Consider the following 144,179-nt stretch of genomic DNA (forward strand, 5'->3'; position numbering starts at 1 on the left):
CCCGGGCACCTCAGGCTGCACCTGATTGTCATTTGGTTGTCATTTGGTGAGAGAAAGTCTCTCCAACGCACAGATTGGAGAAAAGTCTCTTGTTATTTCCATTCTCTGTGAGGGCGTGATGTCAGCACCACCCTGAAGGGAGGATGTCAAGAGAATGGAGCCAGGCTCTGCTCAGTGGGGTCAAGCAATGGGACAGGACGCAGAGGGCAGAAACACAGGAAGTTCCAGCGGAATGCGAGGAAGAACTTCTCTACTGTGTGACTGAGCACTGAAACAGATTGCCCAGAGAAGCTGTGATTTCTCCCCCACTGGAGATACTCCAGAACCGTCTGGATGCAATCCCGTGCCCTGGGATGACCCTGCTTGAGCAGGGAGCTTGGACGATGGAGGCTGGACAAGCTGACCCACCGTGCTCCCTTCTAACCAGACCCCTTCGGTGATTCTCCGCGGGGAATCGCCCAGGCAGTCTCCATATGAATACGTATGCCTGGCCGCGCCCAGCCCCGCTCCCTCACAAGCTGCGCTCAGCGCCGGCCCCGAGGGCCCCAGGGCGCTCCCCGGCCATGGCGGTGCCCGCGCTCCCCTCACGCCGCCGGCTCGCGGCGGGGCGGGGCCAGCGCGCCCTCCCGGCGTGCCCCGCGCCGCTGTCATGGCGGCTCCCTGTGGCCGCTGCCCGCACATGGGCTGAGGGCTCGCACGGGCAGCGTGCGCCTCTGTGGGTGCCGGGGGTCGCGGCCCCGAGCGCAGCGGTGCCGGGGAGAAGGGCAGGCCTGGGCGGCGGGACCATGCTGGCCCTGGAGCGCGCCCTGCTGAGGGGCTTCCTCAGCGCCGAGGAGTCCCTGGAGTGGAAGCAGGGCGAAGTCGCGGCCGCAGGTGAGGGGAGGTCCCGGCCTGGTGTGGGGAAGGTGCCCGCTGCTTGTGCGTGTCCGGAGCCACCGGACTGAGCCGGGGCCGCGGCTGGCGGGTCCCTCCCGCGGGCGTTTTCATCTGCAGCGCCTGTCAGAGCCTCGCCGAGCTCCCGGGACTCCTGCCCGTGTTATAGGGTGGGGGAGGCCGTGGGCTTGTCAGGCTGGAGGAGCTCCGGGCACTGCGGACAGGGCGGAGGCGGCAGCAGCGGCCGGCCCTCCGCAGGCTTCCTTGGCCGCTCTCGGTGCCGCAGCAGTGCCGGTCCGGCAGACGCCTCGGCAGCCGCCTGATGCCGGCGCTCGGGAGGCTTGTAAGCACAGAGGAGCTCCCTCCGGTCGCCTCCCGAGGGAAAGGCTGCCTGCCTGCCTGTTGGAGCTTGGCAGTGAGGTGAAACACGCTCTTGGAGCAAAACGTGGGAAGGAAGAGTCTGGCACGAGCTGCCTTTTCTGTATTTATTAGTTATTCGGTCACAATTGCTTGAGGGATCAATGGAAAATAGTCTCTTGAGGGGACTTGGTTTGACGCAGCTTTCCTGCAGGGGAGCGCAGCAGGTCTTAAAATGTAACCTTTGTCATGTAAAGGTGCTTCCATGTTTCAGGCAGAGTGAAGTACTCAAGTCATGTGCCATGTTGTAGCATATTGAAAATCTCATTTATCCTTACCTAAGTGTTTACTGATTTTTGGAAAAGAGCCATACAGAACTAATTTCCTTATGTGACTTTTCAATTGACCTTAATTATTGTGCTGTCCAGGAATGGTAGCTGATGTGACGGACATCTCTCACATCTATCTTTTCAACAATGTGGTTTGTGGTACGGAGTTTTTCTGATTACTTTTTTTTTTGGTCGGTTTCTTTGTTAGCTTTGGTTTGTTTTGAGGAGCTTTAAGTAGTGTGCTGCTATAAGATATGGGGAAAACTTGTTGAAGAAAGGCATCTTGCAGTAGAGATAGAAAATGATGGGGTTTGTGATGATTCTTAGTCATCATTTACATGGACCTTTCCTATTGATGGTCCTGAAAATGAATTTAAAAGCTGTGACCTTGAGTTTGTATAGTGTCCTCTAAAAAGTTACACACAGAATCAAAAGCAGGTTTTACATGCTACAGTTATGTTGCTGGAAAGAGAAGAACTTCAGTATTCCTCAACACGTGTCCTCACAGTCCATAGTTATTCTACAAACTACAGCATTGCCTGTCTGGGCAACTATAATCCAATATAGAAAAGGTGTCATTTGGTGAGTCTCTCCAAAGCACAGATTGGAGAAAAGCCTCTTGTTATTTCCATTCTCTGTGAGGGCATGATGTCAGCAGCATCGTGGTACCACTGCTATTCTTTGTATATGTCCTTCCAGGTACAGCTTAAAGTGTTTTTTAAATAATACACAGCACACATTATCTCTTACATCATTCACTAGCTCATTGTGAAGAACTGAAGTAAACTTCAGTCAGCAGTGTGGTGCAGAGAATTTAGAATGAATGAGTCTCTGTCACCCATTCCTATAAAGTCATCCATTGCTGTTATTGAAGGTGGTTCTGCCCTCTGTGTTCCTGTATTGGTAAAATTTAAAGTACTTGTTTAGCTGGATGAGCTTGGGGTTGGTATTCAATTCAGTTCTTTGCACAGCTGCTGTGTTGTGTGGATCCACAGCTGTGCTAGTGTTAAATTGGTTACCTGGCTGCTGATGTTAGTGCAGCTCAGGGAGCTGCAATCCCCAGCTGGAATCACAGATTGATAGTGAGGCACTTATCCTGTGCAGACCTCTGCATTTCCTCAGCTGAACCATCACCAGCACCTACATCATCTGGTCAGGAACCAGTTAGTGCATCTGCATGAGCTGTGGCCACAGCTGCAAGGTAGGCAGATAATGGTTTTGCTCAAGAATAGCAGGTTTTAACATGGCCAGGTTGTTCCAACAACTGCTGTATTGATTACACTGTAGCATATCTGAAGATAGCTTCTGTAAATAAAGTTGTAGCCTGGGTCAAGAACTTGATGGGTCTGAAGCTTCTTAGAAATATATAAGTTTCTTGACTTCTCTTTGTCTTGAAATCAGGCTTAAGAGACAGTCATGGGTCTAAATCCACCTTAGTAGTTACCCCTAAGGATCTGCTCCATGTGCAGGCTTTTCATTGAGGTGGTAGAGTTACCATAGGAGATAATTCTTTTGTAAAGATAAAATCTCATTGCCCATTGCTTGTCAGTATTCCAAGCTTGTAAATGAAGGACTGAGCAGTTTCTGTGGTTTTGCATAAGGCTTTATTCACTGAACTCTGCAAATATTGAATCATTTTTATTTGTTGCATTTCCCCTAAGTAGATTCTCTGGTCTGTGAAATTACTGTCTTATCTATAGCAGTTTACTGTTCATTTTAAATGTTTTGAAGGAAGAACATCCTGCTGTTATAATTGAAGTATTTTAAAAGGCCATCCATTTGTTTTTCCTGAAATTTCAGTGCAAGTTTTTGTTTTGCATTCATCTGGTCGTTTGTGTCTCACTGTAACTTTAATACAAATTATTTTGAATGAAGTGACACCTACTAGTGCTGCTCTTGAGTTTCTAGTGCTGCTCTTGAGTTTCAGTGCAACTGCACTTTCCCTGCAATGTAAATGAAGATACATTCTTTAGAAGGGGAGTGGTAGATATTTTCATTTGAATATGTTCAATAGGTCTTGAAAGACAAAATTGTTTGAAAGTTTACACTGATTTCTGTGTTGTTTTTTGTTCCTCTTCCAGAAAGTGGATCATTATTGCAGTTGATGTTTGATGGGAAATATGAGGCAATATTTTCAAATTCAGCCGTTCAGAATGTTTTCAGTGCGTCTTCTGTGACAGAGGAGAACATTGACACTTACTTGGAGAAACAGATTCTGGCATACCTGGATTGTTCTGCAGAGGCTGATAACGTGGAAAGGTGGAAATTATTATTTATTATATGGAAGTCTAATAGAGGCTATGTTTGATTTTTACAAAATGCATTTTAAAAATGTAGCATTTGTATAGGGCCTTCAAAATCCTTGTACTGACAAGAAAGCAGAAAACAAATTTCTTGTGTTATTCCCCCTGCTCCCTTGGGCATCTCTTCATTTCTGTCCAGTGAAAGAAACAATGATGTTGTGATACAGGGGTTTGTTGAAGACATTAGCTTTATTTGCAGTGATTACCTCAGAAGGTTCTCGTATAAAGAAGTCACACATGTAAATTCATTTTGCCGTATATCATCAAACAATTATCAATTTTCTCTCTGAAATGTCGTATTACATTTATGTGGCTGCTTGAAGTACTGTGTAATGTTACTGTGCAAGCAATGCCTGTATTTCTAAGTCTGACTTATATTGACGTTGTTCTACTCTTCTTAATGTAAAAACAAGTAAGGTGTTACTCATGGATGCTGTTCATCAATTAATTATTTTCTTCCCAAGACTTTCTCTGATACAGTCTCTCTTAATTGTACTCTATGTGCTAATTGTTGCTGTTAAAGACTTTGCATTTACTGTTCACATTTTGCTGTGTAAATAATGAATAGACTGAAATCTGACATGCTAGGGATAGTAGAAGCAGAGAGCTATACATGTGTTGTGTGTATATATATATATACATATATACATATATATATATACACATATATATATAATATTTTAAAAGGTAAAAAATTTCACCAAAAGATAAGAGAAGATAAAGATTAAAAAATAAAAGTAAGAGGAAGGTAATTGTAACCAGTTAGTGTTGGCAGAATCCAAATGTGTGTGTTTTGGTATGACACACATAAGCCTAAGAATTTTTGCTAAAATATCAGAGAAAAAAAAAAGAGCTGGCATGTTTGAAAAACTGAGCTGAGATTTGTTCGTGATCATAGTGTGTCAAAAACTCATCTTCTGGTGTGGTGCACAATACAATGCACTCCTGCTTTCTGAGTTAGTGTTCAGAAGTTTTTCCTGTGCATGGTTTTCGTTGGGTGTTTCTTTTTTTTACCTTACTTTGTTGTGCTGTTACTATTAAATATTAGCTGGATAAATTTTTTGATAATTCTAGATTCTGTTACCTTGTGGTAATTTGAATAATGTGATAAGGAGAGAAAAATCAGTGAGGACTTGAAGCAGACTCAATCCTGATCTTAATTATTGCTTCAAATACGTGTTGCTGCCTTTTTAAGCCATTCAGCTTCTTGAAGGTAATCACAATCTGTATCAGTGGAACTTTATATTTTTGCTGTTATAGTGCACTCCTACTGCAGACAGCAAAGGAATTTGTTGCTGCTTGCACTCCAGCTCTATGGTCTTTGTGGTTTTTGTTTTTTGCTCTACAGCTCTGGGCTATATTAGAAGCCCCCTTGCCAGAATATATGGAGGCAGACTTGCAATATTTAGCATTTCAGAAGCAGACAGAGGGTTTTTTGCCCAAAATGATAGCCTGAAGTTTTATTCAAAATAAAAGCAAAACCTGTCAGTGTCTGCCAGAAACACTACAAACTTGTTTGTAGCACCCAAGTGATTCTTTCTAGCTCCATTAGTAGTAATTTAAGAAGTTTTGGGGGCTGAAGGAACTAAGTTGTGGCTTTCTCTTATAGAAAAACTTCTACTGAAGTTGCTTGTCTGAAAGACAGGTAATTTCTTAGTGTACTATCTTGGTCTCGGACGACTTTCCTGGAGTGTGTTACATAGTTATTTTTCCTACCTGCAGATCCAGTGTCCTGTGAAGGCCTTATAGGAACCAATGTAACCTTTGCATCCAGACTTTGCATTGCTTATGATGAAAATGGGAGGGGGGATCTATATTTTTTAATGCCTAAAATGTAATTTTCTTTTCTCCACCGAGTGATTCAAAGGAAGTGCAGCAAACCTCTTAAGTTCTAGCCCAGAAAATTCAGTAAAACACTGATTTTCTTGTGACTTTCTGTAGATGGGATAAGAAAAATATTTTTTTTCTTGAATTGAAAGTTATAATTCTGTAGATTTAAAAACACAGTAGGAGTTGAATTCAATCAGAAAGAGAAAGTTGGATAATGTGAATCTTACCCTTTTTTGCACAATATAAACAGTGCAAAGTACAGTTTTGTAATAGTGTTAAAAGAACTCTTAAGGAGTTCTTTTTCTGAAGTTAAAACTGAGCAGCTTGAGGGCAAAACAGCTCTAAATTTGTATCTAGATGGTAATTTCTTTGGACAAGTTCTCTGTAACTTTTTCCACTTTCAAAGCCATGGTTCTGTAACAAAAATTACTTAGCAGCATTTTAAAAATTGGTGCAACTTTTCTACCCTTTTAACTGATTGCCTTCTTTTCCCTGCCCCAGACACATTTTCACTATGGCACTTTAATCCTTTATGTCCTAAAAAATAAGCATGCCTTGTAATAAATGTGTTGAATAGGATATTTTTTGTTTTACTTTTTTCCTGCTATTGCTACTCACTTCACTGCTTAAAAGCTATTTTCTACAGAAAATGTAGCTTCATGGCTGTGTTTTAATCAGCAAAATTTGGAGGATGAAGCAATAGGATATGTGTTAACCATGCAGAGGGGGAATGCCTTTTTTGTTTTTTTCCTGAGCTCCATAGGAGGAAGGTGAATTCCTTGCCTGGTGTACAGTTTGATTCAAAAGACTGGAAGGAAATAGCGTGCAGGTTCCAAGATCTAAAGGAACAAGGAAATGAGCTCTAACACTGTTTTTTGTTGAGCCTGTATTTACTACTTCTACATATTCAACGTATAAATGAATACTTGGAAAAAGAAGTCCATATGGTTTAATATGGTTTCCCAAATTGAACACTGAATGGTATTTCCGGTATTTCTCATCTGATGGTTGGTTAACTGGTGTGCTGTATAGAATGAAGACTGAAAATGAAGACATCCTTGCTGTTTTTGCAGCTTGCTTTGATGTTCATGAATTTAAAAAATAGCAAAGTTAGACACTGAATAGTTTTGGCTTCTGTTCTGCAATTTATGGCATCACTAAAAAGAGCAGAAACCGGTAACTTCTTAAGCAGAACCTGGCTATTGAATATTTTTTTATTTTATTTTGTTTGTAAATTCTAGCATTATATGCACATCCATTTTTTTGGAAATACAAATGCACTATTGTTCTTTATCTTTGAGCAGCATTTGATACAGCAATATGAATATTAAGCATGTGATTCTGTATCATGAAGAATGATTTGACTCAGTGTAAACAGTGTTAAAAAAACCCCATTCACACAGAAAAAGGAAAAATGAGATGAATGGATACATATATCTAAGGATAAATGCAAAATAAATTATGTAGCTCACCCTAGCAAGGGGGACATTGGCAGCAGTCTCTGTGTTGCTTTTCAGGCAGCCTTTGGGAGGTGAGCATCTGCAGGTCTGCCTTGTGAGTGTGAAGGGCAGTCAGGGAGACAGAATGAATTTTCTTGGAAAAAAACCCAGGGGATAGGCAAGGGAGTTCAGCATTTGCAGGGATTACAGAAAACGATTGAAATTCGTGTTCTGATACAGAGTGACTGATAAGGAGACTGGGAGTTGGTCATGAATCTGAAATGGGGAAAAAAAAATTTGGTGATGACAAATTCAACAGTGGAAAAACAGTATCCCAGCCAAAGTAATGGATTTGGTTATCAGTTGTTCCAGAGACATTCTCCATGGATAAAACTCTGTCTCTTCAAGAAGTTTGTTTTCCAGATAGATATCAGTAATGTTTAAATGAATAAATAAATAAATTGTTACTAGTAGAAACAGTGTAAAAGATAAAATAATGAAAATGATCTTCAAAAGACTGGAGTATCAAATCACAGTGCGGGGATGGTTGATTGTTCTTTGTTACCTTTCAGAGGCTTTGAAGTATAATTTATCATGGGAGAAAAATGAGGAAATTTATACCAATGTTGATATTTCATGTGTAGTGGTAATAATTTAGTATACAATAATTGTTAGTGCTTTGTGTTCTTGAGTTATTTGGAAATTTAATGGTGATCTTGGTTATGTATTCCTATATTCATATTTCCTAGCAGATAGTTACTGGCTGAATAATGACAGCCAGGAGATGTTACCTTGTCTTGTTCAACAAGAACTCTTTATGCTAGTCCTTGTTCTCTAACTCCCATGAGAGATGGTTTTATTTTGTTTTTTGTTTTTTTTTTTTTTTTTTAATTTTCAATTTAATGTTCTCCACCCCTGCTTTCCTATTGTTCTGCATCTTTTGTTGCATTCTTGCCCACAAGCTGCTTGTTTGTGTGTGGCTTTTCTATATTACTTTAGTTTTTAAGGGGTTGTATAACACTTTATTTTTTTGTTTTGATTGGAGCGCTCTTACATCTCTAAGTTTCTGTTTTTACAAAAAGAAAGGACTTGGTTTTTCTGTTTCAGTTATGCTCCTTAACGTACCAGTGTTTATATCAAACCTGCACAATTAAAATGTAACTTTTTGTAGTTAGGAGACCCATTTTCTATGTGTTAGTTAATATAAGTCAATAAGGCTCTGAGTTATTAAGGTATCATAAAACAAACAAGAAGTTTGTGTATAAATCTCAAAAGTCTACACCTGTTAAATTAACCATTAAATTCTGAGAGATTGTGCCCTGCCTTCTGCAGACCACATAGATTATTTGCTGAAGAAATCATAGTAATGTAAAATGAGCTTAGTCTTGTAGATAAAGAAAATTTTGCAAAACCTAGTTTCAGAAATGAAACAGTCTCTTAATTTCATCTTTCAATAAATTACTCTTAATTAAAATAAAGGCCATGATGAATTAGATATTATTTACTGCCAAAGTGTCTGAACCAACTTGGAGGGAGTATTCTGAATTTTTGATTTAATAATTTTTTTATTAGAGCGAGTGAAAATAAACAGTTATGACAAAACAAAAATAAACTTGCTCTTTTGGAACATATGCTAATGCAGTATTTTCTCTGTGAAAATGCTGAGAGTTAGATGTATAGTAAGAAACTATAACAACCATGCAATATGCAAATACTGCATGGTATTTGCAGATTATCTGCATCCTTTGCTAGTCTTCTGATCTCTGATAGTTATGTACAGCCTTAAATTGTGAAATATATAAACTCCACCTCCAAGATGTTTGGCATTAGTTACAACCTTTATAAACAAACATGTTTCAAGGACTTTTAGTTTCCTATGTGCATTCTTGAATATTCCATTCATTGAACCCTCCTCATAGGAGAGTGATTTTTATGGGGGGAGTTGTTTGTTTGTTTGGGGTTTTTTGTTTGTTTTGTTTTTGGTAAAGCTGAGGGTTTTGAGCTAGCACAAGATTTAATTAGCTCTTGTAGCTTTAAGTGAAAATGTAATATGTTTCTAATTGCTGTTCTTATCTATATTGCAGGCAGAGGCTGATGTTTCTGCTTGGTGTGGGGAGTTTGCAGCTCTTTGTTCAAAGCAATTGGACTGGGCCTCCTGTTCAGTTAAAGCTTCAGGATTTTTTGCCACCTGCATTGTTACAGAAATTCTGTGAGGTAGGTTTGGATTTTAATAAACTGTCCTTTTATTGTCTCTGCTTTTCACAAGTAACCATAGAACTGTGTCAGGAAGGCACATCTGCAAGGTGGGGTGCTAGATGAATCGCCATAATCATCAATCCTACCGGCCAATCTGGCCTTGAACACTTCCAGGGAAGGGGCATCCACAGCTTCTCTGGGCACTCTGTTCCAGTGCCACAGCACCCTCACAGCAAAGAATTTCCTTGCCTAAACCTACTCCCTGTCAGTTTTGAGCCACTCCCCCTTGTCCTGTCACTACATGCCCTTGTAAATAGTCTCACTCCCTCTTGTAGGTCCCCTTCCCTCTTGTAGGTACTGGAAGGCCACAATTAGGTCACCCCAAATCCTTTTTTTTCCAGGCAATTTCATTTAATGTCTGGAAGAATGATATAGTAATTCCCTGTTGAGTAAGGAAATACATGATCTCCTGTTTGGTTTCTTTTATGTTTCTGCAGTGTCTGGGAGTGTGATGCTTTGAAATGCGTTTGCTTTTGCAGGAGTGGTATTGCAGAAACTAAACTGGCAAGAGATTATAAGGGAAAACAGACTTTATTTCTAATGGGGGCTCCATCAGACTTCCATATTGCTTCAAGGTTTGGCTACTTATGCATTCAGGCAGAAGTTTACCTTTATTTCTATTACTGTTATCTGTATTGTCTTCTGACGTGTTGGTGTTGTTTTTTTTCCAAGAGCACTACGTACTTAAGTGCTAAAATATATTATCCAGTTCTCTTCTTTATTAAAGGTCTTAAGTCAAAAGGTTTTGAATTATGTTTTGAATTCTCTTCATGTACTTTTCATTCCAAGGATTCTTAGTATATGAGAACTCTGTAAAAATGAACATCTCAATAGTGCCTTTTTTGTGTTTCCTTTAATCCAGCCTTCCTCTCATGCATACACAGATATTCAGAAAATGTGGGTTAAAAATGGAACTCTTAATTTTCTCCGTCTGTTGTAACCTTCCATATTCTGTCACAAGGCTGATACAGTCCCTTTTTAAACCGATCATTCGTTTTTTAGGTTTTCAGACTAAAATGATTTTTCCCACATCAAGGTTAAAGAATTACGTCTTCGTGTTTCTTTTAGCCTGCTCTAAGTAATGTCACTAAATTTCAGCTTTACAATGTTTCATTTATTTAATAAATATTTTAAAAACTCTTAGTTTCAGAACACTTTATTGGATTAGTCCTTGTTTCCAGGGTATGTAACTGCTGCCGTTTCTATCCTTGGGAAGTTTCACCTCTGGATCAGTGACCTAGCTTCATTTTTGCTCCCAGCTAACTTCTTTTCTTACAAGTGCAATAAGGCTGTGTGAGACTGTAATTATTTTAGTGAAGAATAAAATAAAATAGCCTCTTTAAGATGAGTTGCTAGTGGGGCCTCTTGGATGTCTTCAATGAGCAATATTCATAAGTATGTGTCAATTATTTCCCTTTCCTCCTTCAGTCTAGCCTTCTCTCTATACTATGGTTGCAGTCATATATTCTATTAAGATTTGCTTTTATGTCCTGCAGAACTCACTTGTGATTTTCAGAGTCCACACAAAAGTAGCATTTTATTTATTAGATGTATTTCAGTTTTCTAAAATAACTGCGAGACTTTATCATACCTCTTAATAGTCTGACTGATACCATGCTGCATTTTTAAATGAGTGAATGTGGTAAAAGAAGATTAAAAAATACTGAATTCTAGTGAAGGTGGATTAGCAGTTCTTGTTTTGATCTTGTTGGGGTTAGACTACAACATTATTAATGAGCTCAGTGCTTAAAATAAGTGGCTTATAGTAATGGGCTGCTTTTGTCTTAAAAGAGTTGTTGATGTCTCTGTGTGTAAGGGAATAAAAGATACAAAACGGTTGAAATTGAAGCATATTTATTCTGCCTTAGGTTTCAGAGTTTCTGTGTATTACCTCATACAGCTGAGCTCAGTATTTTTAGTGGATGAACTGGAAAATTATGTACAGTAGTACTAATGATGACCACTGATGGTAAAGAATGTTGAGGGGACAAGCTGCTTGCTGCTTTATTTATTGTCTGATTTCATATTCACAAATAGAATATATCTGGTAACAGTGAGAAGCTCCATCTGGAAGATCTCAATCTGTTAATTGATAATACCTGTAAGCAACTGGTAGGAGTCCTCCAAATACGTCTATCAACAGTTCCTGTTCTTTTTTTTGTAGCTTCCAGGCTGATCCAAGGGATAAGTTTTGGAATACAGTTGAATAATTTTTTTTGGTATGTTTTTATTATTCCTTTTTATGCATTATTTGATCCTTTTGCTGGAAGAGACTGAAATATTGCCATGCTTCTGTTGGAATCTATAGCCATGGTCATAATTAATGTGAAAAACACTAATGTACTATATGGCACTACTGTCTCAAATCCAGTATGATTCCTTGGTCTTGTTAATTCAGTCTGTTGTGAATTCCTTTTTCAGGCCCAGATGCTTGCCTTCTATTAGCATGCATTAGCTAGGAAGAAAAAACATCTGTGCTTGGCCATCAAGATATAGGCTTTGAAAGTTATGCAGATTTCTCCCTCTTGTGGGGAATGTAAGGATGGATGATCAAGGCTAAATCCAGAGGCAGAGTCTTGTAAGCAAAGATAGTCTGCTAAAGTTGCCTACAGCTTTGCCCTGCATTCTCGTGGTATGGATATAGAACAGAAGGGGGAATCTTAATGCAGTCAGTTCAAAAGTTTCCCCTTAATAGTGGAGCAAAGTCACCCTCATGAACAAGAGAGGGTTTATGAACAAGAGCTTTCATAACCCAAGTACTTCTTTGACATGTAGTGCTCTCAAGCAAGATTTGCTTGAAAGAGCTCACCATGATTATCTTTAATCTGGACTCAGCTTTCCATAGGTTACCTGTTAGTGATTTGGCTTGTAAAACCAGGGACAGCCTCCTGTGTAATCTTGCCTCCTTTTCAGAAAGTTGAAGAGAAAAGCATAAGCATAACAGAAAAAAAGTTATATACTAAAGCAATATTTCCATTGCATTCGAGTGTAAAGAGTGAATTCTGTTTTCAAGGACCAAACCTTTGCCAGGTAACCTCAGTACATCCTCTGTTAATCTGAAATGTAGATCACCTTAGCTTTGCTAAATGACAAATTGTTGTGGAGTAGTCTTTGTATTTTTAAAAATATGAGAAGCCCAGTATATATGGCTTAGTAGCCGCAGGCAGTAACTTCCTGATGCGATAATTTGTTTGACTACACCTCACCTCTGCTTCCATTTAATCAAGTCTTCCCAAGCCTTTAGCCTGGCTTTGTCTACTTCTTTATGACTGCACTTACCTTTTGATATACAGAGGAAGGATCCCCAAGACAGAAAGAGCTGATGAAATGTTACAAAGGCCGGAGTGGTTCTCAATATAGAAGTAAAAGCATACTGAATGCTCACTTTGCTTCTAATCACTATCATTAGCAAGAAAAGAACACTAATTCCCTAAACTAAAATTCTCATACACTCTATTTTTAGAGCTATTGAATGTGAATGGCAGGAGCTTTCTTCTGATTTTTATCATTACTCAGGTGGCTCCAGTTATGCTGGGAAATACTTTTGAAATACTGTGAAACTTGAAATACACAGGAGTACTGTCCAGCTTGCAGTTGATTCAGGGCTTTAGCAGTACTAACTAAAAAGTAGCCATTAAGTTACTGTTTGTAAGTAGAATATAGAAACAAATAATCTCTGTGCTTCAGAGATTAAAAAATATTGATCTAGAATTGAGCTTAATTTGTGTGTATTTTGTGTGTTGATTTGTGGTGGTCAAACGGAACCACTTGCAGGTCCAGCAGAAGCTAGATGACTACTCCAGTGATTTCTCTGCATATGTTATGAAATAATTATCTAGTATATGTTTCTGTGCTTTAAGAATTACTCCTGAATAAAATAATTATTCCTTGTGATAAGTTTGAAGAATAGAAAGACTCAAAAATCTAACCCAGGTTTACTAGGTAAGGAACATTATATTAGCAAGTCTTGGGTTGGCTATTTTGAGATACATGAAATTTTGGAGCTACAAGATAGGTTCAATGCATTTTATGTTTAGGTGTTTAAACACAAGAACACAAGCTCAGAATTTCCTTTTGCTCTTAGCCAATGTTTTTGAGGTTTTGGTGGACTTCTATTCTTAACTTTGTAGTCCTTGAAGCCATAACACCTTAAGCATCTTCCTACTTGCAGCTGTTCTCTCACCTTAAAGGCTACATCAGGGCAGTGAATTCTGCATGGATAATACAGTCTTAGAGCATAGGCTGGAAAAATGAATGTTGGTTTAAACTTTCTCAGGTAAAGGATGTCTGCATTTCTGGATGGGATTTATTTCATGAAAAAGGACATGGATTAGTTAAAATAGAAGATAGCATTTCTTTGGCTCTGGGACTTGTTGGCTTATTGTCAAGGCTGTAATATGTCATCTCAACTTTCCCTTCTTCCTCCTTCATTCTTTGTTAATGTTACATTAGCAGGACTGAGTCTTGTGGTGAAAGGACTTGAAATGTGAATTTGAGATTAATTTGTTACTACAGTGCTTAAACAAGTACAGATAACTCTAGTATTGCAAGGCTGTTTCTGAAAAAGGTTTTATAACAAATCTCCTTTGCTTTCCTGTTGGATATTTTAAATGTGGTCTACTCTGATTATAGAAAGAATCAAAAACATACAGGTAGGAAAAAGTTTACGTTAAACTGAAAACTGTATTGAGTGTCCCACTATGTGTGTGTGTGTATTTGAAAAATTAATCTTTAAAAGTCCTGACTGATGACTTTCCCCTCTCAAAATTACAGATGTTGATAAGGTTATTCCTTTCTGAATGGCCAGAGGTGCAACAGATCCAGTACATTTCCAGTTGGCAGTTTTTTTCTTTTATTCTCAAGTGGTTTGTCTGATTGTTGTGATCATCCACAGTGGGATTGAAATGAGTGCAGTGATGTCATACAGGAATTCGTCTTTGTCCCAAATCATTGTCTGCAAAGTAAAAGTATTTCAATGCTAATGCTAACTAAAAGACCCCATAGTAAATCAGTGTAAACTTAACAGAATAAACTTAAAGATTACTCTGTTATTAAAAAGTGATATTGGATGTTCATATAGCATAACCATTTTTGTCTTTGATAGAACCTGTTGATACAGGTATTGAAAAGAGTTTCAAATAACTCAGGAATTATATAATTTGTTTAGTTTAAAAAGCTGAAATATGATTCAAGTAACTTATACCTTGGTTGTGTAGATTGATTCAGAATCTTTCTCAGGCAAGTGACTTCAATGCAAGCTGTCATTTAACCTTCTGTTCTGCTTTCTCCTTTCCATTCCCCTTTGCTGCCCCTTTTATACCAACTGAAAACTAAAACCCTATTTTTTTGTTCATTAAGGAAATCTGTCATATGAGAGCCAGGAATAGACTGATAAATGGACATCTCCCTGAGCCTGAAGATAAACTGCTCAAATGCTTTCATTGTGTTAAAAGGCAGGGGAGAATAGGTGACTGTCAGATGACAATCACCACTGAGAGAGTCCCTGGAGAGCCACCTCAGGGCCATTAAGTGAAAGTGTTACTGTAGAGAACATCATACAGGAATGCATCCAAAGCAGAGAGAGTTTTTTATTTATCAGACAAAGGAAAAACGGCTCGGATATTGCTGCTCTGATGCCATTCCAACAGGAAGCTCCCTCTGGGGAAAGAAAATGATAACATATACTGACAACACTGCAGGAATATCTAGTGTGTTTCAGTGCTGTAGGTTAATTTAATTATAAAATTGTTTTGGTTCTGTGATTGCAAATTGAATGGCATGGATTTACCAAGCTTTTCTCCTTAGATCATGGGAATGAATATATTACTGGAATGTGTTTGGGGTTAGTTGACTGGATGACATGGCATTTCAGGTGGGAGGAAATCAGTGTCCTGCAGATTGCGTTGGTGTTGTGTATCAGGACTGTAAGAAACAGTGCAGCATTTACCATGATTTGGTAAAAGGTTGAGACTCCTAGAGACAAGAGTTTTAGGTTTTGTTTTAGTTTTGCTTTTTGGGGTTTTTTAATGTTTTGAGCAGACATTTTCCCTAAATACTTTAATAGCCTTTTTTTCTATTCTATACTACATTATTTTTTAGTAAACTTAAGTTTCCTGAAACTTGTCTTTTTTTTCCCCTTCTTTTAGCCAAAAGTGCTGCATGCAACTGTTCTGAAGATGCTGGTTCTAGATGGTGAATCAGTCTATACCTTGACTTCTCATCCTATTTTGCTGCTTATAGCCAGGATAATCCTTGTGAATTCAAGACACAAACTCACATCTCTCCAGGTAAGAAGTATGTGACTAATGACTATGACTACCAGCTACTGCTTAATTGGTTCTCTCATTCTTTTCTTTGTACCTCATTGAATCATTCTGACTTCTATTTCTTTTCCTGTAGCTCTGAGGTTCTTCCCTCTAAGAAACAGTTACAACAAAGTGATTGCAATTAATCACAAGTATCTTCTTCTTAAAGATAAGCTATTTACTCACTGTCTTCCCTAAAAAAGAGGAAAGGTGTCTTCATTAGCTGGAAAAATTAGGAAATTTAATACAACCAGCTTTATCCAGACACATACTTTGTGATATTATTTGTCAGGGAGTTACTGGGAATGCCCATTAATGCAGCTTACATGCCCTATACCCTTTTTAACAAGCTTTTGGATACTGTTAACCATTACTGTATGAATTCTAACTCTAAGTCTCTGTTGTGTATGTGTGTTAAAAACAAGCAGACATGATGAAGCACGCTTAGAGGCTCTGTACCTCCCTTGTAGTTCGGCAGCAGCCTGGTTGGTGGCAGGGCTCTCTGGAAGTGGGGGACTTTTAACAGCAGCAACTTCTCTTTATTGAATTTCAGTTGAACAGAATTTGGCTGGAGATCAAAATGCCACATGGCCTCTCTTTATGCTTGGCTGACAACATCCATTCCCAGCTGGGTCTTTGTATGAGTGATGAATTAAACTGTGTGGGAGATGTTGGCTGTACTGCATTTCTGGAAGCCATCGTTTTCCCTCTTATTCACAGATGAGTGCTGTCGAATTTCAGCAACTGGGTCAGTCAGAGAAACAGAAAATGTACCTGGTATAGAGAATTCCCCTGATGCCTTCCCTAAGAATAACATAATGGGGAGCTTTATTCTACAGGGTTGAGGTTCAGTTATTTTTGTCTCCATTAAGTTTGAATAGTAGCTCAAAGGCAATAGCTGATAGGAACTACTTTGATCAACAGGTTGGTGTAGCAATTAAAGGTTGCCCTTCTTGTTCTTTTCAGCTTGATTCAAAGGTGGCCTCTTAATACTTTTGCTGCTTTAATAGTAGCGCACACAAATTTAAAACAAGGTAAAATGCTTCAAAATGTATTATTTAAACCATTAATAAAGCTCTGTATGATACTTCACATGTAAGAGTAAATGCTTAAAAATAATCTGTAAGTTTTCAACTTGGCTCCCAAAAAACATTGCCTATAGAATATTGTATGCAGCTCAGCTGTTTTATCTGAAACGTTAAAAATATATTCTCACTGATTCTGTAATTTCTAAGTGGTAAGCATAAGGCCTCAGGACATTGTATCTTTAAACTGGATACTCCACTGTGTGGGAAAATTAATACTTCATTGTATAAAACTAAACTCAAGTAATTTGAAACTTGTTAATTAATTTACCTTTAGGTTTCTAAATAAATGATGAAATGTTGGGGTCTGACCTCTTTCATGAAGCCTGTTTGTGTGCTTTACTCTGTCCAGCTTGATATCAAAAGTCGTCTTTCATTACTCTTGGAAAGAGATGCTATTATTCTTTTTGATAGTTCCTTTCTAGGGACATTAGAATCAGCTCCCTGTAATTAGTTTAGATGTTTGTGCTTGAATACTGCACAACCCTTAGGTCAGTCTGAAGCATACCTGCATAAAAAGTTCTGAAGATGGGTGCCTCTAAAACAATCAAACATCTTTCATAGAAAATGATTGGTGTGCTGAAAGCACCAGAATAAATAGCAATCATTAAAGCCTCTGTAGAGATGTGCTCTACATTCACACATTATAATCTTAAGTACAATTTTGAGACTAGGGTATTGAAATTAACTTTTCCATACATTTTCTCTTGTTGCAACTAGAGAAGAGTTTAAGAGACTGTAGGGAATTTATGTTTTGTGTACACAGCTTTCTAAAATCAGATATTTCCTGGGCTGTGGCTCAGCTCTACCTGCTGTGGAGTGATTGCTTAGTTCAGTAACATTTTTGCCCTTCTGAAGTTCAACGTACAGACATTAGAACTATCAATTGTGATTGTAATGTGTTCTCAAGAGCAATTCTGCTCCTATTCTGCCTCTCTCAGGCTTGTTCATGCTCCCACCTGAAGAAATAAAAAAGGCCAAACAGAACAGGAAAAAATGCATAGAAGGATGACAGTGGATTATCAGAAATACTGAATGGCTTCTGTACAAGCAGTAATGAAATAGTTTAGGACTCTTCAGGAAGATTGCTGAAGAAGGAAATCATGGCTTTCTATTAAAATAATCTATGTGACACAAAGAAGATAAGTAGGAAACAGCTGGATTTGGGGTTTTGGTTTTATTTTGGTCCTTTTCTGTTATAAGAGTTAGGAGCTATGAAATAAAAGTAGCAAGTGACTCTTCCAAAATAAGTGTATGCAAGTATTCCTTTTTTCTGCTGTTCACAGCATTTCTTACCAGATGGTGGTACTAAAGATTTGCAGGGTTCAAAGAGCAGTTAGAGAAATCAATAGAGGGAAAATCCATAAAACCTTTGGAGCACTGTAGAACTGCGTGGATATGTTCATCTTTATGCTAGATTATGGCTGTTTTATATAATAAAACAGCTGTTTTAGACAGGTTTGTATTTTTTAGAAACTAGAATTGAATAGACCACAAAATCTGTATTTTAAAACTACTTTCCTTTTTTTCTTTTATTTTCTTAAAGGTCTGTACTTGTTATGAACTTGATGTATCCATATTTTTTTTCAGACTTTACCTTGGTGGACTCTAAGATGTGTAAATATTCACCAGCAGTTGTTGGAGGAGAGATCACCTGAGCTATTTACTCTTGCCCAGGCCTGTATAAAACAAGGTATATTTCTGATTACTTGTTTAATTGACTTGCAGCATCTCATTTAATATATCACAGGGGAGGGGATCTTGTAGTCATAACTGTTGGTAACTGCAGTTACTCTAGGTAACTGCAATGACTAGAGAGGGAACAGAAATTCACTTAAGTTGATATGGACTTGTAAGGCACATGCTATTTTTCAGCCTCTAAGATGAAAATGTGTTAGACAAAGGTTTTTTTAACAGTGACTTGTTTTGAGACTCTTGAATATGGTTCTCAGAGATACATGATGTAAAATACACCTGAATATTTAGTGAGTTTCTTCCTGGTAGTTGTTGCTGCCTAGTGCCTCTTACCCGTTTATTTTCTCACTGAATCCATCTGTTATTTCAATCAAGTACCTTCATAGTCCATGAAATATATACTTTTAGAGCTTTTATTGTCTTTGAGTAGTGAGTGTCTTGAATCACCCACTTGCTTGCCTATATCAAGTTCTCAAGAAAACTTTGTGTTACTAGAGAAAAAGACCTTCAAATTCAGGAGAAATTACATTTTTCTCAAGTGTTAGGTCAGTATCATTACCTGAATAGAAGACAGCTGCAAGGATTCCCTGCTGTTCTGAAACAGCCATTATGCAAAACCAAGGGGACTTGGTGCAGTTTCCCATTCCTTTGGCCATGTGCCAAACATGGTATGGGTGCCAGAAGGATGTCATAAATTTGGGACATCAGTGCTTCTGGGCCACTGCATCAGTAGTAGTAAAGATGTGAAGCTTTCCTCAAAGGTCCTTCAAGTCTCAAAGTGCCTAAGCCTATCAAGCACTGTGAGTAAATGGTATTTAGGCAGTGGTAAGACTGCTTCTCAATGTGCCACTTGAGCTCATCCTATGGCTTTAGCACAAGTAATCTTGTATTCACATCATGGAAACTTGCTAGCTGTGGAAAATCTAGTTGTAATGCATGATTAAATACTATAACCTGATTATTTTTTTCCTTTGAAATTATTTTGTGTTGCTCCATTCAAAAGTTGCGGTTTTGTGTGGTTTCCACTTGTACTTGCATGTCCAGTATTTTGTAGGCTTGGAGTAATATTTTTAAACTACTACTTCGTGGGTTTTTAAAAAAAAATTTAAACCTCATCTTTGAAAAAGTTGTTACTAGGCAGGATTTATCTATGCAAATTTTTATTTAATGAATTAAAAAAGCTGTGTAAAAACTATATTCAGACTTATCAGCTTTCTATATTAAGTGAAAGGTTTTAAGGATTAACAAGTACTAACAAAAAAAAAGCTCAGGAGGTTTAAACAATAAAATCTCTTCATGCTAGATTTGACTGCCAATCTCTAAATTTAAAAAAAATCAAAAAATTCAGAGAAAATGTTTAAAAAATCCTTGATAATACTGTTTTTTATAGTAAGACTTTTTAACACCATTAATAAAGCTTATTTGAAAAATTAAGCATAAGAAGCCACCTCAGTGCTATAACTGGGTAACCAGTCCTTTTTAAGTACTGTGATGCTGTAAGATTTTTTAGAATTCTTATTATCTAAATATTTTTGCAAAATGCAGAAATAAAGCATGAAGCACAAAACCCTCTTCCATTTAAGACTAATCAGATTAATAATTTTCAACTTAATGTCTGTATTTGCAGGAATATTCTCTTGTAACTTACTGTATTTTGATAAACTTAAATATATAAGAAATACAAATGCTTTTATGCTGAATGAAAAAATTCAAGTCTTCTTTCTCAAAGACTTCAGATCTGTTCACAGAGGTATTTTTTCCAGTTCAGATGGAGAACATGATCTTTATCACTCAGGAAGTCGATAATTATTTTAAAAACAAACAAAAATTCAGCACACAAAAAACCAGCCAAACAGAAAATGTCTTACAAATCCTAAGCCACCATTCAATGCTTGATCTGCTGTTGAAGCTTTAATTAGAAGCTTTGTACTTAAGGGGTGGGTATTAGCTCAATATTTTGTTCTATGTTCTTTAGAAGATCCAATACAATTAGAGTTGTTTATTTGCTGGAGAGGTGATATTTCCCATTTCAACTTTGCTGCTAAATATAAGCAAAGATTGGACTTTTCTTTTTTCTGGTAATAATCCTTAGATGTGAAACTTGAAAAATGCTTTAAATCACATATCTTTTCTCCACTGTTAGTGAATTATTAAATGTGTGAAAGTGTAAAGAGCAACAGACTTTCTCTCATGGTATATTGCTAAAATGGTATTTTTGAAATACCATTCTCCTGATCTGCATTCTCATCTCTTTTCTTTTTCTTAATTTGCAGTGACAGAAGCAGAAGCTTTGTTCACAGGTGGTGAAAGCTGGCACTTAGCAGTTCAGTTCCATCTTGAGTCTGCCTATACATTTTTGTTTTACTATGAATATAAAAAAGCTAAGCACTGTTTCAATATGGCTAAAGACATAACAAAACTGCAGATTAATCTTACAGGTAAGTTTTGCTTTTAAAGTCTAAGAGGGTGATTGGTTGGCCCAAACTAACCTATGGCTTGTTGGGGCTTTTTGTGACATATCCAAGGAATAAAAAACTGTACTTTGAAAAAGCTTGATGTTGAACAGGTCGGTCTTACTTGTCTTCGAAGAAATAGTGTTGCTTGGAAGAGAAATAGGACATCAAGTTAAAAAATCATTCCTGAATGGTTATTTGAGGAGTTGGGGTATTATAAGCATTCTTCCTAATGTTTCATGTCAAATTCTATGGCTAGTTGCATCTGCTGGTGTCATGATGAATATTTTTTGGTTTGTTTGTTTGGAGATACTTACATAGGTGTCTGCATGATGATTCGATGCAGTCTTTCACCCTTTGTGCCACTAGCCTAAATCTACTCTGTGTAAATAGCTTTTAGAAGTCACTCCCAGGACTGGTATCATCGTGGAAAATAAGTAGGGAAGTTAAATTTCTGATGAATAGAATTCACAAGGATTCAGTCACTATGGAGACTTTATAATTATCCTTTCAGAACCTATTCTTTGGTGTCAGGAAGATCAGAGTGCTGCACTTGAAACCTTCCATGTATAGATATTGATCTATGGTCTAGCTGGTCCTGCTAGGCAAACAAATTGGCATAAAATCACACCTTTTCTTTGTGAGAATGTATGATTATACCTGAGTAGAAATGCAAAAAATCTTTATCTGGTTTTTTCTTGTGGGAACTGCTAAGGAGCTGAAACTTGCAGCTTCCTTACTTATTATATCACTATATATCACAGGGCTCATGCTCCTTCGTATCTAGGTTGGAGCTGCAGCTAATCCTATTTATATCATGAATCATTTTAATAATTTAATATAAAAAACCCCAAGCCATGAGCAGGAAAAAAAAAAAATCCTAAAGCACACAAAAAAACAAATAATAACTCAAACACAAACTCTCAGAAATTATGTGGTACTCCATGCTCATTTATTCAAAAGTTTTAAAAGCTTACTTTGAAGGATGTATAATGGAAATAAAACATAATAGTTTGTATCTGAAGGAAATCGATACATTTCAATTGATCCTATCTTCTTTTCCCTGTATGCAACAAATCTGTGCATGTGGTATATTCCAAGTATTTATTGCCAGCTTGGTATTATAAAGTACTTTTCTTTAAAACGAGTCAAAAATTTTCTTGTTTTTTTTTTTTTTATTGAAAACATCACTACCTATGATGGTACTCTAGCTATAAAAATACAATTAACTGAGAATAAGTAAAATCAAAGAGACAGTCTTCGTGTTGGATTTTTTTTCCCTTTAAAGGAGATCTTCGGATTTTGGATTAATTATTTCCTTAAACCTAACTTAGATAAAACCTTCTTGTTTGGAGCAGGAGAAAAAAGATTGGATGCAGTGGAATTATTTATATTTTTTATTACTTTACCAAGAGGTTATGATAGTCCCAGAGAAAGATTGTGGTGATACAGTATCTTGGAAAAATGTTGTGGAACTCCTAAATGTTCTGTGGTTTATCTCCATAAATCTATTAACATAGTTATGTCTAACCTGAAGGCAAATGAACTGAACATAACATGTGGGAATTGTTGGCATTCTAGACAAATTCATTTGACATGCATGTTTGGGCTAAATGGGAGGAATGTTGCATCATCGAAAAAGACTTTGGTTTAATGTAAAAATCCAAGCTCTAGCAAAGACATTTTTAAGGCTTTTGGGAGGGATTTCCTTTTTAGGAAAGGATTTGGAGAGGTTTATATGCATTAATGGTTGTAATCCTTACTAGCTGACTATTGTATTACAGCATGGAAACATATACTGTTCTTACAACAGAGTTTTTAGGGCCAATATTTTCCAAAGTTATTTCAGTAATATGTGAATAAATCGTACTTGGTTTGTGTAAGTTTTTTTAAGTCCCATTAATCCAAGTATGTATAGTGCTCATCTTTTATTGAAAACATCATTATGCTCCTCACAATGAGTCATAACCATCAATAATGCTACAAAACAATTTCCAATATCCTTCTTGCATATAAATTTAGTGAAATGAAGAGTAGTAATCCAAAATAAATTTAAAATCAACAGATCTAGAGGATTAATAATGCTGAACTCTGAGATCTGTTTATTCTTTTCATACCCACTAACACATCTCTGGGAATATGAACACATCACTTGTAATATGAAACAGAAAGTAAAGTTTCTGTGTAGGTTCCTTTTACTTTGGGAGGATATACCATAGAATGTTAAGGGTTGAAAGGGACCTTAAAGATCAAGGACAAGGGCACTTCTCAGTACAGCAGGTTTCTCAAGGTGTTATCCAGCTGGCCTTGAACACTGCTGTGGTGGTAGTGGTATAAACCAACCAAATTTTTTCTCAGCTTTAACACATGTGATACATATTTTTCAAGTAAAAACCAGTATTTTGTCCCTGTAATAGCAAGGAATTCTTAGGTTTAAAAAATGGGTTGGGAGGTGTGAGAGCATAAATAAATTACAGTTCCTGAGTGGTAGTAAGCAATTTTATTGGTATCCAGAATAAGTTTGCAAGTGTTTCCTTCAGCTGTTTAGGCAGTAAGACATAACAGGAAGTGAATTACAGCATAGTGATTTTCAAGCAATATTAAAATAGAGGATTGGATGCCACTGCGTAAAATTAGTAGGACTTATTAGACAGTATTTTGCTCTGTGTGTCTCTCTGCTGTGTGATTTTCAAAGTGATATTTTTAGAACCTTTTTCATTTCTTCATAATCTCTTTAATACGGGGCTTTTCCACTAAAAGGGGTAATTGGCAGAAATGGAGAAATCAGTTTAATTTCTGGCTTCCCGACTCATCTCTTTCCACTTTCAGGAAGAAAAGTGTGTGACTGCTATTTCAGTCCCTCTGCTGGATGAGGCTTATGGACTGTGGCCTCATCATCAGGCCTTTGTCACATGAGCAGTCAATCGTCTTTACCTCAGAGATTTTATATACTGAATTTTTTTCAAAATTATCACAAAAATAAGGATTTTATTTCATCTTAATTGGTTCTGCAAAAGCAGCAGATGGATTGCTAGCAGTGGATTAGCTCTCATTCCTCCATTTTACACTGTCTGAGCATCGTATTACAGTAATAATGAACAAGCAAACCATCACATTTTATAGAGTAATTTTTAGCTCCATTTTTGGCTCGGGTTAGGAGCTAAAATTTTGTTATTTTAAGTTATTTTCCTGAAATTGCTCTTTTATTTGTCTGCATTTTACAAGCAAGTTGCTAACAGAAGAGGAACAGATGTTTTTCCTTACAATTTGGTATCGATGTCAATTACCACTTTAAAAACTAATAAAAATTGTCAGTGGGTCCAATAAGGAACTGAAGAAGCAACACTGAGTGGGGTCTCATGTTGTGCATTCTGAATATTGGTTAATTCATTTACAGAGCCTTCACTGGTTTGCTGTTTCACTCACTCCCAATATTACTTTTATGGTATCTTACATGCCATCTTCTGGTAGCATCATGTCTGTGATCATTCTTCAAAGGATCTAACTCTTTGGATGAAGATTTGAAATATTTAAAATGATGGTCTGTAAGATATTATTAAGATATTATGGGATTTTCATTTGCATAAATATCTCCATGTAGTCACTAACTTCTAGCAGGTGAATTGAACAATTGTTTCTGGTTTATTGCATGGAAATAAGCAGGGAAGTGATGAAACTTGATGAGTATGAGTTTTCAGAATGCTGGATTATGGGGAATTTAATTAAAAGCAGCTTTGCAAGACTTATATAGCTGTGTTTGTAATGTGTATTACTTTGTATGTTTGCTGGCAATGAGAACACTGCAAAGAGATCAAGCAGAGGCTAACCACTGCTACATTTTATAGGTTAATTCTCCATGTATTTCTCTATTTTGTCTGGGTTTTTTTTGGTAGTAACTCTCTAGTATACTATTAGATACTGGTTTTTAGTGTTCATTATTATCAACATATTTTCTGTAGGTGCTTTGGGGAAGAGAACACGATTTCAGGAAAAATATGTTGCACAGCTTATTTTGGATGTCCAAAGAACAGATGGATTCTTCCTTCCTCACAGTGAACTAAGTCCAGCTGCAACACCTCTAGAAAGCTTGACAATAGTATGTATCTGAGAAGAATTGTTTTAATTTCTTAAAATGAAAACGTTCTGAGGCTTTTGTTGGGTGTCTACTAGGGAAAAGTGTGTTGTGCCTAGAGAAACTTAGCTGGGGTTTTTGAAAGTTCATGAAAGAACTGTGGCTCAGTAGTTTGCGTAGTATTAAAGGACATGGGGTAAAGCAACATATGCATGTCTGCAAGACAGATGTGGCTACTCAACTCAGAGCATGTTTGCAAATATGATCTTCTACAGTTCATGCATTAATTTTTAGTGACTAAGAATGATGGAGCTAGGAAAACAGGTGAGAGGCAGATTTTCCATGTAGTCTGCAGGACATCACAGGATTTCAGAGATTCCTGTGGACTGACAGACGTATTCAGTTACAGTGCAAAGATAGGAAATTGCTCTATTTATTCCTGTGGCATGAATTATGTGAGTTGGTCCTACTGATGTTAAGGGTGTGCATGATGACTTCAATTATGAATTGCTTGAGAACCACAGTATTGATTTAGGATGACATTTTTCCCCATAAGGAGATTTAAATTTATTTGAACTTCTTAAAGAAGCCAGAGATGAATTGAGTCATTATGGTCCCAAGATTATACTTCAAGTAGGAAAGCCTTTATTAAAAAATACTGTGCCTTGGTAGACTTCCAGGTCAAGCAGGGATCTTAAGCAAAAAAAATTGTCAATATTTCTCTATTTCAAAATTGAATGCATTAATATCTTAGGAGACTAATCTAGATTTTTCTTGTTTGCCCATTACCACATCCTTGGTGTTGCATTTGATTTGATGAAACAAGGTTGACTACACATGTGACAACTTAGGCTTATGGTAGAGCTGCATATGGCAACCCCTTATAGGATAGTGAGAGCTCAGGGGAGGCTGCCTGGTGAATGTCACACTTAGTTATAGACTTCAATTACAACTTACCTAGAACTAAATGATGGGATGCATTGTTCTCAGAGTTCCTAATTGGGATATTGTTTGAGTGTTTTTTCCCAGTTACTCACAAATTTCTGAAGTATTTGCTCCCAGGTCAGTTGCTGTGAAAGGAAAACCTCAGGCTTGAGGTGATGAATAAGGACTCTTGATATGAAGTGGTATGTTAAAATAGTTTGATCAGTTTTAAACAATTCAGAGCTGTTTTTATGTTTTAAGGAAGTTCTTTTTATATCTAGGAATGGAAATCATGATTTAAAGCTCTGGCATACAGTTAGAGTTGAGTTCAGTTGATCAATATTTGTAGTGAAACTAAAGTAATTACTACCATTTATATAAGATAGATTTTTAAAATTTTTTAGGCCTGAAGGAGGAAATTGTAATTTATGTTACACCTGATGAAGTATCATTATACTAGTTCAAAAATAATTTTCCACTGGAAGTGGTAGATAATCCTTCTATAGTTTAATACAGTAAGAGAAGAAAATGATGGTAATAAATTTGACTTTAAAACTATGAATATCTTACTTATCCTCTTAAAATGAAAACTTATTTTCTTCACATTCTCTGTAAAATCACAATTTCCTTCATTTATGTAGTGATAAAATACTGTTGATGAATGCATATAACTCACTTCAAAGCATTCCTGTTTGCTCTTTGTTCTCCTGTGGACCTTCATTTTGATCTTGCCAACAGAAGATATGAATGAGAAACAGCTTCTACTGGGACACTGAGGGGAAATTAATAGGAAATTTGAAAAACTGTTAATATAAATCCATTATCTGTTTTTAGTAGTTTGTAAAAACTACTACTGGTAACTAAAAACCAGTAGTGTGATAATTGGTTTCAGGACCAGTTTTGGTTTGGGTTTGTTTTTCAAGGGGAGAAGGAAGAAGTAGTATTACAGCTACTTCCTCTTTGCTTGCAGCCAAGGAAATCTTTCATTGTTTTCAAAAAACACAGATTCTATGAACATGTTAATTTGCACTTTTCAGACATAGATTATATTATTTTCTTCTTCAAGTTAAATAAATGATAGACAGTGAACTACAGGTAGCATTTTTTATTTTTGTAAAACTAAAGACTCTTTAAATAGAAAGTGTGTTCCAGAGGAAATTTTATGGAAAATCACAGGTAGTTGTCCAGAAGTAAAGGTTTTCAGAATGTGCTGGCTCAGTGAGGTCTTTTCAGTCTCTCCGTTTTGTTTTTTTTTGGTTTTTTTTTGGTTTTTTTTTGTTTGTTTTTGTTTGTTTTTTTATTTTTTTTGGTTTTTTTTATATTTACCTTTATTGCCAGAAGTCATGGCTTATGTAGTTGGCTTTTACTGATACTTAAACAGAAATCTTTAAATTCCCAGATGTCCAAGGTGGCTAGCCTGAAAACCCACATTAATGACCATAACATCAATCTGTTTCAGTTGTCTGTAAATATATAATAGAGGATGAAATTGTTGATAATTCTATGAGCAACAGCTTGAAAAGAGAAGCTGCCTTCAGGCTTATTTAAATAGAAAATTGATATTAGCTAACCTTAGAGTTGTTCTGAATACTGTTCCTTGTGCATGAGAAACAGTATATTTGTAGGAGAAATGTTTTGGGTGATAATTCCTTGTACTGTATTCATTACTTAGTTATTCTATCATAATGGTAAATTACTTTCCATTGTGTCATTCTTTAATGGTAGTATTATCCTTTTTCAAACAAGTCTATATTTTTTCATATTTTGAAGGCATAATTCTGTGTATTTTAAAATATTCTTTTTTCTTCTGGCAGAATTATGATTTAAATGATGACACGGTGCTTAATGAGATCAAATTAGCAGACGCTGATCAGTACCAGGTACCTGATTTGTGTGCAGAAGAGCTTGCTGTAATCCTTGGAATATGGTAAGCTGGTTTATGGTTACTTTAAAAAAAACCCAAAGAAACAACTGCATGAATCATTATTACAATGAAATAATGAAATGGTGAGTTGAGGGGACATTTTTTCCTTATTGTATAGTCTGGCTAAAAGGCTCAAGATTTGCATTTTAGATGGATAACATTTTCAGTTCTCTCACAGTGAGCTGTAGTGTTCAGTTGAGAATTTTAGCAATATTTCATTAATAACTATATTGTTGTTTTAGCTTTAAAAAACTTTATATTCTTTGTGCTTCAGGTTAGTTGCATTTCAGATTTCAGCTGGCATTAGTTACCATACAGCAATAGCACTTCAGTGAATTTTGAAAAAATATTTCAGATTCTGCAGTTGGCACCTTCCTGTGAGGATCAACCATCAAGCAAATGCCCTACTACTCACTGAAATGGGAAAACTTGTATAAATTCAGTGTCTTTTACTAGTTAAAAACTGTAGTATGAAGTCCTTGTGATTCTGCGCCTTGGTTTTTTTCACCTTTTAGAAATTATATGCTACATGGGTTTTGTAAATAGCGTAGGAGAGCAAAAGGCAGGCTTGAGGTCTGAGGATCAGAAGTTAGGGCATGTAGAAGTATAATATAGTCAGTCAGTGACTTTGGTGCAGTGTTCACCATCACTGACTCTCAAAGTGCTTTTCTGATCTATGAGTTGCAAAATGACGGAATCTGTTAGATCTGGTTTGAGGACCATGTAGTGAACAGTGGGTTGATGTAAATTCTTAGCCCTCTCGCTTTTAGTCTTCCACACTCTGACTCTAGCCAAGGCAAAGCTTTTCCCTTGCTGAGGACCATGTTAACGAGCACTGTATTTTTTAACACAGGATTGTTTTATGTTCAGGTTATATAACCCTTCCTGTTCCCTCCCTTCTGAAGGAAATTTTAATTTTCCTACTGCTCTTTTTTGTTTTATTTTCTTTTTTTTAGGGGTACAATTTGAGTTTTACGTTGTCTGGCTGCACAGTAGGTTTCTTGATCACAGTGTTTGAGTTTGAAACCATCACTGTCATGTTCTGAGCAGTGGCTAGGAACCATATTGCCTGCCAGTTGTGTTTGGCAAGACAAAACTAAAGACAACCACCCAAACCAGATTCAGTTTTGCTTCCCTGAAGGATTGGTAAATGCCATTTAGTGGGTGGGGTGACGTTAAATGACTGAAGCTGTCTCAGTCAGAGATGGAGACAAGATTTGAGATCCAGCCATGTTGCAGAAAGGGTGTTGTAATAGGATGCCAGCTTTGAGAATTCTTCTTGTAACAGAGTAGAGTTTAGGCTTGGATTGCTGGCTGTACCCTTGGTGTCCATACCAGCTATTGTATGTCAGTTTTGAGGAAGCATAGACATGTTAAAGCATTTAACAGCATTGGCTTTTAAGCAAAACATTCTTCTCAAGCCTTCTTCTATAGCATGTTCTGTGCTTTAATGCATGAGGACTGCAATTCTGGAGGGTAAATGCTTCATTTAATAATTAATAAGTTAGCTTTAGAATTCCTGTAAGCTATTTCATTTTTAATAGCTTTAGCAATGTCCCTTAATGTTTTTCATCTTTCAAAATCAGTTTTTGAAACATGTAGTCATAATCCAGAAAGTGATGCTTTGATGACTATTAATTCCACTGTTTCAAGTATGGGTCATTAAGTCCCAAAGTTTGTAACTCATTAGTTAAGCTGGATACTTTATCCATTAGGCTGTCAAGGTAGACCTGATTAATCAGATTTAAGAATTGGTTGTAAGCTGCTGACAATTAACTTTTGCTGTTTTACTAGAAAATACCTTTTTCTGCTGCACAGTACATCTTACTCCAAGGTTCTGTTTAATCTGTCTAAAGAATGTCTGTTTCTCATTGTTTTCTTTCTCTCTTTTATTTCAATAAACTCCTTAAGACAGGACTCAAGAGCGGTGAGAAAACAGCTTACAAAACTGAGTGATGTGATGATTAGTGACTTCTCTTCATATTGTTATGAAAAGATCCCTCATCTTACATATAACATAGTAGATCCTAAGTTCCACTAAGATTTCAACTCCTGAAATTCTCTGGGATGAACTGGTTTATCTGTCCTTGAAACCAGAACAAATACAGGTCATAGAAATTAAATTTTTATAAAGCAGTCTGACAAGAACTAACAGAGTCATTAGAAATGCTTAAAAGGTACAATTCTACTCTAGATTCAGATTCAAATTATAGCTTTAAATTTGATTTGACTCAGTACAGAAAAATAATTAAAACAATTTAGTTGTTCTTCTATCTTTGAAGACTTACATTTTTGCACTTACTTGTCTTCAGGCTTTGTAAATGGATGTGGCAGAAATGGAAATCAGAGATCTATTTAAGCACTTTTTATGTGGAAGAGCTGCATCTATAATCTTCAAAAAGCAATGACAAAAATTGATCTAGAATAAGAAGAGGATTAATCCTTCCTGCTTGAAACAATTTATTTTTAGGATGATGAAAAATAAGTTCTACTTTTGTCGCAATTTAACTGTCCCTTGGTTTCCTGTGCTTTTCAAAGGCTATGGTCATGTCATTTAACATTCTGGTTGCCTAACTGCTGTTGAGTTGCTATAATCCTTGAACTTTTCTTGCTGCCTTTTTTTCCTCTTTTTTTGGTTGTCTCCCTCCCCCCATGCATAGAGAAACTTGCTGTTGTTTACCTGAAGTCAGTTGACTTGAGTTGACTACGTCCAGCCAACTAGAAGTCTTGTCTGCTAGCACCTGACATTAGATATGATAAAAAGGTTTAACTGAAGCAGTGAAATTCTTTATGACTTTCCTGTTTGCATGAAATTTTGCACAAGGTGGGGAAAAACCAGTGAGATAGATATCTATATATAGTTATAGGTATTTATCAAAATTTCTTTCCTAGATGTTACCTAAAAATTTCAAAACAGTGCACCAACAGCATGTGCTTCTTTTTTTAATGTGGGGAGATGAGGGAAAATATACTGAAGCAATAGTTAATAAACTTTCCTTTATGTCCTTGTGGCCACAGTCAAATAGCTTGCTGAAGCTGATGGTATTGTGAAACATCAGCATAAATGGTATTAAGTGTGTGTGGAACCTCCATCATGGGAAGTCAGGGGAATAGACTAGGTAACAATATGTCTGGAGAGGTTGCAGGAAGAAGAGCTGGAAGAGCTCTCAAGCTCTTGTAGAAATTGTTCTAAGTAGTCTGTGTGCATTTAAGCAGAAGAAATCATGCCTGAATAACCAGGCAAAGTAATCTCCAAAGTAAGTTAAGTAATGTAGAGGACGTAATTTCAGTCTGTAACCTATTATCACAATAAGTATCTTCACAATTTTAGCCTAGAATGTGATGCCTGCTGCAGAATTTAATGTGATAAATTTGGGCTTATGTTTATAGCCATTATATGGGTTTGGTGATGATCCATCCATCATCTGTGGTACAGCTTGGGATATATTTTCACTTGGTATCTTTGGTTTTAACAGGGATCTTGAATTATAGCTTTTGTTGGTTTTTGTGCAATTTGGTAATATCTCTTGTAGTATGTTTGTAAATGTTGGGGAGCTGTTGTATAAGGAAAACATTCACCCACAGAGAGTTGTAAGCCAGATTTCTTTATCATCTCTGTAAGAGAGATTTATTCAACTCTGAATAAAATAATTTTAATTCTCACCTCTGTGTTTTCTTCTGATTTCCCCACTCTGAATAGTTCAAGGTAATGGTAATGCTGGTTAATGAGAGATGGACTCCTGTGGTCGTGTATTTTGAGTGACTAGGAGGGTGTTTGTCTGAGATAACCCTTCAGCACTACTTTAGCTTCAGTACTTTCTTGATTTGTAGAATCTGCATTCAGTTAGTTATAAGATTTTTAACTCAAAACAGATCTCTGTAAAAGCAAACCATAGATTTTAAACTTTTTTTTAGGATTAGTGAAATTGTTATTCCCATAAGCTTAAACCAAGGAAGACATTTCACTTGACGATGGTGTTGGGAAGGTACTTATAAAGTATCTTTAGTCCCCTAAATGGTTCTTTATTTCTGTGTTCTAGGTCTAGGTCATTTTCTGCAGGTACCATATTCCCATTTTTCATTTCCAGAACGTCCTTCAGATTTCTGCAAGTTTGAAAAATGTGTTCTGAATAATGTTATTCTAAAGATGAAATCAGCATTGTTTGATTTTTTCTTTTCTCTTTACAGTATAGACTTCCAAAAGAACAATCCAATACACAAATTGACTGAAGAGGAACTTCTGGCTTTTACTTCAGTAAGTACCTTACCTGGTACTTAATAAACATTTTTTTACTTAATATTTAAGTACCGAGCAATAATCTGTCAGTCACCCTAATCAGGAAACTGTTTGGAAACCAAATTTGTGTTAGTAGTCAGATGTTTCATTAATTTTTTCTTATTTCAAGAAATTAAACTATGCTGATTTTTAACATCATTCCAGCCATCATCATGCTGGAAAAACTTGACATCTAAAAATTTAATTTCACCTCAAAACACATACAAAACATTTTCATGTGTTTAAGTTTTATTCACTATATGAATTATAGCATAATATGTGACTAGATAATTTTACAACAAACTCTTCTTGTAACATTAGTGTTAAAGGTGCTTTTCTTTAAACACTGTTCAAGAAAAGTCCTAAAGCAATTTTGGCTTTATTCTGTCAGATTTATTCAGTCTGTATCCGATGTTCTGCTTAGACATGTTTCTTCCCAATTCAGTGGCTGATTTGCTGCGGAACAAATCTGTAACTTCCAGTGAAGCTTTGAAAATTCTCAGTATTTTTTATATCATCCTTTTTTATTATTTTTTTACTTAAGGCACAATTTTGCTTCTGCCTTGATCTTTTCTGCTTTTGTGAGGTTTTCAACATTAGTTTAGATGGCAGACGTAGAGGGAAAAACTTGTCATTATGTTGTCTTTTTTGCCTACTTTCCATAATGTTAGACTTAAGTTAGGAGAGCAAGTCCTCTTTCCTGCATCCAACCTAAGCCTTGTAGTAAGAGACTGTATTGCTGTAGTAGTGTCATCTGAAAAAGTAAATTATGGGATCTCAGCAAAAACCCCTTGGATTTCATTTGAGCTAGAATCTTACAACTGACAGTTGTACTTATGTGAAAAGATCAAAAAAGACAGTAATCTAAGGTTAACTACGGTAATGTTTGGCTGAAGGTTTTTGTAAAAGGAGGTTGTGTCTATGAGAAAAGATAATCCTAATCTTACTAGATACATGTAAAATAGGTTGGTTTAGAAGTACTGTTTGTTTAGGTCCCTCTGGTAGTGCAGTATGTGTAAGAGGGGATGCATGAGGGAATTCAGTGAATTGCTGTAAAACAGTTTGGGTTTTGTAGGTTTTCTCTTTGTTGGTACAATGATTGTAGTGCTATAATTCCTCATTATATAATTTCTGAAGTATTTTGTTTTCAACTACAGTTTTGTTCTGGGTTTAGTGTGCTTTGTTTTGGTGATTTTTTTTGTTAGTTTTTTTTTTTTTTTTGCCCAAAAGGTAGGAACAGAGAGCAGGAAAAAGTTGAAATGTAGAAAAAATGAGACTGTCTGCTCTCCTCTTGTAGTAATTGAAGTATCCAATAAGAATATTCAAGAATGATGGCCATTAAAGGGGAACAAAAGATTACAGAAATAACAAACACATATAAAGTAAGGAAATGTACACACAAAAGAAGCCTGTAGGAGTGACACCAAACTGGTGGACTGAGTACTGTGAGCTTTTTTCAAAAATGGTGAAACTATTACAATACAGCTTTCCCCCCAAAAGTAATGTTAATACAAATGTATGAAGTTTTAAGACATGCATGTAATTTCATTAAGACAAACCCTGCCATTCTTGTTGTTAAAATAATGTAAAAACAGTATATAAAACTATAGAAGTAGGGTTTTCTGTGAAAACTCAGGACCTTGCTTCTCATATTTTATTTCCTAACTCTGTGCACTATTTTTTGTATACCCTTTGCTTCAGTCTCCTCACTACCATTATTGTTCACATCATTATTGCATGGAAAACCAGCCATTATATACCTGAATCTTGAAATAACTTCTCCATTTATTCTATCATTTTTATATTAAATGGAGTGATATTGTGATAATAGAATATCTTTAACTAAATTGACCCTACTCCTGTAGTGGTCTACTTCCAGAATACAGCAAGTATATACTTTAAATATTTTTAAGGTTCTACAGCAGAGTAGAAAGAGTCAAGGTAGGCTTTGCACTAGGGAAGAGATAATCAGCCTTCCTGTCATCCTTTATCTGACATTGCTTGACAAATAGCCTGTTAGAGCAGATGTAAGAAATCTGTTGGGTGAATTCTTCATCATGATGGGAAAATCAAACTGCATTTTTCTGCCATCTAGTGGCTGATGCCTCAAAAATCACAGGACAGCTGATTAAGTTACTCTTTAATTATTTTATTGCAATGATTATAGGGAGCTTATGTTTTCATTTATTTACTTATATTTTTTATAGAGCTGCTAAGTCAGCTATGGCTTGCTTCACACTTGTAAGATCAGCAGCCACTATCATGTTAGGTCTCCAGAGAAACAGCTGAGAGATCTGTGTAGGCTTCCCTATAACTTTGTACTCAGAGTAGCAAAAAAGAAGGATCTATGGCAGTAGATGAATAGGAATGTAGATCATACCAGTAATGCAAAATTCAGTCAACAGCAGTGACATAAAGAAGTAGCTGGTAGTCTAAATATTAGAGTAAATAGTGATTTACTGAGGAGTAATAATTCTTGGTATCAGAATAGTGTTCTTTTAAACTCTTACTACAATCTATTAATTGGATGTAGGGACACAACTGAATCTTAGAATTATTTTCTCTTTTCATCTTGACCTATGGTCTCAAGACACAAAAAGAACAAGTGTGAATTGTAGTAACCATCCCGGATCCTTCCTGGAAGCCAAAAGCAGGAATCAGATACTAGCCTATAATGGTTCTTTTCAGTAAATGTACCTTTTGTAGCTCTTGCATCTGAGCCTGTAATTGTGAATAGTCACTGCAGAATTTTGTGATGAAATCTCTGAGCTCTTCTGTGTCTCAGATCTGTCATTGAGGCAAATCCATCCCTGTGTTCCCTGGCAGTAGGGATGTTCTGTGTCCATGTTAACACAGCCTTGGTTCCTACAGTGTCTGCAAGCTGAGTAAATTAAATGGCACCGTAGCTCTTAGCACTTGTATTTAAGGTATTTCCAAGCTTTGGTACTGCCAAAACAGGCAAATGAGCACTGTATCAATGCTGCTCTAGTAATTTCTTTAGCATCAAACTGCTGTGTGTGTGTGTGAGCAGGCATCTTCTCAGCCTACATGTGGATTCCTAAATCTGCAGGCTGGTTAGATGGTTGTCATGCATTCATCTGATATCTACTGAAATTCATGTTTCCTCAGAAAAGCAAGGCATTTCAAGTTATCTTAGGAAACTTGAAAAATTACAAGGCATTTAAAATTGATCAGTATATCATCAAAAGATCCTCTTGCTTTGGGCACTGAAAAACAAGTGCGTGTGACATGAAATTTCTCTCAAGCAGAGAGAATTAAGATCGAGGTAGTACAAGAGGGAAAGAATGATCAAATGGATCTCAAGTAGATGATATTATCCTGCCTTGTACTAGGTGCAGTTTGGAAAATTGTCATTCTAGACTCCCTTTTATATGTGTAAAAGTTGAAAATTACTGGATCTGGAAGAGATATCTATATCTGTATCTATTAAACAACATAACTTGTAATGCTAAAAATATCACTTTTAATTCACTGCTTGGCAACTGCAGTCAACTACAAAAGGATTGCTGCATTTAATTTACTGGAGTCACTTGGAAATAGTTGCTATTGTCCTAAAAGCACTGTCTTTTTTACAAAAGAATTGCTTTCAGTGTTGCTCATTTTTGAAGCAACTTGTGAGGGTGTATGTAGTCTCATTGACTGGGTTAGCAACTCTCAGGACAAGAATTTGGACTTGAATTTTGAGATGTTCTAGTAAAATCTCAACCCATCAGTATAATACTTCAACTTTCAAGATGTTAATCCAGAAGTGAAATTAGATGCACTAGATTTTTTTTTAACTTATAGTTGAATTGTTGATACAGTATCTTTACATAAGAAGTAATGAAGCTTGCATTCTACATTTTAGCACAAGACTAAATACAAAATTAAGCATTGATTTTTGAGGGGGATTGAATATTATTCTTTTCACACTTCGGGTAACAACTATAAATTTTTTTAATTAAGTCTATTATGTTAAGCACTTGGCCTTCTAAGAAAGCGAAGATATATTTTAGCAATCAAACATCACACAAGCCACTTCAGAGACAGTTATGTAGCTGGTGAACTTTCTGATTACCTAACTGAATATTGCATTCAAAAGCCATTTTAAGAGAGGGATGGTGGGACAGTAAAGCAGTAGTGACACTCAGTGCTTCTTGGTTCCTACAGTGTCTGCTAGCTGACACTGTAAATTAAATTACATGTAAGTAAAGTAAATTAAATGGCACCATAGCTGTTATCATTTGTATTTAAGTTATTTACCCAGCTATTTACCATTTTAAGAGGGGGATAGTGGGACAGTCAAGCAGTAGTGACACTCAATGCTTCTCTGGTAGAATTACTGGTTTCTTCCTTTTAATAAAATTTTTGCTGGAGCTTTCAGTGTAGGATGTAGGAAGTAGACTATGCAAGAAACCAAAGAACTAAATCAGTGCTGCTTACATGCTTTTACATTGAGATTTTGTAGATTAGTTTACTCCCAGGTCCCCAAAACAGTTTTCCAATGCTTAAATGTGCTTAATTACCTTCTTTAATTTTAGTGGATTATTTTTAATGGGAAAATGCAATAGTGAAGTTCTGCTGCATTTTATATTGGTCAGCAGTTTTTCCCTAGAATTACACAAGTACATCCCTGAGCTGTAAATCAGTGACCAAAATACTTTTTTAGGGAAAAAAATCCTTTTAGGAAATGAGCAAAAGTAAGCCTTAAAATATTTCTTGTTTGCATTATTTCAAATAGGTAATGCAGGTCAGACAGTATACCAAAGAGGAGATGAAATGAACAACAGTGCTATGTAAGTGTGCATGATATTAAAAAAAAAAAAAAAATCAAGATTATATTTAAGGCTTTATAGAAATCTTTTTGATGTGAACATAAGTTTTACAACCAGGGACTGCAAACTACTTCTGAAATGTAAAAAATTTCCAGGAACATATGAAAAATATATTTAAGAACTGATAAATATTCCTTTGTTATAATTTTAGTATTATGCAATTCTTGCAGAGAAATGGAGAAAATATTAAGTACTGGATGGTGTTGCATTTTTCTTCTACAAAAGAGAAAAATGTTTTCTTTAAAAAAAAAGGCTAATAAGATTGTACTCAACAATACAAGTTCTTGGAGCTTTATAGAAAGCTTCCACTATAGCTTATAGTTTACATATCAGGAGAACAATGTTTTGTAGTCCAATATGACAGTCCAACAAATATCCAAGATTAAAGAGCTGCAGCTGGTCCTTAAAATTACCCATTCCATCTGTTGAAGCCCTTGAACAGTCCAGGAGAAATGGTTTTTGTGGTAAATGTGATGAGCACTTAGCCCAGTGTGGGAGAATATTACTTTTTTCCCTTATTAGTGTATTATGATCAGGGGACATTGAGTGGCAGCAGTAGTATTAACCTGTAGGGGACTGAGAAGAGAAAGTAACCAGCAACTGTGAAGGAGAAGTCTTGCTTTGTGCATCCCATGTCTTAGACTTGTGTTTGTATCCTTTGGAACCCGTGAAAGATGAGAAGGAAGAGAAATGGAACCACAAAAATTTAGTTGCTTTGGTTTCTTAAAATTCTGAACTTTCTCAGGATTTATGGAGAGCTGAACAGTCTTTTTTTAATCAAGTGGTGAAAGAGGGAAAAGGAAGCTCTGGCAATTCTTCTCTCTGTGGACATTTTGAACAGGTGAGGATAACTTTCTAAAGAGGGAAAAAAACCAGGGTAATAACTTGTATCTTGCTTGGACTACAGAATTGAAGTTGTTTACCACCTTCTAACAAAAACAATGTATCATGCTGAAATTGTTCCTGTAGTGCTGAGAGGGATACCAAGGTCCGATGGAGGATTTGGAGAATGTTACGAGTCTGTCTGAATGTTACGAATGGAACGAGTCTGCAAAATCTAAGGAATACTATGTATTCCAAAGATAGACCGGATGGGAATGTTTTTCCTCAGTGTTGAGCTACTGATTCCATAAGAGACTGTTTTTACTAAGGAATTTTAGAATGGTTGGATATTTTTTTTTCCAGAGGTGGGCATTTATTGAGTGTAATAGAAGCTCATGTTGTATGGTACCTTTGAAAAGCACAGTGAAGGATTACAGTGCACATTTTATTGAGTGTGTGTGTATGAATATGCATATATGAATACTTCTTCGGCATTTCACTGTAGAAGGGGGCATTGGGAGGAGGGAGTGGAAGGTGGAAATGGAAATGCTTTGTTTTTCTCATCTTTTTTATGGCATTTGCGATATTAATGTGGAACTAGGGAGCAATCAAGTCACAGCATACGATACTTTTAATGTTAAGCCTTCCTATCAAAACTCTTTAAAACTAACATGCCAATTTGGTTTCTAAAGAGAAGTTGTTTATATAGCTTAAATAAAAGCAGTGCATTTTTCTCTGCTGAGAAAATGGCTGCAGTTTTTTTATGTTTTATACGCAGCAAGAGTATTGAAAAGCTCATTAAGAGTGCCATGTGTCTCTACTGCTGTAACTTTTGTGGCTTTATAAAAAGTTTCTTTCACTTCTTTTCTAAGCTGTGTTGCCCATTTTGAATAGCCTCTGTTGGTTACAAGATTATAACACTGCAAAGGCTTTCTCTCAACAAAGCCCTGCTAGTTAGCTAGTGACTCTTTAAGTAAATGAATTCAAAGCTAGTCCATTCTTTTTTTTTTTCTTTCTTTTTTTTTTTCTTCAAAAGGCTTTATTCAAAAGTCTGAATCATTTTACAGGAATGTCAGGATCTAAACACTTGCTAGTTTAGTGCATGTATGCCTTCTGGCCCATCACACAGTACTGGGAAATCAGATTGAGTGTAGCAAAAGAGAAGCTGCCTCTTTCTGCTGCATGTGCAAAGACTCTACTGGATCTCTTGGAAGCTTGTTCACAAAGCATCTGGTACTTGTGTGTGCAGTGTTTTGTGGGTAGGAGACTGGCCTGCTATTGTCAGTTATGTCTACTGCATTTAGATGTTTCAGGGTAAAGTAACTGGGTGCTCTAGTACATGTGTTGCAGGGCAGGGGTGAAGCTTGCATTCCATTCCAAAACTGGGATTAAGTAACAGTCTGTCTGAAGTTGGTTTATTTTACAAAGTATCAGATTTCAGCATAATTGACACTTTTATCCCTTTCAACTTTGTTCTCCTCTGTGGTCTGCATTCTTCCCTCAGTCCATGGGATCCACAGCTCTGCTTGAATTATATCTTGCAAGAGATGATTCCTGATTTATTGTGTGCCTTTCTGAGCAAGAAATTTGGGATAGCCTTTCCTTTCTAGCATGATGTGCTCTTTTGTATAACCCGTACAGAATTACTCAAGCAATAGATTTTAGTGGGCTCACTGTAACTGCACTGGTAAAAGAACACAGAAATAATGTTTAAATATTAATAGATTTTTTGCCTGTCTAAGGGTTTGAGAAGTTAAGCAGACAAATTTGATGACAATTATTAACATTTTTTCCCACAGCAGCCCTTTCTTTTCCCCCTCCTCCTTTATCTATCAGCAGCTCACTTATTTTTTCTAGCAGCCTCTCTGACAGCCAGTTGACATGTCCCAGGCTTCCCTTCCCCCTCTCATGTCCTTCACCAGTTGTAACTACTATAATTTACTTCAGCAAGAAAATTTTCATTGTGGCAAGAAGGTGAAATAAAACCCCCTATTCAACAGAATGCTGTCTGAGATATCATCTGAAGGAAATAAGACATTCTCACTGTTCTGTCTGATGCTTAGTAACCCCTTTTTGGTGATGTTATGATCATCACGTGTTATCAGTACTAGCAGTCGCTTTTGTTAGTGACTTATATTCTGTGTATAATTCATTATATTTAGTGACTGTTTTGCTGGAGAGGGCACAGATGAACTAAACAAGGTATAAATCCAATCCTCCCTTTGTTCAAAGTAAATTTTTTATTGTTTTACTACTGTATGAGGAAGAATTATTCTTGAAATTTATATTGCTATCATAATGTCTTGCTCTCATCTTCTCTACCTACCTAAATATCATCCCTTCATTTTTTTTCTTCCTAACCCAATACTTCAATTATTACTCTAATGTTGCTTGTTCCATAGCATCTGAAAAAATAAAGGTGATTGAATTCTTGTTGCTGGTGTCTAAGCAACTTGAGTTTAATTTTCTCTGATGATATCATGTCTGTGTTTCAACTGGAAGTAGAGTATTTTTCATATCAGTTCACCAAACAATCTTTATGGTCTATGTTAAAGATGAAATATAGAACAAGTGACATTTTTTGTGACTTAATACACTTTAGGATAGGTTTGATTACAATGTCATAGTCTTTGATTGCAGTCATGAAATACTGCAGTAATGAAATATTGCAGTCCCGCCCAAGGTGTCTGAAATGTGCAAATCTGATACTCATTGATTCAGTTGTCATCAGTAAAATGTCACTGTCCTGTTGTTCTTGGTTCTATTGGATGCAGTCAGTTTGAGCTATTCTATTCTAGCTACTTTGAGAAAAATATAATATGAACTTGATAAGTAATAAAATTACCTTACCCTATTTCTGCATGACTTTCTGTTCCTCCAAAATTGGGGAAGAAAAACTGAAATGGCTCCAGATTCTACCTTTCTTTAATTCTTTTTTTCCTTTGGTCTTTTTTTTATATTGAAGTCAGGTAGCCAAACTACTGGGAAGGATTTCTAATTGGTATTTTCTTTTGTACATTTATTGACAGACAGCTCAACATTTTTGAGGAAAAAAAAGTTTAATCAAGTTCTAAGTCTATAAACCAATGGGCTTTTGAAAGGAGATGTAATGGAGAAAGATTTGGAGTAACTATTTTTGGAAAACTTTCCAAAGAAACACTTACACCTTTTATTCATGGAAATACTGGCTTTACTTGCTTAGCTGTCCTTGTTTGAGTAAATCCTGTTCTGTTCAGCAGTGATCTTGGTTATGGTTTTGTGCATTGTCCTGCCATTGTATGAGGAGTTTGTTGGCTTCTGTATGTTGAGAAAAACACAGTGCCCTCTGGGTTACAGAAGGACAAAGATTCTCTCGAAGGAGCTCTGATTCTGGTATTTCTACAGTATTTTCTTTGTTTTATCAGAAGCAGCACATTTAAATAAAAGAATGGAATTTTGAAGTGCTGTTGGCTAGAAAGTAAGGTGTTATGGTTAAATTAATTTGTGAAACATTTAAATACATTTATATAGAGGGTGTATGCGCATTTATTTTACACGTGTTTATAGAATGCTTGAATTCAAGTACTGATCACATTTTATGTGACTAAAGAGGGAAGCTTTTATTCTTTCCAGTAGAACCCCATTGCTCAGCTGGATTTTTTTTCTTACAGAAGTAGATTTTTACTGGTATAATTTACAGACCAATAAAGCAAAGTATTATTTTTAGGACTTATTTCTAACATCAAATATGCAGGAAAGCTTCATAAGGTAATTCACATGCAGTGTTTGTGAGCCTTATGAAAAGTACTTTCCAGTTATGCAAATACATGAATAAGAAAGGTTTATATTCTATGATGAAGGTTAGCCCATTGCATCAGGAAATAGAACCAATGCCAGCTCATTTAGTGGACTGCTCAAGCAACGTCTATCATAAATTACATAAATGATGATTACTGTGAGAAATTTCAGACTTTTTTCTGGTATAACTTCTATGCCTAGAATATAGTATATATGATAATATGGTGTAACATAAATACTTTTGACATGTTTGGATTGGCTGCATTAATTATAGCAACTAGAGCTGTTAGTTATGAAGACTATTCAAATAAAGGCCAATAAAATATTTAAAAGCATCATGTTCTGCATGTTTGAATTTGCAAAAATGTTTTAAAATATTTGCACTAATGCTTTTCTATCTGGGAAGCTAAGATTTGGGGCCTTTTCTGAACAGAAATAAAAATCATGACACTAGGTACTAGTTGATATATTTTGACATATTTGAGATTTTACTGTCTTGTCTATATTATCCTCATGTATGTCTTGCATTAATTAAATTGGAGCTTGGGCTTTTTTATTCTTCTTGAAGACTTCATGTCTTGTGTCAGCTAGATTTTTCTTAAGTATATATGTCAGAATTCATTGGGCAACACATTCTCCAATGAATTCTGTCTAGTCTAGGCAAAAGATGAAAGAGAAAATATTTTTACAGATTTCTATAAATAGACTGTGAAAGATTTTTCTGTGCTGTAAGATTAGTTGTTTGATTTCATAGTTGCAACACCAGGAGAGGGAAAGCCTATGTCTTGGATATTGTACCTAATTTGGTTTTTGTTTGCTAGAATGATGTTTTCTTTGGTTTTTAGTTTAATACCTATCTGTCAAAGCATTACTGTTTGGGAATAAAGGAACGAAATACGTTAAGAAATCTGTTTATGTTTTTATTTTGAACAGCTTGCATGGTCTGAAGCAGTTAGTAGCTTAGTAGTAAGCAGGACATTTAGAGGCTGGGGTAATGACACAGTTCTCATCTTACAGCTTATTGTGCAAGAACTGCAGTGTGTGTATATTGTGTGTCTTTTCCTGATCTATAATAGGCAAGTGTTCATTTCTGTGTGTTGTAGCTGTAATAAAGCAGGGAAGTTGCAAACCATAGGGGTATATAACTAAAAAGATTGCCTCTTTCATTTGTCCAAGTAAAATGTCTATGTAGCTTCTTCAGACTAGACATAAGGTGGACATTTTTTATGGAGATGGTGGTGAGGCACTGGAACAAGTTGCCCAGAGATGTGGTTTATGCCCCATCCCTGGAAACATTCAAGGTCAAATTGCATGAGGCTCTGACCAACCTGTTCTAGTTCAAGATGCCCCTGATCATTGCGGAGAGATTGGACTAGATGGCCTTTAAGGGTCGCTGCCAACCCAACCCAACTCATTCTGTGATTCCTTGTCCAATTTTTGTAGTGATTTTAATAACTGCTGTCGTTTCTGTGCATAATACACTGGTCAGACACTAGACTGTGTTTGAATCTTAATCCCTTATAGCTCATGCTTGTAGCTTCTTTCCAGTCAAAGCACAACCCAGACACTGCCATTTGTCCCTGATAAATATATTCAGATTATAGCTTCTCTCTTCACAACTCTCTCAGATTTAGGAATGCTATTCACTTTGCCCACCAAGACAGGATTTTCTTTCATGCTCTCCAGCAGTCTCTCACTCTTTCCCCCACTAGTATTAGTTGCTTGTGCTTGTGTCAGCTTCCCTTTTTGTTTACTCATCCATGCCATGTTCCTCTCAGCCCTTCTTTGTCAGTGCTTGCCTTCTGTTTATCTTTCACTCTTGCTGTCTTCTTCCCTAATTTCTTTCTTGCTAATATATTGCTGACTACTTTTACTCTATTCCTTCCTCACTTTTGGTTGCTGCTAAAGGAGTTACTCTTCGTTCAGGACTACTGTTTCTTCAGGCTCTGAAAGGAAGGTGGTGGGTTTTTTTTGCTCCTGGGAACTAAACTTTTGCACGTAAGGTTAAAAGCCAGGGTGCTGGTGGCCTCCAGCAGCTTGATGCTCTTGCATGTGAGAGCAGGAGCTCTTTTTAAGAGACAAAATATTTCTGCTGGTGAAGTCAGGAAGGAACTGAATGAAATTGAAATCAAGTATCTTCTAATGGACGGTGAGACTTGCTAATGTGCTCTTTTGGGGGAAACTGTCGAGGCCATCCTAGAAATCTCACTGAAATTGTCATCTCTAGCCATCTTCTGTCCCCTCAGCCCACCAAGCAGTAAGTGAGGCATGCTTCTTGCATTAACATGTCACATTACTTGTGAACACCAGGTATTGCAGTGTGTAGACTGCTGAGCCATAGAGACCATTGTAGGCAGAATTCCTGCGGTGGATGCTGGCATTCAAAACGGGGAAAAGCCAGGTAAACACATTCCCTGCGGAGTTCTGTCTGGCATTGTGTGGTTTTTTTTTCCTGTGTCTCACTGTTATACAGATAGCTGTTCTTACAGACTGAAGGTTCGGAGGGTGTTTTATGGAACTTCTGTAATTTGTTCTGACATAGATGAATAATAAAGTCAGTGGCAGCCTTACTATAAATCACCGGTCTAGGCATGTAATTATTTCTGAATTTTTTTGGCTGTGCCTGTTACAGAAAAAAATGTGGTAGCTGATTTTTACTAGTTAACATCATTATTGGATTGGTTCACAAATGGGACATGTGTATTTTATAATGTAAAAGTTGTATGCAACTGTTATTCTTCTTGTGCCATTGACTGATGTTAAATATAAGAAATTATGAAAACATTGAAATTAGTTGTTTTCAAGAAGATAATTTAATGCCTTCTAGTGAGTCTGTGAAGGGAATTTTTAATGATTCATTGTTCTGTGTAATTTTTATGGTTGTGCTCCAAATCTGTCTGAGAACAAGTATTTTTGCTGCCCTATATTCTCTTCTTGCAGAAGATTCTCAGTTAAGGTATTTTAAGGGTAGTTATTGTAAATGTATATTTGTGCTGAAGTTATCATTGTAGAATTAAAGATAAAAGTTGCTGTTAGAGTACAAATCTATGCAGCATCTGATAACATCAGTATATAAAGCAGCATTCTTCCAGAGGCTGTTGATAGGCCAAATAAACAGGAAGTATCACTGGCAGTCTGTGGAAAAAAACATAGTGGTGAGCTCATAAATGTGAGTAGGCAGGCAGAACAGACTAATCCCACCACCGTGGGTCAGTTGCATAAGGATGCAGGATCTGTCAGACCTAAAGAATTTTTCCAGTGATCTGGAGTTTTGAAAGCAGTGAGTTTGCCTTGAAAAGTTCAGGCAAATAAAGCAGAAAAATAGGAATAGGAACCTTAATGTGTAGGTTTACCCAGATTTTGCTGAGTAAGAAGTACTACTTTAAAAAAAAATTAAAATTAGCAACCCAATGAAAGTATTGAAAAATGATGGGTTTTGTCTGTAGCTGCAGGCAGTAGTAACAAATCGAAAGATTAACAGTCATAACTGTCTCCCTGAAGAAAAAATTTCTATCAGCAGAGGATGAGTTAACCTGTAGCACTGTCTGTTCCAAAAATGCTCTTTGTCAGAGGAGAGGCAAGGCTGAAGGGGAGTAGAGCATGAAAGGCAGAGGATTTAGGAGCCTACTGTGGTAGTTTGCAAGGGGAGTAGGGATTTACTTCTTCTCCCACATGACCAATTCTAACAAGTTAGAAAATATCCTCCATTGACGCAGGTTTTCTAAATTTTAGCCTTTTTGTCAGTCATTTGCTTTGTTTGTCTTGGTACTAAATAGATCACAAGTCCGCAGATAGCGTGTACCATTGCATGCAGTCCTGAAATTATCTATTTTTAAGGTATGATATCTAGCCATTGTCAAACCAGTTCACTATTTTACTACCTGTGCAGAGGAAAAAAAAATACTCTTCTGGTTTTCAGGTTATAACCTCAAGATCACATGATGTATTGAGAATCTTGGCACAGATGGTGAAATTACAGAGGCTGAGCAGTTAAAACAAGAAATTTGCTCTTGTTAAATAATTAGGGAAATCCTTATCATTGGTACCAAAGAGTTAAATTCTAGTCTTTTGTATGCAAAATTGTGATTTATTGCTGTTGAGATTGGGCCTTAGGAAATAAATGCAGTTCTGTGATGTGGTATGGAAGTCTGTACTTATGCTGTTTCAGGAGTAAGTCCAAACCACAGACCTGAAAAAAACAATGCTACTACCATCAAGTCTGGCTGAAGTTGTTTGCAGCATAACACAGAATAAGTGATGTATTTGGCACAATGGAACAAGTGTCAGTCATATGGCTGGACTCCATTCCAAGTGAAAATAGGAGCCATATCTTATGTGGTTTACCCTTCACTAATCATTGAAAGCTGATGCCTTTAAATAAAACAGTACCTTCTTTTTTTCATTACATATCCTTTTCTTCTCTAGTTTCTTTCTTCTAAAAAAATAAAAAAGTTGAGAACCTCCAAGGAAAGCTTACATCTGAACTTAAGTTGTCTCTTAAAATGAAAATAAAAATGCAAACTGAAATAGAACACAAAAGCCAGATTAGACAATAGCATAAAAAAAAAAATCTTCTTTTACATCTTAAATGAGGACACAAAATGTATACCACTTAGTATCAAAAGAGAGTGTCAAGCTCTTAAAAACCTGCTAAATATCAGCCCATCGATGCCTGTTAATCTGGAAGAAAACATACCTAATTCTGGACATCCAGGAGATATCTGCAGTTTGGTCGTATAAGTAGAACTGAACACCTAATTTGATTGATAATGTCTTTGGACTATTATTAGAAAGTAGGAAATCCTAAAGGGGAAAAGCATTGAAACATTTTCTTAGCCAATCCTGATCTGAGTTGATTATTTCATTGTGTCTAAAATTACTTTGAATTGTGGTACTTGTTTCTTCCTCTTTCTCTGCAAGTTATGTACCTGCATGCATGCAAGTGAGTCACAGACTGCGTTATATGGAAGCAAAGAATCATGTTTATAACTCACTATAAGTCTCCATACTTTTTATTATATTTTTGTTCCATGCAGGCTAATACGAGCTTGCTTTTTTGTGTTTCTGTTACATTTGAATGCATACAAAGCTTTCTTTGAGTCTTTTGTTTCCAATGAAAATTCTCCATTGAGCATAGATCTTTGTATTCCTTTCACACAGCTCTTTTTGTGGAACATAGGAGACTTCCTCTGAAAGGGAAGATTTCTCTAGTGCTCATTTTCTCTGACCTTTTTCCCTGTGAATTGTATCATGTAAGGGACACTGTGCTGTCATTTCACTCTTATCTGCAGAGCTACATTCAGGGCTAGCTGGAAAGACATTCATCATGTGCTTGTGTTTCTTCTATTTCTGACCAGAGATCTGTTTCCAGTACCCCCATGTTCATGTCAAAGAACATGTTTTATTTACTTTTTTAAATACACGCAATATTTAGGTGTTTCTGAGTTGCAGGGTTATGGCGTGAGACAGATTTTCCAAGAGAAAACATAGGAATATCCAGCTTAAAAGCTGAGGAAATTCTTGGTGTGTAGTCAGAAGATGTGAAGAGTATAACGGGGGAAGGAACAGCTATGGCATTTCATATGTTTGGTTATGAACCTTGTGCTGAGAGTGCTTAACCATTTCCCTTTAGACTTCTGAACGGTGTGGCTGCGGAGAAGGAGAGTGAGTTTTGACTGGTGTTCTGCATGTGAGGAACTGTACATGGAATCAGAAGGAGATAAAAATAACAGAACAACATATTTAGATCTGTTAATAAAAGCAGCAGATCTAGACCTTTTCTATGATTCTTTTTGTTCTGTGTTCTTCAAAAAAATTCACTGAAGAGGCAAATAGGACTTGAGATTATTCAGGTTTCAGATGAGATGGTGATGGAGAATGGAAAGAGAAGTTGGATGTTCTCCTGACTAATGTTATTTAGAAGAACCAAGACCAGGGTAAGGCAGCCTCACTTTACTTGAATATTGCCTATGTTTCCTTTGCTAATGAAAACAAATGGAACAAAGAAGCTGTAAAGTCTGAGGGTATTTTCTTTTGGAAAGTCATCCTTTATCCCAATCAAGACTGTCAGCTTACTATGCTGAGTCTGAGTATTGACTAACAAAGCAGAAGGTTGCTCGTGAATAATGTTGATCTGTTGCTGAGAAGAGGCTGTGTTGAGTTTTTCAACCACAATTCTTTTAAGGCGAGGTAGAAGAGATGGCAATGACGTGTCTTGCTAGTTCTAATAAGGTTGGTAACAGTATCTTTGAGCAGATAGTAGAACTAACTTCCAATATTTCCTGCCTGGTTTTTTTTGGTTTTTTTTATTCCTTGAAATTCTAGGTGCTACAGAAGTGGTACACAAGCCAGCACAGTTTCCAAGCTGATCTAGCATACGTAGTTGCCTAGAAGCAAGAATTGTCCCTTTGCAAGGTAGATACCAGAAGGAGTAAGAGTTACTGCTTAAAATAAGTGCCATGGAGGGGAAATATGTTTAGAATGATAAGCAGGATAGAATCTGAGCCCACTGGTGGGTGCATATTTTCAAAACCTACCCATTTGCTACAGAACACTATTTAAATAGGGTAAAAAAAGCTGTGGAAAATGCAATTGAAGTGAAATTACATTAGCCTTCATGTATTGGGATATTTTTTATATCTTCCGAGAAGAAAATTTATTCCAGAATTGTCTTATAACTTTTTAACTGATTGAGCAAGCTACAAAGTAACTCTTATATTGTATTTAATGTACCTTCAGATGTGATAAATTCCAGATACAATAAATTTCAGAGAGAGAGTCAGTCACATGTGGACTAAAATTGAATGAGGCACTTGAGAACATTAAATTGCCTTTAGGTAAGTGCGATATAATTGCTGCTCTATTGAGTCTAACATTCATTTCTAGATCAGTCTAGTATAGTGTAAGTAACTGTTTACCTAATAGGTTTCTAACATTTTGCCTTATAAAGTGTGTATGGACAAAAAGAAAACTGAAAAAAGTGATCAGTATGTATGTGTACACGTTTCATTTTAAAACACTCATAATTTATATTTTATTCCAAATCCATTAAATTATCCAAGCTTCTGAAATTATGTATATGAAAAAAATTTCATTCATTTTGCATTGCTGTATACACTGAAGTATATAGCAATGCAAAAAAAAATCAGATAGTGTATTCTTGTTTTAGTGGTAGGAATCAACAAAAGGTACTCTGTATTTACAATGATGTAATGTTATAATTTGAGTGCTGAGGCTACCAGACAAGACTAGACAAAGTGAATTTTAAAAATGCCATTCTAATTAAACTAGTCCCTTGATGCAGATCACTGATGGTGTTTTGGCCTCACTCTTGACTTTTTAACACCCAAGAGGTATTTCTAATGGCTGTGGTTAAGAGCTTTAAGCCCAGCTCTGCTAATGATCAGCTAACACCTGTTGTGGTGAAAAGCTATTTTCGTTCAACAGTCCCAGGATTAGTTTTATGGACCAAAATAAACCATTGTCATACAATTGAGTGAATTGCTTTAGATTTTGGGGAAAAATATGCTGAATGTGTGGTCTAAACCTACTGAAATAGACGGAATATTAAAGCAGTACTGGAAAATGGCACTGTGCAAATGCTGATGTCTCAGCCAGTGCAGGAGAGTAAATCTTCTCCTCTGTGACTTTAATACTTTCAGGATTTCTGCCTCTCATTTGCCTAACATACAGTCAGAGAATTTTTTTAATCATGGTAATTCAAGAGGCCTTAAAAAAAACCACAGATGATCATGATTGACTCTGTAGCATGATGTAACAACTCACTGAAACACCAAGAGACCTAATAAACAAAAATACAGAACTTCTGCTAATGCACTTCATACAGGCTCAAGCATTGCTTTATTTTTTGTTTTGTTATTACAGTGCAAAGGTCTTGGCATAATGCTCTAAAGGTGCCATGTAGAATTTATATTAGATGCTGTTAGGCAAGAAAGTATTTAAGACCTAACCAAGTAATAACACATTTTTCTCATGCAGCATTGAAAAAGAAACACTAACACAGGACTTGGAATAATGCCTGAAGTATTACTAATTAGAAGTGTATAATGCAAGTTGTCACATTTGCAAAGAAAAAAATGTAAATTATCCTTGTCTTGCTAGTTTTTCCCTAAGACTATTAAATCAATTAGTAATCCGTAACTCCAAAGACTTTGCATATTGTTGGTTTTTAAGTTCTAGTTGTTAATGCCATGTGGAAAAAGATGCTTTTGGTTGCTACCTGAAATTGCAGTCCATTTCACAGAAAAAGACAGAAATTTTCAAGACAGTTACTCACGTGTTGATGTGACTTCTAATTTGCAGGATTAGTTGATAATATTTTGATTTTTTGTGGCCCAAAACTGTTAGAATGACTGGAAGTGTAGGACAGATTTCCATGTTTAGTGAAAGTGTGAAATTAAAGAGATGTATCAAGGCATATACAGCACAGGGTTTGATAACTGTTAAACATACCAGCAGGGCCTTTGATCTTTCTTTGATACCTGAGCAGAGCTTTTGACCTTGAGGAGGAAAGATGTAGTAGACTACAATACACACTGGTGTGAGTATTCCTTCTGTTTCAGTATTTTTTTAATAGGAAAAAAGCAACCAAAAACCAATCTGCAAAATCTCTTGGCTAGTCCATGCTAGGAATAATTTTCTGCGTAAATTTGACTATCTTTTCTTCTCTTCCTTCCTGCTAGCCACTAAACATATCCACTCTCATAGTATTTATGGAAGCCTTGCATTCTCAAGGTATAAAAATATTACTGTCCTTGTTTGTGTCCCGTATCTTGTTTGTGTTGCTCTCCAAGGACATAATTTTGCCAAATAGGTTAGAATTTGTCCGTTTGAAACAAGAATCATCTGGAGTGAAGTCCTAATGTAATTTTTTTGTTGTTGGACCTTAGAAAATATGAAGGCGTTTATAGATAATAAAATGTGACTGGAGAATATACAGCTTGATTGTTCATGTCTAAAGCAATGTCAATGATTATGGATGACAGAAGCTGGAAAGAGCGGATGGTTTGAAATAATTTGCTTCATCATCCTATTTGTTTGTTCCCAAGTTAATCGCTGATGTTTGTTTAGAACTGTCACATACTTAAGATGTTTTATATAAATTGGGGATTGTACTGTGGATTCCATGAGTAGTTGTTCTCCTGTAGAAGCAGTAAAGGCAATAGGCTTGAATTTGATGTGTTGTGTTTTGTTGCTACCTCTTCCAATTTACTGTCCAAGAGCAAATCTTTATTGGCTGTCAGGTTTTGTTTGAATTTTGAACCTAAAGTGAAGTTGTCATGTGTTAAGGTGATACCCTCAAAGAAATTAAAAGTATTTCATATATATATATTTAATATAGAAGAATGGAGTTGTTTCTGTCTGAACTTCAGATTATTCAATTTCAATAAAATGTTCATTTATGAAGAAACACTGGAGGAGCTCTCCTGTTAGTACAAAAAAAATAACCTCTGAAATTATAGCATTAAGTCTTTGTCTGAGATGAATCAGATGGGCATTTACAGATACACATTTTAGTTTATGGCTCCATTTCAATTTTTACATAAAAATACATTTAGAGATTAACATGCAGTAATTATGTATCATTACACATAACAGAGAGGATTTGTGTATAACAACAATGGAAAATAAAAAGGAAAAGTCTTGGGGTAGCATTGAACTAAGGAAAATGGTGTATCAAACACAAAAACTTTTTATTGTAATTGTTATTCAGTATTCTGCAATTCTAAATCCATTTTTATTAGAAATTTCATTTCTATATATAAAGAGCATATGTACTATGATAATGGCAAAATAGAAACTTTAAATTTAAATATAGATAAAAGGAGAAATGTTCGTTAAGCTGGTTGCTAAGCAGTTTTTTGCATTAAACTATTTATATACACCAGCACAACAGCATTCTGTGCTTAAAAGCAATCCTTTGTCACACACATTAAATCAGCTTAAATATCAAATACTACTCCTTGACCATTTAAATATGCCTATTTAGAAAACAGTAATGAATTTTAGTTGTTTATTGATTTGAGGGTTTTTGTATGTGTGCAGCTATTACAGTTTCCTCTTAATTTGTGGTCACTGAAGGAGGATTGGTGAACTGCTGAGTGTTGTGATAAGAATAAAAACGCTAGGAGGAATTGGAGCTCTGTGAAACCTCAGCATCATACTTTTGTTAGTGATGCCATATAGTCAAATCTTCTTTTGATTCCTCTTTATTTTGAAATCTTTGGGGTGGGCATGTACAGCAGAATAGGTATGTATACTTGATTTGAACATACTTGATCTGTTTGAGCCAACAGGCAATTTTTACATGTTCCTAACACTAAGCAGAAAAGCTAAAAGTGGTCATACTGACTGGCTTGTTCTGTTGCCAAGCCATGGTTCTGCTGCTTAATTGTAATTAGAAATTTAGTATTTTTCTTGCCCTCTTGATACTTGTGCTTTTCACTAAAACATAAGAAGTGCGCTGGTACTGGAAACCACTTAGTCACAAATGTGCTTTATTTTAACTTACAGGGTTCTAACAGAATTATTGTTTGAAGTTACAAATCTCATTTCATCCAGATGCTGCCAGTACTACTGCAGATCATTTGTGTTTGAGCTTGGTTAGTAAAGGAGTTAATATTTTAAGGACTTTTTTCAAAATTTCTATTATTTTTGCATCCCTCTGGACCTTGGATTGCCTTAATCTTTCTTAGACAATTAAAAATAGTTCCATAAAGTTCATTTAGCTACTTTCCAGGGCAGTGTTCTGTACATACTTTTTTCCAGAAATGCAAGGAGTACCTTTTATTAAACACTATTCTGTTGAAAAAATATGGATTTAATGAAAAGAAGTCTTTCCATAATAATGTAGCATCTTTCAGGTTTTTCTCCATGTTGATTTTTTTAAAATTTTATTTCATTTGCTTTTTTGGTCACCAGTTTAGTGCTAGGAGAAATTTCCAAAAAATTTGATATTAAGTAAGTGTCATTTGAACATGATTTTTCAGAAGAAAAACTTGCATTAGTTGTACAGAAACTTAAGTGTCAGATTATTTGGATGAGAATAACATGTGCAAAGCAAATCACTTTTCTCCCTAATATCATGCTGTTTTTTTCCTCTTGATCTTAGTCATGAATTCCATAGAAGTTTTTCCCAATTCTTTGCTGTGTACATAAAAACAAATTAAACACTTTAAAGTTAGCTTTCAGTTATAAAGTCATTCAGCAGAGATTAACAGATACATAGACAAGCAAATGCACATTTTCCCTGTTCATGCCTCAGTCGTATTAGTGGGTTTTTAATGTAGTCACCTGATAATTGTGCAGGATATAGAATGTGTAAAAGAAGCCATAGTAGTGTCTCATTTTACAGCAAAGCACAGAACGAGTTAAAAGCTTGCCATTTTGCCTTGGGATGTGTTGAAGAAATAAGGGTTTCATGTTAATTATCTGAATGAATTACTGAAAATCATTAAATCAGGATGTAATAGTTATATGAAACAAGACTATTGACTCTTGACTCTTGACAAGACTATTGGACTGTGGATGAAGTAATCCACATGAGTAATCTGAAAATCTTAATGTATGGATTTTTTTGAAATGTGAACACCAAAGCTCCTGAAGTATGTTAATTGAAATGGATAATATAAGGAACTAAAAAGGAATATTTTTCATTTTTTTTTCCCTCTAAATTGTCCCCAGTGTTTTGTGCTTGTTTGTAACTTAAAATAAGTTAGTAAATAACCTGGGCTGAATCTGAATTAAGGGTCATGTCTTGGGAGGCATGACTCAGGATGCCTCATGCCTGTGACTTCAGTGAAATAATTTCACCACATCCTGGCAATTTGGCCAAGCAGAATATTTTTGGTTCACTGATGGACTGATGTGCAAATTCTTAGGAATTCCACAAGTGGTTGCAATTAAAATTGCTTCGTTTAGAAGTCCATTTTCAGATGATAGCTCCATCATAGCAATCACAGTACTTTGCTAGGCTACTGGTAGTTATCAGTGAGCAAGCTTCAGGAGTAAAACAATAACCTTACTGCATAGATTTATCATAAGGAAAAATTAGTAACCATTAAAATTAATTAGCGCTGCAGTTAATAACAGTCATCTTTACTTGTTCCAGGTATTTTAGCATGTCTTATATGCCCAAGTAAGCTCTTCCTGACTTTGATGACAGGAAGAATTCCTATAGGAACTCCAGCTTTTTAAAATAGTAGATGCAGGAAGGCAAAAGAGTTGCTTTGACCAATCTTTACCTTCTCTAAGTTGTGACTGACTGATGCAGTTCTTTGTCTGTTTCTCTGACAGAAAGTTTTAAGAGTGATCAGGGAGTGCTTCACACCTAGGTTAAATTCTGAATACTGAGGCTGAAATGGTTTGTTCATGGTATCTGATTTTTGGGTTTGACAGAAATCTTTGGCTGGGTTTGATCTGGGTGTCATTCCTAATGTCACCTATCTCACAATTCAGGTATTACTTGGAATCACGAAATGGTTTGGGTTGATAGGGACCTTCAAGGCCATCCTGTTCCAACTCCCCTGCCATGGGCAGGGACACCTTCCACTAGACCAGTTTGCTCAAAGCCTCTCCAACCTGGCCTTGAACAAATCCAGGGATAGGGCATCAATAACTTCCTTGAGCAATCTGGAACAGGTTGCCAGGAGAAGTTTATGTTCCAAGGACAAAACTTGCCTTTTGTTTTTACATATTTATAAGTGTTGTACAATAATGGACTACTTTGCTATTAAGACTTGCAGCATCTTGTTTCATTTCAATGTCATATAAGGAAGTTATATTGAATTAAATATTCTGGTCTGTGTAATACTTTGGTCATCTCCTTTTTTACATTCTGATATGATGGGAGAGGATGATATTGTTTGTAGGAAAAAAATGTGTGAAAGAATTGGAAAATTACTTTTCCCATGTGAAAATATCCAATTCTGTGCAGAAAATGTTGCATGACCTTATTTCCTTTCATTTCTTCTCAGTCTGTCTAATCTTCCCATGTTTCTCTTTATTTTATTGTTCTTTCCCTAAAGTAAGAACAATGATAACTTGTGAATATTCTCAATAGTGGTTTTGCTTCAGAATTATTATTTTGTTAATTTTCTTAGCTGCCCTTGGTGCAGTATAATGAACTTCCAAGTATGTTGACAAAACCTGCATGGTCTTAGGTTGTCGTCCCCCCCCGCCCCCCTCCGCCGCCGATGTTTTATTTTAACCTATAATCCTATTAGCAGAGCCTAGATTTAATTTCAGGTGAAAACATAAAGCTTTGGATCTTATGAGAAAGCATTTATTATCTGGAATACTTGGACATTTTGGGTATAAGATTAAAGCTTGCTTAATGGTTATGGTTAGATGTTCTGAAACTATTCTTTACAGTCTTTGAGTATAAACATTTGTGCCCTTTATGCATGTATTATTTTGATTTTTTGTGGTGCTTTAAACATTCCAATTAGGCAATGAAAAGGTGAACATTTGAATTCTGGCACAGGACTGTGAGCTCTGTATCAGTACAAAGTACAAGTGCTTCTTAAATGCAAACTAGGTCTGCTTCTCATTGTCTTGTGCAGTTGCAATATTTTTTTGCATCAGTAAAACTGTTGGAGAAATGAAATTTTTTTCTGTAATTTTACAGCAGATATACCTTTCATTTTATTTAATTAATACCTTTAAAAAGCAGGATTGCTATTCAAAATGCTACTTTTTATTGCTCCTGCAAAGGAACAAAATGTAATTATCTCTGCTTGTATTCCACCCTTTTTCTCTTCAGATTTCCTCCCTCCCTATTTGACTTTATGCACAGCTCATGCAGCATGCTTGCTTAAATCACTGCTCAGGTGGTGGTGTGGGAGGTGCACACAGAGGCAGGGGAGAGGCTCTCCTGGGCTGCTGGTTCTCCTACAGAGCCGGATGCTGTGGACAAGAAACTTTGTACTCTGTCCTTCGTGGGCCACTTGCTTGAAGCAATGAGAGAACAAGGACTCTGCTGCTGGACAAGGGCAGTAATCAGACCTGAAAATATCTTTAGGAGCGTTATTAGCCAAGACTTTTAGTTGTCATTGTTCTTTTGCAAAGTTAATACTGATGTCTACCACCAGGTAGCACAGAAATAAATCCCTTGAAGTAAAAAATTAAATAGTATGACACAATACTAATAGTGGAGAAAATAGGGAAAAGGGTGACCTTCCCCACAAAATAAGCTTTTAAGCTAAAAGAAACATTGTTCCAGTGTTTGCCCAAGCAATTCCTTAAGGTGTTTGATTTAGCAGCTACCTGGTATGGCTGCTAAAAATAAACTCAGACACCAATCTCCTGTGCTAGGAATGCCTTGCTTGTGTTTGTCTTAAGATGAAACTAAAATAGGTGTTTGAAGTTTGATGAAACAGAGGAGAGATAGCTCTCAGAACTAGGACATCCATCAGTTACCAGATTTGGTGATTATAGTTTGTAAAAGGGTACTTGACAATCTACAGAATAGAGAATGTTGTGATTGTGTTCCCTTAATTAATTCCAGATCCTCAGAACGTAGAGGATAGTATAGAAGCCTTTGGGTGCCTCTTAATCTAAGACTGAGGAGAAGTCCTGAAAGAGTCAGTGCAGAGGTTCTTGCTCACAAAGGATAGGATTAGTTGAGTGTTTGGTTGTTGCACAACAACACTGCCTTCATTTTTGCTTTTGTTGTTGCCTCTCTTCCTATTGTAGTTTTGTTTGGAGGATATTTTTTAGATTGTTTCTTTCTGCCTCCTTTCTTTTGAAATCATTAGGGAAAACAAAACCAGATTACAACATGACAGAAATTTGTCAGGCATTAGACACAAACCATGAGCAAATTATGCTTTTTAATGCTTTGGGAGATCTCTGAGAGGAAAGAATAAAACCACTGGGGCTTTTTCTCCAGTCTTCAAATATCTATAGACAAATATATTTTCTCAGAGAAGATGGATCATATTTGCAGTGTCAATAAAATTAGCAAGGGAGCTTTCCTGCTGTCTCACTTTTCAGAAATGGTATATTCTTTCTAAAACCATACTGGAAAGAGTACAGGCAGTCTGTAAATTATTAAGAGGTACCAGAATTGTATTGGCTGAATGTCTTCTATTGGACTTTCCTGAAAATCGGTGGTTGGAGACTGGCACTAAGTTCCTGGCATCAGTGCAGCGTGTTCTAAGCAATAACTTAAAATTATTTTAGGAAAACTGCTTGCATAGAATATTCCATAGTCCCTATATATCTACTAAAGTCAAAAATTCTTGCTGTCATTCTCAAGTCATGGCAAGTTCTAGATTAATTAATGTTCTTCAGGTTCTTAGCAAATCTAACATTTTTCATGTGGAAATGCTGTTAACCTGGGTATCAGGGCACCTTGCATATGAGAAGAGGCCAAGATAGAGTTGGATTTGTTCAGCCTTGAGAAATAGGATCCCTGCAACTGTCTACAGCTACCCAGTGTGCAGGTGTGGAAAAGGCTGAGCCAGTCAGCCCAGGATCAATTCTTCATTTTTCCTTTGATTCTAAGTAGCCATTTAAATTTGTGCAGTTTGGCCTATGCATCATATGGGTACATATAAAACAAAGTACAGCATAGCTGAGAATGAGGAAGCGGTTTTGAAGGCCACTTTTTACATTGAAAATAGATTAAGGTAATTCGTACAGCCCGCAGTTCATGAAGTAAGTCCTCCAGCCACATATTTGACTTTCAGAATAGGAAACAGCATTCATGCTTGAGACCACTTAAAAAAATTTTACTGTCTTCAATGTCTTTAAGTAATGACAAAACGTTCTTATTGTCTGCAGTGCTTGCTCTCCCAGCCAAAGTTCTGGGCCATTCAGACATCAGCCTTACTCCTCCGGACCAAACTGGAGAAAGGAAGCACTCGCAGGATGGAACGGGCAATGAAGCAGACTCAGGTAAGACTTCTGAGCTGCCTTATTGTAATATATGTATGTGTATAAATATAGAGTGTATATATATATATATATATATATAATCAAATTCAAATAGGCAGGAGTTGAGATTTTGCAGTTCCTCCCTGCAAACTGTACGAGATAATTTTCTAATTATGTCTCTAAATTAGATGCATAAACCACAAATCCTTCTGTGTCTGCTAGTCTTGCGATAAGCTTATATGTACAAGTAATGAATCATCACTTTCAACAACATGACAAGTTTTGGAAGACTGAAATTAAAATCTATTTTTGTACTTGTAGTTTCTGACTTAGGATCTGAGGAGTACATGTAGATGTTCTTGAACATCAAGCTGCTACTGCTATCAATTTTTTCAATATTTTTTTTCTCAAGTAGATCAGCTCTGTAAAACACTGAAACTTTTAAATAGTCATTGGTATTGTGAGAACAAGAAAACACATTCATGAATAAAGCGGCAATTTCAATTTACCATTTTAATGTGATAGTTGGTGATTAGTATTTTTATTGCAAGATTGAGGCAGTGATTATTTAAATAATCTCAGTCCAAACAAAAAGAAGATTTTTCTTCCAATACAAAAAAGAAATGTTAAAATTCTGAAACGTGTAATCTAGTAGATTTATTTAATTTTCTTTTCAAACGAAGGGTCTATAGGCTTTATCAAGATTCTTTTAGATTCTTTTTTTCCTTCATATTACAGTTTTGTTAGCCCTTTGTCATATTTATATAGCTAAGTCTTGTTGTCACACGTGAACAGCAGGCACTTGTCTATGTCCATCACACTCCTGCTTGCTAAAACAGCCAGGAATGTAAAAAAATTATCATTATGGTGCTATGTATTTGAATCCTGAAAAGCTGATGTTTCATTTTAAATCATTATGATGTATGAGTCTTTGAAGGAGGGCATTTTGGATGTGCTGCTGCATTTTTCTTTTGCTGATGAAGACATGGAGTTGCTTTAGAGGAATTTCCTGTGGTCATTCATTAGGAGACTGTCAGGGAAGCCAGGATTCCAGATCTGGGAGATGTAGAATCTGACAGCACTTGGGAAGTGATCTCAGGATCCTTGATGCCCTAAGCCATAAAACATTTGGAGTGCCTCCAACATTTTTGTCTAGCTTGATTAAACCTGAGTACTGGAAATTCTTATGTTAGACAGTTTGACAGTCTCATGACAGAAGCCTTCATGAAGGGATTCTCTTAGCAAGTCCATTTATCTGACTTCTTGTGCTGCCACTGCAGTAATGCAAAGGATTTTATTAGCATGGGCTGTGACATTTTGGGAGATGACCACACAGTAGACAGAGAATCTGTGGTTTTAAATATTTCCTTTAATCTTAATGCATTTATGTTTTCTTCCATTAAGCATTCTAGTCATTTGGATATAATTGCGTATTTCTACCCATTTGTTCTTGATGGTAACAAGCTCACTTTCCAAAAATAGTTAAAAGTTGTTAAATTATTTATATGTGCTAAATTAATCAAATGACTTGATTAACTTTCCAGCTACGGTTTTCATTCCTGAGTTCCATCAGGATCAGAATTTTTTTAATATCAGTGTTTCTAACAGTGCTAAGAAGGAATCAGAGAAGATACCACGAATGGTGTTGTTTTCATACACAGCATAAGCAATTTTTGATATATCATCTTCATGAAGATGCCGGTGTATAATTTTCATTAAGTTGCCAAAGAACGAGTGACTTCTACAGCTATTTATCAGTAGAAAATGGATTTCGAACCCACAGAATTTTCATACAAATGCATTTAATGGGTTCTTCTTTTACAAGTTCATTATTTACTAGTTCAGAGTGCTGTAGAAAGATTAGTTATGCTAGATCAAGGGAGGAGGTGTAAATGCGATTCTTTGCAATATCAGTCTTTTAAAGGGATTATAAAAATTCTTATAGAACAGCTTGAATAAGACATGGTAAACCTTCTGCATTCCTTTAGGGTTTCTGAAAAGTGCATGGGCCACTATAGGCTCTAGCTTAGTGATGCTGGGATTCTCCTGTCTTATTCTACTCCAATTTTTCTTCCTTTCCCCATTTCTACCCTCACCTGCTCCTGTGCTGGGTCTGCAGCTGATAAACATATTTTTAAATGAATATTGCTTAGTAGGCATATGCTGCTTTTCAGCCCTTAAACAAACCTGGCTACATTGTTGGTTTGTCAGAGAAAGCATTTTTCAACTACCTTTTAGATCCTATCTTTGTAGGACTGGCTATGTCTGTTTACATTATTTTAATTACTTGGAAATATTTGCAACTCTTTTTGAAATGAGGGCATATTGGTTAAAATTTACTACCAGACTCCAAATATTAAATATATCCCTACTTTATAACAAACAGTTTTCATGAATTTGTTTAGGTCTTTTTTTTCCTAATAGGAAAACTTCAAGAGGAATTGGAATGATCATTTTCAAAACCTTTTTCTAATTATTTTAGAAATCTGAACAACTAATAATGCAGTCCTTGGAATGATTTTTGTAATGATCATTCTGGGTACTCTGGGATGTACTTCAGCTAGTAGCTAGTGAGGAGGAGATACTTTTTCTGGATACTGCGGATTGTCTCTGTCCAGTTTTTGCTTAAATGGGGTTTGGATCTGCAAAACTAAGGTTAAAGATTTCTAAAGCCAGTAATTCTTTTAAGCATTCTTCTAAGAAAAGGAAACAGCATTTGAAAGCAAAACCAGTTATTTTACATTCCGCTGGAATATTTAGTCATGACAGTATAACATACAGAGAAGTGCAGATCAAGGTACTGCCAACTAAAATGTGTCTCTGGATGCAGTATGATATTTTTAAGGTTGTGTGATTGTTTTTCTTCCATTTGGGTGAAGGTTCAGGAAGGGTGAAAAGTACTAGGTTGGAAAGAAAAATGGAAGGGAAAAAACAGGAAAAAATTGGGGTAGGTTTTTGATAAAACCAGAAACCTGCTATTGCTCTATCAGTTTGGGAATCTTTACCTACCTTTTATTGTAAGAAAGTAAATCAGAAACTATTAGTAGTGGAAGATGTGTTGAACTAAGCTGTTAAGCCACAAATTACTGCTGAAAGTGCAGTCAGAGCTCAAGTAACAGAATGGGAGAGAAAAAAAAAGAATTTTGAGTGATCTAGAAGCTATGAAAAAATGGGAAAAGTGAGGGATGATCTAAAAAAAACACAAAAAAAACCCAACCACAACCAAACCAGTTCAAAACACATAGAGTATCATCCCACTGTAGCTTCTTGATATATGAAATAGGTTTACTCTTCCATTTCAGTGAATTTGAAAGTATGAAGCAAAATGAATTAAAATGGTGGGCTAGAAACAAGACCACCATTTATTTACTGCTGTATTATGCCAGCAGTGAAAGAGGTGAAGCTGCCATGTGCCTGGTACTCCAGCAGCCTGCTCAGGTTTATCCTACCTGGGATATCCCAGATGTATCCTACCCTAACCTGAGTGCCTACACTGGCTACCTCTACATTTGCAGCTTTTGTCAGCTTGTTATGGGCCCCTTTTCTGCCTGGGTTTTCTGCTGCTTGTTACACCTGGTGACAGCATGCCTGCAAGCTGATGGCTTTGCTTTCCTAGCACGTCGTACAGCATACGCAGGATTTCATACACTTCCCTCCTGCTTGCTTTTCTTGGCAGTAAAGGAATATGCCTGTTGGGGCAGAGAAATGTGTCTTGAAAAGGGTGTTTTAATAAGACTTCAGGAGAGCTGGGAGCAGACTAGCAATATTATAGGCTAATCATTATGCCTAAGATTGAAAGGTCACATGAGATCTTGTTTTATATCCTTAGTCATACACAGATGTATGTGGTTGGGAATTCTGTCAACTGCCCTTTAATTTGCACTTAAATAATACTTCAGAGTGTCATTTTCACCAGCAACTAATGTTTTTCTGTGTGCATAAAAAAAGGGATTTTTTTTGTTTAAATTGTTCTTACTAAAGAAGCATGCTAGTTAGTGTTCAGTTCTTTCAAATCTGAAAAAAAATTATGTGCCTATGTAAAATGGAAAAGCTGATGGAGATTGAACAGAAGGCTGATAGAGATTAACAGAACTGGTGTCTTGAGCTTTATGAGATTGAACACAACTTTGCTGTTTTGTTAATTTCACATTGATAGGCTTTAAATGGTTATGCAAGAAAGTTATGTAATTTATCATAGAAATATATCCTTTTTATTTTCAAAAGTAAACGGCCACTTCCTTGCCAAATTGCTTGCTCTGCCTTTTTTTTATTTGGTGGTGGTTCTACATTGGACAAATTCAACATTTAAGGGAAGAGTTCAAAAAGGAGAGGGAAGCAGTCTTCCTCCCAAAAGGCTCATCTAGACAGGTTTGAGGCAAACATATTTTCCCTATTCTTTTGCTTCTCAAGTCATATATCTTCCTGATCAGACCTCTCAAACCACAGTACTAGAGAGAGACATGTAGCATAACCAGGAGAATGACAGCACCTGTATGTTCAGCAAAACTATTAGATCTCTGTACTAGCAGTTCCTGTTTCTGTTCTTTAACCCCTTCTTGAATTTTAGGGGTACATTAAATAAGATTTTGATAGTTGCTTTTAGTTGTGGGTGGAATGGAGGAGGGGAGTAAGGAGGAGGAATATTCATTTTAATAAATTTGTTTCACATCAAGTTGAAAGTTTTAGTGGAAAGTTGTTGGGATCTGAGATGTACTGGAGAGCTGAGGGAGATATAAATCACTTCCTTCAGAAGGGTAATAAGTAGATCACAGCCCTCTTCTATCCTGTGGAGATCCTGCGCTGATATCCCAATACTTCTTAACTATTATGAATTGTATTTATTATTAGAACACATGTTTCAGAAGGTGTTTTAGAAGATGAGAAAAGCCAGGTGTCTTATAAAACCAATCCTTACTGAATTCTATACAAGATCACAAGGTCTCCAGAACACTAGAAATAAACCTTATTACCTCAGAAAGCAATCTCACAAGAGAGTGACCTCTTGGTGATGGTCATGATTTCAGTCTCAAGGCACACGTTTCCAGAACATATTTCATTTTGCTTAAACAGATGACATATTTGCCAGAAGATGTTATGTGACACAAGTGCATCTGGGGATACACCAAATTCATTAGCACACTTCAAAATAATTAATGTGGTGGTGCTTGACTCCTGTTTTTCTTCTCCTGCGTTATTATGGGAGTTGGAAGGACAGGGAGGAGGGGGAATCAGAGATCCAGTCTGCCGAGAATTATCCAGGAATAACTGAAGTGGTTTTGTACCACTATCAAAAAAGAGAATATTGAGTAATTTCATTTTCTAGCTAATGATTTCTGCCTAGAAGTTTTCTACGCCACTCTTGGTTTTGCCAGTTTTGGTCAGTGCTATTATTGGTGTGGGGGAAAGAATGAAACCATTCTTTCTGTGCTAAAGTTTCTTCATATTTTCTCAACTATTCTTGACAATTATGTTCAACACCTGAGCTGTTCCACTTCCAATGTCAATGCACTTTCTAAAATAAGCCAAAAATATGAAGCCTCCAGTTTTTTCCCAAATGTTTCCCACTGTGCTTTAGTTCTGAAGACTTTTCTCCCCTTAGATTCTCTTCACTTGGTGTTGTGACATTTTGAAAGGTGATGATAGGAGAATCCTTAAGCCATATTGAACAGTGATACTGCATTTCTTTTATAAAGTGATGACAGGAAGTTGCAAAGAGAAATATGAGCACCAAGACACAAACCAAGACACATCGTTCCGCCTAAGCTTTGCTTGGGAAGGCATAAACATTATAAGCTCCACTTCAACAAATTAAACAAGTAAAATAATTAGTTCCACAGACCAGATGACATGGAGGAGATGCTATTCCTGTCTATTGCTAAATTGAATAGATGAAGACATACAGCTGTTGCTACATTTGAATAGATGAATCTTTACAGTTTTATGTCATAAATGTCATTACAGAGCTGGAGATAGGTACCTCAAGGTGAGCTAACAAATTATATTTTGAAATAGCCCTGTGCTGCTAGACAGTCACACTGTCCAGCACACATGCCAGGTACTACAAACCAGACTCTGCCTTATCTCAAGGTAGTTGTTTGCTTCTCCTATATTGTAATTTAACTTGAATTTGATGGAGATAGTTGTTCTTTTCTTTCTTCATTCTTGTCCTTCCCCCTTTAGTGAAAAGCAGAAGACAGAGCTGATGCAAGAGGTCTTTGGATCTGTTTTTCAGCACTGACTGCTCTTGTGTCTTCTCCCAGATCAAATGATTTGGGAGCTTTTATAGTAGTGTAACCACAACAGGTTGGAACTTACCACAGGCGTACTATTTTGAATCATATGCAGTTCCTCTGTGGGTTTTGCAACCCTTTGCGAAGTGTTTTATACCTGCTGTTCACTAGGGCCAGTACAACAAGTGGTCTGGTTTTAAATCCACCCTTCATCAAGTAAACTTTTAAATCTAGCTTCTTCTACAGACTTCAGAGGAAATTCTGCTTACATCTTTTGCTAAATCATAAAAGTAACATAGTCGACAAGTGGAACAGCTTTTACTTTGGAAATAAAAGCATTCAAGAAGGTTCACTTGCTTGGTAAGGATAATGCAATAACTATAAAATGATATTTCAAGTAAGTAACATAAATGAAAAATAAGTATAAATGGGCATAAAGAAGATAAAATACACTTCGTACTTTTCTGAAGATTTTGTGCTGGAAGTGGAGGCTTAAGCCATTAATAGGTTTTAACATTGAAACCCATATCCTAAGCACTGGCACTCAGTAACTTTGTGTTCAATATTTGTACAGAAATAACAGGAAGCTCACCATTTTGAAAGTCAGTAATGCTGCTGTGCTGTTGTAGACCTCACGTTTTGCCAGGCTTCTTTAGGTGGTAGTGTTGCCTACAGCAAAACATTGCAAAGGGCAGTTGCATTGGGATGCTCTAAATTGCCTGGTACGCTGCTTGGCTCTGTGTTTCAAACAGAAAGGAAATCTTACGTCAGATGGTCATGAATCCAGTTATCTCCTACTCATGACCTTGACCTCTTTTGTGCTAATTTTGATATCAAAATGCTTTGTATTTCATTTGGGATTGTTCGACTCATTTCCTCTTATGTGCTTTTCTTCCCCACCCACTGCAAGAGCCCTATTATAAAGAAATTGGAGCTTTTTTTAGTAAAATGTCTGTGAACAACTGAAGTGAATATTGTTTCTTAGTTGGCTAGTATTGTTTTCAAAGTGAAATGCACATTTGCAGGACCTGATATAATGAACCAAAACATGCACATTAAGTATCTGCTATGTGACTCGCTTTAGAAAAAATCCTGATATGCATAGTTTCAGCATGCTAATTTACTCCTGCCCCAGCATGCTTCCTTAAAACTATCAACATCATTTTGCATCTTAGAAGTTCACCTTGAGTTAGGCAAAAGCTAAGTACCATTGGTTGTCCAGTGCCTGAAGTTCTTCTGTGTAGATCCCTTACAAATTTTTTGCCTTCTCTTTTTCCTGCCATTAAAGTGATTGTGTAGGTGAAATGGATACATTATGTTCAAGAGGTAGTCTCTTCCTCAATAATTTTTAAATTCTAAGTAATTGTGATATGAATAACTTCAGATGTTGAGGTTGCTTAAACATGTAGGGCATACTTAAGGAACAAGTGAAAGTGAAGAATGAATTTGTTTACCTGGAGACAAAGTAATCATGGGTGGGAAATAATGAGTTACCAGAATATCATAAAAAAACAATTGGGAAATGTTGTATAGGCAGTAGCTTTCCAGCCTTCCACCACATAAAATAGAAAAATTAAACAGTTTTAACTGGTATACTAAAGAATTAGACTGAAAGACCTCTTAGATAAAAGGTCCACTAGACATAGACAGTTAAACAAGTGTTATTTTTCTAAATGCTCACTCTTGGAAAGAAGATTAACAAGAAGTGATAAATTATTTTTTTCTTATAGACTAAGAAGTGTAGAATAATTGTTAAAAATTGGTAATTTAGTGGAATTGTTAAATGTTGAATGCTTAAATATGTTAATATCTTTATACATTCAATATCTCTATTGATTATACAGGCACCACCTGTAGAACAACAGAGTTTTAAAGTCCAAGTGATATTATGGTTATAACTGGGTTAAGAAACAGTGGTCTTTCAATTAATGTTTATATATTTCATTACTAAATGTTTTAAATTACATTTATAATCAGTAATCTCAACTAATATCCAGCAGAACATGTTGCGATGCTGAGGTTAAAGGACAATCATATCTATGATCTGGTAAAAATCACTAACCAAGTATCTGGAATTGAGAGTGTGTTGAAAGGGCAAACCAGCCTTCAGAAGCTGCCAGGCAGGTGCAAAGGTGTGTTTTCTTTCATAGCTTAAGACCTAATTTTTTCAGAATTGAGAAACTCCTTTGAAGCTTACAGGACAAAAAGGTATGTTTTTCATGTTTGTCCTATACAATTAGGACTGAAACCCTAATATATATTAATTTTAATGCACAATCAGAACCTGTGCATTTCTAAGATATTTATAAGAAAAGAGAAAATTTGAAATGCAAATCTCATTTTGATAGTTGTCTTTTTATTACAAGGCAGGTAATTTTGTTTAATTTCCATTTAAGAGTTAAAAAAGTCTTAAAACGGGCAAGTTAACATCTTATTTAAGGACATGAAAAATGCTATTAATCATACTCCAACATATAAATTTAAAAAAAACAAACAGGAATTTTCTACTAAAAATAGAGTTGTCTTAAACATGTTTACATCATTGAAGGACAGTCTGATTCTGACTGCTGATGAAAATTCACCTTTTAAAGGAACAGAAGAAAAGATGCAAATTTAAAAAAAAAATTGGCAAAACCCAGATAAATGAAACAAACAAAACCCCAGCATAATTATTTGCTGACCATAATAGTATTGACGTTTATTAATTCAAAATGCATAAATTTGTGATAGTTCTCTCTGGCTCAGTCATTCTTGACTTCAATGACACTAATCTGTAGGCTTATTTTGTTTGATTAGGGTAGTAGTCTATTAAAAATATGGAAGCTATTGCGTGAAATGGCTTTTAAAAATCAAATTAAGACAGAATTAATTTTGCATTCTTTTCAGTTTTTAATCATTTTCCAGAACAATAAAAATATAAGCAGTCAAGATATATAATGCCCTCATTATGATAGTTTTGGAGTTTCAATTCAGTAATGGTAATCAGCTTATTACAGGGAAGAACTTAAATCAGGTAAATAAATTAAAGCAGTTCTCTTTGTCCTCTCTGTTTTCTGTGCGGAATCTTGCTGTGCAAAGCCTGCCAAATGCATGAGTTTTTCAATGCAATGAAAGGCGCTAAATGCACTGGGTATTGTAGTTCCAGAAGTTCCAGGACCATGGTGAACAGTACTGAAAGACAGAGAATGAATTCAGTCTTTAATTCAGAGTTATGCATATAGTAGATAGTGCCTTCCTCTTTAATGAAATGAAGATGTACAAAAACAGTTGCTGGGAAATAACATGATAACATTGAGGTAAATGTTATTGATACTGTGCTTGTGTCTGTGTCTTTTAATATTTTGAAAGTGATCCAGCATTGTTCTGAAAAATTCTTTCATCAGAAGGTATTTTAGTGCTGCTTTACCCTTTGCAAGAAATGAGACTGAAGACTGCTTTTAGTTGTAGAAGTATCAATAGTGAATGAATATGGAGATACTGGTTCTCTAATATTTGCCAAAGTTGGAATAGGTAGTAAGTCAAAGACAACTTAATAAGTCCCAATAACTAGTGGTCCTTGGTCTTGGCATATATATTCACTCAGAAAAAAAAAAACCCTGAGTGGTCTGTTAGTAGGGCTTTTCTTTTCTCCTGATACAAAATAAATATTTTACTTCCTCAGGTCAGCATACAAGTGGTGATTTTGAGGGAAGCCAATGCATTTATTGCCAAAGGAGATTTTCAGTGGGAAATCTGATAAAAACTGAAAAGAATTACTCTCAGGTGTTTAGGGGCAAGAAAGTGTTTGTAGAGCCAAATAGGGGTAGAGTTTCAGCACAGTACATTGGAAATATTTTACTTTTATTATGGAGGTCAACACCAAGGATAATCAAGGAGAATTCTTTGGAAAATTTGTTTCTTGTACAGTATTAAGAGTAAGATTTCAGCAGATCAGTTTTCTGCAGCAAAACTTTGAAGTATAAGCTGTAGAGATTTGTAATCTTTGACCTAGAGAATATGAATTCACAGAAAGTGGGAAGAAGGGATTTGTAAAAAAGGCCATTACATTTGTGACAAATCCCTGTGAGATAAGTACAGAAATAGGGATGGAAAATAATGCTTGAGGAAAAGATAAAATAGAAAAGAATGAACTATTGTGTAATTAACACGGGGAAATGTTATTTTTCTTAGGTTTTTAGATTAAATGCGTGTTCCATTTACAGAAATAACTAGTTTTATGTGAAATGAAAATGCTGATGCATTTAAATTAATTTGTAACTGTGATGGAGTAGTAGAGATTGAGCACTGCTTTTTCTAAAAGATGTTTCCATTGAAAGAATTTCCATCATGCCCAGGGCTTCACTTTCTGGTAAGTTTCAAGGAGGGTTGGGTTATTAAAAAATCCTACTTAATGTGGTGACTGCTGTGGTTTCTAAATGTTTGGAGATAGACAGTTTGGAGAATCTAGTATGTAAAGAATCAATTGATTGGAGAGATAAACTTTGCAATAGTGTATGTTTGATGTAGCTTCTAACCAGAGAACTGATTTTTCTGGCCTAATTCAACTCATTTAGTTCCTCTTACGGCTTTAGTTACGAATTGAGGAATATATTTGGATTCTCAACTTTCCAAACTGATTTCATGACAATCAATTCAAATAATCACTGGGACTGGTGTATGGAGAGTTTTATAATCACAGAATCATGAATATGCTGAGTTGGAAGGGACTGACAAGGATCATCAAGTCCCACTCCTGGCCATGCACAGGACAATCCCCAAGAGTCACACCATGTGCCTAACAGCATTGTGCAAATGCTTCTTGAACTCTGCCAGGTTTGGTGCTGAGACCACTTACCTGGAGGGCCCCGTCTGGTGTGCAGAGTATGATATGATAATGATTCTTTTCAATATTTCCATTTACTTTTGCAGTTAGCCAGTTCTTTTATAGTATTGGTTTCTGACTGAATATTGTAAATGATGGCACTGTGGTTTTGTGATAAGACTTTGGCATTTTGACAAATGTGGAGATGTTTTTGTAAGCAATATGACCTTCCATGTCAGAACTAGATTTTTAAATGGCATAAATATTTTTGTTTGTAGCTGTTATGCACATTGCTGTGCTATACCTGCCCATTTTTCCAGAGACAGATCTGGGAAAACATTGAAGTTGCCTAGAAATAGAAACATGTAGTAAATGATTCTACCACAGAACACTTCTGCTTTCTTTCTGTTTTCCCCTGTGTGAAATGCGCACGAGCCAAGGTCATTAATAATATTGCAGGTTCGGATACTTAAAAGGTCAAAAATGCCAAATTATAGTGCCATCTTTAACTATTTCAGGAGCTCCTAAGCTCCACTTTGCCTTTTCTCTGGTGTGAAATCTGCCTTAATTTCCTCTGGCTCTCAATTAAGGGTGCAGGCTGAGGGTTGAATGAATGACCAGAAGCCCAGCAGACTCCTGGGCTGATGTTCTTGTCTCCCCTAGAAAAAAATGGTAGCAGGAAGTAGGTGGTGGTGGCAGCTGCTGGTGAAAGAGTTCATTTGTCCTTCAGTACTTTCCCTCTGGCTCAGGGAGAGTATCTTAGTATACTTAGAGTATCTCAAGTAAAACAGGGTTAGCTGAAAGCAAAGTGCCAAAGTGTTGCTTTGGCAGCAGCTGATACCCCTTCCTGCAGATCTGTAAGAAAATTGCCTCCAGTGCAAGAGTGGTACCATTAGGACTTGCAGCTGATGGTCCTCAAGCAATTGAAGGCTGTTAACAGAGTTAAAGGATGTACATGTTATCCTGGCTGTCCCTTAGTGTCTATAGTACATGGTTTTGTTGGGCAAGGTTTTTGGTATGGTGATCCAGTGAAGTAGCAGATTCTCTATTGTCTTGTCTCTGTCCATCAACCAGTTTGGTGTGAGTGACCAGCTCAGATCATAAAACTTTGTCCAGCTGACTGAAAATTTTTCATTTGGTCTGTTTTTTTGATTGGTTGTGTGCCAAACTGGCTATATGATTGTGGAAAGAACTGTGGTTTTGTGGATTCCTCCTTCTTTAATAAAGAGCTGAGTCTTCAGGGGAGCTTGATACACTTTTATTTGAATATGTCATACAATCAGGCATGGAACATTTAAGGCATTTAGAATGTTTTTATTTTCACTGGAAATTGAACTGATTTCAAACCTGTTGTTACTGAAGATGTTTATTTTTCCTCTTTGGTGAGTAGATCAATGACTAACAGAGATTGATAGGGGGTTTGTTTGTTTTTCCCTGATGTATGGAGAGCTTTCCAGGAACATGTGAAGAACTGGATTGGATGTCTTTCAAGAAAATACATATATTGAAAACAGATTTCTTTACATGTGACTGCTTTCTTTTGGTATAGCTAAAGTTTAAATGCTTTGCCCGTGTGTCATATTTCTAATGTACTTACCATCATACACTGTATGGTTTCTGGGTCAGGCTCAGCTACTGGAAGAATGTTTATTTGCTGCCAAGTAATTTTTCAACAGAAACTACTGGGTATCAGTCAAGGTTTCATTGTATAGGGCAGTTATTCTTAGCAAAAATTTCTTCTTGTAAGGAGTGAAAACAATGGGTGTCCCAAGATGTTATCTGAGATATTGTGGCTGGATTCAGGAAAAAAGAGACTGAACTTGTTTGTCTTTTCCCTTTATACTCCTGTCCCCTTCACCAAATGAGTAAAGAAGTTCTTGAAGTTTTCAAATGAATGAAAATAGTTGAAAAACAGGTAACAGCAAAAGAGCACTTTGCGGTTGAAAAACCCCCATGAGAAACTGACTCTTTCTATTACTGAAAAAAGAGCTTCTGGCAATTAAAGGAGCAGAATTTTTGTGATTTCAGGTTATGGGTATCTAGATAAGACTAGACATGATTTTCTTTCCTTTTCCCAGGTATCTTAGTAACATGAGAGAATTATGCTTGATGTGACTGCACCAAAACCAAATGTGCTTGCACCAAAACAGTTACATGAATACATGGCATTTTGTTTTGTGCTATGTTTTTTTCTATGATATTTCTTTTGTATAACAGAATACTATCCAATCTCTGCCCTAGGTAGGAAGCTGTAAATGTTTGCATGCTTGCAATTAGTGACAAGTCTTAAGTACTTTTTCTCTGGAATTCTTTTTTTTATTTAAAGTATTTGTTGTTTCAGAAATGACTATCTAATTCTGAAATTTTTTTTGCCATGCATAAAGGTTTCTTTTGAATATTTATTCCTATTATGTTTACTTATGCTTTATATTAAAGCCTGAGTGAGGCTTTTTTTGCTATTTACAGATATTTTGACTTTTTTTTAATTGCTTGTGTATATATACATTATGGCATAAGTTCCTATCAGCAAAATGCAAATGTGTGCTCTATGGTAGGTAAACCCAAGTCTACCAGCAACAGAAAAAGTACAGGATATTTCTGATAGATTAGTCTATGTGAGCAGGGTGTTCCAGTTGGAATACAGGATAGATCAAATGGGTCATAGTTATGAAAGTTGATGACTATATCCAAACTAACAATTATATAATGCATAGAAAAATTATTAAAGGGTTTAGATTGACTATCCCCTTCCTTTCTTGGCTTTTCTGAGGAAGAACTGGATCTCTCAAAGAATGTCTGTTATATATTACAAAACACAAATGTTTGATGTAACTTACTCTCTATAACAATTTATTGTAATGCCTGATGGGGCTGGGGAGGAAAGATTGCACAAAACAGAGGTGTCTGGTGCAAGAACAGTCAGATCTTTATTAAAGGCTATAAGCAAGATCCTTGCCGCAAAATTGACACAACCTTTGTTTTAAAAAAAAATAATTTATTTGCTTATGCTTTTAAAGGGAATAACAACTTGAAATGCACCAAACTTGAACCATGTTAGGAAATTACCTAGTTGTAATCTGTCTTGGAGAGAATACTGCATTATTCTCAGGTTCAAGTTAAGGGCTGACAGTGAAATCAAACCTATGTGCAGATGCCACAGAGAAAGCTGTCCTGAGAAAGCCTCTATTAGCAGTCCTCTCAGCCTAGAAACTTTAGGTTTTTCAGTATTTGGTGAGGAATTGTTGGTGCCAAGAAGTTTCTTTAACTGTTTAGTGGGGAGAAGAAAAAAGGAGATAGCAGAGAAGAATCCATGTTCCTTATGCGTACTCGGTACTATTGCTACTTCTAGCCTTGAGAACGAAAGCATCTTTACTGAAGAATTCATCAAAGTCAGCTACTAGAACATTGCTATGGGGTGGATGGTGCTGAATCCAATACCAGTAGACCTCCTGTTTTTAGAGATCAGAGAGATTTCTCCATTGACTCTATGGTGGGAGGAAAAAATAAGCAAAGTATTAGTTGGGGATTAGTCTGCTGTTTAACAAAGGATTACCCTAATTTGAGAGAATATGCATAGAAAATTTGTTTTCATTTCAGTTTAAGGAAATCATCATTTTTCCCTTCTGTGTGTAAAGCTGCTAGAAACTAGGTCCATTTTCCCTTCGTGGACCCAGGAGTAACCTGGGTCAGTGAACATTGTGCTTTCTGTCACAGTAATGACTACATACTATCAAGAAGTTTTTACCCAAGCATTGAACAAAGTAGGTAAAATACTGCTTTCAATGCAAACAGACTTAGGTTTGGAAATGTGCATCCTAAAGTCTTCTACTTGAATGTTTCACTTAGTTTTGTTTCAAGTTGCATTATCTTGTTAGTAGTTCTTCTCTGTGAAGCATCCTGAAATCTTGTCAGTTTCTGTGTTCCAGACACCTTGTACACTTTTATTTGCCATAAAAGTAGGCAGTCAGTGCTATACAAAATGGTAAAGTTAGTTTTCATAAATTTTAGAGCAGTTTTTAGTTCAGTTCAGTTTTTAGTGGGGAGCAATGTGATACGCAGTCCTAGTTGGTTTAAATAAACACACCAATTGAGGTCAATCCTAACAAGCAGTAATTTGATTGGAAAAATGACTGAGAGGATGAATTTGCAAAATGAGCAAAAACACGAGTCTTCAAGGCTGCAAGATTTTAATGAAACTTGGACTTGTATTTTAATGAGGTGTAAAAAAGAGGCAATATTTTTGTGCTTTTAGGCATTTAACTTTTGCAGAGTTCTCACAGAATGTTTTTATCCTCCTGAGAATGTGAATAATGTAAAATCTCCAGTAAGTAGTAGTCTTCGGCTTGGCATCTTTGCACAGAGTAAGATATCGTCTGTTTAAGCTTCAATGAGTTACAAATTACAATTCATAATAGTGATCATTGTCATAAATTTTCCTCTAGTATTTAGTGTCATAATTCCACTTTGAAAATTAGATAAATGAGTGGAAGGATTCTTCTTGATGTTGAAATGCATTCTTGCTTAATGGTTTTTTCTGTGTGTTTTGATGCCTTAGTTCTTAACTGTTCAGAGATGGTTTCATTGTTTAACAGAAATATGTAATTGTGAGCTCTGTGAGCTTTTAAAAGGATAGCTTGTTATTTCCTTCAAGTCATTTTAGTTTCCAAGCAACAAAGTTCTGTCTGAACTGTCAAAATGCTGTTTTGAATAATGATTGAATGTAAAACCCAATGAACTGGTTTTGAATCTATTTCTCTAGTGATAAAATTGGCAATCAATCAAGTAATCACTATTTTGTCATGATCTCTGTAATGAAGTTTGGACCAGGCCAGAAATTACTATCTCCCATTTAGCAAAATTTACTGCATTGTTATATGAAAACATTTAATAGTTTTATAATTTCTGGCATTGCTTCTCTGGTAGTTTACATTTGACCATTGGATTTTAGAAGTCTGCATATGTCTCAGTTTGTCCTGGTGGTCTTGGTTTCAGGTGCTCTTGGGTTGACAAAGAGCTGTTGAAGTAAGTGTGTTGTTTGAAATGTAAATGTGGGGTTTAATGTTTTTTTAAAGTAAGATTATCAAAGGAGTGTAACTCAAGATCTAATTACATATCCACAAGGTACTAAAAAATTATAGTACTAGAAAAGATTGGAATACCCAATACATATTTCAGAGGAAAGAAATGTAAATGTTCTGCATATTTAATTATCTCTATTTATCACCTGTTTTCTAATAGGCATACAGTTTCTGACTTTTAGACACTGATGATGTATATGTTCTTCAGGAAGAATGAAGGTTTTGTTAGTACTTTTCTGTGTTTATGCATTATTTCGTACACTGCTGTGGAACAAGGTTGCAACAGTTACTGTTGTAATGCATCCCAAATTAACTTGGACTTTAGTTCTTTCTTCTGCAGCATTTTTCAGACTTTATTGTTGGAAAATGTAACTTGGCAGAAGACAACTTGAAAAATAATAAAGCAAATTAATGTTTTGAAACTTCAAGTATTATGTAGATTTTTCTATTAAAGAAGTATTTTAATATCACTGCCTCAAAAAATATTTTATAGCATTTAGAATTAAGTCTTAAAAAGTGTGAAAGTTTGAATTAGTTTATCAAAGTTTTATAGAAGTCTGTATGTATTACAGGATCCACAAGAACTTAATGTTCCATAAGCTTAAAAAAATGCCCACTTAATAGAAACTGTCTGTGAGACAAACTTCTGTGGAAGGAAATCAAAGGAGCTTTTTGATGATGAATTTTCCTGTTCATTCATAATTTTTGAAGTAAGCTTATGAATAAAATAAAAACTATGTAATTCCACAACCAGAGTTACACATGTAGTTGCTGTGATTTTTACAAAGGTTTCCTCTACTTTGTTTTTGAGTAAATAATGTAGGTGATCTCAGTTCAGTTTGAACTGTACACTTGCTAAGTTCTCAGGAACCATAGTATGGGTGAGATAGCAGGTTTGTTTTCCCTACAAATGTATTTTTACCTCTTCCCTCCCTTTGTCTCCAGACACCTTTCTTGCAAGCAGCTGAACAATTCCAGCTATGTCTTGGTGCCCTGAGGCACCTCTGTGCCTGACACAAAGCCATGACCCACCAAGCAGTCCCACAGCTGGTATCCATACTTTGATACTCTAATAGGTTTATAAATTGTGTAAATAGCTATGGGAACAGCTAGAATACAAGAGCAGGAGAGTTGTGACACCAGCTTGCTGCTTATACGTCATCCAGAGGTAATGTAGAGAAATGGAAGAAGCACAAGGAAAATGGAAGTGGTTTTATAGGCAGAGCGTGGAAAGGTCGGGGTGATTTGTGGGATTTTCAGGAGTCTTCAGGCTTGGGAGAAATTGAAGAAAAAGAACCCTGGAATTACAAGAATTTAATGAAAAGTGTGTCTGGAGTTTCTGTGTTAGAAAAGACTGAAAGGCATTTTCCATTCATTGAATCAAGCTAAATCTGTTTCAAATATGGTAAAAACATGTGAGAAGCAGACAGCTTTGACGTGCTAGAGAAGGGTAAAAGCAGGACAAGATAATGCCACAGACACCATGTCAGCTGGGATTAGGTGATGGATTAACACAGTGGTTTATGGCTGGTGTGAGCATTCATGTAGAGAGGACTTCATGGCTGGACCATCACCACTGGAGTCCCAGAGGTATTAACTAGGGATTGATTCTGGTGGCCTGACTAGATTTCTAGACTGAGAAGCAGAAAAAAGTCTAGGAAAAAACTTATCTAATCTTTCTGTTTATAAAATCATAAATAAAGAGGAATATCAAGGCTACCAGGATAAATCAAAGGATATGAGGAAATAAAAGAAGGGTGGAGATAGCAGTACTGGTAAATGCATAGCACATGGTCAGGTAATAATGTGGTAAAGACTAGCGTTTTAAAATAGGGTGTGGTTGGTGGAAAACAGCTGGATGCCTGCTTAGCAGTAGGACAAGGCAGGAAAACAGAATAAACAAGCTATGATGATTAACAGTGTCTGTGAAGCAAGCTGTTGCATGGGGGAAGGAAATCGGGTGGTACAATTGTGACTGGAACACTAAAACTGGAAAATGCTTGTTGGAAAAGATAGGTAAAGGAAAAAGTGGTGCAGTCACACTGTCTGTTACTGATATGAAAACTTGGGAAGAAGTGAGATCAAATTGCATGGATAAAATGGAGGTTTTATTTGGGCCAGCAATGTTAAATTTGGATAGGAGTAGTTGTATCTTCAGGGTTTTTGAGATGGGAGATCCAGATGGAATTAGATAGTTGCTGCACAAGCAAGGTGTTATGCTGTTTCCAGTAAGTTTTTGGCAAGTATTAAATATCCTGCTCTTTTCAAAAGATAGGAATTTGGGGCTTTTTTGTTTGGCTGTGGGGGGATTTTTCCCCTAAGTAAGCTTGCATCAGGACATCCTTCAGGTGAAATAGATGGGAAAAAATGTTTACATATAGTTAGTATTACATGTAAGGGGCATTTTTAAAAGAAGGTAAACTATTTAATCTGGAATAAAGAGATTAAGAATAGAAAGAAACATGTGAAATTGCCATTTGTTTACCTTAGATGCAAAAAGCAATCTAAGGATTATATTTTAACTAAAGGAACAAATCTCTGGGGGAGGGATTTCAGACGAGTTGGATGACTAACAAATTAAAAAACTGTACTGTAATAGGTTGAGAAATCAAACAGCATAATGTTATGGGAAAATGTCAACTCAGAAACTGTAAGGGTGTAATAGTATTTCCAGAGATTAAGCACAGAGATAAGGTCTGGCTAAAAAGAAAAAAAAAAAAGGTCTAACTCAGTCAGCTGGTGAAGATAAGGATGGTAAAACATGTGGAGTGGATGAAGAGATTAAAAGTTGGTCAGGCTCAAAGATCAAAGCTGATATTTTATCTTGAAGACCTTAGTGGTGTTACACATATGTTGAACATATAAGCAAAGCAAGAATATACAATGGGAATGAACATACAAAAATTATGTCTGAGGGGGGAAGTCTTTTACAAGCTTCATATACTTCATTTGTGGACAATTACCAGCTGAGATTGATTGGAAAGTTGATTAGACTGAGATTGATAAGTAATTAAAGCCCTACTGTGATCATTTCAAATTAGCATGGTATGCTTATCCCAAACAGGCTGCCTGTTGTACTGCTTCATCTCAGAGCAGACACTGGAGTGTGAGGTGGGGAAAACACATTGTAGTTTCTAGAGCTGTCTTTTCCTGCGGTTATGTGGCAATGGTGTAGTCTTTGCTCATGATATAAAATTCCATCAAAAATTTGGTTTTGTTGTGTCCAGACTGGATTAATGTGTCTCTGTATTGTGGTTTTTGACTTTAGAACTCATTGCTGTGACAGTTTAAGCCTTGAGAAGAGGGTGTGTTACATGGTGGGAGGGTAACCTGTTAATGTTTTTAAATGTTGCCTGTGGAAGAACTCATATACTTTAGAATTGTGAGTTTTAATTGGTTTCTGCTCTATTTCTATGTAAAAACTTGCAAGGCAGGAATCTGAGTCTCAAGTTAAATTTAGTCACAAAATCTTATATCTGACTGTGTTGCAAGTATTCTGTATTTACATACTTTTTTATTACAGTGCATTTATGTTGAAGGTTATTAATGAAAAAGTCTGCTCACTTGATAGTGCTCACTTGTTGAATTTATTGATTTATTGTTCTATGATCTCATATCTGTTAGATATTAGCTGTGCAATAATGGTAGAATTCTCATTTTCTTGCCATTAAACAGCCCAAATTTTATTTCTTCAAGCATTATTCAGAAACACAGAATTCAAAATTTGAGTAGCTTATTTTCTATACTTCAATAGTAGGCAGAATTGTCAAAGCTTATTTTTTCAATGTATTAAAGAGTGCATTAGCCACAGATTTTTAGGACTTTTAAATTCATCGCTCTTTACTCTTCTTAAGGAGTGTATAATATTCAGAAGTCCTGCCTTCATTTTCAGTTTTGTTAGAACTCCAAACAGAGTATAGTACTGGTTTTGGGAAGGGAGAGAATTCTGCTTGTTGACAATCATACTCTCTTCTAACACATCACTTACATTTGGTTTTTCTGCTTGAGAAGTATAGAAAAGAAAATATGTTCTTCTGAAAAAATGTTTTTCTTTGTATTTCTTTTTTTATTTGTATTTCTGTTGGAACAGTAGAAATTAGAAAAGAGGAAGACAAAAACTTAAAAATACCCCAAAACTGTTTTGATTCACTTAGAATATTTCTTGCCTTTCATTTCCTGTACTCCTCAAAAAATTATTTTGCAGGACATATTTAGGAGTTTCCTGCTTTTCTAAGGCCTAGAGCAATTGTTTGTTTTAAATTTTTCAACTGAATTTTACTACATTGTTTGGTCTCATAAAATGGGTACCCAAGGAATTGGACAATTTTTTGGTTTAACTTTTGTTGCAACAGAGTATAGAAAAATGTGCTTCTGCATTGCATTAGAATGCTTCAGCAGAACTAAAACAGAGAAATGTAATGTATTATATAGCTTGTATTCAAATAACTTCTAAAATTAAATGATATTACTTTAAAAGTTTTATTTTGATCTAACTCTTTTGGTTTGACTGAAACTGTGTAAAGGAATGCAATTTTATTATTATCTCATTTTTCTTACTGCAAATACAGCTCAGCCATTTGCTTGGCATAGGTTTCTGGATAATCTGTAGGAACAGGCCTCTGGAGATAATTTTATGAAAAAGAATGTGAATAAGATGAAATACGTGAAATATTAGTATTTAAAATTAGGAGGTTGAGCATCAATTTAGAGCCTAAATTATTGCTCCAAGTTGTGATTTCTTTTCTTATTAAAAGAATGAAGCCACTTAATAAATCCCATTAACATCAATAACAGTTACAAGATGCTTAGCAGTTTGAATCACAGAATTGATTTTATGCAGCTGTCAGTTGCATTATTGATATCAACAGTTGGGTTTAGAAAGAGAGGGAAAGAAGTGATCCTATCGATTTTTTCCTTTAGCTTGGGAATCTTTGCATTCATTTTCAGAAAACTGAGAAAATTCTGACCTATGTAGCACCATGTGTAAGTCTTTGAGTTATTAAAGAGAGTTTGATAGGTGAATCATGTGAACACAAGTAACTTAATATTCCCTTATTTATACACCGTCCTTGAATTTGCTACTTTGGCAAATTTGAAGAGAGTTTCTCCCTTAGCTTAAAATTTCTAATCACCTTTCTGGCTATAGCCTCTATTATTGGGGGGTTTTTTGCTATTGAATTTTGATATAAATAACTTTGTAGTGGATTTTCAGAGAAAAAAAGAGTGGTGCAGTTTTTCTCTGTGAAAGTTGCCATTCTCTTTCAAAGGGCTTCAGAAGAAAATATTTCAACAATCCAAAACTCCACCAAAAGAAAGAAAATAGCCTGAATTTAATTGTATGCCAAGTCACAATAATTTATTCTGTATTAGAACTGTTTCCAAAACCATGGTCCACTCTAATATGTTTGTCTTTCTTTTTTAAACAAGAAATGTCATGCCTAAAGCACATCAATTCTGTCTTAGGGGAAAACTAGCTTAAGAACTGAAATGCATTAGGCAGAGTCACTACAGTAGTTGATGCAGTTTGACTCTATAAGTATTTACTTGGGATTTTAAATTTGATTCTTATTCCTGGTATTGATTATAGTTGATTATAATTTCTCCAATATGTCAAAAATGCCTAGAATTCTGAATACTTTGAATTTATGGGGGTTTAGGTTGATTAAATCTGAGTAAATTCTAAATCAGGATGTACTTTGCATTTACAGGCACTTGCAGACCAGTTTGAAAATACAAATACATCGGTGTCTGAACGCATGAAGATTTTCTACTGTTGTCAGGTGCCTCCACATTGGGCCATACAGGTGTGAAATAATCCCATTTCAATCTTTACTTAAAAGTCAGTGGTGGTTATCTTTGTTGCTGCATCACTCCAAAGTCAAGTGAGTGTGATGCGACTTTTGAGTTGAAACTCTGTAAAAATAAAGACATAACTGAACATACACCAGGTGTTTCTGGAGAGACGTCAAGTTCTACAGTGCTCTGTTTTCAGATGTCTTCTTCTGACATGTGCAGGAGTAATTGCTTTTTAGTGCAATTCTTCTTTACTTTCCTTTCTCCTCCAGTACAAAGTAGACTAAAACTTGCAAACTTCAAACATATTTCCTGTTAAAATAAACTTGCCACTGTCTTACCTTTTATTACTGATTTATTTATGCTACTGTTACTGCATCTTTCTTGTCTTTTAAGGTTCACTTTGGGAAGTTATCATGGTGAAATCAGACGGGTTGGGAACAATAGTACACTGAAGAACTTGAGCTGAGAAAGCTTTTCTTTTGAGATAGTCCCCTCTTTTACTAGTACTGATAGGATTTTTTTATACCCATAACTACACTGTTCATCTTCATTTTCTAGAACAGAAATCTACACACTAAAGTCTTATCTGATGATGCTGTATTTAAAAAACTCAAGAAAATTGTTAACATTGCATACCTCCAAAGGTATTCATGTTGGTTTATTTTTAATGGTGTTTTATTGCTTTTTGAATTCTAATCTCACTGCATGTTGTTTTAACCAATCATTCTCAAGATTTTCTACATAACCTTGCAATATACCATGTACTTGCAATATAACCATCAAATATGGTTTTCATTTCCAGTTGTCAGAGTGGCATTTTCAATCCAAGCCAGTTTTCTAAGCCAAAGATAGAAATGCTAAAATAAGGATTTATAATGAAAGATGACTCAATCTTCTAGTCATACTAATGAAGACACATTGCATATATAAATTTTACCAAATATAACTGAGCAAATTTAATTAAACATTAATGAGAATTAGCTTTAGACAATGACAAAACTTTTTTCCTAAGTGATTAATATCAAGCTAACAAAGACGTTTTCAGAGTTTGTTACATATTTATATCAAAGAATTGTAGCCAGATGTAATTTTTTTTTTACTACTGGTCTGTTCCCCTCTAATAACTCCTTGGATTTGCAGCAGATACTGAACCCAAACCAATAAAGATAGGTTCATAACATATGTGGAGAATTTCACGGAGTCCATTCAGGATCACCAAGTCCACTGCAGAGGTTAACTGTGTCGTGCATAAGTAGCTGACCATACACAGAATGCTCCCATTTATTTTTCAAACCTATTTGTCTGTCACACATTGTGCATGGTACCCTTATTTCAAAGTTTAAGACCTATTTGCAATTTTAATCTTCTCTTAAAAAATTAAGATCAAAGATGACTTTTCAAAGTCATGGAAACATGCCATGTTTGTTTTTGAATTGAAGACATTACTCATTTATTTTCATTTGTACACTGAAATAATAGCTGAATTTGAAATAACAAAGAGGCTGACTGAACTGTGAGGAAAACTCAGCTAGGGAGTTGAACCTAAACTCAAATTCAATATTGGTTTGTGTAAAAACCAACACCCTTTGGCAGTGGCTGTTTGGGACAGTGATTTCTCACAGCTACTGGACAGAATTGTATCAGAGCCTTTCTCTCCATCTTTGTTTCTCCACAGGTGCAGATTGCAGTGACAAAACATTGCTAGAAGGGGCTTTAATTCCCTTCTTTGGCCTCTGTTTCCCACTCGGCATTCCCAACTTCCTGCTGCAGCTGCTCTCCAGCCACGTGGGCCTCATTTAAGGGCTGGAAATTCATCTCTGTCAATTCATTCTTGCCATGTCCATTTCTATTTTTGCATTATATTGTTAAATTGTTCAAAGCACAACAATTTTTTTTCAGTTGGTGGGGGGTTTTTCAGGTATATACACTGTTCAAGGGTCCAACCTGAAGTTTCAGGAGAATAATTCTGTATTATCTGTCTTTTTCTTGTTGATGTCAGAAATGCCTCTAAGATCTTTTTAAATTGTCAGCATTATTTGCTACTTTCAGTTACCTGGAATTTCTTATCTTTGCAGCGCCAGCTTGCAAACTTACTCTTTGAGCTGGGATGCACCAGCTCTGCCTTACAAATATTCGAGGAGCTGGAAATGTGGGAAGATGCAGTAATCTGCTATGAAAGAGCAGGACAACATGGAAAGGTAAGAAAAATGTTTCATGTAGCTGAGATCCCATCTTGAAATAGCATCTGAAAGGTGAAGGACTGTCTGGCTTTAGCTGGCAAAACACTAATGACACTCATTTCTACAGGGGGGAGTCATCAAAGGAAAATCTGCCTAGGAAAAATAGACACTTAAGAGCTTGTCATAACTTGTGAATGCTTAAAGAATTGACTTGGAGTAATAGCCACATGAAATAGAAGTTGGTAAATAAGAAGCAACTTGAGATGCAAAGAAGATTGTGATAGCAATACTTGAAAATATTCAAGGATAATTCAATCAACTACTTTGGATAAACAGCAGTGTGGGCATTTCAGGAAAGCTGTAGCAGTCATTCATGATGGAGTCTTGAAACTTTGTCTGGAGGAGATATTAATTTTCTTTCACACTTGATTTCAAACTATTAGCTGTAGTTTTTAAAAACACTTTAAATAGAGTAACATCAGTGTTTGATATATGTAATTGCTTAATGTTAACATATTGAAATTACAGAAGCAAACACTTAAGACAAGAAGTGGTATAAGATTAAAAGACTTTACTTGTTAAGTCTGTGTTGATGTTTTCCTGAACTTCTCCATCACTTCTTTAGCACGGTTACTACTGTGTGTGATCAGCTCCAAAGACAATTAAAAGCCATCACCTATCTCTGTATATCAGTGACATAACTCTTTAAAATTGCTGGTAACAGGCTATATTAGCCTTCCTATTGTTGATGATTTTGCTTTTACTATTAGAGCGATGGTAGGAAGATTTTAGAAAATCATACCTGGAAGCAATGCCTACTTGTATGTAACTTTAACTGTGTTCTCTTTTGGGTGCAAACTCTCACACAGGCTGTATCAGGAACTTACGCTATCAAGCAGTGTTTTCAGAATTTATATAGATATTCAGAAATATCCAATTTCAGACAAAAAGAGGGTTTGTTTTTTTTTTTCCCTTCCTTTCCCTCTGTTTGGTGTATGGTAGCATTAAATGTATGGATGTACGTGTGCCTTTACGATACGACAAGCACAAAGACTATGCTCCGATATAATTTAGGCTTAATGGAGATAGATAATTTCAATTGATAGAAAAAAACCCAGAATGCCTTATACTTACATGTTTTTTTCCTAATAGTCATGCACCAAAGCCTAGATTTTGTTCATTATAAACTGACAGATATGTCTTGCTGGCAAATTCTGTGCCACATTATGGATGCCTTGGGGATAGCATGCTAATATCACAATCTTCTCGGTACAGTGGAGAAATAGAGGTCAGTATTTTCCATTTCCTGGAAATGGATTCTGTCCTAGTTACATTCACAAACTGCCCTTAGGGAGTTATGAAAATGGCACTCAGAGAATAGGACAGGATATCTGACACAGGAAACTGCTTAGAAATGCTTTCAGAATGAGGGATTGTGCTGTGCTTTGAAAAAGAGAAAATGCTGTGTAAGTATGAAATAACAGAATTGCTGGAAGAAAGCTAGTTTGGACCAAAAATGACAGAGAATTAGAAACATGTAGCTGTGCACCGAGGGGAATGAATATCTGTGTTCTTTATTGCAAAGTGTTCAGAGTGTGAACTGCTCATATTTACCAAAAGTGTTTTGATGTTTTTAAACCTGGTAGCTGTTTTTGTAGAAATGCACAAAAATCTACTGGAGTAGTATGTTGGCCACTAGATGTTCAAATGATTAATGGGCTTAGCATATATTTGTGCAAAAGAAAAAAATCTTTTTAATAAACTTCTGAATGTTTTTCATTCCAAAATGCTTTTATATAGAAAACTTGAATTTAAATCCTGAAAAATTTAATAAAACTGCTAAATATCATCAATACCAATGTGATGAGTACTTACACATGGAAGTAAGTTTCGTCCTGTTTTGGAATTACCTGCTGATAAAGAAACAGAGCATGTAGGTAAGGCCATATGAAGCTCCACATTATGCTGTTAGAAAATATGTAATTCATTTGGTTATAACAGGGCCATCATGTAGCAGTACAAATTTTGCACAGTAAGATGTCACTAACATTTAGCAAACTTTGTTGAGGATTTGTTACTGTTACTAGATATGGCTCTATATTCATTTGTTTTATAACCTGAACAAAAGTAGGAGGAACTAATATTATTACATGAGTCAACAGAAAAGTAAGAGTGCCAAGCAATGAGCAAAATGGCACATAACAAGGAGAAAAAACTAATATAAAACCTGTACGCACAGTATTTTGATAGTTGCTGTGGCTTTCTCACTGAAGTATTTTTATTGTATCCCTTTCATTGTATTCCTTTAACAGACTTGTTGCAAAAGGCGACATCTCTGTGTGTAGTGAGAACTGGTGTTGAAAAGTGCCCCTCTCCCTTCTTTTAACTGTGAGAAGTACCCAGAGGTCTCAAGAGTATTATTAACATTGGACAACTCTGTCTGAGGTGTAACAGGTCTCTTCCACCTAACAATGGTACTATTTCCCTGCTAAAAGAAAAAGAAAGTGTGAACTAGAGATGTGACTTTTCAGTTCTTCCACTTGAAGTAAGGCCTTTCTCCCTTGCAAGAGCTCTGTAATATGGTAGCTGCTGACCTTTGATGGATAAGTGAGACCTGCCATTTGGCATCAGATGGATATTCCATCTTACAACTGCCTGTTTTCAACCCTATCTCCAATCCATCACCTCATGAGAGTATACAGCATGATACAGAGTCTGGTTTTAGACCAACATGTCCCAGCAAACCATGTGTTACAGGGTTATTTTTCTTGTCTTGCATGACACAGATACCTCAAAACATTTGAGTGAGGAAACACAATTATGGCAAGATCTCAAATGCTCACCTTTAAAGTCAGGTATGGCTTCCCAGATGTGTAGCAGTACTACACTGATTAGTGCATGAGCTCATTCAAGAACTTGATTAATTTCACTATATATAGTAACAGTCACAGAAGGCAGGTAAGCATTCCTATATGTGGTTACAAAGCTAGGAAAGAGGAGTCAATGTGTCGCCCAGGATCTTGCATGAAATTACAGGGAAGATGAAATGAAAACCAGAGAGCTTTCCTTTTGTCTCACTGCCTTTTTCCATGCTCCTCTGTGCTGCTTCTTCATGCTACTTCTCTGTTAGCCAAGCACATTATGTGCAAGCAGAAAAATGACTTTTTAGGAAATACTTTGAACTAGCAAAGGAATTACTTGTAAAACAGTAGAACTGCTAGATCAATGAAAAGTGAGGCTAATAGGGTCTTTTAGGAAATATATAACATTAAAATATGGGAACGCATGGATGGGATGGCAAGTGGAGGTTTAGGGTTGGGAAGCCAGATGCAGAATTAATCATGAACTTGGTGTGCAGGAGTCTGCATAGTGAGTAATGAAAAGGCACCACCTCTTGTTTAAACTAGGCCCCTCTTTACTGATTGGGCATGTTTGTGAAGTGTTGCCTGTTTAATTCTCATACCTCTCATAGTAGTTTAGAAGACAAGATAAGAACCTAAATCTTTCTTGTGTTTAAATCAACTGAGGTGATTTTTGAGATTAGTATTCAATCCCATCCACTCTGGTGCAGACTGTCCTGTGAAAAACCAGTGTTGTTATAAATGCACCTGATTCAGTCAGTGAGGATTATGCGGCTTTTTTTTTTTTTAGTTATATTTTAATTGATAATTTTCATATTATATCTTTCTAAATTTAGTTATAACTTTTAGTTATAAACACACTTATTCATAATTAGTATCCCTTTAATGAGTAAGAATAAATGTCTAGTGGCTGCATTTCTTTTACTTACATTACATGCACTGTTGAAAGATATTTTTTGATAATATTTGTTATTAAGGAAAGATTTGTTTTTGCAGAAGCAGGGTTCCTAGCAAAGATTGTGTGATTTTTTTGAAAACATTTTACCACAAGGTTAGGATAAAGGATTTTTCTCTTTGCTTTTTCCACCCCCACAAAATCCTAGGCAAAATGAGAAATCCAGTTTTAGAGTTTTATCTGGTTTTGTAGAAGGCAAATATTTTGATAACACAGGGGTTTTCTTTTAGTTTGATCTTTGTACTAGTCTTTAAATATTTAAGTAATAAAAATGTTTGCAACATGGCAGAGAGGTGATCAGATAGCTAATCAGATGAAGAAAAAGTCAGACTTCTGCTTATTTAATTCTCTGTTTTATCTATGTGCTGAAGTATTTATGTTGGCAATGAATTCTTGTAAGCTTAGACCAAAACATGATGGTTTTATGCTCTTAAATGTGAAACGCCATTAGTGAGTGGTTGTCTTTCCAATCTAGGCATTGCCACATGATAGCAGTCTGAGCCTGGGAGTGCCCTGCAGAGAGGAAGTGGTGAAGATGCATCTTGCAGTGCACTTTTCACCTCGTATCTTCTTATACAGCAACATTTCAATCTTGTTTCTCAATATGAATGGGAAAAAAACCCACCTTATCTTTTGGTGTCTAATGTGGTTACTGCAAAAAAATCAGCTCTCTCTGCTCTAGAAGAGAAAAATCCTCTGTGATGTCTGTTATTAGTATGTTATAGCAACTAATGGAGGCAGTTAAGAGGAAGTAAACTGCACTTTACCAAATCCCTGGAAGCCAGGCTGAATGGGGCTTTGATTAACCTGGTCTCGTGGAAAGTGTCCCTGCTCATGGCAAGGGGGCTGGAATTAGATGATACTCAAATTCCCTTCCAAACTAAACCACTCTAGGATTCTGTAAGTACAGTCTTCTAGTTAGGCAAGATTTTTCTACTGCTTTGGCTGGGCTAATTCTAAATGTTAAATAATAGCTTCTTTGGCTTTTTTTAGAGAGCTGCTTCACAGGCACTTAAAAACACTTGCCATCAAGTTATTTTCCTAATAATTTGCCACCAATTTTCTTCCTAATGGGATTCTATTTTTGCTAATTTTTAGTATTCTTCTAGGAATCTGAACTTTTCTTCACACTTGTGCTCTTCAAATACTTGTAGGACTTTACTGTTACTTTACAAAAATAATAGAAAGAATTAGATGCTGAAATTGCTATGCATTAAATATTTCAAAACAAGGTAAACCAAGCATTTTTCTAAAGATGATTTTCATATAGGTTTGATGAATTCTACTGATTGGAGTAAAAAACTTGGCTTCTCTAAAGATCATCTGAAGGTCAAAGATAGCAATTCTTATGCAGGAAAAGTAATCATAATTTAGATGCAGAGATGATAGCAGGTTTCCTTTTAGGTAAAGGAGCTATGATAGAAGAATGACTGGAGTTACAATGTTGAACTTTAATTCTGTGGCAGGCAGTGTTGGATCTTTCTTGGTTTAGATGGTTCAAGTAGATCTTTTCTAAGAGAAAAATTACACTGATCTGAATTGTGTATGTTGCATTTTTACAGTGGGGGACTGAGGTAACGGTTCCATCTGAACAACAGATCATCTGTCCAGTGTATTTGTCTTTTCAAAAAGCCACAGAAAGCAGACTGTCTCTTGTTTAAAAGTGAAACAATAATTTTATTGTTAGAGCAAAGATAGTGGCCCTGAGAAAAATAGCTGTTGAAAGTTTCTTACAGCCCATAACAGATGTCTGGAAGACACAGCCTGTGCCTTCTTTTTCATAAAGCTGTATATATTTCAAATATATTTTATTTCAAAGATTTAGATAAATATAGAATTTATGCATCTTACATAAAAACATGGCATTTCCACAACCAACAGTATGAATGTCAACATGAGACACAATAGAATGGAAATCATTATTTTCAGAAAAGAGCAATTAGAGAAAAGGGAAGGAGAGTCATTGCGGGAGTACTTACTAGGACATGTAAAAATTTATAAACTTCTAGAATTGCATACACCTTGATGGTGCTGATACTGCATTGTTGGGAATTAGGTGTAGGTTTGATGTCCAGGACTGATATTTTTTCTTGGGACAGAATGCATACCTAAGAAGTAAAGAAAGGAGTAAGCTCTTTCTTGGTTTTATGGTTTAATTTTCCTTGGTGTGTTAAACCAAAAGCCACCATATTATGCTGAAGTATTTTTTAAACATCAGTTTGGAACCAGATTCTTTCTGGTCTTTTTCTTTGGTGCTGTGTTGGATGAAGATACCGTTTCCTCACTAGCCCTAGTTCTTAATCTCCAGCTGATGATGGCAAGGTGCTAAAGCAGTATTTGTTCAGGTAGGTAATTAACTGAAAATAAATGGTCTCATTATGTGTTGATTTTTCTTTGCTCTTTAACAGGCGGAAGAAATACTCAGGCGGGAGTTGGAGAAGAAGGAGACACCGGGATTATATTGTTTGCTTGGTGATGTTCTTAAAGACCACCAGTATTACGACAAGGCCTGGGAGCTTTCCAGGCACCGCAGCGCCCGCGCCCAGCGCTCCAAAGGCCTCCTGCATCTCCGCAACCGGGAATTCAGGGAGTGCGTGGAGTGCTTTGAACGTTCAGTGCAGATCAACCCTATGCAGGTTGGGAAATTATGCACATATGGCTTTGGTTTTAATTTATATGTTCAGTTTTGAATGATGACACTTCTTTAAAAGACAGTTCTGGGCATAGTTACCAAAATTAGAGTTTATTACTATTCTTAGCAAAATTTTCACTGTGTACTGTAAGACTGGCTAAAAATGGTAGTATGAAATGAAGACATCCTTTTACATCCAGGTCTTTGCATGCAGGTAAATCTTTGCCTGTAGAGCTCTTTCAAAGAAATTTCAAAGAGATGAAGCCACTGCAAATTAATAATTACCATGAAATAAATTATGAACAAGTTATAAAGCAAAGCAGTTATAAGAGGAATGCAGATTTTAATGAAAGTTTCCCTTCACCCTCTCTGAGTTTGCCCTGGCTTTGAGTTGCAAATTCTCATTTCTGTATTTCACAGAAATGTTTTTTGAGTGTTCCAAAACATTTGTCTGTCTTGTTCTGGAGTCACTGAGAAGCACTGTGTTATGCTTCTGATGACAGTAGCTTTTAGTAAAACAATGCATCAAAATTGAAACCACAGTGGAAGGAGTTCTCTTGATGAGGCTGGTTTCTCTTGATGATCTTTGCAAGCTATTCTGCAGACAGCTTTTGTAATCTTGTTTCAGTTTCTCAGCCACTAGATCCCAACCCAATAAGGTTTACCCTGTGGAAGGTCTTCAGAAGTTAAAAAAGCTTTGTGGTTGTTTATGTATATAAATTGTGCTCCTTGTAGCCATTTCTAGGTCCATGCAAAAGCAGGGTATTTCTCCTTCTGCTCTTTGCCCCTGAAAGAGCACTGCTGAAGCTGCTATTTTAAGTTCCATGTGACTAACTGGACATTTGCTTTAGAAAAAATTTTAAATGCCTCCAGCCTTTCAAGTAATTTTCATGAAGCTTTTTTTGTATTTCACTGACATATTTTATTCCAATAAATCAGAGTCTTATTCAGATGAACTCCAGATAACTTATAAACGTCTTTAGAATGGAAAGTAAAATGAACAAAAATGTCAGCAAAATATATATTACTCAGATAGTAATTTTATTTAGATCAAGAGGACTTCCAGATAATAAAGGGCTTCAGCAGATGGCCTACAGGGCTCAAAACTGAGAAATATTCTGCTGAAATGCTTTTTTATTTTGTATCCTTTCCAAAGGAAGTTTAGAATAAAAGGAAATCCAAGAAAAATAGGCCAGTCCATATAGGAAAGTGAACATTTCCTCCTCTTGTTGCTTAGGGAAGCTCTTTTTAAGATTCAGTTGAATTGTTTCAAACAAACAGATTGAGCAGCTAGATAGTGCAGATTGACATAACCGTCTCCTAAATTCTGTCTGTATTCTGTGACTGCAGAAATTGTTTCCTATTCTAGAGCTTCTTGTGGGTCAAAAGCAGAGTGGATTGTAAATTGATTCTAAATGCAAGGACTTTACCAAGGAAAATAATAATTAATTAAATTATTCACTTGTTCCCAGAATCGGGAATAATTTATCAGGTAAACAAAGACTCCCTGTTACAAAGAAATTCTAATTTTTTGTGTTTATTAGAAACCTTTCTGAAGGAAGAGGTTTTTAGACTGCATCGAGTGATTCCCCAAAATATGTAATGAATAAAATCGTTCTCTCTCAACCCTCCTTTAATCTTGTGTATTTTTTAGCCAGCCACTCAAGTGTGGTTGAGATCTTTGAGGTAGGTGTTTGCTATATAAGCCAATCACTCTATCAGTCTTTGGGGAATCCACAAAGAAATGAAAGCCTTGCAGTTCAAATATACCTGAAACTTGTGTTCATTAGCACTGCTGCTCACAGAATTGCTTGTTCTAGTACACAGACACATTTCTGTTAATGACAGACACATTTCTCTTGTACTTTCACTGTCAGCATCTTGCAAGGCTTGACAAACAATTCCAGAGGTCAAAGAGCTCACACAGTCAGTTCTCCAGTGGTGAAAGCCTGCACAGTTCAGAAGTGAGGCTGTGCTGCTGTTGCTCATTGGATTTATAAGACATGTAGTGACTGTTTTTCCTCTCAGGCTTTACAGAAGCACTGTTTAACTTGTATCGTGAGCTGTAAAGATGGAACTAACCTTCAATTTCATACTTGATCGCTCCAGTCTCTGCCCCCACTTTTCCTGTCCAGAAGTTACTGACGTAAAAAGAATATAAGGAGAGTTAATGAGATGGCAGCCATGTGGGAGTGCTGGTGGACAAAAGAGCCTTAAAAAATTAGATTGACTATATGGTTATTTACTATTAGGATTGTCCTCTGAAATTTGAGAAACATAGTTTTCTCTTCATATGGAATTTCTTCCTTGATTGATGAGTTTATGAATCATGAAAGTGACAGGTTGACAATGCTGAGAAGTAGGTTTTCATGTTTGCCCAGCCCAGATGTAGTTGCTAATTCTATCTTCACCTATTTATCCACATGCTCCAGGAATGGGCCATCCACTTACACCCCTCATAAGCAAAAGGATATCTTTATTGTCAAGTTTATTCCCTTCTTTTCTCAGTGTCATGAAGATTAGATTGCCCACCAGGGTACCGTGTCTGACAAAGATCAGTGTCATGTGTTTGTATGCTGGGATCTAAGCTTTGAAGCAGATTAACTATAAATTTTATAGCAGTTAAGTCAGATATAAGCAGATATAAGTTGAGTTTTAGAGACAGGAAAATGAGTTTGAAGTGGAGAGAACTGTAAGAATGTTTGCTACAGTTTGCAATTAGTCTGTAGAGGTAAAAGCTGCTTGTGTATGAGCCAACAGCGTTATCCTCAACCCTGTAAAATCCCTGATTTAAAAAAATTAAGGTAATGTTTTTGTGTTTAAATATTTTTTACAATTTCCTAAGGAGAACCTGAGTTATCAGAGTTAGTTGCTTCAGAAAAAGTACCCAAAATACAAGAGAATATAAAAATTAAACAGACACCTCAAGAAGTAATATGTTGTTGTGCGATATGGAGTTAATGTAACTTGTTTTTCCGTCTTCCTCTTCCCCACCTCTTTCCTTCTCAAAAAACTTCCCAAGAAAAACTTGGGGTTTTTTTTGACCTTGGCATATAGAATGGAGAAATGGCTGAATTCATTGCAGTGGAGTAGTAGTACCTGGACTGATTTTGCAACACCTTATAAAATGTCCTGTTTTGTTTTGACTGCATGCATTTAAAAAGCATAATGCTGTCAGAAAATGTTCTGTTAATGTACCTAGGGTTTAATCATTTTCTGAATTATGAAACTTTTATAAAAGGTAATACTGGTTAGCTTGCAGCTCTTTGAGAATTAACCATGTGGCAAATCAGGAACTTGCTGTTAAAGAGCTATGAAAATGTATTTTGCTGTAATTTATCCATTATCTGATACTATTTAGAGTAGAACAGACTATTTCAGTTGGAAGGGACCTACAATGATCACCTGGTTCAACTGCTGACCAATTCAGGGCTGACCAAGTTAAAGCACATTTTTAGGGGCATTGACCACATGCCTGTTAAACACTTAACAGCCTTGGGGCATCAACCGCCTCTAGGAAGATTTGTTCCAGGGTCTAACTGCCCTCTAGGTCAAGAAATGTTTCCTAATGTCCAGACTAAACCTCCCCTGGTGCAGCTTTGTACCATTCCCATGCATCATACCACTGGATAGCAGTTCTGTGTGAGCCAGCAGTGAGCCCTGGCAGCCAAGAAGGCAGTGAATCCTGGGATGCATCAAACACAGCACAACCAGCAGGTCAAAAGGAGGGATTATCCTGCTGTCTGCCGTTCTCACCTTGAGCACTGTGTGCAGTTCTGGGCCCCACAATTTCAGAAAGATGTGAAGGTCCTTGAAAGCATCCAGAGGAGGTCTACAAAGCTGGAAAAAGGGCTGACTGGAAGGAACATCCTAAGACAAGCAAGCTTGTCTAATTTGGAGAAAAGGAAGTTGAGACGTGACCTCATTGCTCTCTACAGCTCCCTGAGAAGGGGGAATGGAGAAGGAGGTGCTGAGCTCTCCTCTCTGGTTGAATCTTTATTGATGAGAGGTATTTGGTTGTAACAACTAAAGACTTTAAATGCAAGATTACTGAACTGGTGAAGTTCCGTTCTTTGGGCAAGGCATTATTGTAGTCCATTTCTATCTCTAAACATTGCAATAGAAACTTGAGATGCTCAATGTTCTGACAAGTAGAAAGAACTGTAATTTTGAACTGTTCCTGTTTGGTCATTTGAGATGTCTCTTGTAAAATGTGATTACCTTGAAAAATGTTTCCTAGTGTATCATTTGACATAATTATAATAGTATAAAGTGAATGTGGATTTTTCACAAATGAAAGTAAAATATGCAAGCCCCTACATAACTATCCCTTTGTTCTGTAAATGCAAATGGACTGTTAAAGAGCACTTCACAAATGTTCAAGTGGTCTTCATGCAGTCTACACCTTTGTTTATCCATATTATTAAAACTTCAAACCTAAAGTTTTTCTCTAATCAGCGTACAGGATACTATTTTTTCTAGTACAATACTATCATAGCTGAAGATGGATATAAATCAACAAGAATTGTGTGTTCTCCCAGGGCAAATTATTTCTCTTGTGCTGAAATATCCATGTATGTAGGTAACCATTAATTTTTTCTCTCCAGCTAGGTGTATGGTTTTCCTTGGGCTGTGCATACATTGCTTTAGAAGGCTACGAAGGTGCTGCCAAAGCATTTCAGCGCTGTGTCACATTGGAACCAGATGTATGTACTTTTGAACAAACTATTCAGATGGCTTATCTAAAAGCAGCAAGGATGTTTTCATTATAAACAAGCAAAGCAATAATGAAAAGCTTTTTTAAACCTTAGCCCTTAGAATAAATTAATCTTCTTCTTGAAGGTTATATTTTTGTAGTAAGGCATCATAAAAATAATTAGCCAGTACTTAACTTTGTCCAAGTATGAGAGTGTGAATGTTAAAATATATTTGAAAAATTCCTTTATGCTTGCACACATGGCTAAAACAGACACAGGAGTGACTAAATTGTGAGGAGAGCTAAAAAGAGATAAAGCAAAAATTATATTAAAATATTTAGTCATCTAAGTAATCAAATTCTCCTGAAAAAAAAAGTCAAGTTTACATATGACAAGTGAATTTGTAGCTCCTGTATATTTCAGGAGCACAGGGAGAATGGAGCTCAGCCATTTTTTCAGGATGCAGGGCATGCATGTGTACAATGCTGTCGTTTGAATGTGCACTGAGAAAGTGAAGATGCCAGCTGAATTACCTGAGAAATACACTGACAATACTTTTGCCAGAAGGCCTGACTGTCAGCTTGTTGCTTGCTTAGAGTTAATGCCATCTACTCAACAGAAACTTTTCTCTTGGAGAAAAGAATGAGAAAGAAATGAGAGGTGACCGAGTATTTTTTTTTCTTTATTATAAAATGCAACAACTTCTTTAGGGGAAAAAATGTACATACAGACATCAATGGAATTCTTACTTTATATATTGTTTTTTTGTTGTTGTTCAGTGCAGTAAATTTACTTCCAAGTAGATATTAAAACTGGGTTCACTTATCTCTAGGGCTTGTATTTAATTGTATTCATATGACTGAGCCAGCTGACTTCTCAATGGGTTAGGTGGTGGGGTTTTTATGAGTAAAAGGTGCTGCACTGGCTCTCAGTTGGAGGCAAAACCTGTCTTTATACATCTGCAGCTATAGCAATGTAGTGACCATTTTCATGAATTAAGTCTCAGAAAGGTTTCCCAGCATGGGTAAAATGCCCCTTAAGCCTCAGGATAGCCTTCAGTACAGAGTACATTTCATTGCCGTGCTCAGAGTCTATTCTTCAAATGATTTCTAGTTGTTGCTTTACTGAATTTGTGGTGGGGTTTCACATTTACAGCAGTGTCAGGCAAAGGGCAGGAATCATCTCTGCTCACCTCTGCTGGTTTTACCTGAGGTGTGTTAGGGGACATCAGATCGCTTCTGTCCAGTAGCAGAGAGTGGTGCAGTTGAAGTAGCTTCCAGCTAGTGAGAAGTGAGGAGCTGCTGGGAGCACTGACCTTTCCAGCCATCCCAGCTAGATTCCAGAAGAGCATGCCTGTTTACAGCTGAGACTGAAGACAAGAGCTGACTTAGTGTATTGCAACCCCAAGGCAGTTAATTGATATTTATATACCTGATTGTTGCTGATGTAGTCAAATATTTATGTATTTCAATTTTAATATAATAATTTATACTTCAATGCAGTATTTTAACTGCCATGTAGAAGGTATGTGTCGATATGTGTGATTAGCAAAATCAATGATGTTTGGCAGTAGTTTCGCTTATGTATTTTTACAAAGTAAGCACAATGTAAGTGAATAAATTTTTTGGTACTTCTCCTTTTATCATTCCAGAATGCTGAGGCCTGGAACAATTTATCAACTGCTTATATCAGATTAAAACAGAAGTAAGTACTTCAAAAGAATTAGAAGATATTGCTTTCAAAACAAATAACTGTAGTTTCCTTTTTTTGACATGGAGTTTTTTTATTATTATAAGGTGCTTAACTCATATTTTGCAATTCTTAGCCCTTCAGTTCTCTCTCTCAAGCTGGATCACTGGTAACTATTTTATTTTAGAGGAAATAATTTTGTAACTTTTATACAAGTAGCAGCCTCTCTCTACACTTTTTTCTTGTTAGAGGTATTTATGATATAGGAAGTACAACCAGTGCAAAATATTCATAATAAAGATGAATAATAAAAACGACTTGGAGCATGAAGTTAAGGAGATAGGCCCATTTCAAGCAAACAATATCTTCAGACCTATGTTGTTTCATAGGATATTTTCGTCAGTAGATTTAAGGGAAATCCAGATAGTTTGGTTTTTATATACAAAAGAAGATGGTATTCTGCACACATGCTAGCTGGCTTATTCTTCTCCCTCAAAACTAATGATTCATACAAGAAGCTTTGGCCTAAGTGGACTGCCACTCTTATTTTGTATTTTTTATTTCAATGCAATGTAATAAAAGTTTACATGGAAGAATTTGATATTTAAGAATTTTCACATTATAACTTGTTACCAAAGAATGAAACAAAAGAATAAGCTAACTTATTTTTAAAAACGTTACTTGAAACCTGATATCAACCTGGTTACATAGTCAGGAGGCAAAGTAACAAAAGAGAGAAAGAATAGTAAGCTTGCATTAAAGTGTAAATTTATAAATATACATAGGAAAAGTGAGAAGTAATATGGACTTAGGAGATAGATATGTCAATGGGAGCAGGAGGGAGGAGAAAATGAAGTGTTAGAATAACTACACAAGGCTAAAAAGTAATAGAAAGCACGAGCTTGTTTTAACTTTTCAGTAGTTCCTTTTGCCTTCAGCAGTGCCTTGAGTATGTGTAATTAATGTGGTACTTGCTCCTTCTTTTTCACACAATTCAAAATGTCAGATGCTCAGTGTACTGACTTATGCTTGTTTCATAAAAGTATTTTTAATCAAAATAATTTCCTGTCTGTTCATCTGCTGCAAGGCTAAGAAACTACTGAGTGATTAATTTCAGCTTACTGGTTTAATTTTATTATTCTTAATCTATTCTTGTGATCTAATATGCTAAGCACATACAAAACTTGTAACCTATTTGATATAGTAGCAAAATTAATAAATGGGGGCATGTTACTGAGCTTTTTTCCCACAGAATCATGTGAGATAGGACTCAATGTACAGTAAATTTTGAATATTATTGATAGCTGAGTGTGGCCTGTACTTGCTGTGGAATAGAAACTTCTTTGGTTATTTGTGTAGTCACTTACAGGTCAAGACTGTGTGTGAGCTATTTTAACTCTCTCTCAAAACAGAGAATATCTATAGTAGTACACTTAAATAATTTGTATGGGGATACATAAATTCTTATTTTTCAAGCCTGCCAGAAGAAAAAAAACCAAACTGGAGTGAGGATTTAAAAAGAAGAAAAACAAAACTAAGATATTTAAGTTAATAGCTTTCTTTCACTCCCTCAAAACAAATCCGGCTTTACTCCAAACAGGCTTTTAATTCAGGCCCACTCATAGGGCCTGAACTAATTGTGAATTTGGCCAAGGCTTGGCAGAGTCTCACAGAACAGGCAAATATAACATAAGTACATTTTTTTGAAAAGTGTATGCAAGCAACTTGCTAACACCCAAAGGACAGGGGTCTTGTTGATTTTTGGGGTTGTTTGCTTTTTAACACTCCACAAGTTTTGTGTATTCTGAATTTCCTCCAGAAAAATTAATTGTGATGAAAACAGACTCCATGCTTTGGTTTACCAGAAAAACTACTCTGTGTGCCAGGAGGTCTTTGAAATCTAGGTCTCACATTTCTCAGAATAAACTGGGACCGGCCCTCTGTCCTTTGTATGAAAAATTGCTGATTTCCAAGACCAGATAATGCATTTGTACTGCCTACTGTTTCCTGTCTGGGTATGAATTTACTTAACTGGTTAAGGATACTCCATCATTATGTGATTGGTTAAATACACAAGGGATTTGTTTTGAGAATCTAGAGGATTTTATTACATAGCAAGCATGATGATTTGTGGAATACTATTTCCATCCCATCCCTTCAGTATCTTGACTACATTTCCATCTTACTGGCGTCTGCCCTCCTGATAGTTTATTAATTTTCAGGAAGGTAGGGGAGATGATACAGACTAACCCTACAGATGGTGGAGAGCAGTTGCAGAAACAATATATCAGAGAGCTGTGGCAGATCCCAACTTCCATTGTAGCAAAATCCACCGAAGGAACAGGACTGTGTTCTTTTCTAATTTAATCTAGTAAAATCAGGGTCTGAAATTCCTTAGTGAGATTGTTAACAGGAGAAAACTCAACTCTTTGCACATTTATTCATCAGCATCACATCTATCAATATATGAGAAGAGAGAGAAAAGGGGAGCGGATATGGGAAGATCCTGCATGTGGACTGTTCTGCTCTAACTATGCCAAATGACCTGTTCTCCTTAAATAATTTTGGTCTATCAGTCCACTCTCTTTGTGTGTATTTGATAACTCTTAATATCATGACATTAGATTTGCAGTTATTTACATTTTTCCCTGACCAAGCTATTTCAAACTTCTAATGAATGGCCTGATCAACTACTTAGATATTACATTGTCTTGGCTTGTGTTTACACTCTCTTGGACCCTCTTTTTGAAACTCAACCAACAGATTCTTTGGGCTTTGTCCTTAGAGAAAATACTTTGAACAATTTAGTCAAGCAATATAGAGCAAGTGAACTGCATATTTTGATAACAGGCCATCTTTATATGGTATTTATTAAAAAGATATATATTGTTATGCCTTACCAAAGAAGCTTAGGAAAGCTCCATTTCAAGTCTTAATTTAAAGGAACGCATTCCTTTGTGTTTTTTTACGTATCGTGACTGTCAAACTGAGAGTGTGACTGTCCAACTTCAGTCTCATGGAAAGAAATGTATCATTCCAGTTCTCTAGCAGGGTTATTTTAAAGTTTCAAATTTATTGCAACTTTTTGTAGTATGTTTAAGGCTTTAAACAGTAAACTTGCAAACCTCACCAACACATGCTTCAGATGGCATGTTGGTATCTGAGGATGGCATTACTGTTCTGCTAAGGAAATGGTCAAGAGTTGACTGCAGCGGATGCATATGAAAAACTAAAGATGCTTTGTAAGTTGATGATGATTTTATAGGTATTGTGCTGTCCAGCTTTATTCCATAACACTTTCTCCTGTCAGTATGAGATGGGTTAGATTGGAGAAGGACCCTAGTAGTGTTTGGGGCCTTCTGACACATTTGTACTGAGCAGCACAGCATCAGGGATCAGAAGGTGTAAGTAAACCTTTCAGCTGACCTAAGGATAAAAATGTTTCAAAATGATGGGCTTCTGTGCAATGGATATGCATGTTTACCATGGGCAAATGTTTAAAATAAATGTGATTAAATAAGTCAATACCATTCTGCATCTATCATGAACTCAGTGATTTTTAACTTTTTAATGTGGGTTAAAACTGCAGCATGAATAAGATTGTTTTCTCATGGTTCCAGTTAAAAATTTGGAAAGGAGAATATTGACATAGATGGCAAAATTATGATACATTTTTGTAAAAAAAATTTAAAAGTTTTTTGAACAAGAGCTAAGAGCTGTTACCTAGTTCAAATTACGGAGTGTACTGTTGTGTATGAACTAATATAAAATAGTTTGCAAGGGAGATTAAGGAATTATCAGTATTGTAAATTACAAGCAATAGCTTTTGCATGGCACTGTGTTCTAAATGGGATTTTTTTAAATGAGCAGTTTTTTAGTTAGACACAGTTAGCTGTGCCAACTGATTTTAGTGTAGAAATCTTCTGTAATAATTTATATTATTCTTTTATTTTTGATTAGGATCAAAGCATTTCGAACCCTCCAAGAAGCTCTCAAGTGCAACTATGAGCACTGGCAAATATGGGAGAACTACCTTCTCACCAGTACAGACATTGGAGAGTTTTCAGAAGCAATTAAAGCTTATCACCGGCTCATGGACTTAAAAGAAAAGTACAAGGATACACAGGTGGGGAAATTTTCATATTTAGTCATCCTATATGTTCACTAATTTTTGTTCAGAGACAGAGAGATTGATGATAGCTGGTGATAGCTGTGCTCTCAGTAATGATCGTGCACATGCCAATGAAGTTATGTAGGCAAGTGATTTAAGTTTTGGAGAGTTGGACTCTAAGAATAAATATTTCAAATTAAACTGGACAAAACTGAAAACCTTTGCATCCAGATTGCGTCAACTTTGTGAAAGCACATGTGTGAGCCTTGCAGTTTCAAGACCTATTTTTATATAAAATGCAGTGCATAATCCCTTCTTTCCATATTGTTCCTGCATATCTCTGTGTCAGAAATAATATCAATTGTTTAGTTGAAAGAAAGGGAAGCTTTTCCCATGTATTGGAAAATGCTACAAATGAGCCTTTGAAAGTGAACTGAATGCATTACAGTCATAATATTGATTCTTAATAACCAGAACAAAGAAAAATAGAAGAGGTATTTTGCTCATCTTTCACTGTAGTTCAGTTAAATTTTGTGTTTGTAAATGTATGCTCTGGACAAAATCCAGAAAACCTACCTTAACAGCTTCAGCTGGGATGCTGCCTTGCCTGAAACCAAGTCCTGAACCTAGCAGGGTTTTGCACACTCAGTGAAAATAGCAAGGTGAAGCTGAAAGGCAAGCCAAAGAATCTCTCGAGGAGTATAATAAAACACCTTCAAGAGCCTTTGTAAAATTAGCAGATCTGGTTGAAGAGCTTATGAGCTCTTAGTGAGATTATGTAGTACCAGGATAAGAGGAACCAGCTGCTCCTGCTCATGGATCCAAAGAATGTTTTGTTTCTTGTCCCATAAAAAGAGAAAAAGTAGCTTTCCTGGGAATTTGAGTCCAGTGATTAGGAGAGAGAGCAGATAGAATTGGTTAAAATTGTGGAAACATTTCATTTGGTCATGGAGTACAGGGCTGTTAAATACTTTTTTCACGTTACTTTTTAATAACTAATTGTACGTGAGTACAATGCTTATTACTAGTAAAGCCAGTCATGCCCAGGATAACATTCTGTATTAATAAAATCTTTCCGGTTTGGTATAGCTAAACATTAAACATTAGCACTGAAGAGTGTCAATGGAAAACTGTGTTATATGTGGTAAAGATTAGTGTGTTTGGCAGCTAGAGTAGTACCATAGTACTGGTGGGGCCTGTCATGGAGCATCTTGTAGATGATTGGCTTTTTTCAACTAATTTTTTTCTTAATTGCTACTTAAAATAGCATTTTTAGGAGTGGTCTACTGTATTATTTAAAACAGACTGACAGCTGACTAGGAGTAGAGGTTTCTACATCTCTTTGCCCATTTGAGATATTTTGAGATTATACAGATGCCTATTACTGTTATTTGTCAAATTTTATGCAATATATTTTATTAAAGGATTTGAAGATACTGCTTGTATTAAATTTCTATTTTTGTTGCATAACTTTTTTAATCTTGTTCTCATACAACTTTTATAACTTTTAAAGAAGTATATATGGTATCTTTCCTAAATTATTTTTGAATCTTAAAATTAACTTTGGCTTCTCATATGTGAAGTGTTTTATGGGTTTCATTGTAACTTCTAATACAGTTGCCTAAATTAGGAGGATTTTACTAGTTGCCAAGAAAAACCTCAGGGCCTGATTAGAGAATTTCAGGCTTGAAACAATTATCTTACAAGAGGAGAGTATTTCTGTAGCAAAACAAAAAAGCAGATAAAAATAAAAGCTTCTGCTGAAATTGTTTACAAAGTTCACCATTAATTGGTGAGCCTCTCCTTTTTTCCAACTGGACTGTTTGGAATAGGGATGATCTATAACCATCTTGTGCAATTGTATTTTGACAATCTGAAATAATGAACATGAGTAAACGAAAATATACACCATTGTTTCCATTAAACATAGTATGATCTTCTCTCAAGTTATATTTACTATTTGTAGTCATCATAGATTTTAATTGATAGACTACTAAGCTACATGGCATAATGGTGAGAAACAAGGTAGGAATTCCTAAAAAAATAATATGCACAGGACTGGAAGAAACAAGTTGAGTCATGGATTCCAGTTCTTTGTGAAAACCAACTGCTTTTAGCATAATCATTGCTGCAGAATACCCCTTGTGAGACTGAATGTATTATGAGTGTGCAATTGAATATACAATTTGAAGTGCCCATGATTTCTGTAGCTACATCAGACTTTAATTTTATTTCAGAATAGCATGACGTCATCTTTCTATATCACTGATTTCTTCTAATAATAGTAAAGCATTCAGATTCCCTGTTGATGATTTCTGTTAGGCCATTGTTGTCCTTTGTGCCAGTCTTCTGAGTGCAGCACACGGATTTGGGAAATTTTTCTTCCGTGCTGTTCTAGTTATTTAACAATGCCATCCTTGTGGCAGAGGTTCTGAGATCATGATATCATGGAGCTTGAAGATATGTATGCACAGCTTCTACAGATCGAATTGGACAAGGAAGAGGTAAAGGGCTCTTTATAAGTGAGCAACAATGCAGTAAAAGATTGCAGCAAATGACAGTTTCAAAAGTCTCAGTTTGCTAGCATTGTGTATAAATGTTAAAAGCACACTTTCTTACCTTCCCTCCTTACTGGTTCTTAAAATTCTTCACATTTCCATGTATCTTTTCATGTTCACAAAGCTGAGAAATATACCTGAAAAACCTTCAATATATGTGTTATGTAATAAAGCAGAAAGGCTAACTGAATTATCCATATTTTCCATTAGTAAATCAGTCACTATAAAGTACACAAGGAGAAAGCCTTACCTATTATAATCATCAATTTGGTCTCTGAGTTATTGATATGAGCTAGTAAATGTACTTGGAAGGTTTCTGCAATTCCTGATTATACTAATTTCCATCACGTGTGCTTATGGAGGCAATCAACCTTTTTTACTTGGAGTGTTGCAGTCTTCTGAATGACAGAGTTATTTTGTGGTTGGAAAAACTGTTTCAATACAGTATTTCAGAAACCATATCTTCAATATATGCTGTCAAAGATTATGAATACAGAAGTATGGACAAAGGATTCCACTTTGCTATTCTGTGCTATTGAGATTCTAGCACAGTTTTTCTGGTACCCTTTCCATCAAGTACCATCCTCATTTCAGCAGTTCATGTTGCCAAACCATTTCTAGCTAAAGGCCACAAGAGCATGTTCCAAGGGGATCTTGAAAAGCGAGGGTAGGAATTAATAATTTCTGGAGCTCTACTTCATTTAAGTAGCTCACTAATAACAATTGTCTCTATTATCAAATCCTTAGTTTGGAACGCAATAGGGAGAGATCACAGACTGCAAATTTGTCATTTTGGATCTGTTATCTGAGGGTTCTCATCTTTCTTGGGCACTGTCAAGTTTGATTAGTATTAGTGAAGCATCTGAAAATGGTTTGACCAAGAGAATTTTTATATGAAAGGAGTTGTTTGGAGAACAATTGTGAAATGAGAGTAACTGATGAAAATCACTGCATTTATAAATTACTTGGTTTATTTCTAAGGTTTTGTCTCACAGTATCTTTTGTTCAGTTTGTAGTAAACACATTATTCACAAAAGCAAAGGAGAAGGAGGCATGCAGTTGGTGTGATGTCATACTAAACGTGAACTCTCTGGTCATATGGAGCCCAGTTCATTAAAAGAGGCATGAAGAAAACCAACCAACCAAAAAAATCCTCTACTGCATGTTTGGGATCTTGGCCCAACAGAGCATTGCTGTAGTAGTTTAGTGTGTATGGCAGTTTAAAATCCCTCAAAGATACAAATTTTAACTTTTTTGGCAACCTAAATTGCAAAACTCTGCTACACTGCTAATACAGATCTGGATGATTAGTACAATTCACTTGCAGTTTGAAATAACTTTATTTAACAAGTGTGGACAACCAAGCATTAATGATTTATTACTGTTTAATGGACCTTTTAATCTGGGTCTTGACACTAGTTTCATTTTAACTGCTGTAGTGCCAAAGCTTACGTGATGGATTACAAAAAAAGGAAATGGATTATTGTGATAGAAGTGTAAGTAAAATCAAGACTCTATCAGAATAGGGCTAATTTTACAGTTGCTACATCCTACTGATTAAGGAAACTTTTTTTTTTAATGTACAAACTAAAACTTTTTTTAAAAAAGCTTTAAAACTTTTGATGATTATATATGATATTCACATGAACTAACATTTGGACTTTGATTAACAGTTTTGTTAAACTGAGAAATTGATTGAGAATTCATATCTCTGTGTGTGAATCCTCAGGACCAGTTCTGGTTCCTTGTCAAAAAGAACATAGTTTAGTGTTTTCTTGCACCGATGTTTTTTTATTACAGTGCTTTAGTAATGGAAATATCAGCACTTGCTGACGTTTTTCTAGCAACTCATTATAGAGGACCTGGTTAATGGTGGGATTTGGTGCCTTATATTCCAAATTATGAATATAAATTGGACTATTAATAGTTCATTGTATTTTCTGTTATCTTAAGTGAATTTTAAGAGATCTTGAAGGAACTGCCAGTTTGTCATATCATTTTATAAGGAATATGAGTGACTGTTGTGGTTTTGGGGGGACAGGAGGGGAGCTGTTTAACTCATGTTCAGTTGTTACTGTGATGCCATTAGTTCTGAAAAGATACCAGGTAGATGTTTATTTAATACAGTTATCAGCCATTTTGATTGATTTGGGTTGTTCTGCCGAGAATCTTCTGTATCTGATAAAACTCGTTATTTTTTGGGATGCATTGTAATTGAGTCATTCTACAGAAGAAAAGTTATTTTAGGAAAATGACATATCACAGGTGCTAAACTGGGTGTGTTTTTATTCTGAGTGTCATATACTTTGATACTGTCATAATTTTTGCATTACTTTCTGCCAGTGAACTGCATCTTGATTTGTGAGGTGTTTTTGTAAGGTTTGCAGCTATTCACAGGTCATCTTTGAAGTTAGTTTTATTACTGTCTTGATAATAATACTGCTGTATGAGATTTCATGTTGTTAGTATCACATGGACAAAAATGTTGAAGCATTAAAGTTGCCAAATTACAGCTCACAAGTCAGGAAGTACCGGCATGAAGGTGTTTGTGCAGCTTTTACTGGCCTAGCTTGAATGTAAGCCTGATGAAACTTCCATTCTGTTTTCATCCTTATTTCTTCCCCAGTCGCTGTCTCCTGCACTGCACAGGATGGGTACTACTCACTTGATAAACCACAGCTTTTCTGGGGTTTATTCTCTTCTAATTCATCATATGATCTACTGCTTTGATTTACATTTGCTGTTTCCTATTTTGCTGAGGAGAAACTGAGGCAAAGTGACTCTGTTTTCTAGTTTTCTGTGTCCAGTTTGGGACAAAAAGACTGGTATGATGTTGCATTTTTACATGCAAAATCAATCTCCCACCAGCAGCTGCACGTGCTCAGCATTTCTGCAGGTCAGATCCCACATTCTCAAGCCAGTGATTCAAAAAGTATGGCCACTAATTAGTGTTTGTAGAAGAGTTTGCTGGAACTGATTTGTCTAGTAAATCACCAGGAGTGCATTAAAAACAGATTCCCAAGGTGGTATTCCATTGCCTTTCAGTTTCCATCTTATCCACTGTACATCTTTCACTTTCTGCAGGTTGTTAAATAGAGGTCCTGTAAAAAAGTGTCTTCCATTACCTGAATTAATTTGGCTCAGCCTATTTACTGATCTTTTTATAACTGTATTAGAAGGTGAAAATACCTATAAGATATTTTCTGCCTCAGTTTCCTTTACCCAAATTTCTGTCTTATATTTTTGACCTCTTCACTCTTCACAGATTCAACGTAGAATCTTATAGATAAGGTTTAAATCAGTTGAATTATTCCATGTATTTCTTAGTAAATTCTGTACTTGCCATATGGCACAATCATTAATAGAGACCAAACATTACAGATAACATTATATATACTGATGTTGATTTGAGTTCGAATAATAACTCTCTCCTGGTGCTTTTTTAAGGTGCTGGCTATTCTGGTCAGAGCAGTAGTGAATGGTCTGGCAGATCGTGCTGGAGAGGTATCAAGTGGATTGAAGGGGAAACTGCAAGAGCTCTTGGGCAGAGTCACTTCACGAGTGACAAATGATGGGGCAATCTGGAGACTTTATGCCCAGCTTTATGGAAATGGAGAGAATGATAGTAGTGAAGATATTGAAAAGGTAAGAACTAGAGTGCTATAGTAGAACATGCTCTTGTTCCAGACCTATTTTGCTTTAGTGTTTTATAGGCACATTGTCTTTTCTTCGTGTTCCTACAGCACACATTTTTGTTACAAAGGAGCAAGATGTTTTACATCCGTTTTCTTGGACTTGAAAAAAAAAAATCTCTTTTTTACCAGTGTTTCATTTCAAAACATCCTATCACATCCTTCACAGCATATGTGTATGGTCCTGAATTAGTATTCTGAAACTTTTCTTGGCAACAGTCTAACATCTATAAAAGTGGTATGAGTTTTGGCTTTTTTTAAATTGAAATATTTGATTCAGAAGATAGGCTATTACAGCTTCTGAAAAAAAAAAAAGGATCGTAAAGGCATGATCCAGTAGCAGTATAAGCCATCTGTGTTCTTTGTAATCACTAAGGGAAAATGCACGTAAAATAATCTACGCCACAGAGTACCCAGAGTAGAAATTTTTTGTCCTTAATTAGCTTAAAATGGACTTAAATAATAATACTTAATCCTTAGTCTGTTGAACCATTGGTTTCTCTTTACCCATCACTGATTTTGCTATGTTAGCTTCCATTTCTTGTCCTTATCACTTCCCAAGGAATTAAGTTGAGTCCTTATCACTTCCCAAGGAACTAAGTTGATTGCATTTCCAGAATAACCACTCTGCACTGCTAGAAGTGTTTACTTTGTTGTATGCTGGAGCATGCTTTGCATTTGATATTAAATTTCAAAAAGTTCAAATAGCCTTGCACAGTTCAAAAATAATTAGGGTCATCAGATCTTCACTGAAGTTGAAAATACACGACGTCAGCATTCAGTATATGTTCACCAATGGGGGTACGCCTTTGGCCTGGGCAAAAAATGCCTCTCTGGAGGATTGCTTAATATCAAGCAGGGAAGATGGTTAGGCCTATGAATTGTATTCCTGTGGGCTTAAATTTATAATCATTTGTGCCTTGCTCATTGTCTCTTTGTGCTCTGCCCTGTGAAGAGCCTTGTTTAGTCATTGTTGGTGTCTATTATACCTCCAATTCCTCCCTTTCGTCTTCTCTATTTTTCTTTACAGCCGAAGAGTAAGAGGGATTTGGCGTATTTAGAATGCAGAAATACAGATACTGCAATATCCTGTAATATATCCTCAAATTCTTACTCAGACATGCAAAGCAGCAGAGGCCCTATCTATACTATGAATGTAATCATTTCAGAATCTGGTCACATCATGGTATTTTTAACTAACCCAGTTAAAAACATGGTTTCAATTTGTAGAGTATAGACTGTACTTTAACTATGTTTCCTAATCAGGCTGGTTGTGGAACACACAGTGTAGCTTGCTTGTGAGATGGAATGATGTTTATAAATACTTAAGGTATGCTTACATGTGTATGCAAATATCCTGGTATGACAGTACCACAGATCCAGATCATAAAAGAAAAAAACTGCCTAAAGCCACAGCATGTATAATTTACAGTGTAAAAATTAATTTGCTATGCAGCAAATAATCACTGATTTCTGATATCATGTTATGAAGTAAAAATGATAAAACCCGTATTTATTGGCTTTACTGCCACAAGCAGCATCATGGGTCAGTCAGATAGTCAGTGAATATAACCATATCTGTAGAAAAATTCTAGATATATAGTTCGGTTTGCCACCCGCATTTATTAGGCAAAAGGTCAATGAATTCTAAAAGGGCATTATTTACTATACTGTGGCATCAAAGGACAAAAAAAGATGGGAACAAACCTTTAAATGTGTCATGCACCTCCTTACAAATATAGGGTTTGACCTTTATACCTTCCCATTCTGCACCTTATTTAGTGCAGGTTTAATTATCTTTAACCAGTTTTGTTCCTAACATTGAATTTGAAAGAACAATTTTGTATATGTGGCTATTTTCAAAGAGTGTCTTGGTTGCTGGGGGTTTTTACTTTTCTGTTCTGCTGATACATCTGGTGCCACATTAATCACTAGGGTCTACAGTTAAAATTCACAGCAGTGCTTTGTAAATTGAATCAAAGTCAGTCAAGGTTTGCAAGTTAGGAGTGTAAAATTACTGAAGTGTTGGGTTTGTGGTTCTGTTTTGGGGTTTTTTTCTTTAGCTTAGCATATATTTACTCTCACACTTCAGTGTATCTGAACTGCCACCTCATTCAGTACTTCTTTCTTCCCTACACTGGATGCAGTCCAGTCCACACCTTTCCCACTGAGGAATCTTTCCAGCCTTCAAGTTTCCTGCTGATCCATCCCAGGCTATGAATCCCTTCTGTTCCTTGAACTTTCCCCAGCTCATAACTGTTTCCTTTCAGGATAAATCCAGGTTCCAGAAGTGCAAATAAACAGTCCACAAGACTTTGAATTCTTTCCCCTCCTTGACATCTGTCAGCAACCCCCCCCCTCCCACCCCCCCGAATTTGCTGCTCTGACTCAGACACATGTAGACTGAAATAAGACTGCTGCAAAAACTGTTGTTCCTTCTCTTGGAAATTCTTGCCTCTGCTTGCCAGAACTACTACCAGTTATAACCTAGGTTATTATGAAAAAAAAAGTAATTCACTATGATTTGACTTACTATCCCTTTATTGCCATTTACAGCAGCATGAGCAGTTCAGTCATCTGTGCCATTCTGAGAGAAGGTGGAAGCTTCTGGAGTGACAACCCTCACAATCAGAAGTCTTTACTGTGCTCATGTATATGTCCCACACTGAAACTTTTTTATTCTTTTATATTAAAATTAAAACTTTTATTCTCTTATATTAAAATAAAAAATTTTATTCTTTTATATTAAAATTAAAAACTCTTAAAAAAGGTTACTGGAGAGTTGTCACTGGACTAAGCCATATAACTTCTGGCATGTATTTGTTTCATGTTTTTGATGCTGTAGCAAGAAAACAAAATTCAAAAGCAAAAATCAATTTCTTCTGCTAAAATTATTTTATTCACCTTAATGGGATCCTCCTTCCATATTGTTTACATTTTTTTATCCTGTTCACACTGAGAACCAGAGCAGTCTGGCAACTAATAGCTACATCTATAAATGCATCTTTCCCCAGATTACATATACAGGAAGAAAGCTTTGATGTATTCACTTAACATTTTTTAGATATGAATTTGCTGTTTGAAGTGTGAATGCAAGTATTTTTCTGTTTTTCATGTGCATTTAATTATGATGACTTGGCAAACATGGGTCACATCCATCAGTCTAGACAGATTTTTAAAAGATAAAAATTAGACAGATGTTACTTTATATGCTTCTCATACTTGAGCTGCAGTACTGGTGAAGCACATCTGTGTTACAGCTGGCGCTTACTGCTGCAGAGGAGGACACTACTCCAACTCACAGGAAATCAAGTATAGTAAAGATAGATTCATTTTCTGGATTCACCACTAATTTTGTAGATACTTAAAACTATTTACTTTCCTAGTTAATTTTCTGACATTCTAATAATTTTTTTTCCTCCTTGCAGTCACTGCAGTATCTCACTAAGGCACATAAATGTGAAATTCAATCAAGTGATTGGGAGAAAGATGTTTCTTCTTTTAAGGAAGTGGTGAAAGGAGCCATAGAGATTGCACATGGTATGTTCTCCCTTTTATTTTTCATGAAGATTGTAACAAATATTTATTAAGCTTAGTAGCAAAATAATACTCTACCTATATTGTATTTATTCCTACTACTAGGAGTGCTGTAACAGAGATTATCATCCTGATACTGCATACAAAATATACTTGGAATGAGGCAGAAATTGTGTAGGGTGAGTCAGTAAACATGACTGGTAAATATGGAATCAATTAATTTCATGATCTAGCAACTTCATAAAGCAAGTGAAAATGCATCTGCAGTTCACCTCAGTCCTCAGATCATCAGATAAATTGTTTGATTGAATATGCTAGTCAGGAAATGAATGAAACTTACTAAGATTATTCCCTGCTCTTTGGTACTTAGGTTTAAGAAGGATACACATACCTGTTGTGTTTAGAGTTATCGTCTCAAAATTACTTGGCTTTTTTTTTTACTTTTTGGTTTTTTGGGGGGGATATGACATTTAAAAATGTCTGTGGAGGGTGTCAAGATCTTTAATTAAATGTTTTTTTTTAAAGATTATTGCTAGAGTGGTAATGCTTTTTCATTTTCGGGTCTTTCTCTGTTTGGATTCTAGTGGCTATAAAATGCAGCAAGAACAAATCTAATCATCAGGAAGCTTTGCAGATACTTTCTTCAGCTCGGCTCAACTTACGTGGCTTGTCATCCAAGGCAAAGGTAGGAATGTTTGAAAGGTAGGAATTTTTGTTTGAAAGCTAGAAATCTTTGTTCTGTTGCCAGAATTTCTCTGTTTTGAATCAATTATAGATCAAATAATACCTGCCTGTTGCAGTGCATCATCAGGTGATGTTCATTTCCATGCTGTTGAGGTTTCCAGTTTTAAGTAAACTTTTATTTCCCTTCTTCCTGCTAGGCTTTGTTGCAATACTAGTCTAAGAGACAGCACTGACATTTTAGAGTAAGGTAGAACTTGATTTAAAATGTTGGACAAACTGAATTGTACAGATTTGCATGTTTGAAAGCAATCAGTCATTTCCAAGACCTGTTTTTAATGTAAGTAGTCATGGGATAAACTGGGCAGTCTCAGAAAAAAATGGATCTAAACCTGCAGAAAGGACCCAGATGTATCAAGATTCCTTTGCATCACTTGGGGTGTTTTAAAAAGAGTTATTTATTAAAAGACAGAACTAATTTTTAATCTGGTTTTTGTGGATACCCTACCAATTCAGATGTCAATTACTTGAAAAAGTCATCATATTTGAATCATACATTTTCTGTTAAAATACACGTCTTAAAGAGGGATTCCTCCTGCCTGTAAAGTTAGTAACTGTGAATCACAGAGCTGAAGTTTTATAATGTGTGCTTGTGCTACAAAGTGTTGATTTGTCATCAGTGTGCTAAACTTGGCTCATTTTCTTTTAAGTTCTTTAATTTTAAGGATAAAAGCCTAGGAAAGTTGCATAAGCAAACACAAGCTGGATCTATAACTCAGCTTTTAGATACAGGTATTGGTAAGACTTTCAAATGTGTTGAAAAAAGAGACAACATATTTTTGCTCTTACTCACAAAATATGATTGTGTTTTCTTTAAAAAAGGTGCATAGACTGAGTATTACTGTAGAGAAAGCACTAAATGATGTACATTATATGAATGCAAGTCCAGGTGGTTTATATTATGAAAGATCATGTCTTATCTGAAAGATTAATAATATATGACTCTAGTAAACTCTATTTCAAGTTCCAAAGGCACTAATTAAATGAACCTCTATATTATTGGCAGCTAATGATTTTCTGTTACTTCTGAGAAAACTGTCATATTAGAAATGAAGCATTTTATGTGAACTCACTGGTTTTGCATCCCATCAAGATGTCATCCTACTTTGAATTTGAAGTAATATTGAATGTTCAAAGTATGTTGTACTTTAAAAACTCAGTCATCTTCTGTCAGATCCTATGCACAAACAGTTTAGCACTGTTTATGTCTGTCCAAGCTTGATTGCATCTCATTTTACTGCCCTGGGAGTCATTATTAGTGTGAGGATTTTTTTAAAATTTTTAAATTCAGCTGAATAAAGCACTTTAAAAATGGGCTAAGAACATACTCACTAGTTAATATTTCAGGAGGAATAAAAGAACAGTGAAAATAACTGATAAAAGATAAAATTCCAAAATTTTGTAGTCAGGATATGCAATTGGAACAAATAAGTAGAACAGGTGAAACAATGTCACTGCTTCCAGGATCTCCATCTCTTGATGTTTGAGCTCCTGTGTGTGTCAGACTCATGAAGCACCCACAATCTGTGAAAGGCTGCAGATGTGCTGCTTCTGGGCTCTTTTCTGCACAGGGCCTGCTAGACAGTCACATGCTGTGGCAAATAGCACAGTGGGCACTCTTCTGGTTCTTGTCCCAATGAACCCTTTGGATCTGACATCATTTGTAAATGCATGAAAGGTGGGCACTGTTTTGGGGAGACATGGGGCACAAAGCCCAAAGAATGATGGTGCTTGAAACATCCCCAGGCTGTCTCTAGCTGAATAGATTTCTCTAACTGTATAGAAAATAATTTAAAAAGAGAAAATAATTATATCATTCTGATTTATTTACCTATCTTACCAGAAATAGCCACATTTTTCTGTCACACTCCTGGTGTGAAGTTTCTGTACTTGTAGCATGAATATGTTCCTATTGTTATGTAAGATGTTCATTATTTCAGTGACAACATTGTTTTGAGGCACGGTGAATACCTTAGTTCAAGCCTTTTAAGTACATTTTTGTTTATATACATATCTGTATTATCCTTTTATGTTTTGATGTACTGATTGTATACTGATGTACAGATGTACTCCAGAGCAACTTTTGTTTTCTTGGTTTATTTTTGTCTCTAAATGTAGGTTTTGTGATTGTGTCAAATGAAGTGTGAATCACTCTCCCTTTACATAATGAAGGGAAGAAATATGTTTGGGTGTCCCCCCCTTCCCCATATTTCTGTGTAGCAGTACCTCACATAGCCTCAGTATTAAATAGATGAAGATTATGATTGCTCATGAGTTAGCTGCTTTTTTTTTTTTTGTTTCTAATAATGTCTTAAGATCTTGAAAAATTTTTATTACTCTGTAGTGTTTTGTTTTCTCTGGTATAACTAGTTTCACACAGGTGAATGCCTCCACCTATGCATGTCTTGACATCAAATGTGAAAAAATATTTATTTGAAGTTTTGGAGAAAATGAAGCAACAGAATATGAAACTGGGGAAAGTGGTCATTAAAATTCACAACCAATTTGTCAGTAGGTGGGCTTATAAACTTCAGTGACAAAATGTGAGATGCTCTTCTAATTTAAGTTTCATGAAAAAGTCCTTTACTTTCAATGGAATCAGGAGTCAGTGTAGGCAGTCAGGTCAGAGCAGAAACCCCACGTCCACAGGAGGATTTGAACCCTTTTGGCACAATATCAGGTGTGTGGCTCAGATTTCAGGTCTATATGCAGGATATGTGTCTGTATGTGTGTATAACTTCTGTTTATTAGCCACAAAATGGCCTTTTCTTAGAGAGAGATACCATCATCGTTTCCAAAATTATGAAAAGCAGTATAGAGATCATGAGCTTCCTGTATTTTGTCTCTCCCCTGAAGGAGAGAAACTGTATATATTTTTTAAAGGTATTTATTTATAAAGTGCTTACAAGTATTTCTTTTTGTTGTGCAGCAACTTTTCATAGATGTAACAAGTAATGAAGTTCACAGTGAGATAGCTGATGAGGTGACAGCTATGGACAACATGATTGCTGAACTTCAGGAGCTGAGCAACCAGCTGAGAGACCAGTGCTGAGATATGGACCAAATTTTGGGACAGGATAATGATAATGATATGTTTCTTTTGCCACCACTTTTGCTGATGAAATGGTAACAATTCTAAGGCAACAACACCCTCAATAAACACTTTTCTGTACAGTGCTGTTCTTGTGGTCAGCTTTTTTCAAAGTTCCTGCTGCCTTTTAAGATTCTTTCTTACCTGGTCCCACTGTCTTACGAAGTTGCATGTTTTGGTTCTTCAGCCCCAGATTTCCTAGAAGAGAGCTGCTGATGTTTGTAAGGTGATTATGGAGGATTAGTTCTGCCTGCTTCATCCACCTTGGTGCTGGGATGCTGGAGGATGCCCCACCCAGGGAAGGAGCAGGGGAGGTGCTGGTCTGGAGGAGATGAAGAAGCAAGAAGCAGAAGTGGGAGCTGAGCCCAGCCAATTTCCCATTTTAATTCAGTGTTAATTGCTTACAGGGTGGGAGTGGGGTCCTGAGAGCAAGAATTTAGTCTTTTTTGTTCTTCAGGTAATACTGTTAAAGTAGAAGGCTGTTTGTTGCATTAGGATTTGCAAACCATTATTACTTAAAGCAGTATTGGTTTGTTCAATATACATAACTTGTATCCTGTGGGCAGTATACTGGTACTTCATTTGGGCCTTTATAGGCAGGGGAATTTTCCCCCCCTGAGGGAGCAATAAAACTGCAGTCTAAAATACTTACATCTGACTAGACCCAAGTGTCTTATTTTCATCTGGACTATTTTGCATGGTTTCATTTTTCAGCATCTTTGCTACTGCTCTTCTTAAAATAATATTTTTTTCAGGGTTTTCCAGAAACCTGTGTGAAATAATTCCCTCACATATATGGTTTTGGCTTGCTCCTCCATATCAGAATGGTGTGGTTATCTGTCTTCTGGCTTTTTAGAGTCTGTGGTAAGAATCTTCTCCCTGAAGAGAAAGCCAGAAGGTACAAGTAAACCAAATAATTATTTTGATTTGAAGCAGCAGTACATGCATGTTATTTTGGTGCATGAAGGGGTAAACCATCTTGACACAATTGTAAAGCTGCACATCTTTGTAAGGCTCTTAGAATGGAGAATAAATTATTTGTTGACAGTATTTAAACATGAGGTTCCCACAGAAATTGCTGTCTTAGTAATAGGCTTACCTGCTAGTGAAGGACAGCTGGCTCCAAAACACCTTTGTTGAAATTGCCCAGAAAGAGAGGAGACTTTATAAGTTTTTACAGAGGGAATTTGCCTTAGCTGCTTCCATTTTGCTCATACATATAATGAGAAGTCCACCTGACAGAAAAAAAAAAGGCTGAGAGTTTTGTGACAGACTGGCACCACTGCCATCTTTTTGATAGGTCATGTTTTGATGTGACTTAACCTTACTCACTAAGGAAAAGAGAGTATATTTAAAACTATTATTTTGTTCCCAGCACTAAGTTTTTTAGGAAGAAGGGGTTTAGTGGAATAGCTCAGTGGCAGAAAAATCTTCAATTTTTTGTAGTAATCTTATGGCAAATTTTAAACTGGAATTATATACCATGATTAGCTTGAAAACATGAGATTTGAATTCTGTTATCTTGATTTAAAAGACAATAATTCTATTGAGTCTACCTGGGACATTTTATAGCTGCAGTTTAGCATTGCAGAACATGAAGCCAGATTCTTTTTTGTGTAGTGGTTTCTGCCTAGCATTTAAAAAAGATGGATGGGAAGTTAATACTTCATGTGGAATATTAGAAGAGTTTGTGGAAAAGCCTTCAAGTCCTTCTCCATTTGATTTTGTTCTTTTGAAGAGTCTTCCTGTTTCTTTGCCTTAAAGTGGTCAAGTGAAAAAGTCATTCTGCTCTTTCAGTAGTTTCTGCTCTTACAGTACTTCACATGTTTTCTCAGCACAGATCTTATCCCCATTTGTGCCTCCCTGTCTTAGCAGATGCATGGAATGTAAGCAGCTTTGTCTTTCACCTAATACAGGGAAAACCAGGTGACAGCAGACAGGGTGTTCCTGTCTGTAGAGGGGGATGACTAGTGTTAATGACAGCACATCAGTTTTCCTGTCACAATTAATGTAGTAAAGGGGACATGTCTGCAGAGACTTATAAATACACAACTGAAATATGTACAGACAATATACATGGTGTGAAAGATGGCAAGGCAGGAGCTGACTCATCATTAAGGAGTCTGGCTTTTCAGGGCAGATGATGCCAGAAGACCTCAGCCACTTCATCCATGAGACTGAACACCTGATGTAAATAAATCTCTTTACCAGGTATGTACTTGCTACCTCTTCCTATGAATTTGGGATGTTTTCATCTTCCTCAGGTACAAGGTGAGCCCATACTTTGAGTTTCTTTGGAGATCATCACAGGCCTTTTTAAACTTTGCAGACACAAAAAGCCATGTCAGTTTTGTGTGGCACTGATTTTCTCTGTTCCTTCCAGCAGTATTTGGTTCAGAATAGCTTTAGGAGACCATTGTCATGAAGACAATGTTTCTATAAAAGCTCTGGCTGTCAAGAAAAATCTGGCTAGTATTGAAAGAGGAAGAATCATTTCCTAAACAGACTTCAGACTTTTCAGCTTTCCATCTTATGGGAAGTGTCTGTCTTCTTACTTGGATCACTTTCATGACAGCTGCAGAATCCTTGAGAGTTTAGCAAAACTGTACAGTCCTTTCCTAATACAGTTGTCACATTTGCAAATACCTCTATAACCCCTCTGTTATTTTCAAAGCTCTATGTACAGAACATGCTACCTATTATTAATTAGTAGACTTGATTAAGAAGTAAGTTGCAGGAATGGCCTACAGTTCACTTTGGGTAGAACTTTGGGTACTTTTCCCTTCTTTTTTGTCTTTCTGACTTTAGAGGTATTGGGGTTTCCCCCCTTTTGATGTTTGTCTGCCATTAATGTGATGTGACATGGAGGTAAAACAGATGAGTATAGATCTTTCAGCTTCTACTAACCCAGACAGGGAAAGCAACTGTCTCCAAGTTTGGAAGATGAGTATAAGCCAGGAAGTATGATGTATGAAAAAGAATTAATTTTTGTGGTCTAGAAGGGTTTGTTATTATGTCTTTGACCTAATATGGTTCAACGCATGATGTATTTTCAGCCCCTGGTGGTTAGAACCTAGGGAAGATCTTCTGATTCACCCACAGGGCTGTGTCAGGCTGGGTGTGGTAGTAGAAGTTTTGTTGGGTTTGGGACATTACTCATGGGCTGAAGTGGATGTTCTTAGGGTTGGTGGGGCCACACTGACTCAGGCAGGTCATCCCAAGTACAGGCCAGTAAATGTGTTCCATGTCACATTGTCCTCAGTGTTCTTCCACCACGCTGACCGGTACATTCAGAAAGGCAGGCAGCTCTCATCCCATCATTTATGCAGAGCTCTGTACTAAAACTATGGAAAGGAATAATGCTTTAAATAATTTTTCACTTCTAAAAATGGTGCACAACATCAGCTTTTGCATGTGTACATACATTGGTTAAAACTATGCCCCTTCAAAATAAATAAGACAGAAAAAAAAGCCAGGTATTAATTTTACCATACTTTGGAGAAGCTGTAAAGTCTCTTAAAAATTATTTTGACTTAGCTCTTCTGTTCAGTATTTCTGTCTCAATATCAGTGACTGACAGTACAGATGGACATAATGTATTTCAGGAGATAAAAGGAAGCTAAACAAACTCATTCTATTTCCAGAGGAATACAAATTAAAATAATATACAAGTACCTAATTTTTTCTTCATCTGCATTCATGCAGAGCTCTATACCATAAGTGCATCCAAAATATGGAAAAGGTAACAGCTGATAGGGTACAACTTGGGTTCTCTGAGCTTAAAAATAAACTGGAATTTGATAGGAAATACATTACTGTAAAGAAGAAAAGATTGCCATCAACTGTATGGAGTTGGTTTTGGTGTGATTACTGAAACTAAATGCTTTGTGTTTCAAAAATTATTTTTAAAAAATATTTTAATTTTTTGTTTATATTTTGTCTATATATTTGCAAGCTTATATGTGTACATGTATAAACAAGCACATACCCACATGTGTAGAATCTTCTGTCTGTTACAGAAACAGTTACTAATTCTGAAGAGGTAAGAGGTACATTTACAGAAAGGTACATCTCATGAAAGCTGTATGCGTTACAGAGACTGGAAATCAGACCAGATGTAATAAAGTCATTCCTGTACATTTTACATGATATGTTTCAGGCATAAGACTTGCAGATAAGGTAAATTTCACAAGTTGCTGGCAATTAAATCTTTACATTTATACAAAACTCAATGTAATACTGCAGTAGGACAAGTTTTTGCAGCATTCAGAAGTACTTAAAAATAGATAGGTTTCAATCAACTAGTAGCTTATTCAGGCATGTGCTCAAATATAGTAGCTGCATTCATTAGATGAACACTTCTGCTAACCCTTCAGCTACACTAATAAAAGAGTTATCCTTTATGATGAGTGTAGTAGCACAGGGTTCTCTTTTTAGCTATTAACATCCTTCAAAGACCAAGGTCTAATCATTATTAGTGATAGTATTTGGTTTTCAGCAAAGGAGTTGAAAGTTGGTAACTTAACAGCATGTTGTTAGAATTCCTTACTGAAAATGGGGACAACTTTGCTTTTGGGAGCAGCTTATATGCTATAGCTGAAGTGAATTTGCTTCTGCTCTTTGAACAAAGAAAGCTGTCAGACAGCAGCAGCTATCTTGATGGACATTGTGGTTTGGTTTGTTTTACTGTTTTTGTAGCATTTATCCTTTCACTCATGCTTTTTCCTTTGCACTTGGTTCCCTTGTTAAGGTAAGAAAAGCGAGTTTGTGGATTCAGGCTCTCTTCACTTAGCAAGACAAGGATGCCAAGTCAAGTAATTGCTGCTCTCCTCTGCTGAGTTAGACGAAAGACAAATTTAATCCACTAATACTGATATAAAGCTAAAATGATCCTCTGCAACAACAGAGTGGTTTAGGATTAAAAATCTATGTTAAATAACTGCTTTCTTTATAGAACTGTTTTCCAAGTTAACCTAAGTATGAATGTCCTTTTTTCTGCTTCCAGTTTACTCTGACCTGAATGTTTTCTTAGAACACACCAAGAACCTTTTTATCACCAGTGATGTCATATGTCCCTTCTCAATCTTTTTCCTATTTACTTTACACCTCAGTAACCTGTGAGTCAACTACAAGAGTTCTTGGCCAAAAATCAGTGTAACAAACCAGGCAAAGAAGTACCAGCCAAGAGCCATGCAATGGAAAACTGGGATTAACAGCATGAAGATCTTCAAAACTGCAAGTTAGCCTATTAATGACATCACTGCTGAAGTGAAGCAGCTACATTTTTCAAGTTGCTTTTAGAAGTTAACCCCTACAATTCATCTTTTTTCCACTGTCATCTCTAGGTGAGCGTTGTATTCTTTCTGTCTTAAGTGCAATCATTACATCCACTTCCAAGGATTTTTCCTGCTTAGGATCTACTTTTCAGTTTCTGCTCACTGGAATGGTGATCCTTTGTGTTTCTTTCTCCACCCTCTCTGGCGCACAGACTTGACTTGCCCATCTTTGTGATCTCTTAACCCGCTGCCAGTTTTGTGTCTTTTGGTCCCTGGAAAAGCACTCCTGATTTTATAGTTCTTCATGTGCTTCTGCCTCACAGCAATTTCATTTTGTCCCTTTCCAGCAGTACTATCTCACCATCCCCTCCCTGTAAGAGCTCTTCCCTGCTTCTTTAACATTTGTCTATGAGGTCTTCATAGGAAAGATGATAGCAAGGACCCTAAGATTGCAATTATTGTAGAGAGTAGCTGGCAGCAGCATAAAAAATTTAATTTGTAGTGAGGTGAGAGTTACTTGAAGGAGTGGGAAAAGGGCATTTTCCCCCTCTGTCTTAGTTGAGCCCCTTGGGGATGAGACAGAGGGCAAGGACCTCTATGTTTTAGGGAAGTTAAGAGCACCATCAGTGTTTGCCAGAAAACTCAGACTGTGGAGGAAGAACAGCAGCCCAGAGATGGTGATGGTGGTCCCTGTAGAACTGCTGAAACAAGGAAAAAAAGATTAGCACTCTTCATCAGACAGGAAAGCACAAGTCTTTCCTTAGTGAAAGTTGGAGCAGTGAATAAGCAGACCCTACACTGCCAGAGGCAGATGGCAGACCAACCCGAAGTAACCAATGCAGCTGGAGAGAAAAGTCAGTCACAGTTTGGCAATAGCCCGAAGTTAAAAGAACCAACTTCAGGCACAAGCACCAGCGTACTGCAGGACTTGGAACAGCCCATGTGCCTTGAGGGATTGCCTGTCAGGGAATGCTCCAGAGGTACCTGCAACTTTTTTACTTGTTTTATTTGTAGCAGTCCATCTTCCTTGGTTTTGCTACTGTCAATGCTATCACCTCCTGTTAGAGAGATTTTTAATTTGACTGTAAATTCTATGCAGTTCCAAAGCCAGGCATAGTAAACACAGTGTCAATCAGTGTGCATCTTCTGTTTGCAAGTCAAAAACAGGCAAGTAATTCATAAGCTTGGCAAACTACTAAATCAGATAATTTTTGTAGTCTTGATTTATTGTCTAGCTAGGCAGAGAATGGTTTTTTGTAGCTGAAGTATGTCTTGCATTTGGTCTGTACTTCACAAGGGCTTTTACTGCCCTTTTTTACCTCTAAGAAAGCTGATAGGTGGATAAAACCAGTTGTAAAGAATTGATGTAGAATAACTTACACAGTTCCAAACAGAACTTTAAATTGAGTCCTGTCTAATTTATAAATTAATGGAGGAAGGAGAAAAAAGTAACTGGCCGTGGAAATAGCATGAGAAGTGAAGTCCATAAAATGAAATGAAGCAGTGATAGTACCAAGGACACCATTCAGAGGTGGCACAGGCAGTGAGATGCTTGCTGCTGCCTGCACATGCTGTTTCACTACAGAAAGAGTTGTCAGATACAGATTCTGATATGTTCCAAATCAGAACTGTAGCAAACTTCTGGCAAGCTATTAATCAGGAAGATTGGTGCTGAGGATTTTTCTATGTTTCCTGAATATCTTGGATGAAGATTGAGTCTGAGGTTAAACCTTTGCTTGTCCTTTTTCCTCAGTACCTTCTGTCTATTATACTCTTAAATGTGTCATGCTCTTGGATAAAACCAAGAGTTTTCTGCTTTGATTGTGTTACACCAACTGCCTAACAATATCTGCAGATATTGCAGACCACTCTTACAACACACAAGCACATGTCTCTTGTTTGTAGTGATCCTCCCTCCACCTCGAGGCAAAGCAAAGCAATCTGGAATGTTCTGCTTCACAAGGTGACATGTCTGAAACTGGGTTTTTTTCCTAGTTTATCATTCCTGCGTGTGAATGCTCCCACCTGCTACTGCAGTGTTTGAGTGCCTGCTGCATAATATCACTGGCTATAACCAAGTCTCTGGTAGATATCATGGGAGCTTTTGATTTATGCTCTTTCAAGCATTCTGCCTGAGGCTAAATTTTAGAGTTTCTGGTTAAGGTTTTATTATTTCCATGAGGTTTAACTGAGTGGAAAATATACCATTTTGTGAATACCATGGTGGGATGATTTGTTTGTTGGTTTGGTTTCTAAAAGGAAAGTTTTGCAGTTTATTTTTTTTTAAGCAGTTTGTTTTGCTGGCAATGCCTTTAGCTGAGTGATCAGTTTGATGCTACATGTAGAAGCTTGGGCAGCTGGGCCAAAAAAACTTCAGAAGGTATGAAGGTATCTTTTCTGGATATTTTCTTATACATTTGTACTAGAAGTTATTTTGCACATGTCAAATGATGTTTATTTTTCATACAAGTCCACTTCTTGTGAAAGTATTGAGAAAGCAGTGAAGGTAGCTTACTGTGACAACAGTGAACACAACTGGGATATGTTGTCATATCCTGCCTGCACGTGTTTTGGATGTAGTGCAGATACACTTACCTTCCAAGGCATAAATCCAAAGGAAAACCTGATATCCTCCCTTATGCTGCTTCTTGCTGTAATGACATTTCTATAACAAGGTTCTCATCAGTGAAAACAAATGGGGTTTGTATTATGGGATGGCAAGGTAGTATCTGTGCAGACAAGCAATTGCATTTGAGTTGTTTCAAGCATTTGTGCCTTGATTTATAGTCACTGAAATTTAATCTAGGGTGTTTTGGTTTTTTCTTCGGACTTTCTCTCTGAGAGTTCTAGTGAAAATATTGCATCACCACTTCAGGAATGGAGCAGCAGTGTTATTTTGATCTGTCAAATGCAGAGGCCATGAACTTCCCCTGAGAAACTCGGTGAAACAGCCTTTCTGTTCACTTGAGGATTTGTAGTGTAAAGAATGCTTCCTAAAACTGAGGCCTCGCAGTTTAAAACAGTAGCTCTCATAACTTGTTCTGCATGCGAGCCTGATTTGTTTGCATATTCTCATTGGATGCAGAGAGAAAAGTTACCTCTGTGTGTGTGTAGATTTATCAGGCCAAAATCCAGCACTATAGTAAGAACAGTATCCTTGAAAAAGTAGTGATCCTTCAAACTTACCTAAACATAGTCTTGTCAGACCTTAAATGTGCCTTTCTGCAAGCTTAAATGTGTTTAGGCTTTGTGAGTATTTCAAAACCTGTTTGGAAAAATATTTTTTTTTTTAAGTGGAGATTTAAGAGGAAAATATCTGAAATAATTTTAAACATGTAAAATCCCCACAGCAGTCATGCATCTATTTGACAGAAGCTTAAAAATAACATTGGTTGTAATGCTTGGCAAAATTGTGTGTGTGTGAGGGCATGTAAGTGTGTGGGTTTGTGCCTTTTAAAGGCGAACAATGCTAACATGTCTTTACAAATTACTGTCCCATTTGCTCTTGATACCATCAGTGATCTCAGAACAGCTCTGGAGATGGTGCTTAATTGTGGCAGAATGAGGGCATGGATATAAAATTGTTTTGTAAGTCTCACTCGTAAATATTGACTGCAGTGTAGCCATGGGGTGGGAGGGTTTAGGAGATGGGGGTTGGAAAATCTCAGGGCTCAGCTCTGTGCCTGTGGTTGGAAAGGATGATGTAGCAATGCTCTCACTAGGAATCCCAGTTAAAAGAGATTTGAATTAATCTTCAGACTTTTCTCATTTATGAACAAAATCTAGATAAGAATATGCACACATTCTCCTTGTCCCTATTTTCTTTTTTTGCCTCTAAGGCACAGTAGCAGGAAAGCCTCCATGAGCTATTGTCAGAACCATGCAAGGAACAAGATGCCCAATTTTCCAGGCATCAGTCTTTTCCTTTGCCTTCCAGCACTCTGATGCCCAAGAAAGGCATTGAGATATAAGTTTTTGTTGTTGACAGCAGAGGACATGCACAGCCATTCTTGCTTTTCTTTTCTCCTTTCTTACTTGTGGCTTTTGCCACCAGATTCTTTCTAAGGACCCATAAGAGACAGATAATGACCTCCCAGTTTCCTATTTATCTTTCCTTCTCTTTCCTGGGCTCTGAGAGGGGCCTTATAGGAAGGAATAACAGCTTTTATCTGCAGTGATGTGAAGGGGATCTTTGACACCCTGCTCCCCCCAGCATCATGGGAACACCCTCTGAATAGCGCAAATTTTGCAGCTGCTGCTTTTGTTGCATGTTCCTTGCCTTCAATCACCACCTCACACATTAGCCTTCTCTGGTGCAACTCATTAACAGCTGTCTTGTTTTCAGGGTGTTCTTTGAGAGGCTATGTACCTCCCCAGAACCCTCCTTTCCCCTGCAGCACAGCTCTTCTGGAATCAGGGAAACTGGCAAATCCCTCCAGGTCCCAGTGTTCCAGTGTAGTCCCTAAAGAGGAACCCACAGGTTTCACAGGCAGAGTTTGGACAGAAAGTCCCTGTTAACCCTTGAGTCAACAGAGGTAATGCACATGGTTCAAGGAGGAGAATGGGAGTGCAGAGACTTCTGATCCTTTTTCTTAGCTTCTCTCAAATGAAAGGAAGATTGGAATTGGGTTTTCTCATTCAAGTGTTAAGTGAAATGCCTCTGTGCCTTAAGAAAGGGATACTCAAGTAATGTGAGGGGGGAAAAAGGCAGATATTTTCTTATGCACTCATAAAACCTTAGGAATGGAAAAATAAAGCTGTTGTTTAGTCACTGAGGTTCAGACAGCAAGCTGGGATCTCAGTCATGGCTGAAATTCCCCAGGCATGGGCACTGCACACATCCTAAGCAGTCCCTGTTGCAGGAGCTGGGAATTGCAGGAACGTCTGGTAGGATGTCAGCCTGCTCTGGCGTGGCGTGGCAGAGCTCACATCCACACAGAGAAATACTTTCCTCCTCCAGGCATGGGACTAAGCTGGGAATGGTCCATGGCCCATCTTAATGTCCAAACTTGAACTGTGCCCACGTAATGCTTGGAAGAGAGTTAGCTGGCCTCAGCCAAAACCATGCCAGAGGCCGTTCTCCAAATTGAGCTGGGTGGGTGACTGGAGTGGGTCTGTGCTCAGACACTGTTAGTTTGACCAGTCTAGACGTAGCTGAAGGATACAGTTCCTTCTTCAGGAAAACCACAGCCCAAGGATTGACAAATAGGCAGAGGAAACGTCAGTTTCTAGTACAAATTTTATGTACAAATTACTGTGAACTCCCGTGAGCAGCTGCAGGAGATATGAGGTAAGGCTTTGCAGGTGACCTTAGACCCACTGGTTTTACATGGAGTTATACATATGGAAGATGTCCCAGAAGTGACCTTGGGGAGCTGACAAAGAGAAGCTTGTTGCCCTGACAGAAAAATAAGCCACAGATGGAAGAAGTAGTAGATAACAGCAGTCTTGACAAGAAACATAAAAGAGGACAAGACTGAATGAAGCCAGGCTTGAAGGTTTTAGTCTTCAAATGAATGATAAGGGAGAATAATTAAACAGGAAAGGGTAAAGAGATGGGAGCCATAAAGTAATCAAACTTGCTAGTGAATAGTAACCACTAAAATTAGCTACTTTCTTCTGCCCTGAAGAAGGATTTTAATCTTCTGCATTCATTTAGTCAGCTCCTACCTCCACCTTAATGTTTTTTTTATAAACTACACTTTTCTGACAAAACAGCAGATGTAACTTCTATATACAGTCAAAGAATATGCATATATATGCAGCAGCACAGAACATATATTAATGGCTCAAATATCTTTAGAGAAATATAACTGTAAAAGGGTTTAATTTGTAGGAAGAAATAGAAATCCAAAATTCATGCATGCCTGCAGTCCCCCATGTGCTATATTCCAGCTACAGCTGACAGCACTGGTGGGACAGCCAGGCCATAGCTGTCTGCTTTGTAAAGAACCTGTAAATTTGACAGCAGATGAACTCATCCTATGGCTGACTGGCAAAGGAAGGCGTAGCTGTTGTCTTCTGTAACCCCATTTTATGTGTCTCTGGTCATGGAGCACAACCTTGTGATGGACACACTGCCACCATTCCTGTCAGTCTGTCCACATGTCTACACAGAAAGGAGGAGAGATGCAAGATCTGACCCTCTGGAATATTTTCCTGTCTCCCCCTTGACACTGGCATAGTACTGACTGAGCTATATGAAAGGTGTTGGGAAATAAATCCCAGCCCTTACTCTTAGCTGCATCTAGTGGGACACTTTTAACACCGTTTGGAAGATTTCAATTTAATTGACCTTCAAGCATGACTTATTTTTGTGCTCTGAGTATTTTTAAGATGAACCCAGAGGAACTAACTCCTAAATAACTCTCTGATGAGAGTGGAGGAGGACACATGGTGTTGCCATTTCCAATATCTTTGAAGGGTCTGGAAAGTCCCTGAGTGATGTTTTCAGCTTGGGAGAGAATTTTCTAAATGTAGAAAGCATGAGCCATGAAGTAGTCTTTGTTGCCAGAACTCTGAGTGAGAGAAAGAGATTGGTTTTTAGGCATGTCAAACCTTTCCTGTCCAGCCTTGTGCAGCTGATGGCACCCTGCAAGGATCACGGTAACTCAGGTGTGGTGCACTCTGGCTTCCAGGGCCTCAGCGAGTTTGTGTGTGTGTTGTTCGTGGCCGTGCACTAGGGGAGAGCACCTCTATGGGAAGATAGAAAACAGTCAACTTCCCACTTTAAGTGTGGGATACTTGCAAATAATGTGGAGTGGAGAGAAACACACTGTAGGCTGGGGACACTGCAGCAGGTTTTTTGGTGGCACCAGGGTCCTTCCATCTCAGCTGAGAAGTGTCACCTCCATGCTGGAAGTGTGACTGAGCAGGTACTTCTCTGCCGTGGCTGTGTGTGCCACTGGGCATCTGCCCTGGATCTCTGCTCATCTAGAACAGCCAGGCTGAGGAAGCTGCTCTTCACCTCTTCCCAGATGGTGTCTCTGGTGCTCCTGTGTGGTTGGCCAGCCATGCCACACATAGAAAGGATGCAGAAGCTCACAAGTGCTGAATGTCTTCCGGCAGCCTGCTCCCAGTGGGATTATGCATGGAGCGATTGGAGTTAAGGGAAGGCTACAAGAGTGGATAGTTTGGATAGTCTCCAAATAGTCTCAACCTAGTAAGCAAAATAAATATATTCCAGAAGGCACCCTCTTGATTTTTTTCTTTCTAGGGAGTAAGGAAAGGATCTGAATCAGGGCTCTGTGCTGCATGGGCAGGGTATTTAAATGATATTTCTCCTCTCAGTTAGGACTGCAGGGGATTTGCTTTCTTAGAGAAAAAGCAGCAGAAGAATAAAGACACAGACTGCTGGGTAAATTGATAACTGGTAGTGGCTACAACCTAATTACTGTGTCTACATATCTGATTAACTTTTTTCATCTTTTTTTTCTGAGATTTTTTGAGTAATCACTGCTATTACTTGTAAACAAAAATTTTATAAGGTGTGAAATTCCTATACTGCTGTGTTTATCACGATTCCTGACCTTATTCCCCAGGGGAAGGGTGTAGTTCAGCTTGGTATAAGCAATCCTGTGCCAGATGTGGGGTAGTTCATAATAAGAAATGTTATTTACAGAGATGGGAGGAGAGGGAGGAATCAGAGGATCAAGGTCCCAGATAGGCTGGAATGTGCAGGATCAGATGTCTGCATTGGAGCACTTACTGCCTTAATTTGTGTTTCACAGGATGCCGGACTCTTGTGGATCAGTTCTCTTTTCAATCAGCATATGCCTACATATAGCTTATTGCCATTCCAGTCATAGCCCTTGTTTATGTCACTAACAGACCTCATCACATTTGACTGTGCTATTTTTACATAACAATTAAATCAGTAGAGGACCATGGAATATGCAGTGTACAAATTCTGAAATCAGCTTGAATGTATGAATCAATGTGATTTTAAAAATGGTGAAGGGACTTAAAATAGTGATGCTTAAGTGCCACAGAGTTTAGGAGGTGAGGGTTCTGGTGTTAGTTAACCATTTACAAGCACGGAAGCATTTAGGCTCAAAAAGACCCTTAAAATGATCAAATCCAACCATTAACCCAGCACTGCCAAGTCCACCACTAAATCATGGCCTTAATAAATGCCCTGTCTACACATCTATTAAATATCTCCAGGGCTGGTGACTCACCCACTGAGTTACAGACAAAGATTGATTAGGGAATATATCAATGCAATTCACCAAAGGTACTGAAAAAAAGGAAACAATGCTGAAAAAGAAATTGCAAAATGGCTTGATGAATAATCTGTAAACACTGAAGAGAGGCATGTATATATCATCTAAGAATCTGTAATTATCTGGGATTCAAGAGACCCATGGTAAAATCCCTTATCTGAACATCTCCATTCAATGGAAAATTGCATTTAATTGAAGCAATACCAGTCAGCTCTGCACAGGACATGGAAACTTGCTTATGGGGCAGAGCATTCTGTAAGGCAGAGAGTAGTTATGGCATGCCAAGCTAGACAAAATCAGCAGGTATTTCTTTCATTAGAGAATTCTCTGTGTTTTCCCACTATCAGTGTTTCTTGTAGCTCATCTGGTCCTCTGTTACCTCCTGCATTCTGTTGTTCCTCCAGTCACTTAAAACCTGGGTGGAGAGAACTGAAAATTGGACATGGAGAAGTTGTGAGAAGACATAAATCAGTTCTCATGGTAAGGAAATAAACTGGAAATGGTGGAGGTAGCAAACTGAATCAACTTTTAAGGTGCAAAGAGAGAGATCATGGGGATTTTACCTTAAAAGGGCTAGGAGAAACAAAGAGGATTTAAAAGAGTAAAGATAAAGATTTGGTTTAAGCGAGGCTTAAGAAGGGTAAGGAAAATATTAATCTACAGCAGTATTAATCTGGCTACAGCCATGAAGTGTGTTCATGTCAACCTACTAAGTGGGAACAATATAGACTAGGGACTAAACTGAGGAACTTTTGACTTGTGTGATTGCAGACCTTCACAGACTGTACTTTCTTTTTAAAGAAAAATGAAAAAAATATAAGAAAAGGATGAAAAAATAAGAGGCATGGGACAATTAGTAAATCTTTCTGCTCTCCAGACCCAGTGAATGGATCTCTGTCCGACCAATGTGAATATTTCATATGTGGGACTGTGGTCACATTCACCCTCTCCGTTTTCTGAGGATTTTGAGCTAGAGTCTGGTGAGGTTTATGGTGGTTGTCCACTAGGTTTGAGGTGAATTTGGGTTGTTTTTCTTTAAAGTCTGTAGCCTGCTTCCTGAAACAGACCTAAAAAATGTAAACCAGTATATATCCATACTAACAGACCACCAGGGAAGAAGGCTGCTGAGCCTTACTTTTTCAGACTGGTTATACTGAAGAGCAGAAAAGATCCAATTCTTTGACCCTGGCCCAAGTCTCCAGGCTGTTTTTGTGAATGTTGGTGCAATCACAATAGCAGAAGCTTTCCAGGATGTTGAGGGTATTTTGTGTGTGTATGTGTGAAATCCAGAATTTGAAGGAGAGATTATTACAGTTTTGTAACTTGCTTTAGTGTTTGAAGAATGCCAGTCATCAAGAGCACAGAGGGACCTTTTGTGACTAAATTTCCTTCTCTCCCAAACAAAGTGGGAATTCCAAGAAGTAAAAAAGTATACTCACAATACTTGATTAGAAATAAAAGTTAAAGATTTTGTATACCACATTTCTGAGTTGATCAGCTATGAGACATCAAAATAGGCTTGGGGGTTTTTATTTATGTTTTCAAAGTTTGCTCTCTGATAATTAATCTTGTTTCAGATCTTTTGGCATGCAAAACCATTGCTGAAAATTTAGGACACTATAGTCTGCTGAAAAGAAAATTCTGAACAGTTTGCTTTCAGGCTTTTTTTGTTATTTTTTCCCCTCTATTTTCTGCTAAAGATTTACTTGTTAAAAATCAGGAATCATGTGTTGGCAAAGTAGGCAAGTAGTTTAAATTGTTCATTCTTTGTTGTTCTCAGGAGATTTGTGTCATGGTTTGTTTGTGCAAACCTTTGCTCAACTCTGGTGTGTTTCATAGGGCACCAGTTTGTCTTGCTACGGATGGCAGTGAGACTGTACATTGTGGTGAGTTAGGCACACAACTTGCAGCTTATGAAACAGAAGTACTTAGTGAAAAAGGAATAAAAATACAGACTTGCACATGCCTACAGTACAGTGCTGTTCTTCAGAAATCCTGGAATAGCCATTTTGTTTAACAAGTAAATTTTGTGGCAGCAGAACTAATGAAGCCTGGTTTCCTATAGTTTTTTGTCTCATGGGTGATTGACTTTCACTATCTAAGAGGATGTGAGCCCCAGGCAAAGCTTTTCCCATCAGTGGGTTGTTTATGTAAGGGATTTCTCCCATGAGGCCTCTCTCATATCTTGAACTCACAACTGCAAGTTTTCTCAGAGCCAGGACTCTGATAGTATCTCTATGCATCTGTCTATTTTCAGGAAGAAAAAGGAGGAATTTGGCTATCTTTCACAAGTCTACCAGTGTTAGAAGCTGGTTGGAAATATCATTGAGAAATTGATGGAATGGATACACAGGTGAACACAAAATGACTGATCATATAGGCTCCAATTTTGTAGGAAATTCTAGGGAAAATAACAGGACATAACAGGATGCAGTATTGCTATCAGAGATTTTGTGTGCTTGAAAACTCTGGTTCAAACTTTTCCCATAAGAGAAAGCAGATCTGATAATTTATTTTCAGGTTTTCAGTGTTGTGTGCAAAACAGCAGATGTGTAATGTGCCCCCAAAATAGTGCTTTCATTTTTTCTTTTGGTGAGACCATAGATCTACCCCCATCAGCAGTTGAATAGCAATGCCCTTTAATCCAGATTTCATCGTTTTTCACCTCAGAACAGAAAATTTTCATTTCAGCCCTACTACAAAAGCCTGTACTGGCAAATGTTAAGTCTAATCTTTTAGTTTTCATAATTGCACACTCATTCATAATTGCATAGCTAATTATCCAGTCAAATGCAAAGTATGCACTATTATTTTTTTAAGAATGTTCTTCAGTGCAGTCCACTGAAACAACTTCTAGCACTTCATGTATATATTTGGATGGTAAAGGCAAAGTCATAAAGAGATAGTCCTAGTGCAGCCAGGATATAGCAATGCCTATATTAAAGCCAGTGAAGTAAAATTCTAATGTGTATCCTTTGATGCTCTGCCTCAGTGATGCAATACAAATGTACATTTTAATGGTGCTTTTATAGTACTTGAACTCTTGGCTGTATTGAAATGCAATTTTTCAATCTTGATGTTTTTGGAACTTGTTGAGAGTGTAAAATGCATGGGTTTTATAGATCCCAGAGAGACCTCCCTCAAACTTTTCTTTTACCTACTCACAGAAAATCCTCCCTTGTTTGGGTCCTAGTGAATCCTTGTGAATTAGTCACAGGCAGTGAGGTAAGAAGTGGAGTTTGAGCTAGCTGTCTATATTTTAATTAAATGAGAAACTCCTGATTCTCACTAGGCAGATTCTTAGGTTTGGACTTTACTCCTTCTCCTTAGAGTCTGAACTGCTGGAAGTTTCCTAAATTCTTTTAAATTACTTGTATTTTGTGAGAGTGTCCCATGCAATTTTTAAGAACTGCTGGGGAAATAAACTGCTTACAGTATCTAGAACTTTTCAGTTATCCATTTCCAGAGATTTTGGAGATGCATTAGTAGCATCAGTTCACATATGGGGAACTCGAGCCACAGAAGATTGAAGTCACTTGCCCCAGACCATCCAGCAAGTAAGAAAAAGAACAAGAGTTAGGGGCTCATCATTCTACCTTGTGCCACATCCATTCAGACACGTGCTGCAGCCATCAGGAGAGAAGACATTTCACATGCTAGCAGTGAATACCAGAGATTTTGACCTTCAGAAATGAGAACCACTTCACCTCTGTGGTTCATAAAACAGACTGTCTGAAGAGTAGAAAGAGCTGGAGATTGGCACCTTCTGAAATTCAGACAGCTTGCACCAGTGTGCTGGCAAGGACAAGCTCATGTGTCTGCCTCTGTTAGGAGGAGGCATGTGTCCATGGCTGGGTCCATCTTCCTGTGATTTTTTTCTCTCACTCAATGACAAAATGCTTTTGAGGGTACAGAATGTGGTTGTACTGTTTTCTTCTGTGTTCAGCAGTGATGGAAGCTCTCATGGGAGAATGAATTACCCTTCCTTTCCTTCTGTGCAGACACCTCATATTCCTTTAAATACTGTCTGGTCTCATATTTTACTAGATGAGCCATCTCATCATCTTAATCATAACCTAAACAAGCTAGTTTTGTCCGTGTGTACCACAGTAGGAGCCTGGGCATAACAGACCAAATTTTGAACTTTTGCCCTGGATTGTGCTGTCTTACCTGTGTAACCAGAGTTGGAGAAGTATTTGTGCTCTTCTTCCTACATCCAGTGCCTCAAGTCACAGCTTTTCATCAACCAGAGGATGAACATAGCTCATAGCTTTTTTTTTTTTTGCTTCTCTCACAGGCTTCCTCAAACAGAGAGGTAGGCAAAATAACAGCTTTAATATTCTTCTTCAAAAGGGGAGGAACAGCAAGAAACTATAGTGGGACTTGGTGAGAAGCCCCAGACAGAGAAACGCAGTTCTGATATATTTTTAAGTGATTCTTTTTTGCTTATGGCATTCAGAATGCCAGTGGCACCCATTATATAACACAGTCACAGCATAGGAACTGAAATGTGAACTCCAAACAAACAGTAGGGAAGGAGGGGATCTGTTTACATCTGTTTTAAAGGAGAGCACTGTAAACATAACACTGAAATCTTCCAGTGGAATTTTCTTAACAGTAGTGAAGGGTAAGTCTATATAAGGAACATTTCCCAACAACAGCTCCTACTTTAACATGTCCCCAAGTCCTAAAGCTGTGTACTGTTGTTTTGTGCTGGTAAGCCCTCTTGTGTGTGTACTCAATCCTTTTTTTCCACTTACAACCCAAACTGTGGGCCAGGAGAGATCAAGATGAAGTTTTTATTTCATTCAGAGCTCTGGAATCCAGCCCACTGGAACTTGTATCTTTTGAAGCTCTAATAATTAACATTCCTACATTCCTTAAACTGCAGCACTCACCAAAATGTGCTTCCTGCAGAGCTGAATGAGGGCAAGGACATTGTCCCACCAGCAGGCAGAAAAGCATGGCAGCCCTTCCTGGAAGGATTCCTGCTGGTGTGGGGTTGATTGAAAAAGGGGATTCACCTGAGCTGGGAGTGGCCAGAAGGCTCCTGACCCCTTTACAAATACAGGAGGTATGTGTCATATGGCTCTCTTTAGTCCTCTGTTTTTAACTTATCTAAGAAATAGTCTATTTCTCATCCCAGGTCTCTGCATATTGTAGACATGCTTGGTGTCCCTGTTAATCTAAATTTGGAAGCAGATTTAAGAGATTTTTCTTGACCCTCCAAAAAAGCTGTTTTTTCTAACAACTATTGTGAGGATATGACTTTTTTTTCCCAGACCATTGCCTCCCTCCTGGGAAAGGAGGCCAAGTGAGGCCCTAACAGTGACAACAGTGACCTAACAAAGACTGTCCTCTGAATCAGCTCCCAGATAAGCAGAAATCACTTGGAAATTGCAAAAGGAAAGGGAGTAAGGTAATGTAGGTAATGTTTCACACAGGTTAGAAGAATGTGGCCAAAAGAAGTACCCACAATCCTCTGCTGAAGTGCCAAGGAATCCATTTGGCCTTTTGGTCCTTGCATGGCACAGTCCTTGCTGACTTGCATTCATGCATGATGTCTCAGGGTCTGTAGTGTGACCATGACACACAGTTTACCTCATTTAGTGTTTTCTCAAGCTATGATCTCAGAAAAGTTGTGAAGTCCACTCCCTGTCCCAAGGAAGGATCCGTTAAACCGACATCACTTTGTCATACAGATCTGTCTGCTCTGTTCCTAAATACCGCCCATAATGAGCTCTCCAGACAAACTCGCCAGTGTTTGGTTTTCCTTTTTGTTAGAGGACTCCTTTCCCCAGATTTCTTGTACTGCAAATGAAGCATATTGCTTCTTATCCTGTCTACACTGGACCTGGAAAATAGCTTGTTCCTCTCCTTTTCTTTTTGCAACCTTATACACCAAAGATTGTTCTCAAGTATCTTCTCAGCCTTTTTCTGTAAACAACTTGTTTATTCTCTTTCCCTGTATGTCAGGTTTTCTGAACCTCAGATTAGTTTCCATCACTCCCCTCAGAGCTATCTCCATTTGGCTCCATCTGTGAAGTGTGGAGTCCAAATGGGGCAGAGTACTTCAGCTGAGTTCTTTCCCATGCTGAGAAAGCAAAGCATCTAACCTTTCTATGTGTTTCACAGTCCTACCAGCATTTGTGATTTCAGCACTTAGGCCAACAACTATTCCCCAATTTGAGGATGAAGCAGAAATCTCTTACCCATAAGCAAAGCAAAGCAGGTACTTAAACATCACATTTCAGATACTGCTGGCTCCAGGTGGATTGGTGGCTGAACCCACAGAGGGATCTCACTTGCCTCCCCTTCTTTCTTTTCTGTCTGCTCAGAAAGGGTGACAAGGTGTGGCTTGCCAAGGCAGGCTGCCAACAGCTGAAATTTCCTGTACAGCTGTAGAAATAAATAACTATTGAGCATGCCTGGTTCCCATCACTCCCTTTCCCTGGCTCTGCTTTGCCCTTTCTAGCTGAAGTATCCCGTTTTGCCTGCTGCTTGTGGAGGGAGGCACCTCGGATCACAGAACGCATGCCCAATCTCTTCCATCTCTCTTCTCATGCCCAACTTTGTTTTTGATAGGACACAGATGAGATTTGTGGGATGTTTGGTGCTGCATGGCTAGTGCCCACCTCTTGATATACTGGGCTTTTTCTGGTATGACCTGCTCAGAATCACAGAAGCTGTGGCTTGGCAACATGTATAGGCCTTCACAATGCCAGAGATTACTTTTTCTGTGTCATCTTAACTAATTAAGAACGAAAGGAAAGTGATGGAATGATTAATGCTTTGACTGTCTGTGCTCTAGATGCTATTAGAGACTTTAATTCCATAGCAATTGATAGCAAATATGCAGTGACTATTGATGGAAATATGCCATGATTTACTCTCACCATGGGCTTCATTCAGGTACCTAATGTCAGTCTGTGGTACCATACACAGTCTTTGAAATGCAGCTTTTATAACCTTCTTTGCTGTAATGAAAACCAGAATTCTTTCAAGAGCTGACCAATAAAATTGTTAGGCATTTGTTTTTTTAGCTAAACTACCAGTGACAAAATATTTAAGGCATATAGTGCAATTGGTTTTCATCTGAGAGATGGGATGGTTGATATCAGGGTAGAAAATGTACGTTATTCTTTGTACGTACAATTTTGTATTATGTAAGTTAACATATTTTTAAAAATATAATGGGAAATCTTTCAGTCAAAACAAATATTATGTTCTATGTGTTTACAGAATATAAGGATCTGCTCTTTCTGCCTTTTTATTTTAAATCTCTGTGGCTTGAACTTGATTTTCTAAGTTTCCATAAGACTGTCCAAATTGGTTTGCTCTTAGAGCCATTTTAAAGTTTATTTTCAATTTCTCTTGCAGTCTATCTAGTATTTATCAGTTCCAGGAAAAATCTTGACAGAGAGACTGTGTTGTTTTTCAATTCAGTGTGTTTTTAGTGGCTTTATAGTTCTTATAGAGAGAGCATAATTGTATGTTGTTTAGTGGGCAGATGAGAACTTCACTTACAAGAAAAGAAGGTAGAGACACAGAATTCGTACAGCAAACCAAAGCTATAACAATGTCATGAAATAGTGCAAATATAATTGTGATGAAATTACTGCATGAGATTTTATGGCTCATGTGATTAGCTGTCCAGCTGTTTTTAGGAGGCAGGGCTGGAGACCAGCTGTGGGATCTGCTCACAGAACGTGACATAGGGGTAGAAATTTCAACCCATGGCTTCTGGGTTGAAGTGCCTCACAGTAGTAGAACTCCTGGTCCTCTCCTTAATAAGCAGGGGAGAGGGAATTCTGCAGTGATTCTCAGGAGGCAGAGGCAATATTTTCTATGGAATTTGCAGGCAGCCTGGATGGCAGATACAGGCAGCCATTTGGTGTGCAGCAGACTGGGACTGCTCAAACACTTTTGTCTTAAAAAAGAATGTAAAAATGTATCAGTCACTCTACAGAAAACAGTTTTATGGGCAGCAACATTACTGAGGTCCAATCCATAGCTTTCTATCTTATGGGTAGATCTCATCTGATCTACACTGCAAATGCCAACGAAACCTGTCCCAGACCTAGGATTCCCACAACATTTCACGTTTACTGATGTCTAAAACTGTTGCCATTTTCCACTGGAGTTTCTCCTCATGTCAGTTTAACAGCCTTGTGGAACTGAATACACCTGACATCTCTGTTCCTCTTAAAGGGTGATTGAAGTTGGCTGTGTCCACAGAAGTTATTAGGGGAAGACACATGCAATGATTACTCTTTTTCAATATCTTAGGAAACTAGGCCAAGAATAATAATGGTATGAGTTTGCTGGATAAAATCACATCAGGATGTTTTTAGATACAAACTCTCCAGGTTTGGCAGGATCTTGTTTAAAAAATGAATTATGCATTTTAGGGGTTCGCTGTAAAGTCAATTGTCTGCAGATTCCTTCGTAGGACAGATCTTTACCTTCTGCTCTTCCCCATATGAAGGACAGGTGATGAAAAAGATATGCATTTACTTCTTTAGATTATAGGAAGTCAAAGATATGCATTTACTTCTTTAGATTATAGGAAGTCAAAGGGGAAATTAGTTCAGATGGTTTATCTACTTTGAACATTATATACAGAATGTTATATGTCCCATGTCAGAGGGAGCTGATTCACTATTTGTAAAATTAAGAATAAAAAAAGTAAAAAGCAGAATAGGAGTCTACTTTTTCAAATACTGAGTAAATCCTTAACACAGTAAGCAATGCCTGCAGAGATGTTTAGCAGATGCTCCCCTTGAAGTATCTTTTATATGCTGAAATAAGTCACCTAAATATCAATGAAACAAGATACTCAATTGCCTTTCAGAACAAAATCAAAGTTAAGCAATGGTAAGAAATTCTTTGTACTATCTTGTAATGAATGTGTAAAACCCAGGGTTGCATCCAAAGTAGACAAAGTAAGGTAGTATTTTAAGCAGATCTTTTGGGGAAAGTTGGGGTTTTTTAATTTCATTTCATGTCCTTCCCTCTTCCCTGCCCCTCCCCAACCCCCACTGCCCCCCTCAAAAAAAAAAAAAAAAAAAAGAAGGAAAGGAAAAGTGGAGCAAACACTAAAAAACAGGCACATGTTTTCAAAATTAGAAAATTTTAATAGTCTGAAAACAAAAGATTGGAGAACTCTTCCAAAAAACTTGCTGGCAGTCTGATCACAAGTCAAAGAACTGGTAGATTATAAAGCCAGGAGAGGTTATAAATATTCATCTCTTTCAGCTTTCCTTATAGGACAAACCTATAGAATTTCACCCTGCAGTTCTTGGTTTGTGCCTAGAACATTTGAGCCAGGTGTGAAAAAATTCAGTATTGACACAAACTTGAAGTAAATGCTTCATTTCCTCACAGTAGAAATATGCATGCCTTACAATTTGAACTTATCTAAATTTCTTTCATAGCCATGGCATCTTGTAATGTCATTATGTCCAGAATTAAAGCATCTGCCTTTATAATGTGAACACCAGTGCCTGTGCTTAGGTGAGGATATGAGCTCAGCAAAATGAGATTAACACCAAAATGTGTGTCACAAACTCAGAGTGCATGAACATTGTCCAAAGGCTGAAGTATCTCATGAAGCCCAGAAATGGGGGATCTGTTGAGTTACCAGCAAGAGAAGTGACAGATCAAGTTTTAGTACCAATTACTGGTTTCCCATGTGCCTCTTCTTAATGATAATATCCTATGAGAGACTGTGATTTAACATAGCCACCACACTGACACATGAGAACTACATCTAAGGAGAGAGAAAACAGTGGTTCAACTGTTTGTCTCTTTCCAGAGCTGAGAGAGCTGACAGAAACCAAGTATGTCTGGTCACTTCTATCGCCAGAAACATGATCTGACATTTTTGTTGGGGTTATAAAGGTAACTAATGTGATTCTTTATCTTACATGGTTGAAAATATGTTTTGAAAAATATGCTTGATATCTCTCATCTCCTTTCTAGCACACAGAGTCAGCATAAATATGAAGTCTTAGGTAAGCAACAAATTTTTGATGAAAATTCTCCATCTAGAAAGAGGGAAAAGGCAGAAAAGTATTCAAGAAATAGTTATAGTGACATTTTGATTTTGAAGCTCAGGATATCAGAGGACATCAATGATCTTCAAATACTGCAATTAAAAACTTTGGTCATGCAGAATTCATTAATATTTTCCCTGTGAAGCCTCCAATTGATTAGTCTTTAGTACTTTGCCATTTTAATTTACATGGTGTGCTTCCTGTCTGGTAACACATGCAAGATTTACTGTGAGCTTTGAGCTTCAGGTTCAGCCCCATGAAGGGCATAGATGTTCAAACTGGAAATACCAAAATACAAAGCCACAAAAGAGGAACACTTTGCTCCTCCCTGTCCTATAGTCATCAAGTCTTTTTGATGTGTCTGGATTCCTATTCAGCGCACCTCTGATTGGAGCCTCAGAAGCACTTGCTTTTCTGACAGTGCTTGGCATGGTCCTGCAGCCCTCAGAAGGGCCCAGTGCAGTCAGCAAGCTGAGCACCTTTACCACGAATCCAGTTGGATCAGGCCAATGCAGAGGTGGATTTGACTCCCTCAAATGGTGCTCATTTGGGACCATGTGCCACTTCTCACATTAAGCTGAGGGTACCCACCCTCAGCAGATATTAGACCAAAGCTCAGGCAGTTAAGTGGGTATCTGTGTGGGTATGTATATATGCATGTATCTGTTGTTTATTAAAAAGAAGCTACAAATGATCTCTGGCACAGATACCAAGACCAGAACTCTCCTCCCAAATGACTGCCCTGACCACTTAGACACAGGTAAGCTCTGTCCTGCTCTTCCTGAGGAAGAGCCTGAGCTTGTGTCTGGCCTCCTTGGCCAGTGCTCCCAGTGGAAACCTGGCAAGAGGTGTGTATCAGTGCAGCACTCCACGGGCATCTGATGTCCTGTTCCCCCAGGTTCATGGGTAAAAGCCTCTGGGAGCCAGGATACCCTCTGCAGGATGCTATGCGACACGTGGCTCTGAAGAGACCAGGTCAGGTCATGCTGGGCTTGACAGCTGTCCTAGCAGGCCAGTCCATAGGGCAGCTCTGGTCACTGCCTGGACCTCAGCAGTGACTCCCAGGATATGTTAGCTGGGATATCTTGCTGTCCAGGGTCTAAATGTGGTCAAGCATTCCATTCCAAAAAGGAAAGATCAAATTGTGCAGTTTCATCATCTGAAAGTAGGGAAGAAAGGAAATGTAATGAAAATTGGGGAAATTAGAGTCTTGTTGCATGTGTGGGTCAGTCTGCTTGTTTGTTTTCAACCACTTAATTAGAAAAGGACACATTAAAATTGTTTAATGATTCCAAGACAATGTATTCTTCTGTGTTCAGGGGAAGTTTGGAAAAGTTCAAGTGACGAGTAAAATTCGAGTTGTACCCGTGTGGCTGTGACTGAAATGGGAGGGTTCTGCCTCCTACAAGGTAAGTTAACACACACAGCACAGTGTCATCATTTCTCTAGTGCAGATGGGGCCATTCACCTGGGGAACTCAGCTGTGTGTCTGTGTTTGCCTTGTCACATACCCAATATTTGTCTCTACAATTGCTTTTCACTAGCTTTGGTTTCTCAGTAGTTTTGGTTTAACCCATCTACTGACAGCTATGGTATCCTCTATCCTGGAGCAGGAAAACAGGAAATGCTTTTCAGTTTGCTGAATCTGTCTCCTCCTGTATACATTACTGCTTGCTTTGTTGATCCTTTGATGCAGCAGCAGTCATGTCAGTAAAAAAGAGGAAAGCACCAAAATTTCCTACTGCAGGCAGAGACTCGCACACAATGACTAAACTGGATTTCTCCAAACTTCTGCCTTTTCGTTCTTTCTCAGATGTTTTGTGGGGAAGTTTGTGTTCTGACAAGAAAACTATTGTGTTTGTTTGTTTGTTTGCTTTTTAAGCGTTAGGTATTTTAAAAAGTTCATTTTTTTATGCTCCAATGACTACCCAAATTGCTACAATCCGTTAGTATTTGCCTGGAGGATTAGGACTAACATTTAGAATAAAGTGCCTGGAGTGTCTCTTTGATTATTACAGAACTACCACATGAAGTATTATTTGGTGGCAATTTTATGACGTGCCTAAGTGGAATAAAATGTCAATTTTATTAAAAAAGGAATGCACCCAAGGATACTGCAATGGGACCCTGATACAAATGTTTTGCAATAGGACACATTCTCATGAAGTGATTTAGTGTCTCAGCTGGGACTTAACTCCCAAGGAGAATTCCAGAATTGTCACTTACTGACACTGGTTTATTTTCAGTGGAGAATGCTGACTTCTCAGAAAAGGAGGAGGGGCAAGAACCATCTCATTTGTTTTATCCTTGTGTTTGGTGGGTCAGGGCAAAGTTATTTGGGGGCAATTGTGCTGCATTCCTTGTCAGATACTCATTCCTCAAGTGCTGAGCAGGGAATTTTAGTGCTTTCACTTGGGCTAGTTAAAAATAAATTGTGTCAGAGGCTAGGAGATGCATTTTATATGCCTCTTGTAAACCTTACAGTCAAAAATCTCCATGAGCTGTGCAAACGTGCTGCAATCCAGTTAACATCTGGCAAGCAACAAATGGGGAAAAAACCCCTCAGTTTAAAAAAAAAAAAGTCTTTACCATAATACTGCAAGGCAAGTTTTTAATTAGCTGGGGTTGTTTTTCCCCCTTATTTTGTATAGGCCTGAAGTGATCAGCAATTTCTTAGCCAGAAAATATGCTGCTTCCACTGACAGTTCTGGTTACAGTGCAAGTCCAACTGCTGGGCTGTCTTGTTTGAAATGAATTGTTATTGCTGCATTTTGGAAAATGCAGCAGTTCTTGAGACTGATGGGAGTGGTGCAAGTTTGCAGGACTGTGTCTGCAGTCAGCACGTGCCAGTAGGTGATGCAAAGATGAATGACTCCTTGAATTTCAAGTGACAGAATGTGAATCAGGTAAGTCACAGGCAGAAACACTTATTTCTTGAGAGCTATGTCAAAACTGGAAACCATTTGAGTTCTAATTAATTAAATGAGAAAGGCCATTTTTGCCGTTATTTTCCCAGAGAAGGATGCTTTTTAAATGATAAAACATGTGTTATGGCTGTTGGTCTTGCATGTAGGTGTGTCCATGTATACACAGACTAAACACAGAAACTGATCCATTTCTTTTGGTTTTAACTCCTGCCTAAGAAAAAGACGAATTCTAATTTATAAACCAGACATGTTTCTTTATGACAAATCCAACTTAGAGTTAAAACATGCTTTGAAATTTTTCAATATTTGTATCTTTTTGAGAGAAGTTGTCCAGGCTTCATGCTCAGAAAATTAAGATATTGTTTACGTGCACTTTCTCATGTGATAAAAAAGACTTTCCAGGTGGGTGATTCATTGCATCTCAGGAGCTCTGAAGATTGTCAGTACCTATTTTACTTAACATGTGTGTGTCTCCTTGGTACCCAGAACTGCCCATTCTCTTCTTTTCAGTGACTGAATGTTTAACTTTAAGCCCAGCATGAGTCTAGCAGGACTCGGGCTGGTCGCTTCCTGAGTGCTATGCACACCCCTCTGTGAGGTAGCACACTGACTCCAGCAGGAGTCACTGCCTGGGATGTGCAGGTGGGTATTTCTGGCAATCCTGACTCTCTGTATCAGTGTGTAAAGTCTGTGACAATTTCTCTTTATATAGCACTACTTTCTCATGACTTTAAAAAAAATTACTGGCAATGTGGAGCTCAGTTAGTAGCATTTCAAAGTAATAAGCTTGCTAAAAGTGATGGGCAAGATGTTTCTTGCATTGTTAATTGAAGGGGGTCCACGGAAGAGGATGATTTTGGTTTCCCCATGTGCATTGTCTTCCCTTTCCTGCCCTGCAGACAGACTCTCTTGCTGCACAGGGATGGCAGAACTGGTGATTGTGGGGGGAAGTGCAGAAAAGTTTGGGCAGAAGAGCAAAAGAAGAAGGGGTGGAGATTGATAGGTAGTGAGCATTATTTCCACTGCCTACAATCTTCCATGAGACAGCAAGAGTTTTGAGAGGATCCCAGCTCCTTGAAGATATTTGACTTCTTTGAAGGCTGCTGAGAAAGAAAGGGAGAAATAGAGAGGAAGTGCACATCCTTACCTAATGGAATGTCTGACCCTGATGTTGGGGGAATGTCTCAGTTTTGAGTCTCCCTTAAGCAGCTTCAGAATACTGGAAACTCCAGTTGAGGGGCATTAGGGTTTATGGCTTTTGGGTTTTGGAGCAGGTAAACTCCAGACTAAACTCCAACGAAGTAAGCCACTTGAGTATGTAAATGAGATCCTTCTTTCTTGAAGGTGAACATGTAACTAAACACTGATGAATCAGGAGCTGAATTATCATAAAATTAGTCAGTGATGCTCTTGTTTCACTGGAATGGAATGTGGTGTGACCTGTACGATGTATAGTGTGATACACTGAGGTACTGGAACTGCTTAAAGTCCAAAGAGTCAGCTGCAGAGCCTAAAGTAGCAAAATGCAACAAAAGTATTTGGGGGCTGCAGTTCTTGAAAGAAAGCACTGTCCAGTGTGTCTGTGCTTAGGCAATTTCTTCTTTTACTTCCCTCACTATCTTCAAGGTTCTGCTGGGATAACTGTGAGACATTGCTGTCCTCCATAGTCCGCTGCCTCTGCAGAGCCTTCTGAGCATGGAGATCAGGCAGGTGTATCTGTGTCAAGTCACAAAATATGGGGGAGTTAAATCAGGACATTCTAAAGGTCTTAGCAGATGCCAAGAAGCCATATTCAGAATTACCAACACCTTTATTTTTATCTTACACAGTTTGTTTTCAAGCTTGAACATGTGTGTACCCTAAGATTAGAACTATTTGCATGCCAGGTTCTAGAGTTCAGTTATTTTTGAGTTAACTCTATAAAAATAATTTTTTTTTTTTAAGTGTGTGGCATTTGATCAGGAGAAGAAAGGGAGATGATTTTATTTAAAGCAGAAATAAAGGACACTTTTTCTTTCAAATTGGTTAATTAAACAAAGAAAAAGCAAAGCTGTGCATGGACATCAAGCACAAAAAAGAAGGTGGTATTCTCTGTTGCCTTCCTCCCTTCTCCAAAGATAAAAATTAATCTAATTTCTGGATCCATGAGAGCTGGTTCTCATACCCATTATGTGATGTCTGCTGTACAAGGAATCTGCAGCGCTTCAAGGGAAGTAGTGGCCCAATGCACTGGTGCCCCATGCTTCTATACCAACATTTATCTATTTTTTTTTTTTCTAGTTTTCCAGTTCCCAGATACATTGAAGTACACTTGAATCAAATATCTAACCAAACTTTTCTGATATACAAGACATTTAAAGGATAGATTCCATATGTCTTGCAGTTAACATCTACTTGCAGATGTAGCTCATGTGTTTGTGCATGTAAAAACAGGGCTTTCCACTCAACTAATGGATTTCTTAATAAGACTGCTGATGGGATAATCTATCTTCATGAAGTCCAATGGCTATGAATTCTTCTTAGGGCTAATCCTGAATCTATAGAATTTTTATATTTGAAGGTCAGAAAAAGGAAATGTTCTATAGATTCAGGGAATAGTACAGCCACTCACTGTGGCTGCTACTGTGTTGGGCTGTCTGCAGTTACAGCCAAGCCCCTGCAGAAGAGGGTCTCTATTTCTATTTGATTATTAAAAACAGTGGTCCAGATGCAACATCTGGCTCAGGAAATCCCTAAACTCCTGATTGTCAGAAACACAGAGGATATTAAGAGACGGGGGTGTGTGGAGAGGGAATCACTCTGAATGCACCCTGTTCTTATATGCTTCTCCTAAGCATCTGCCTTTGTCTGCTGTCTAAGGCAGGATATTGGGCTGGATGGACCTTTCATCTACCCTGGGGTGGCAGTGTTCTGTGTCTGGGGGGTGGAGTGGGTTGTGCCTGTGAAACCCCATCATCCAGGATCTGATGATCCCAAATGTGACTTTCCTCTCCTGCCTAAATCTTTATGGCTGTAGTGCTTCATCTGCTTTCCCCAAATCCTGCTCACAGCAGAAGTGCAGCATTGGGGGAGGGAAAGAGGCCCCCTCCTCAAGGGCTGTGTATTTTTATGTATTTATTTTGGCTTGGATGGAGATTTTTTTTCTTTTCCCCTCTGAATAGGAAATTCAGAAAGGTGACATCATTTTTAATCCCTGACAGTTTATGGGCTTTGAAAAAGATTCTGGATAATACTGAGCAATTAAGATGCCATTTTAATAGTTCTTTCAAGTGAAATCAAGTGAGTAATTAAATAAAATTGAATGAGGACCATGTCAGGCCACCCACAAGGTCTCATATCCGCTACAAATAGATGAATAAGTTAGAGTGTGGGACAAATGCTGTGTCTAAGTGGTCCTATTTATGTGTTATTGGATGACTCTAGGAATGAGGCTTTCAGCTGGAAGATTTGTTTCCTTTGAACAATGTTTCCAAGCAAGAACATGCAAGATTATCAATTCCTATTCAAACAGCAGTAACTTTCCCATCTTTTTGAATTTTTTGTGGTAGTGTTAATCCCATTGTTTTGTATAGATGGTCTGCTGTAAAATTCACAGAACATAAACAGGATTATTTGCATTAAATGCTGGATTTGAATTTCTGCTGTCTAGTTATTAGTATGATGATATATGAATGAGTTTTGAAAGTTGCTTTAGACTGCAAGCATGGGGTATGGCATTACACATGGTTTGAATTCATTCTACACAGATAAAAAAAGCAAAATGGAGACAAAGGGAAAACAAGTACTTTTGAGATATACAGTTCAATAACTAAGTAGGTACTGGAAAGTGGTATCTCTCAGTTGTAGATCAGTTCATTTTCTTAGGGTGAAAAAAACCTTTTAGGCTTTTCCAATCTTACATGTTAAATTTTGTGCTAGGATTTCTCACTATAATTAGAAGTATTCACTGGAAACTGTATTTCTGAAGTCCGTTCTTTGTACTTTGACTGGAATCCCAAACCCTGTCTTATATCTTTGCAAAATATTGATAAAATATTGATGTTTTAAAAATGTCCCATTTGAAGTTAAGACAGAGCTGTTAATACTGTGACATATGATAAGAGCCTTGAAAGCTTGACTTGCATCTACAGCATTGTTTGTACTGAAATGTTCATGGAGGAGGCAGCAGTTAAAAGCAGCAGCCAAAATAATCTCATTTTATTTAACATACAGATTCACAGAAAAACTCGTGTTATTCCTCAGGAATTTCCTATGTAGGATACCTCTGAGCACAGCTGATGGAGTGGGTACCAGATAGCACTCTCTGCTCACCCCACACAAACTTGTTTTCCCTTCATCTCAGGGAATGAATGCATCATTCATTCATGCCTGTAGGTACTACCCTGGTACAAACACATACTTGCTGTTTTCTTTCTCTCCTAAAACATGCTTTTCTGGTTTTACTTTAAATTTGGGACAATACAGGCCCCCTCTGGTGGTGAAAATATCTTCTGTGCATTTCTACAGTATCTGATACTAAAGATGTTTTGCTGAGGGGCCAAAATGTCTGTGTTACGTTTTAAAGTAATGCAACCATAGTTTGTTCATTTTTCTAAGAAAAGCACTGGAATGAGCCAAAACTGGAGGAGAAGAATGCGTAGGAGAGGTGTTCCAGTGTGTGTCAGGTCCCAGGAATGTGGTCAGTGGCACTGACGGGTGCACACAGAGTAGCTGCAAAATTCATTGCACCAACTCTCCCTGCCCAGCTGGCGCTGGAGAGCAGGGATGGTGCTGAAACGCTAGGGCTGGGTCCCCTGCTGGAGGCAGGATGGTGCCTTAGGGAGAAATGGGAAACAAAAGGCTACTGCTGAGGAAAAAATACCTGTTTAATTTCACAGGCTGCTCCTTCTCTGGTCACTGGAAACCACAGGCATACTGGATGTGGCATGGTGAGGTAGAAAGCAAGCATAGGTTGATTTACTGGTTTCAGTGGCTCCTCTTAATTTGGTAGAGTGGTGTTAAAAATACCCAAACATTTGGACTTACAAGAGGGTTATGATATGCAACATTTTAATTTAGAGGAAGATTCTTCTAATCACTTTTCCTCTAATAGGTTTGCATGTGATAAAGTGGCATTTCCCTTTGCTGTTGTGTTGGTGTTGTCCTCTGTGGCAAGATATTTTAGCAGCATCTGATTTCCAGGAGGCTGAGACAGTTTCTGAAACTGCTGGGGAAATCAAACATTTGAAATCACTATGGCATCTTTAAAAGCAAGTGTGTCATGAGGAAGATAATCCCAATGGCTATCCCAAATCAGTCTCAGCAGACCCTAGACAGGGCTTCTCCTTCCCTTCTCAATCTGGCTGATTCTCGCACATTGCACAAGCTTCCACTGGCATTTCTTAGGCTGTTCCCTAAGCCCTGGCCTTGACTTTCTGTCTGCTGCCTCCCAGCAGCCACACATACCATCTGCCACTCAAAGGATAAAAGAGTCCTGTCAACACAACAGCTGACCAAGAAAAAGAGTCATTCACCAATGTGTTTATTTGCTGAAGAGCACTCGATCAATTCTATCAAGGGTGACAAAGAGGATTTAATAGGAACATACAA

General features: G+C 36.9%; 1 protein-coding gene and 1 long non-coding RNA gene across 2 annotated transcripts in view; both read left to right on the forward strand.

The window, feature by feature from the left end:
- The first annotated feature begins 642 nt into the window (after positions 1 to 642).
- Positions 643 to 112,187, forward strand: TTC27 (tetratricopeptide repeat domain 27). The gene is made up of 20 exons (XM_066547899.1): positions 643 to 873; positions 3,641 to 3,818; positions 9,216 to 9,345; positions 15,534 to 15,674; positions 18,368 to 18,470; positions 20,746 to 20,910; positions 24,885 to 25,021; positions 27,736 to 27,848; positions 32,034 to 32,100; positions 57,363 to 57,476; positions 79,273 to 79,368; positions 81,436 to 81,558; positions 87,765 to 87,992; positions 92,596 to 92,694; positions 94,337 to 94,389; positions 98,335 to 98,500; positions 104,491 to 104,688; positions 108,164 to 108,275; positions 108,857 to 108,957; positions 111,943 to 112,187. The coding sequence occupies exons 1-20, from the start codon at positions 786 to 788 to the stop codon at positions 112,063 to 112,065; spliced, it is 2,535 nt and encodes an 844-aa protein (XP_066403996.1). The 5' UTR covers positions 643 to 785; the 3' UTR covers positions 112,066 to 112,187.
- Positions 112,188 to 136,723: 24,536 nt separating this feature from the next.
- Positions 136,724 to 144,179, forward strand: part of LOC136555290 (uncharacterized) — a 22,694-nt gene continuing 15,238 nt past the window's right edge. The window contains exon 1 of the long non-coding RNA XR_010783451.1: positions 136,724 to 137,072. This is a non-coding gene — a long non-coding RNA (uncharacterized lncRNA). The remainder of the gene's footprint in view (positions 137,073 to 144,179) is intronic.

Source organism: Molothrus aeneus, chromosome 3 (genome assembly GCF_037042795.1).
Source record: "Molothrus aeneus isolate 106 chromosome 3, BPBGC_Maene_1.0, whole genome shotgun sequence".
NCBI classification, from domain to species: domain Eukaryota; kingdom Metazoa; phylum Chordata; class Aves; order Passeriformes; family Icteridae; genus Molothrus; species Molothrus aeneus.

Coding starts and splice junctions, on each gene's coding strand:
- TTC27 (XM_066547899.1), top strand. CDS start 786: ATGCTGGCCCTGGAGCGCGCCCTGCTGAGGGGCTTCCTCAGCGCCGAG. Junction 18,471..20,745: donor CCAGGCCTGTATAAAACAAG/GTATATTTCTGA, acceptor CTTAATTTGCAG/TGACAGAAGCAGAAGCTTTG. Junction 92,695..94,336: donor GTGTCACATTGGAACCAGAT/GTATGTACTTTT, acceptor TTATCATTCCAG/AATGCTGAGGCCTGGAACAA.